We start from the raw sequence: 139,035 nt of genomic DNA, 5'->3' as shown, positions 1-139,035 counted from the left end.
GCAGGGGCGACAGTCTGCAGGTCACGGACTATGCCTGTGGACTGGACGTTAGCAGAGGGTCCTGGGCAGGGGGAGGACCCTGCTCTTGGGAGTCTGCATGTCTCCTGAAGTCTGGGTCTGGGTCTGGAAGACTCACGGTGACTCAGGCCAGCAGGGACAGCAGGAGTTCCAATGGGGAGGAGGGAAGGAACTAGAGGCCCCGCCCAGCTCACAGGCAAGGCCGTTCTGCCCACTGGGTTTCAGTCCTTAGTCAGCAGGCGTTTGTTTTCCTGATTTTTCCTCTTAATGACAGTAAAGCATTTACATGGCTGGCTCTGTCCTTGGCTGCAGCCTCTTTCTGGGGAAGGAGGCCTGCGGTTGTGAGTTAAGAACCCGCTGGCAGTCCACTGGGAGGAGCTTGTGGCGTCCAGCTCCTCCCCTTCACTCAGATTCCTCGGCCCTAGGGGCAGGAGGCGGCTGGGAGAGCTGGGCTGGCCCTGGGGCAGGGATGGGCTTTTGTCCTTGTGAAGCTGCAGAGGCCTCCTGGGGAGGCCCCTGGGGAACAGTAGGAGCTGGAAGTAGTTCAGTCCTGGGGTTGCTGATCTCAGGTTCCCAGGGTAGTGTGGGGGGTATGATGGTCACCCCCACACGTCCCTGAAGCTTCCTGTGCCACCCAGCCCTGCCGCCCTGGGTGCAGCAGCCTGAGTATGATCCCAGAGGCAGCACACGCTAGAAGGGTCCAGAAAGGCCCTGACCTTTCCAAACCTCTGTGGGCTGCCCTGCTCCCATGGGGTCAGCTCTTTCACAGATGTCATCAGGAGGCACACAGGTATAATCTGCTCCATTTTAGCCTCACAAAGTGATGTCCCCAGGGGGACATGGGTGAGCTGGAGCAGTGTGGGATCCTGGCCAGGTGCTGAGGCAGAGGCAGATGGTGCCGGCAGGGGCCCTCGACACAGAGGTGTGATTCCCTGGGCCACCTGGTGTGGTCTAGGACCTGGGGCTGGAGGCTGGTTTGCGTCCTTTGGCTCTGTGCCAGAATGTCCCCACTGTATGGGGGCTGAGGAGGCAGGGGCAGGGTGGAGGTGGAGGCACCTCCTTCCTCCTTTCCCTCCATGGCTCCTGGTGGGAAACTCTGTTGGAGACTTTGTTCCTCTGACACGGTGGCTGTGCTCACCATGACCAGGAGCCCCTTGGCTCAGAGTCCCACCCCCAGCCCTGAGTCTACATGGAGCTAGGCTTGGGCCGCGTCCCAAGGCACTGGCCCCCTCAGTTCCCGAGGAAGGGGTCTTTAGAATGAGCCTTGAGGACAGCTCTCAGCTCTCTATTCTTCACAGCTGCCTAGAATCAGGGGGGTTTGCTGCAGAACACCTTTCTCTGGGGACATTTGGGAAGGGGCAACTTCCAGGTACTTCCTCCAGGGAGTAAGGTTCTCCAATCATGTCAGCACCTCCCTGCCCACCCCTGCTGCAGCAAACTCACTGCGCGCTCCAACACCCAGAGGCAGCTGGGGCGGGCTTGCCTTGGTGCCCAAGATTACACTGTCCGGGGGCAGGGCTAGGATTTGAATCTGAGCTCCTTCCGGGGGTCCTTGCTGAGCCCAGGTTTGGCCAACCATACAGCTGTGTCCTGCCCAACATGCTACCTTGCCAGGGTCCTTGCAAAGGTCTCAGAGAGCCCACTGGGGAGCAGAAGGGCCAAGATCTCCTGGCCAGGGCGACATCTGGCATCTCTGTGCTATTTCTGTGGGCAAAAGGGAACCCTGGCCTGTGTGGGGTCAGCCAAGGACCCAGTGCCCATTTCCATTTGCCCAGCCCCAAAGAACTGGAAGCCGGCAGGTGATATTTTCTTGCTCAGATGTCAGGGCTGCTGGGTGCATACACCTCAGGTGGCCTCCTCTGCTCTGCTCTTGGCTCCCAGGCTGACCCCACTTGGACCTGAGCCTGGAGCCCAACTCCAGCCTTGGGTCAGGCCCTGGTTCTGCCAGCCTGAACCTCGCCGGGCACCCCACAAGCCTGTCCTACCCTGGCTCCTCACTGTACCCACTCTGGCCCTGCAGGTCTGGGGTGGGGCACTGCGGGTCCCAGAGCTGGAGGCCCGGGCTCCGTCGCTGAGTGACAGGGTGATTATGCTGTCACGGGTCAACTGGAACTCTGTCCTGAGCACCCGAAGGCAGCTCACTGGGGAGGCCCCCGGCTGTTGCCAGCCCAGTGCCCGGCAGCCCACTGTGCCCACCCAGTTTCAATGACTGACCCGAGGGTTTCCATCGTGGCCCAGGGGACCGGCACGGGCTGGCATCCGGAGCCGGGCAGTGGCCAGCCGGTCCCTGGCAGTGGCAGAGGCAAGGCTATAGACCTCTAGGCTGCCATGTGAAGGCCACCAGACATAGGGCAAAGCAAAACGGGGCTTGTCTGGCACTTGCTCACCCCTTTCAGCCATGCTGACCCCATTCCTGGGTCTGCTGCCTGCCTACCTGAGGGACACGCCCCAGCCATGCTCCCGTGATAGCCAGAGGCAGGGCCCCTTCTCCCTCGGGGCCCTGAGGAGAACAGTTGGCTGGAAGGCAGGCACTGAGCCCAGGTAGTGTCTTTGTGAACCGGGCGAGGGTGTGGCATGCTCAGTACACTTCCTAGAGGGCAGCCAGCTGGGTGAGGGGAGCGTGGGACGGGGTTGGGGTGCCCAGGGCTGCCCTGCCATATGCCTTCTGATGGGCGGTATGGCCCCTCCCCACTCAGTCTCCCCATCTGTAAATCAGGCTGGTCATGGTACCTACCTCAAAGGGCTGTGGTCAGAATCGAGAGGATGTCCCGGCATCTGCCAAACCCCTCTGCCCCTCTCAAGCTGTGGGTATTCTGAGCCAGAAGGGTGGGGAGCAGGGGTTGGGGGTCCCGTGGGCTTTCTTGCCTGACCAGCATGTTTGCTGCTCTCTCCCAAGGGAGGACAGGTTCTATCCGTCTGCACCTGAAGATGACCTCATGGCTGCCCTGCCCTCCCAGCAGCCAGGCCCACCCTGGGAAGTCCCCCACATAGCCCAGTCTGTTGACATCGAGGAGCTAGGCCCCTGGGGGAAGTCCTGCAGCCTGCCAATGTGGTCCACAGGCCAGGAGGTAAGGGACGGGGACAGCTCCGTGTCATCAGGCCGCCTGTCTGGCTCCTCTGGGGGTCACGAGGCATGTATGCCTCTCCACGGGTCCTGGAAGGAGAGGCCACCTCAGATGCTGGAGCCCCAGCGGCCGCCCAGAAAGAGCGACCCACGGCTGGAGCAGCTGAGGGACAAGATCCGGGCACAGGTGCAGTGGCAGGGTAGCTGTGCCTCCCTGGGCTCTTCGGCACCCTCCAGCGCCTCGAGCCTCTGCAAAGCTTCCTTGCAGGTGCTCAGGAGGAAGACCCGCAAGATGACAAACATCCTTCCAGCAACCCAGCACTCAGGTCAGTGGTCGCTCTGCTGGTGAGGGCGGGGCAGGCACAGGTGGGATCAGGCTGTGCTGGGCACATGGGCACACCTGCCACAGAAGCCAGCTGGCAGGTGTGTGCAGTGTGCCCTCGAGGTGGGAGCTAGTGTCCACGAGAGAGAAGCTTCTGAGCCAGTTTAGGATGAGGATGGTCCATCAATCCCTCAGTAGAGACGGCTTGGGAGCCACGGAAATGAGGGAGGGTGCCTTGGAAGAGGGGACGCAGCTGACCTCTGGGCCTGGAAGGGCTGCATGAGAGGTTAGCTGGCAGAAGCATGGTCACGTCTGTGGGGAACCAGGTCAGGAGCACCCTGCAAACCCAGCATGGAGTTCCACCTGCAAAGATAGAGTGGAGGGGGCCAGGCCCAGGGTGCAACTTAAAAAGTTGCTAGGCTGGGCATGGTAGTAGCACCTGTAGTCCCAGCATGTTGGAAGGCCAAGGCAGGAGGGTCTCCTGAGCTGTGATTGTGTCATTGCAGCCCAGCCTGGGAGACATGGTGACATCCTGTCTTTAATGTTTCTAGGGTGGCACCTGTGGGTCAGTCAGTAAGGCTCCCGCCCCATACACCGAGGGTGGTGGGTTCAAACCCAGCCCTGGCCAAACTGCAACTAAAAAATAGCCAGGTGTTATGGCAGGTGCCTGTAGTCCCAGCTACTCAGGAGGCTGAGGCAGGAGAATCGCCTAAGCCAGGAGTTGGAGGTTGCTGTGAGCCGTGTGATGCCATGGCACTCTACCGAGGGCCATAAAGTGTGACTCTGTCTCTGCAAAAAAAAAAGTTTCTAAACAGTATTGCTGTTGGGACCAAGGGAGGGACTTAATCCTCATGCTTCTTGGTGTCCAGGAACTTAACTCTTCCTGGGGAGGCAGAGAGGTGTTTTCCTCCTTCTTTTAGCTTCAAGATAACTTCTGGGATCACACAGGATTTGTCCTTCTGTGGCTATTATTTTTTAAAAAGGCAGTACAGGTTTTTTTGGCAAAAAAAATACAGATAAACACAAAGAACAAAATAAAGCCACCACTCTTTCCTGTGTACCCTTCTCCCCCAAATTGCCCTGGCTGACATATAAGTCCTTCTCTTTGTAGAAGTGGGATTTTTTTTTTTTTTTTTTTTTGAGACGGAGTCTCACTTTGTCACCCTTGGCAGAGTGCTGTGGCGTCACAGCTCATAGCAAACTCAAACTCTTGGACTCAAGCGATTCTGTCACCTCAGCCTCCTAAGTAGCTGGGACTACAGGCGCCTGCTACAATGCCTGGCTATTTTTCGAGACAAGGTCTTGCTCCGGCTCAGGCTGGTCTAGAACCAGTGAGCTCAGGCAGGTCTAGAACCAGTGAGCTCAGGCAATCCACCTACCTCGGCCTCCCAAATGCTGGGATTACAGGCGTGAGCCACTGCGCCCAGCCTAGAAGTGGGATTTCATGCCTGTGCTGTTGGAGGAGCTCAGGCTCCTCTTTCCTGAGCCACATGGTCCACCTGAGCTCAGTGCCTGACTCGCTGTGGGCACTGTGAGACCACTTTCCAAATGAGACACTGGCCTCCAGGCTAAGTGCTGTGGTCGTCAGGATGGCCCATGGGACGTGGGAGGCAGTCTCAGGTGGGGCATTGGTCAGAGCTGCTATTTAAAAGCTTTTGAACAGTTGCCAAACTGGGGCCTTTTCGGGCGGCACCTGTGGCTCAAGGAGTAGGGCGCCGGTCCCATATGCTGGAGGTGGCGGGTTCAAACCTAGCCCCGGCTAAAAGCCAAAAAAAAAAAAAAAAGAAAAAACAAACTGGGGCCTTTTTCTGAAAATTCTTCTTGGAATCTCTCTTCCCACACTGTCCCTTCTGTTCACTCTGCTCCAGGCTTCAGTGTCCTGAGTGCATCTGAGCGCAGAGCTGAAGACAGGGCGTCCCCCAGCCAGGGCCACGAGCACTCCAGGGCCTCCCAGCACCAGGTGTCAGGTGAGTGGCCCTGTGGTGGCTATCCTGGTGCTCTGGGCTGGATGCTCAGGCCCCAGTGTGGACAGCATCTGCTGATCCCCATTCATAGATGAGGACACTGAGGGTCAGAGAGGACCTGAACTGGAAAGGGGCCACTTGAGGATTTGGAGCCAGCCTGCTGTCCCCAGGAGCCTGTGTTTTAGTGGTCTGCCCCACCCCAGCAGGAAAGGGATCTAGGCAGCCCCTGAGGTGCAGGGGCGCTGGGTAGGGGCCACTCCTTGCTGAGTTCTGCACAAAAGCCAAGGTCTTTCCCAGGTAGTCATACACCGGCCATGGGGGCAGACGGAGGCACTGCCTGCCTGCCTCACAGGTGTCCTGCCTTGCCTGGGAGGTGCTGGAGGGTCAGCAGTGGGGCCGCAGACTTCCAGGCAGGTGGGGCAGCGTCCAGGGGCCAAGGGCACTGCTAGAGTTTGTTCGCACCTTCATTCGTAGATGGCGAGGCTGAGGAGTTGCTTGTGGTGGGACGTTAGCTGTGGGCAGTGGGAGCTGTTTGAAGGCGTTAAGCATGGGGTGACAGTGGGCTTGGGTGGGCGTGGTCCATTGCAAGTGTAGGATGGCGGGGGAAGCTGTCGCTACAGTCCTGAGAGGTAGAATCTCCTGCAGGGATACTAGAGGCCCCAGGATGGGGGAGGAGTGGCTTGGGAGCAGAGGCGTCTCCAGGGCTCCTCCAGGTGCCCTGGATTCTGGTTCTCACCGCAAGGGAATTGTGTAGTTTTCCTTGGGGGAGGGGGCGGAGGGTGAAGATTGTGTTCCAGTGGGCACCATGCTGGGTAGCACCCTTAGGCACACTTGTGTGTGTCCCACTCCATGTGATGGGTGAGCCAAGTGCAGATGCAGGTCCAGGGGCTGGCCAACTGATAGCAGGGCGGACTGCCTCCGGCCCAGCTCCAGCCTGCCCTGTGGCCCGCTGACAACTCCCCACATGGCAGGCACCCCAGCCCTGTCCCTGTTCCTTTGTGCTTCACAGTGAGTGTTCCTGGGGGCCTCCCTAGTGGCCCAGCTGGTCATTGTCCCTGCCCTAGGTCACGTGGGGACCTTGGTCACCTAGGCCCATTGGTCACCGGCTCTTGGCAGTCTTGTTTTCATGCTCCTACCTTTAGAACCCTCTAGAAGCAGGGCATGGAGGAACACAGCCTGGTGGTCTTGATATGCAGCTGTCCTCACCTCTTCTTCCAAACTCTGTCTTCCCAGCCTGACACTCTGTCCCTATGAAATACCGACTCCCCTCCCTGCCCCCAGCCCCAGCACCCACCTTTCTGTTCCTTGTCTCTGTGGATCTGACGACCTGGGGACTCCATATGTGGTAGCATTTTCGAGGCCTGGGGCCTCCTGCCAATAGAGATGGGCCCTGGAGAACCAAGGGACAGGTCAAGGCCCGAACTGAGTGGTGCCCAGAGGGCTGGAGACGTCTTTGGGCCAGAGTCCTCTCCCATACACCCCAGCCCATGGGACACCCAGTGCCCAGGGCAGGTGCAGCCCTCTCATGTAGCTCATTGGCTGGCTGGCTTCTTGGTGCTTCCTGGATACAGCCCCACCTCAGAGGTCGAATGATGCAGGAGAGAGGACCAGAAGCCTCTGGGAGCCCGTCCACTCTGGCTGGCCACAGCCTTTACTGTCGGATGCTGGGCAAACTCTGCCCCCTCAGGGTCTCCATTTCCTTCTCCTTCAGCCAGAGAGAATAAACCTGTGGTGCCAAGACCCCTCTGCTCAGCCCTGGCCCCTCCTGACCCTGACCCGAGTGAGGCTTAGTCCAGTGGCCCCCATGCCAGGCTTTACTCAGGGCTGGACTGGTTCAGCTGTTTAGTGGCTCAACAATCAGCCATAGTACCCACAGCCTGGGCCCTCACCTGGGTGCTGGGATCCGGAGGTGGGAGGCTCCTTCCTGTCCTCAGGGCCTCTGGGCCTGGAGGGAATTTGTGCACAGTCAAGTGTACTGTGAGGTGGAGGCAGCACGCTCAGCCCCTGGAGATGGGTCTGCAGGGAGCTCTCCCTGGAGCAGAAGGGTGGGGGTGCGCAGATGTGCCCCCGGGCCCTGTCCGTCTGCCCACCCTGGCATGTAGGACCAGCAAGCAGGACCACCAGGGTGCACTGATCTCAGGCTGCATTGGCACTGGACTGGGGGTGGCTGTGTGGCATCTCAATACTCACCTTCCTCCCTAGCAGAATTTCTAAAGGCAAAGCCCAAAAGAAGTGTTAGCAGCTCTTGCAAAAGAGAGAAGGGCCCTGCGTCGCTGTCCCCCAGAAGAGCTGCCACAGACAAAGGTAAGGCCTGCTGATCTGAGGCCCCGTCAGGGCTGGGGGCAGGGTTATGATCATGTTTGCTAGATGGACAGGCGGCTTCTGTTTCTGGTGATGGGGATGGCCAGCTGCTCACAGCCACCTGAACTGCTGTGTACACAGGGTTCTGGGGCACCTGGGAGCAGCAGGGGCCCAGCCTGAGTGTCAGTGTCATTGTTTCAGTAACTGGCAACCTGGGTCGCCACTAGGGTGCAGGTGGCTCCTGCCTGGGCAGGGGTGAGTCCCTGGTGATGAAGTGAGGGTCTTTTGACCATGTAGACTTGGCAAGTTTGTCAGGACAGGAGGCCACTCAGCCACACTGGCCACGTGCCCAGCTTGCTGCTCCTCTGAGTGTTAGCAGATGCCTGGGAGGGCACGTGGGTCTGGTCGACTGAGATGTGTATTTCTTACACAGTGTCACATAACAAGCTGAATAGCTGGTTGAGAGAGCCGGTTTCCTTGTCCAGTCTGAGACCTAAAGTTCCAGGCAGTGAGCCCAGAGCACGTGGTGGGAGGAAAGGCCGTGGGTGGTCCCGCTCTCTCTAGCACCTCTGGGGATGTGGACCAGTCACTGGGGCTATAAGTCAGCCTGGCATTTGTGTGATGAATTCCATAGATGTGTCCTGCAAAGTCCTGTTAAGTGGTGAGCCAGGGGTCACAGAGAAATTTTAAATTCAGGCGTCTCCTCCCCAAGGACCAGGCAGGGTGTTGGTGCCCTGCTAAGACTCAGCCGCCCACCTGGGCACAGTTTTTGGAGCTTGTGGGATGAACCCAATAGGTGTCCCTGCCCTTGGGCTGGATCCACTCACCCCAAGGAAGGACTGGATGTGAGTGTGAACAACGGTGGGACGGAACCGGGCAGAATTCTCTGGAGCATTCCTTTGTAGCAACTTCCAGGTTGGGGGCAGGGCTGCTTAGTGACCGGCTTGTGTGTGCGCCTGCGCTTTGTGGGAGTCAGCTCTTGCGTCTGGACGAGGAAACTGAGGCTTGGGGGGGTTGTTGGCAGCATGCCCGTGGCCACACAGGCAGAGCCAGGGCTGGGCCCTGACCCATCCAGCTACAGGCCTGTGCTCCTGACCTGAGAGCCCAGCTGTGTGTACCTAGGGCCACACCTGGGCACCTTATCAAGACCCATCCTCTGGGCCTGGGCTCTAGGACCACCAAACCACAGGGTTTTGGAGACTCCAGCAAGCACCCCCTAGGTGGGGAGAACACTACCGACTGGGCTGAAGTCAGCTTGGTGGGACCCTCAGTCTAGGGTGAGCAGCAGCAGCAGCCAGCATGCCTTAGTTTTCCCACACTGCCTGAAACCACAGTCTTAGCCGTGGGACAGGCAGTGGCTGGTGTGTGCTGTGTCCATGCTGGGTGCCTGTTTCTGTCTAGTTTTGTGGGCATCCCTTCCTCAGCTCTCCTGCTCTTGGGCCAAGCAGTGGTTTCCACTGGAAAAAATAAACACCCACCTTCTGTGTTCCCTCACTCAGCAGCAGGAACTCATGTGAGCTGGGAGGTTCAGCAGGGCCACGTGGTCTTAGGTCAGACGCGTTTTTTCAGCTGGTCCAAAGGCAATGCAGGAGAGGAAGGAAAACCTCTAGTGGGATCCAAGCGGGAGGGTGGTAGGGAGGCACCCGGATGGTTCCAGAAGGCCCTCTGCCAAAATGTAAAATATAACAATTTTCTGCATCATTGTCCTCTCCCTCCCCCAGGCTTTTGGTTTGTTTTACTTTAATGGCTCCCTTGAAAAATGACCGGCTTTCTGCCTGACACAGGGTCAGAGGGCGTGCCAAGGGGCGCATTCATCATCGTAACCGCCATGTCACCCTGGTGGTGTTGACCATTCATTTCTGTCAGTGATGAAGTCACAGCAGGCTAAGGAGAGATGAGTTGGGGTTCAGAGGTCAGAGCCACAGGACTTGGGAATTGGATGAATTCGAAATTTGCTGTAGTTAACAAAAAATTAAATCACAATAGTTATAAAATATTCATCCATTTGGGCTGAAGGAAAATGAAGCCCAATATTTAATTTCAGATTATACCACCTCACTTTGCATTTTTTATCATAGATTAGGCCAGCCCGGGAACTTTGACAGGGCACTTGGGGACTTCATCCGTTTCTACAGATTAAAAATCCTCTCGTAAAAAATTTAATTGCCATTAAACTGCTCAGTAGAAGAAAAAAATGTGCCCATCAGGACCCATTTATCGACTGGGACCCCTCTGGCTGGCTAATGGGGAAGCTCAGCGGTGGTGATGGAGGGGCCTAGTGGGCGGCCCCTGCCCAGGGCAGGGTCTCTGGCCGGCGCTGTGAAGGGAGTGGGGCCAGTTTTGTACTGGGGAGCAGCTTGTAGGGCAGAGCAGGGAGCCCTTGCTGGGAGCCTGACCCCACCGGGCCCACCCCAACCCCAAATGTGGCCAGCTAGGCCATGCTGGCCTCAGCTCTGGCCTTTGATGCCACCCTGAGCCTGACCCTTTCCAGGTCCGGCTCCTGTGATGGTAGTGACAGCTCATTCCTCTCAGCGGCCCTGTGGGGAGGTGCTGTTAGGTCTGCTCCCTGCTTTACAAGTGGGGAAAATGAGGCATGGAGAAGTTAAATCACCTGCCCAAGGCCCATAGCTGGTGAGAGGCAGGGTCAGGCTTGAGCCCAGGTCTGGGGTTCCTGAGACTGCACTCAACCCTGGGGCTTTGGGAGCCAGTCCTAGAGGGAGTCTGGGTAGGCGTGCTGGGGGCATGGCTCTACATAGCTCGTTCCACTTTCTGGAGAGAAAGCCTGGCTTGTGACTGATGGTCAGGTCAGGGCAGTTTGAGGAGGGTGCCATGCCTGGGGAATGCTAGGAAGTCCCTGGTTCAGTCTGGTTGCTGCCCTGGGCATTAGCTCTCTGGGGAGTCCCTACCAAGTTCCCTCTTATCTGCAGATGTCCCCTTCCATGGGAGCAGGGCAATTCTTGGCTGAGACCTTGCACTGGTCTTGAGCTCAGGCCATGCAGTGGTACCACCATGGGCTGGCCCCCAGGAAGGTGTGTGGAAAGGCTGTGGGTCCATGGCATGGGGGCTGCCGGCTGTGCAGCGCGCACATGTGTGACCCTGCAGCTGGCACTGCTTCCCGCCTTTGCCGAGGCCCCTGTGGATGGGTCTGTCATGATGGTGGGGTCAGTATTGGCATTTGGTGAATGTAATCTGGGATTATGAAGTAAAGCCATGATAAACGATGTTTATTATGTGACAGCATTTATTAAAGAAAGCTCATTTGTACTTGGGATGTGCTGGTCGTTTATTTCCGCGATGGTCGGGCCCTTGTCCTGCCAGCCTGGAAGTCTTCATTGATTCCGCCCCTCTTGCTGCCATCTCTCTCCAGCTTAAAAACGGATTCATTTCCCCTGTCTCAGAGCACACGCTCCACAATAACACAGCCTCCTACCCTGTGCTGAGCCCTGGGTTTGTGGTGGCTCCCAGCCTGTCATTATTATCACTGTTGCTACTGACCAGCACGCCCTGGGTACGAGCTGTGCGCCTGGGCTTGACAGGCGCGTCACAAAGCTGCAGAGCAGCTGGTATTACCTTCGGCTTATCAAAGAAGATAAGGGTCAGAGAAGTCACTTGTTTGTGGTCATCCTGAGATTCAGCCTTCCCCTGGCTGGCTGGGGCAGAGAGTCTGGCTCTGCCCCCACAGGAGTTTGGACGTGAGGGATTCACCCTGATTCCCTCCAGGAACGTGGGAAGTGGCTCCTGGGCTGTGTGGGACCACCAGCCTCCCCATCTGGGCCCCAGGTACCCGGCTGTGCGTGCATTTTCTCTGTTTAAGATTCTGAGTCGGTTGGTGAGGATGCTGCTTGGGCCCCCTCCCACCCTCCCCAGGCTCCAGAGCAAGGCATTCTCAAGAGACCCGGCCCTCACTGTGGAATTAGGTACCATGTGCCTCTGCCACGGGCCCTGTCCTGCTTTGCTGTGGCATCTGGGGGGTGGGCACAGGAGAGGAAGCACCCAGTCTCCATGCCACCTGGAAGGGGGACGTGTTGGAGCATCTCCCAGCAACCTGCCAAACACCCTTCAATCTGTCATCAGCAGGGGACTCTGGGAAATAAGTGTTCTTAAACGCTTAAGAAGAGGGTTTCTGAGCTGGGAGCAGTGGCTCATGCTTGTAATCCCAGCACTTGGGAGGCTGAGGAAGGTGGATTGCCTGACCTCACAGGTTCGAGACCAGCCTGAGCAAGAGCAAGACCCTGTCTCTAAAAAATAGCTGAGTGTTGTGGCGGGCATCTGTAGTCCCAGCTACTTAGGAGGTTGAGCCAAGAGAATCGCTTAAGCCCAAGAGTTTGAGGTTGCTGTGAGCTGTGACACCACGGCACTCTACCAGGGCAACAAAGTTAGACTGTCTCAAAAAAAAAAAAAGAAAAAAGAAGAGGGTTTCTGTCACTGAGGTGCTTCCTTGTCAGCTCTTGGGCAGGGCCTGCCATCTAGACCTTCTCCAGGAAGGGATGCAGGGCAGGAGCTGGCAAGGGCTCCCTGAGACACCTGCTGCCTCTCTGCACATGCTCAGTTACTGTGTGTCCAGAGTGGGTAGCTCCATGCCAGGTGCCCGGCACAGCCTCGCTACCCACACATGGTACTCAGTGGCCACCCCTCTGGGTGGGAGAGCTGACTTTGCTCTTCCCTTCCCGCTGGCAGCTCTTGATGCCCCATGGCTGCCTGTCTTTGCAGGGGACAGCAGGAAAGTTGTGGCGGCTGACCGCTCGCCTGTCCATGTCCAGCCACCCTGTCCTGTCTCTGCCAGCAGCAACCTGCGAGTGTCTGAGAACACACCCAGCCTGGCTTCCTGGGACCAGCCAGTGACAATCCACACCGCTATGGCCATCCTACGAGACCTCCGCCAACAAATTCAGGCTGGGCTAGAGCGGGCCCGTGGCCCCAAGGGAACACGGGAGCATAGACGGTGGAAGCCAAGCTTACAAGATGTGGCTTGGAAGGCTTCACAGAGTCCCCAGAGTGCCCCAGATGCACAGAGCTCCTTCAGCAAGAGTCTTTGGAACATGACAGAAGCAAAGCCTTCCTCTCTAGAGAGGGCTAAGAGCCTGCGCTCCTGGCAGTCCTGGAGCTCCTCTGCCAAGTGGGTGTCCAGTCCACAGACAGCCTGGGCAGCCTCAGGACAGAACCCCTCCTCCTGGAGACCTGGTCTCTCGAAGCAATCCTGGAGTGCATCAGCTGGGCAGGTCTCTGGTGCACAGAGGGCCTGGGCATCCCCAGGACAGAACCCCTCCTCTCGGAGACCTGAGAGCCCTCCTGAGAGGTTGGGGTCCTCTCAGCAACCCTGGAGAGCTTCGGCTGCACAGCCTTCCTGTCCACAGAAGGTCTGGACAGCACCAGGATGCCATCCCTCCTTCCAGAGGCCCGGGAGCCCCCAGCGGCCCTGGAGTGCCTCAGCAAGGCAGGCCTGTCCTCAGAGGACCTGGGCATCTTTTGAAGACTGGGAGGCCCTGGGCCCCAGACCGTGGAGCCCTCTGGAAAAGCCGAACCCTCGTGCGCAGTATTCCTGGAGCACCTCCTTCACACAGAGGGCTGGAGCTCCATGCAGGGGCAGAGGCGCCAACTCCCCTCCCCCGGGAGCCAGGCCTGCCTGGACAAGGCCCTCCCAGAGCGTCCTGCAGAACCCACTCGGAAAGAAGGATGGGCCGAGGCCTCGAGGGCTCCTGGGACACCAGCACAGCTCTGAGTCCTTGCGAGAGTTCATGCGGCAGAAGACGCAAGCGCGGAGGCGGCAGGCCCAGGAGGAGAAGGCCTTGGCTGCACGGATGCAGGAGCAGAGGAAACAGAGGCTGCAGGAGGTCTATAAGAAGCAGAGGGAGGCTGTCTTGGGCAGAGCAGTCCGTGTGGTTTCCCAGACCACCCCTGGCATCGTGACCTTTGTTCCCAGTTCTGCACAGTCTGGGGTACGTGCCAGGATGGGTGAGAGTGGGGCGTTCGGTGTGGGCTGGGGCTCCTGGCTGCCGTTCCACCCTGGTGGCCCATGGGAGTGGGTGGATGAAGTGCAGCCGTGCTAGTGGCTGTGATGGCCCTGGGTCCGGGCAGCCTGCTGTTAAGTCATTTTAGAGACCCCCTGCACTGTGATGCTTCCCCTTGGGGGCGATCCCAGCGAGGGGCAAGGCTCAGACATTGGGCACCTTTGCCTCGGGGATGGGGTGGTGGTGGCTCCCACAGAGTTCACTTCCCTTTGGCAGGGAATCCCTGCACACTCCAGCGGGACCTCATGACCTGTGTCACAGCCCCTCAAGTGGGGACCCCCAGTTCCTGAGATCCCCAGGGGAAGCCAGGGCCCAGCTCCAAGACTGAGAGAGATGGGGGCTCTTCTGGGGTCTTCTGGCCGGGGGGTGGGGTGGGGTTTACTGCTTCCTCCTCTACTTTAGAGCATGGAGTCAGTGGTGCCGGAATGGAGCAAGGTGACATCTGGCATGGTGCTGGGAGACCAGGAGACTCCAAGCAGGTGGGTATGAAGGCGCAGGGGCTGCCCACACTGCCTGTGGCAAGGCCAACTCCCCCTAGACTGCGCTGAGCAGGTTGTCACAGATTTGTTTTCACTGAGGCAAGAGTCACATTCAACTTAACCACTTGGTTTATTTATTTTTCCTTATTTTTTTTTTTGTGAGTTTTCTATTCTTTTGGTGCCCTGTGATATTATGAACTTAACCATTTTAAAGTGCACAATTCAGTGGCATTTAGTAATTCACACTGTTATGCAGTCGCCCTGTAATCTAGTTCCAGAACATTCTGGCAGACCCCGTTGCTCGGTCGCCCTCCCTCCAGCCTCTGGACACTGTCCCCTTCCTTCCGTTCAATTGGCCTGTTGCTGACTGACGTTTCATGTGCACGGGGTCTGAGGGTCTGGCTCTGTCCCTCTCGCTGAGCGTCCGTGTCATACACCTGCCTCCTGTCAGAGTTTGTTCCTTTTATGGCTGAACAATATCCCGTTCTATGGAGAGGCCACGTGTGATGGACGTGGTTGTTCCCAGCTCTTGGCTATTTGGGTAATGCTGCTGTGAATATGGTGTTCTTATCTCTCTTGGGCACGCACCTGGCAGTGGAGCTGCCAGGTCCTGTGGCGACTCCGTGGGATTGTGTGAGGCACCTCCCTCCGTCTTCCATGACAGCTGCAGCCTTGGACATTCCCACCAGCCGTGGACAGAATTCCGATTTCCCCACATCCTTGTCAACACCTTTTCCAGTTCTCTCTTTGTCTTGTTTTGTCTTGATGACCACGTGTTTGAATTGAACCAGGCCCTCCCCTTGAAGCATGTGGGAGTCTAGAGAACTCTCCATATTTTGCTAGGGGAGCTGAGCATGGGCCCTGTGAGGGGCTTGGGTTTCCAGTGCTCACTCCCGCCTGGGAAGGGCTCCGTGGAATGCCACAGTGGGCCTCAGACTGGTGGCAGGTGCTCCCTGGCCAGGCCCCATTCCCACTATCTGCCACGGAGCTCACAGCCAGGCTTCCTGCACACACTGGCTCAGGTGAGCAGGGAAGCTGGCTCAGAAGTGGAATGGTGGCTCTTGTCTGCCATGAGCATCCTGCTCTGAGCTCCCCCAGGACAGCACAGCCCCCTTGGTGCAGTTCAACAGCTGATGCTAGGAGAGAGGCCTCAGCTCCCCACTTCTTTGCAGGACACCCCTTCCCTAACACCTGGCTCCTCTCTCTGGCCCCAGCTCATTCCATTTTGTCTTGACAGTGCTTATTCCTGGACCGCCTGAGCCTCAGAGTCTGCATTCGTAAGCCTCAGTGAGAGCAGACTCTGGCCCTGAATGTGCCTGAGGGGGCATCCGCACCCTGAGCACACTCGCAACCCACACCCACACCAAGGCTCACTCCCCCAAAGGCAGCTCCACCTTGGCTGGCTCCTTAGCTCACAGCTGCTGCCAAGGTTTGTTCCCATCCTCACGAGAATGCTGTGGGTCTTTCATTTCACCTCATCTCACCTTTTCTTTTCTTTACCACTTAAAAAACTGTGCTGTATACCAGTAACACAAAGCTTACCACCTTTGCCATTTTTAGGTGTACGATCAGTGGTATTAAATATGTTTACAATGGTGTGCAACCATCACCACCCTCCTCTTCAGAGCTTTCCATCCTCCCAAACTGACACTCTGTTTCCATGAGACACTCCCTAGCCCCGTCCCCAGCCTTTCTATTAAACTTCCGCTCTCGATGGGTCTGACAACTCGGCGCCTTGTCAGAGTGGGGTCACCCAACATTTGCCTTTTGTGTCTGTCTGATTTCACTCGGCAGGTGGTGTAGCGTGCACTGGAATTTCCTTCCTTGTTAAGGCCGAATAATGTCCCATTGTGGCTGGACCACCTCTTGCTTATTTGTCCATCCCTGAGTGGACACCGAGGTTGCTGCCCTGATTTGGCTGGTGTGATTGAGGTGGCTACAGACCTGGGTGCACAAAGAGCTCTCTGAGACCCTGCTTTTGTTCTTTTGGGTGGAGACCTGGAGGAGGAATTGTAGGATCACACAGCAACATCTGACACTTCTTTAGGAACCCCGGATGCTGCCCGTAGTGGCTGCACCAGTGGGAGGGGTCCCAGCTTACACCCCAGCCCACATCTGGTCCTGTTCTTTGCAATGGTTGCGCTGTTCTGTCATGTAGCGTCTCCCTGGTCCCTGTGGGCAGTCATGGGTCTGTCACAGATGCCACACAATGCTTGTCCCTGCACACATGTGCTTTGCACATAGGACTGAGCTGGCCCACACTTCTTTCCTGTAGCTTCTGCCTGTGTTTAAACAGAGCCGGGAACCACGCTGAGACCCTGGAGCCCCCCAAGACGAAAGGCCCCCAGGATGGCTGGGATGGGGCGCCTGTGCTGCTGCCAACTGCTTCCTCCCTGGGCTGCGAGGAGCTCCAGGACCCAACTGCTCACCACACGCCCCAGGGGCTGTGCATTTACCTGGACCCCCAAGAAGTGGACCTCCTGGGTGCTTCCAGGCCCCTGCACATGCAGCATAAGCAGGCGCGGCTGCGGGCACTGGAGACCACAGCCAACACTCTTAAGCAGCGCATTGACAGCCTCACTGCCAAACTGCACAGGTCCGAGGAGCCAGACGCCGCCCCAGACCCAGCCTTGGACCTGCTGCCCTCGCACCCCAGCACTGTGCCTGCCGCCCCCACCCTCACCATCCCAGCCTACTCTGGAGCCTTGGTGCCCAATGGGGGCAGAAGGGCATCCCAAGACTGGGTGGACGTGCAGGTCCGGCCCCTTCCACCCCCCACCTATTTCCTGGATAGTGAAACACTGTCGTGGAGCCCCAGCTGGGAGCAGCAGCACAGCCAGAGCCCGCGGGCCCAGGCCAAGAAGCCCCAAGGTGGGACTGGCGCCCTCCCCATAGATGACCCTGGTGGCCGAGGGGTCCTGTGGTCTGGAAGCATTTTCTTCTGCTCTGGGTTTTCTATTTGAGGGTGGCAATACGATGACAATAGTGTAGGAGTTGTCCAGGGCATTGAGGGTGAAGTGCTGGCCCTATGACGAGGCCCATGGCACCGCAGCAGCATTGTCACTCTCTAGTCCTACGGCTGGAGGGGCCCGAGGCTGTTCCTGAGCCAGCTGCTGCCCTGTCCTGCCTCCTACAGAAGGGCCCTGAGGCCCCACTTGGGCCCATGTCCAGGCAGCGCAGACACTCCTGCGGGGCCTGGTGCCCCCTCCCTCCTGCCACCTTGAAGGGTGAAGTATGCTGCTCTTCCTCAAGGTCTCATGGAGGAGGAGCATGTGAAGCTGGACAAGTGGCTACAGAGGACCGTGGCCTCCTTCCAGAGCCTCAGCACGTTTGCAGGGAGGTAAGCCCTGGCCACACCACATGCTATTGGGGACTGCCTCTCACGACCCCACAGTGTGTCTCCCCCTCATCCTGGTGGGGGGTGGAGCTTAGGGCTCTGGGTAGATCTGGGCTGGGGGCCAAGTGGCTTTAGAACACCTTTGTGGTGGCCTTCAACCCAAGCTCCCCCTGCAGAATGATGAGTCTCCAAAGCGTGTTACCCAGCAAATGCGCCCCTGCACTGGCTCTGTGCCTTCAGGAGACGTGGTTGGCATGGCTCTGTCTCTTTGGCTGTTGGCAGACTGTGTCCCAGTGACAGTGTCTTGGGCAGTCCTCTGGTTGGTAGGCTTGGTGTCCCCTGAATTCCTAGGAACACCCATCCATATGGTACATTTCTGGCTTCTGTCGCCAGCACTGGCTGTGGCCATTTCTGGGGGACACCTGGGTGCATCCGAAGCCCCTTCCCTGGGGATGCTGCCTGCTTTGTGCCCTGGCTCCTCCCAAGTGGAGCATTGTCTTGTGGACCCATCTAACCCTGGGCTGCCCTCTGGGTGGAGACTGAATTAGATGCTGGTGATGTGGGTAGGCTATATGAAGGAGCTGCCTCCCTGCAAGTATTGAGCTTCCTTTAGCAGCTGTGTGTCAAGAGACCTTCCCCAGGACTCGTAGACATGTTGGGTTTCCTCTCCTGAAAAGCTCCCCTTTGCCACCCCAAAATATCCCTCCACCCAGTCACCTGCCCGGCCTGCTTTCCTTCTCTTGCTGGAGCAGGCCGGAGTCCTTGTCTGGGCCTCCTAGGGGCCAGCAGCCCCTCCTGGTCCCAGCCCCACCTGGCCCACTCACTCTCCTGTGGCCCCTGCGCGCAGCTTGTGGACCACTCCCAATCCCCTCCCCTCTCTGTCCTCAGACCAAAGCCCCTTGGGCAGGGAACCTAGGCTCAGAAACTCTGTGACCCAGAGTTGGAGTGCAGGTGTCAGGAGGCCGGGCCATGGCTGTCTCAGTGCTCAGGTGGCTGAGGGTGCGAGAGCAGGTGGCATATGCAGAACTATGGCAGAGTGAGGACTGCCGTCTGGATGGCCGTCACTCACAGAGTCCAAGTTGGGGGCTGCTTCTGCTTCTGAAGTTTTCCACATCTGAGGGGAGGGAGCCCAACGTGCCACCTCCAAAGGGGCTGCCCTTCCCCCCTTCTGCTGGGACATGTCCCTGGCTTGGTGCCACCCTGCCATCCTTTGGGAACCCCACCACCCTCCTCTCCTGAAGCCCCCTTGACCCCAGGGGATAGTGCCTGCATCAGATTCTGATGTGCCCGTCCCGCCCCCATCCCGCCTACCGCTGGGCTCCCTCCAGTCTGTGGGACTGAACTACTGTGACCAGGAGGGGGCGCCATTGGCCTGATGAATCCTCTGAACCCCAAACCCATCCCTGCCTCTCAGCCCTTGAGGAAAAGGCAGGGGCCTGAGAATTTTTGAAGAGCTTAACCTTAACGGCCCAGGCCTCCAGGTGGACCAGCACTGGTCTGCCCACAGGCCCAGATCCTGGCCCGAGGTGTTGGTGTTTTTGGCACTGCCTGGGCTCCACGAGGCCGGGGTTCCCGCCCAGGACATTTCCACCTGGGGCCGGCACTGGGTGCCGTGACCCTCCCCCACCAGCTCTGTTGAGGCTGAAGAGACAGCAAGAGGTGGAAATCATATTCATGAACGTGGCTCAGAAGGACCCCGCTCTTGGAGAACAAGGATTAGGGAAGCAGCTTGGAAGCTTGCTGGGCACTGTCAGTGCCTGGGGCAGCCAGGAAAGGGGACCCAGATTGTTCCCTGTAAAATAGCAGTCCATTCACCCCTTGACAGGGCTAGGGACCTTGGGGTTATGTGTCCACTGTTTAATGGTTCTGGAGGCTGCGTCTTCACCAGCTTCACGTGGTGAGGGACCCCAAGGGCTTCAGCTGACAGTGTGCTGTCTTGGGTGCCAGGATGCCCCGCTCACCGTGGGGTCTCTGGTCTCAGACCCAGGGCTGCTCCCACCTTCTGGACCTCGTGCCTGAGAGCTCTGGTGCTTGTCACCACCATCCGCCACCCTGCAGCACTGTGGGCAGGGCCTGGGCAGTTAGGTCACTGCCATCCCTGGGTGCATAGCACCTGGTCTATAGCCGGTGCATGGCAATCCCCGAAGGGGGGCCACCTGGCTGGGCAGCATCTTTAGCCACCTGTGGGCCCCTGGTGAGAGTCACAAGATTGGCAGGAGGCTGAGCTCGCCTCCGCAGGTTCAGCACATGCCCTGCCTGCATACTCATTTCATGACCCCAAGTCCCCTCCTCTCAGCTGCTATTGCCACCTGCACTTGGTGTCTCTCCCAGTTTCCCTGGAATTGCTGCCACCTGGGGAAGGGCCCAGCACCATGTCCAGCTCCTAGCCCTTTCAGCAGAACATGCTGACCAGCCGGGCTAGGACACAGGTATCCCAAGTGCAGCCAGGCCTGCCTCCTCAGTCCTGCCCCAAGTACTCACCAGACGGTCACCCACCAGCCACGGGAGCTGGTGCAAGGCAGGTGACAGTAGACGTGGCACCCTGTTCCTCTCTAGGCCTAGTGGACAATGTCCTTAGTAGAGCACAAAGGTGACTGAGATGACATGCTGGGAAGGGTGCTCTGGTCCCAGCCCAGGGCCTGATGGTGACCCCAAACCTGACCATCCATGCTCCTCCTGGGATGTTGCTGGTTCCCGAGCCTGAGTGCAGAGCTCCCAAGTGAGCAGACCTGGGGCTGCCACTTCCCAGATGAGGGCTGGCTGTCCTCAGCCCGCCACTGTGCCAGGGACACTATGGTGCCTGCGAGTATCCAGGTGCTGCCAGCCCACCGCTGCCTTGCTGGCCCCTCGCGTCCCACCCTGGACACACTGTTGGTGTGTCTCAGACACCTGCTAAACACTGCCTGCCTCTGCCTCCACTCACACTAGTGCTGTGTACCTCCCAGCTCACTTGGCGCGCCAGCCACATCCAGCCCCACCCGGAGCTCCCTGCTGCTGGAGGAGCTGCCGCTGGCCAGAAGGGCAGGCTCTGTGAAGCCCTGGAGAGTGCGGAGCTGCGGTAAGGGCGAGCCTGAGGACGGGCCCTGGGCTGGCTGGTCGGGTGGCCAGGGAGGTCCACTGGGGACCCCCTCAACTGCCTAGCACTCCAGCTTGGTTCTGCAGGGTAGACAAATCTTTCTCCAGGTGGACAGCATCCATACAACGGTATTAAAGTTTTTTGGAGGCTTTGGGAGCCGCTGCCTGCTCTGTGCTCTCGTCACGCCTGTCGCGGTGGGTTTTGGTCGGATGAGGGTCACATGCTCATCTCCTGAACAGCCACGCTTCCTGCGCCCCCTGTGCAGCTCCAGCCACCACACAGGGGCGTCCTTGAAGTCCCATCAGCTTGGAGCTGTGTCTTTCCATTGGCTGCTCCAGTGCCTTTGTTTCTGGGCTGCAGATGAGGACACCGGCTGTGGAGTGCCCATGCCTGCCAGCCACAGGTGGTCCAGAGCACACTGGTCCCCAGGCTTGGGGGCATCGTCCTGGCAGCAGCACGAGGGCTGCACTGTGGGGACCTGCCTCCAGCTGGAGTGGGCGCTGCCTCCAAGAGGCAAGGGGCCCCACTTGCTATCTCATCGTTACCTGTCCATTGATGTTCTTCAAAAGAACAGTCTTGAGCGTGAGGAACAGTGCTCACGAGGCCCCTCGGCCTGGAGCAGCCTGGGGTACAGTCTCACCTCCTTATGGGCTCTGCTGGCCACAGAGAGGCCTGTGGGGTCGGTGGCCTGAGAAAGGCCTGGGGGCAGTTAGTAGAGCCCCAAGCCTTCTGCTGCAGGGGTGGGGGGCTGCAGCCCTGGGCTCTGGGCTCCCACAGGCCTGGGTTCAAAGTTGACTTCTCCTTAGCCTGGCCCTTCCTGAAAAACGCTTCTCAGGGCTGGCTAGGCAGCATCCTCCCCACCCAATAGTGTCCTCCCCGGCTCCCAGAGGCTACCCTGGCCACTGTAGGGTGGCTCTTCTCTGTGGACTGGCAGGAAGGGCAGTGTGCGTGTGTAGATGGGGTCTGTCAGGCTCACGCCGAAGCCCACTGAGAGAAGAGGGGCCCGTGCCTTGCCCCTGACTCTGGGAAAATCTCTCAGCCTGGGCAGGGGGGCTGCTGGGGATGCTGCAGGCTCAGTCCTCCAGACTGGGTAATGTTCAATCGTTCTGGAGGCTGGAAAGTCCAAGATCAAGGTGCTGGCATCTGGCTGGACCTTCATGCTGTGTCACCCCTGGGAGGAGGACAGGAGGGAGAGACGGTAGCACTGACCTACTCAGGGGGCTGAAGCCCTCCCAGCCCAGTCACTGCTTGTGGTCTGTACCTCTTAATACAGCTATAATGGCAATGAAATTGCGAAGTGGGTTTGGTGGGCAGGGGGGGAACAGACATTAGAACCAGAGGATGGCCTCACCTCTACTCAGCAAGGGTGGCCCAGGCATCCCGGGTCAGGCTGTATCTGGGCTCTGTCCAGCCCTCATGGATTTGCAGACCGTCCTTCCTGGAGGCTGGCTGGGCAGAGGCTCAGCAGTGTGAGAGCCTGGGGCAGTCCCGGACTGTGGGAGGACAGCCTCCTCTTGGCCAGGACCTCCCAGGTGGTGAGGTTAGGGTCAGGCTCATTCACCTGCTCTGGGTAGAAGGTGCTGGCAGCCTCAGAAGGACAGGTTACAGTTGGCTGTGCCATTACCACAGGAAGCAGCACTGCCCTGTGGGACCTTCTAGGCCTCAATGCCCAGGCCAGAGCTGCCCAGTGGACCTTCTGGACTTAACATACTGAGCCCATGCTGTTCTAGAGAACGTTCTGTGGTGAAGGAAATGTTCTGGCTTCTCGGCTGTCCAGTATGACAGCCATCCTGTCATTGAACAGTGGCCAGTGTGACTGAAGAGCATAATTCTGCCATTTTTGCTGTTGCCATTTGTTTTGATAAAGCTGATAGCGCCGGTATTCCCAGGTGGCCACCTATCCAAATGCATCCAGGCTGGGCGCTGCAGACTGCAGGATGGACTTTGCACTTTCAACTTTTTCTCTGAGTTTAAACAGAAACAGGTGTGGCTGCTGGCTGCAGCAGGGTCCTGGTCTGGGGTCTGGTTTCCTGGGACCTAGTCGTCATTGTCACTGTTGGCAGCAGTGTCAGCGGCCATCACATGCTGAGCATTATTAAACTGTGTCATTGGGTCCCTACAGCTGCCAGGCGCCGTGGTGTGGGGCTGGTGCTGGAATCTTGGGCTCCCCACTGATTGTCACTAGAGGAGCTGGGAACTCACTAGGGTGACTTCTGTAGTCCCTGAGGGCCACCAGAGACTTGGCCAGCCAGGCCTATGCCCAGTTCAGGGACAGCTCACTTTCTCCTAGATCCACAGCTCAGGCTGGCTCAGGGACATGTGGCCCATGCCTGGCCTCGTGGCATGGCTGGAGATAACCAGAAGTTCTCCCTTCTCAGGCCCACGGCTGGGAGAGCTGCAAGGTTCTCGGGCCTCTGGAGCTCCTGGTGCCAGGAAGAGGTTGGGGGGCTGGGGCACCTTCTCTCAGGGATACTACACAGAAATAAGGGATGGTTTTCTTCCCTTCCTTCACAAAGGAACTTCAGTTCAGAATAGGCACCTAAACCCAAACCAAAACATTTAAAAGTGTCTTCACTTCCACTGTGGCCAGCAGGTGCTGGGTGGGATGGGGCTCCACGGGTGACTCCACCTGCTTGGCAGGCACCAGGTGGCCAGCACTCCTGCTTCTTGCCCGGCCTTGGTGCCCCTGTGGAAAAGCCATGGACTGTCCGAGCTGTTGTCCATAGCTCCTCAGCCGCCCTTGCCATGAAAAGCTGCACCGCTCTGGTCTGGGGAGGGGAGCCAGGCTGCGGAGGTCTGAGCCTGGGCAGGGGAGCAGGGATGCTGGCCGGAGGCCTCTGCACACCCGTCAGCAGCACTGAGGAGCTTGTCTGGTGCTTCTGCTCATATCCTGAGCAGCCCCAGAAATTCTGAGGACAGCCCTCAGATGCGTGGCCTCCCGTCTGATCATCAGCAGCGCCACCCGCAGAGTGCTCATTAGAGCATCTCCTGGATCCCCACACCAGAACGGGACCCCATGCCACCACAGAGGCTCTGACTGCGTAGGGGTTTGTCCAAGGTCACTGGCAAATGCTGACAAAGCCAAGACTGGGACCCAGGTCTTTCTGGTGGCAAAGCCCAAGGCCTGGGCCTCTGTCGTCACCATAGCCCCAGTTGTTGGTCCTAGAAGGGGTTATGGCCAGGGTCAGGTGGAGCAAACCTGGGACAGGAGGCAGGGTGAGGAGGCTGCAGCTCCCTGCTCTGCCCAGCTCTCCTTGGATGGGCTCTTGATGTAGTCGGTGCTAGCCGGCCAGGTGCCTCCACACCTTGCCTCTGTACTTCAGTTTCTTTGCAGGTCAGGAAGCTATGTGAACCTTCTGCAAGGGGAGGCCAGGAATCCCCAGGCCACTCAGCTGCCCCCTCTCCATGGTACTGTAGGTCAGAATGAGCCTGGAGAGCCTCATCCTGGAGACCCATGTGCTGGACACCTTACTGATCTCCAGCGGAAGTCCTTGACCTTTCTTGAGTCACTGAAGGTGTGTCCCAGGCCAGTGACACCTGCGTCCCCTTTAGGCCTCTTCTATTGGGGGTCAGCTGGAAGCAGCATTGTCCCCCTGAGGCTGAGTAGAAGAGTCTCCAACTCACAGGGTTATACAACTGAGAAACGGGAGGGGGAGCTCAGAGGAGGGGAAGGCCCTCCCAGCTGGGAAGCCCCGAGCAGGACAGAATGTTGGGCCAGCCGAGGGTGGCCCTCTGTGACACTGGGGATGCTGAGACGTGGGCTCTCGCTGCAGATGTCCCAGCAGAAGCAGGGGAAGGCACTGGCCCTTCTGCGGCAGCGGACAGAGCTGGAGGCACTGGAGATGCAGACGGTCCTGGACAGGCTGCTTTTCAGACGCCAGCTGGAGGTCAGCAGACATCCCTGAGGGGCATCCCTACCCCCTGCCTGTGGGAGGTTGGGTGGAAAGGACCAGGCCTGGGAGGGATGGCAAACATGCCGTCGGGGGACCGTGGGCCCTGCCCTCACCAAAAGCAGTGTGCCAGAGACCAGCATGACAGGCAAAGCTCAGAGTAGAGACAGGACATTTGGGCCACCAGTGTCCTGGGGTCACCTGCACTGGAGGTGCACCTGCCTAGGATCAGTGCTGGGTCACAGATAACTGTGACCCTGGCTTTTTTGGCACCAAACCACAGCCTGCAGTTCCTCAGGGGAAAGGAAGGGGCCTGGCGTCTCCCTAGCCTGCCTCTACCCAGCCTTCCTGAGCCAGCCCCGTTTGACCCTGTTGAACAGGCAGCTCTCGCCTTGGGGCAGCTCTGCTCCAAGTCGGGGCAGCCTTGTATCTGCCCCCACAAAGGGGAAGATGGCACCCAGGCCTGGAGGTTGGTGGCTGTGAGCTGGCTGGATGTGACGGTCCTTCTGGAAAGTGTTGTCTTCTCCCCTGTGTCTGTAGCCTGTGACCGTTGGTGGGATGTGTTAGGGATGCTCCCAGGACAGTAGGGGACCCAGAGGGAACATGAACAAGTGCATGTGCTCCTGAGGGTCACACACACAGACACCCTAGACCCACAGTGGCACAGACACACCCGGCCTGGTCCCTCTTTCCCCTTCTCCTTCCTGCTCCCTCTGGGGCTCAGGACCCTGGCCCTGTTCCTGCCAGGCGTCTGAGCCACAGTTGGGCCCAAAAGCTGGGGTTCCTTCCCAGGTTCCTCTTTGCAGCCAACCTCTAAGCTATCCCACTCCCAGCCCCACGCTGTAGCCCTGGCCTCCCTCCATGTCTGCTGGGCACCTGCCACCCTCCCGCCCATGCTGCATCCAGCCCTCTCTGGGAAGCGGGGAGGGGCTGTTGGCCCCATCTGGAAGATGGGCAAACAAGGCCCTGAGGTTGGAGACTTGCCCGACATCAGATTCCTCCCTGGGAGCCTGGCTTGGCCCAGTGGTTGTGACACCGCCTGCCAGGTGTCCACAGCACAGGCCTCCTCCCTGTCCTCACAGCAGCTGATGGAGAAACACTTGACCCATTCCAGACCAGAATCGGCTTCAAAGTTGGAGCAGCTGCCAACTTGTGGGGACCTAGCACTGAGCACAACCTCTTGGAGGCCCGTGACAGCCAGACCCAGGTGAGGTCAGAGGCTGGGGCCAGCCACCCCTCGCAACCTAGGAGAGGGTGGCAGAGGGATGTCTGGGTACAACACCAGGTGTGGGCACTGCAGGCACTATGTCCAGTGCATTTTCTCACCAGATCACACACACCCCTGGGCACAGACACTGCTGTGCCTTCAGAGGGTCCCAAGGAAGGATGGGAGAGTGTGGTTGGCGGGTCAGCCGCTGCAGGTGAGAACACCCTGAGCTCCCCGCCTCCCTATGCCCAGCAGCAGGCAGAGCGCCTGGCCAATGTGTACCCTGAGCAAGGGTGTGTCTGGGTCAGGCACACAGTAGAGAGGCCCAGAAGGATTGGCAGAATTGGTATTTAAACCAAATCTATCTGATGCTAGAGCCTGTGAGATTAACCAGGGAGCAGCACCCACTCTGGCACTCACTGAGCCTGGGGTAATTAGGTCAGACAGCAAGGGACACGAGGTGCCCATCTCCACCCACATACACTGGGGGAAGGTGACGCTAGATGAGTGGTCCAACAGCAAGGGAGAGGGCTGAGGCAAGTGGGAAAGGGTGTGGGATTACAACCTCAGCCTTGCAGGGTTCCTGGCAAGTAGTCACAGGCTGTTGGCCCTGCTCTGGGACAGGTAAGTTCTCTGCTCCTCTGCCCCACTCCTGCTGGCCTCCAGGGTGGTTGCTTCCATCTCTCCAAAGCCTGGTTACAGCCTAACTCGGCCTCTTGGGGAATGGAGACTCTGCCTCTTTCCAGGCCTGCCAACCTGCCCCCTCTCTCCCTTTGGGTGGCTTTTCCTGGTGACCTCTCACGTGTGGGCCTAGAGAACATTGAGTCCAAACTCCCCTCCCTGTGTAACTTGTGTTGGCAAACAACGCTCTGTGCGTGGGGCAGGGTGGTGAAGCCTCTGAGAGGGGCTCGCAGCCCTTGGAGTGGTCACAGCATGTGGGGCATCCCGCCAGCCTGACGGAGTTGCTCCGTGGGGCCCCTGGTATCTGCTTCTCGTTTAATCTCATCGTGGCCATAAAGCCTATTTGTCTGATTTGAATGATGTTGAGACTTGGGTTTTAGCTGGAATATAGTCCACGCTGGCAGATGTTTTGGGAGCTCTTGACGAGAACGGATGTCCTGGTGTTAGGTGGCATCTTCTGTAAAGTCAGTTAGATTGTGCTGTTCCAACCTGCTACAGCTTGGGGGCCTCCTGCCTGCTGCCCTGTTATTAACAGGGGGGCTCTGGAACACCCACCTGTAACCTGGGCCCATGCTGTTCTCTTTGCAACTCTGTTCACTTTTGCTTCGTGTATTTGGTGGCTCTGGTATCAGGCACATGTTCAGGATTACAATGTGCTCTTGGTGAACTGGACCCTTGTTACCCGGCAATTTGCTTTGCTCTGAAGTCTAGTTTGTCCAATACTGTAAGAGCTGTACAGGCTGTCTTTTACCTAGCATTACGAGGTGTCTCCTTTCCCATCCTCTTTACTTTCATTGTGTTTGCCTCTTAGTATTTCAAGTGTGTTTCTTATAGGCAGCCTCTAGTTGGATCTTGCTTTCTAAAACAATTCCATCTGGCAACCTTTGCCTTTGAATTGGGGTACTTACACTGAATGTGATTTCTGATGTGGTTAGTGGTGTTTATTGTCTCATTTTTGTTTTGTTCCACTTGTCTTTTATTTTTTTCTGCCCCTTTTGGATTAAACGATATTTTTTGGATTCCATATACCTCCAGTGTTGGTGTGTGAGCTATAAATCTGCATTTTACTGGCTGTGGTAGGGTGGATAGCCGCGCACAGTCTGTGTCCCAGTGACATTCCACTACTTCCTGCCACCTTTCCTTGTTAAGCATTTTATTTTCAGTGTTTTACAAACTTTACGATGCATTGCTAGTATTTTGTTAAACAGTCTGTTATCTTGTTATAAGTCTTTTATCTATATTTATATCTCCATATAGTCACCATTTTATCATTTCTGGTATTTTTAATTTTTCTGGTAGTTTTCACTAATCTAGATTTCTAATTAGCATCGTTTTCCTTCTGCCCGAAGGACTTCTTTTAATATTTCTGGTAATGTGTATCTGCCTGTGACCGTCTTTTGGCCTCGTGTCTAACGACATTTTCATTTCAGCTTTGTTTTTTGACATGTACTTTGCTGAATATGGAATTCATTTTTTTCTTTTGGTACTTACAGACGTATCCGTACATATCATCTTTTTGCTTGCATTGTTTCTAGCAAGAAAGCTGCTTTCACTCTTTATTCTTCTGTCCATAATTGCATCTTTCTTCTCTGGATTTTTTTTTTTTTTGAGAGTCTCTCTTTGTTGCCCTCAGTAGAGTGCTGTGCTGTCACAGCTCACAGCAACCTCTAGCTCTTGGGCTTAGGCGATTCTCTTGCCTCAGCCTCCCCAGTAACTGGGACTACAGGCACCCGCCACAGCACCTGGCTATTTTTTGTTGCAGTTCGGCTGGGGTTAGGTTTGAACCCACCACCCTTGGTATACGGGGCCAGTGCCCTACCCACTGAGCCACAGGTGCTGCCCTTCTCTGGATGCTTTGAAGACTTTCTCTTTGTTACTGGTTTTCAGAAATTTGATTATAATATACTTTGATATAATTTTTCATGTTTCTTGTTCTTGGGGTTTGGTTAAGAGTCTTAGACCCGTAGATTTATCGTCTTTAAATTTGGAAAAAGCCACTATTTCTTCAAACACTTTTTTGCTCCTTTTTCTTCTCTCCTTCAGGCACTCCAGTTACCTGTAGATGAGGCTACTTGAGGTTGCAAGCTCACTAAAGCTCTTTTTATTCTTTTTTTCCTTTCTGTTTCCTTTTGGGTAGTTTCTATTGCTGTTTCACAATCATTAATCTCTTTGCTAATGTCCAATCTGACATGAATCCCTGCCCAGTGTGTTTATGTTTTTCATCTCAGGTGGTTTAGTTTTCATCTCTAAAAGTTTTATTTGAAGCTTTTCTTTTTATCTCTTCCCTGATTCTATTTAACTTTTTAAACAAAATATAGTTATAAAAGTTTTTATGTTCTTCTCTGTTAATTCTAACACCTATGTCAAGGGTGGGTCAGTTTTTAACTATTTCCCCTCCTAGGGATGATGTTTTCTGATTTATTTGCATACCTTCTGGACATCATGAATTTTACCTTGTTGTGTGCTAGATATTTTTGTATTCCTATCAACATTTTTTTTTTTTTGAGACAGAGTCTCACTATGTCACCCTTGGTAGAGTGCTGTGGTGTCACAGCTCACATCAACCTCCAACTCTTGGGCTTAAGAGATTCTCTTACCTCAGTCTCCCAAGTAGCTGGGACTACAGGCGCCCGCCACAACACCCAGCTATTTTTTGTTGTTGTTGTAGTTGTCATTGTTGTTTGGCAGGCTGGGGCTGAGTTCAAACCTGCCAGCCCTGGTATATGTGGCCGGCGCCCTAACCACTGAGCAATGGGCGCCTATCCTCCTATAAACATTCTTTTTTTTTTTTTTTTTGTAGAGACAGAGTCTCACTTTATCACCCTCAGTAGAGTGCCGTGGCATCACACAGCTCACAGCAACCTCCAACTCCTGGGCTCAAGCGATTCTCTTGCCTCAGCCTCCCGAGTAGCTGGGACTACAGGAGCCCGCCACAACGCCCAGCTATTTTTTTTTTTGGTTTTGCAGTTCAGCCGGGGCCGGGTTTGAACCCACCACCCTCGGTATATGGGGCCGGCGCCCTACCCACTGAGCCATAGGCGCCGCCCAACATTCTTAAGTTTTGTTCTAGAATGCAGTTATCTGGAAGTAATTTGAGCCTTTCAGGTCTTCCATTTATAGTTTGTCATTATTATTATTATTTTTTGAGACAGGGTCTCACTCTGTCACCCAGGCTAGAGTGTGGTGGTAAGATCACAGCTCACTACAGCCTTGAACTCCTGGGCTCAAATGATCCTCCCATCTCAGCCTTCTGAGCAGCTAGGATGACAGATGTACACCTTTTTGTACGGATGAGGGTCTTGCTATGTTTCTCAGGCAGGTCTTGAATTCCTGGCCTCAAGTGATCCTCTATCTCAGCTTCCTAGAGCACTGGGATTATAGGCATGAGCCACAGGGCCCATCCAATTGCTTTTATGTTAGGTGGAGTCTGTATTAAAATGATAATATTTAATATATACTCATAATGTTGGTTATCTTGTCTATTATCTTTTATCTCTTGTAATTGCAAAAAGTTGAACCTGACTTGAGCATTACAAATTTAATAGCTTTTTCTTTCTTAAAATGTGTGTGGCACCCTCATAGATGCATATAATTTTTTTTTTTTTTTTTTTGCAGTTTTGACCAGGGCCGGGCTTGAACCCGCCGCCCCTGGTATATGGGGCCGGCGCCCTACTCTTTGAGCCACGGGCACCACCCCATATAATTTTTTTAGTTGTTTCAGATGGGATGACAAATCCAAAATCCAGTCCCTTTTACTCTCTCTTTGTAGGGCGTGATTCCAATCCCTTTGATAGTATAGGCCTCCTTTTCCCATCACACCCAGAATGAGAGGGTGGTCAGCAGCAAGATGGCTGCTCAAGCTGGGAATCTGGGCTCTGCTGTCACCCTGCCACCTTCTTGGTGCTGCCCTTACACAGCCATTCTTCTGTCTGTGCTCAGTCTCCCCTTCTGTGCAAGCAGAGCAGCTGGGCTGTCATCCCTGAGCTCCCTATTACTTTTGGTCTGGTCTTTCACTTGATCAGTGGGTGTCACACACTGGAACTTCACATCTGGAAAAAGGAGCCTTTTCCCTCTCGTGTGGCCTTATGAAGATCTGGTACTGTGAGTCAGGGGTGGGGGCATTAAACTGACATCTTACTTTTGTGAGGCATTCCTTTAGGAAAGGCTTGTGGATACGGGGGCACTCAGACCACCACATAACCTGACCATGGCCTGCTCTCTGTCCTCAGAGCTGGGGAGGCCTGACCAAGCCCCCTCCCCGCTGCCCCAGGCCAAGCTCTGCCCTCCGGACAACACTACCCACCAGGTACAGGGAGAAGTCCCCTGGGGGGAAGGGGCACGATTTCGGGGTCCAGTATGGCACACTGTCAGCAGGCCTCAGACCTTAATTCTCCCTCCACTGCATGGGCAGTCAGGTGTCCAGGTCTGCCTCTCCTGGGGCTGCACCTAGGGTGTCTCCACTGTGGGTGCTGCCAACACATCACCCACCCTCCAGCCAACAGCTACCTTACCATCCCTGGGTAATAGGGGAAGGCAGGCATTGTACTTCAGGCAGCCTGGCCCACATTTCAGGGCAGGTGACCAGGCCTTTCTGGAACCTACTAGGGCACAAAAAAATACATGGATCACGGCTGGGAGTGAGGCCAATATGGTGAGGACCCCAGCTTCCCTTAGGGAGCTCACATGGGAGTGGGACACGCCGCACAGGGAAGGTGGGCAAGGCATAGGGACGAGTGAGGCAGGCAGTCTGGGAGGGCTTCCGGGAGGCGGTGGCCTCTTCCCCAGGGATAGACGGCGTTCCACCCAGATGAGGTGGGACCACGAGAGGCCAGTCTCTGGAACGGCCTGGACACTTGGCAGTGACGCGGCTCCGTCGGTCTGCCCATCCCAGTGGAGCCCCGAGAGGCCAGTCTCTGGAACGGCCTGGACACTTGGCAGTGACGCGGCTCCGTTGGTCTGCCCATCCCAGTGGAGCCCCGAGAGGCTCCCAAACCCCCAGCCGGGAACTTCCGGAGCCTCTAATGGCTTCAAGCTGCAGATGCTGGAGCAGAGCTTGCGGGAGGAGGAGCTGCACTCGCGGCACCAGGCCGCGCTGCTGCGCCTGCGCGAGATGGCGCTGGAGGAGAAGACCCGCACTGAGCTGGTCTGGCTGGAACATCAGCGTGGGTGAGCGCATGCGCGGCGCCGGCCCCTTCTCCTTTCTCCCCTCGCCCATCCGCCCACCCCTGACAGCGTCTGGTGAACAAAATGTTCCTATTGAACTAGTAATAGCTGTTTGCAGAAACTAAGCTAAGGCAGTAGCAAAATGCCCCAAACCAAACAAAATATAGCTGCCCCCAGTCCCACACCTCTAAGATAATTTACTCGCGTTTTCCAAGGTATCCTGCCGGCTGTTTTTTTGCTTTTTTTTTTTTTGGCAGCGGCTGGGTTTGAACCTGTCACCTCCTGCATACGGGGCGGGGCCCTACCCCTTTGAGCCACAGGCGCCGCCCCTTGCTGCCTGTTTTTGAGGGCGGTGTGTACACGTGGCTACTGAAACGTTAGACAGGCTGCATGTACCGTTTTGATTTGAGATTTTGTTGAAAATTCAGGAAAACTTTTCAGGTCACTCCATACCTTGTAACACGAAGGGAGGGCCTGTCTAGGGCATCAGTTGTCTCCCCGAGATGGCCCTGAGCATCCAGGGAGAGGATTTCCTTAGGGTAGATACACAGAGGGGAAGGAAGGCCCTTGATGCCCCCAAAGTGGCCTGCGGAAGGGCCACTCTGACTAACATCCTCTGGGCAGCATAAGCCAGGCAGGGGATGGCAGGAGGGCGCCGTGTGGATGCCCCTGCCTCTGCACCCCAGAGGACCCAGGGGCTGCTCCCTGCCAATCTTTGTCTCTGAGGCCCCAAAATGGTCGGGGGGGTGGGAAGAGTGACATCCTGGGCTGGGGCTGCTAGCCACCCCAGGCCCTCAGCCTGTGCACGCAAGACTACTCCTCCCCAGTGCTGTACCTCATGGGGGCATGCTGTGTCTGGGACACTTCACATCTCTTGTGGGGACTCTCACGATTGATGGTGGTCTTGCCACTTCCCCCCAGGTGTTTGGGCAGCAAGGGAGACAAAGCCATGCTGGCCACCCTGTCAGAGAAGCAGCAGCAAGCTCTCAGCAAGTTTGAGAAGGAGCAGGTAAGGGCTGCTGTTGGCTTGGGCTGGAGACAGTGAATTGATAAGCCTGCCAGGCTCCAGGGTCACACAGTACCTGGCGGTTCACAGGAGTTATGTAGGGGCTGAGAAGGCTTCATGGCCAGGGTCGAATGTGGCCCTGTGGCCCTGTGATCCTGGCTCCAGGCCAAACTCAGCCTCTTGCTGGGTGTGGCCTCAGGGAAATTGCTCTTTCCTCACTGGGAGGGGAAAATAGCAGAGGGCACAGGGCAGCCAAATTTACCCAGGGTGAGCTTTCCCAGTTACTGTGAGAGTGGTTTCCGCAGGTGGAGACCGGGAGAATCACAGTGTGTGCACTCAGGGCTGGGGGTCAAGCAGAATAATCCCAGGATGCCTGCTAAAGAGGGGTATCCATCAGCTGCTGATTCTGCCTGACCCGATGTCACCTCCAGGCCAGGAGGAAGCAGACCCCTGGGGAGAGTTGGTGTGGGGCACACATGTAGCAGGGGGATGGCGGGGAGTCAGGGCTATGCAGGCAGCATAGAGGGAGGGTGTGGGCAGAACCTTGGGACCCAGGATGAGGACCTGCAACCTCTTCACCACAGGCCCTCACTAGTTGGGGCCGTGGGGCCAGGGCTGGTGTTGACACGCTGGGTGCGGGTGAAGAGTCTGAGGCTTGGGGGTGCAGGACCCCCATCCTGTGTGTGCTGGGACTTGGGTGGGGGTGGGGGGCATTCCAGGCAGGGAGCAGCAGGTGAAGGCCCAGGCTGCAGGCCCAGGCTGCAGATCCACAGGGAGCTGTGGGCCTCCCTGTCTGAGCATCTCTAAGCTGGGGTGACAGTGGTCTCACTTGAGGGGTGGAAATGAGGGTTGGATGAACTGGGCTCTCTGAGGCACCTGTCCACGTGGAAATATGCAAGAGGAACACAAGTGACACTACAAGGAACAGCCTGCCCATGGGACACAAAAAGGGCTTGGAGGGGTCAAGTTGTCATGAGGCAACAAGGTCCTGGCAGAGCAGGTCCTGCCTGGGGAGCACTGGCCAGAAGGGTGGCAGGGGCACCACCATTGGGTAGGGCTGAGTGTTGTAAGGAGTAGAGACACTGCACTGGGTTCTGGGGGTTGGGCCTCTGACCACCGGGGCCTGGAGGAGAGACCTTGCTCTGGTTCACCTCAGTTTCCTGTCCAGCCTAGAAGACCACCTGGCAGGTAAAGGCCTGAGTATGTGCTCCGTGTAAAGTGACTGGGCTCAGGGGCAGTGCCTCAGGGAGCAGCCTAGGATGGCTCAATAAAGGGACGAATTACAGAGGTAGGGGCGGTACCCAGAACCTGGAGGGCACTCGGGGAGTGAGCACCCCACCCTCTTTCCTGTCTCCTGCTGGTGCCTCTTTGAGCAAACCCAGAGAAGCAGAATGTACTGACCGGACCGATAACAGGTGTTTTCAAGACCTTAGATAAGGCAGTAAAGTACCCCAAAAATGACCCGCTCTGGTGTGGATGCTGCCACATGAAGCCCAAGGGGGCCTCCTGGGCTGAGCATGAGAGTGGGCAGAGGGCACAGTGCGAAAGCTTTGGTCCTCACACACCCCTTCACATCCAATGGCCTTTTCTCACCCCGTGTGAGCTGGTGGGCCAGGGGTTAACCTGCCATCTCCTCTCTCGGCTGGTTCAGAGGGAGATCCGGCACCTGAGGAATGTGCAGCTGTTCACACACCGAGATCGGAAGCTGCTCTTGCAGCATCAGAAGGCTGTCCTTGCTGTGCAGAGGACACTAGGCCAGCTGCGGCAGGAGCTGCAGGCCACGCCCAGGCTGCTCCAGGTGGGTATAAAATCAGGTAGAGGGACCTGCTGGGGGTGCAGGTGGAGGGCAGGAGGGGGTCTGTCTGGGTCCTGGGACAGAGCCAGACTTCAGTGGTCGTGGAAGGTGGTCCAGGCCCAGGGAGTGTGAAAAAAGGCCCTGGTGGAGGTGGGGAGCCCCGTGGGAAGGAGGGGAGGCCAGCTAGGGGCACTGGTGGAGGTGTGGGTGAGTCGGGGGTCTCTATGGGCCTGAGGTGGGAAGGAGAGTGTGACCTGGGGGTCCTCAGGGAGGCCAGCGCCTTGGGGACCCCAAACAACAATGGCATCCTGGGAAGGGCGTTCTTGCTTCCTTTCCTGCTGGCCGGAGGCCCAGGAGAGGCTATGTGAACAAGGGGTGGGACACTGTCCCCAGGGAGCTGTGGGCCTCCCTGTCTGAGCATCTCTAAGCTGGGGGTGACAGTGGTCTCACTTGAGGGGTGGAAATGAGGATTGGATGAACTGGGCTCTCTGAGGCACCTGGCCCAGGCTGGCCTGCAGGAGAGGGACCCAAGCGACCCAGTCTCAGAGCTGAGACTCTCGCCTGCACCTGTCCGCAGGGGAGCAGGCCCTTGGCAGAATGGGATGTCTGTGCCCACTGGTAGGAGCACACAGACCAGGTGCTTCAGGCCACCCTGCTATGGGCATGGCCACATGAAGGCCTCCACTCTTTCTGAAGAAGAGCTAGGCCAGGGGTGGCCACACCAGGCTCACACCATGCTGGTTCTCACAGTGTTCCAGCCCTGAAGTCAAGGCCACCCGTGATGAGGGCACTGGAAAAAGCCAGCAACCTGAGGGGCTGGCACCCAACTCTCCGTGTTTCCTGACACCACCCAGGCCTGGCAGCCCCACCAGCCACCACCCCTGGAGAAGTCCTGCAAGCTTGGAGGCCACACAGTGAGTTGGCTCTGGTGCTGCCAAGGGAATCCTCCCCTGCAGGGATGACCACCTGCTCGCTCACCCCCCCCAGCCCTGCTCAGGAAGGTGCAGGGACATTGAGGGCACTGTGGAGACCCTGCGGCCCTGTGTTGGGGGCAGAGGCCAGAGCTAGCACCCTGGGAGGGGCTCTGGTAGCTGCTGGCACACTCCCTCTGCAGTAGGGGTTGGGGTGTGGTCTGGGGATGGTCCTCCCCTTGGAGCCCATATCCTCACCTGTTAAGTGGGGCCAAGGGCCCAGACTCCCAGGGCTGCTGTGGGACACCATGGGGCAGAGAGGGGGATGGGTCTAGCTCGGAGGCAATGTGACATGTGTGCAGCTGCTGGGCCCCCCTCCTAGGGCTGGTATGGGGCTTTTCTGCTGGTCAGCTGTGGCCCAGCTTTTTCTGAGGCCTGGCCATGTGACCATTTGCCTTGATTTGCAGCAAAAAGGACTCACGTGGGATTGGGTGAAGGTCCTGCCCAGGCTGTCATGAAGCAGGGGGAGGGGTCTGATGACCAGTGCCACCTGATCTCAAGCTTGCCTGTGGGAGGAGGGGCTGCTTTTCCCCTCCCAAGAGCTTCGTGGCTCCCTTTGCTGGAGCAGCTCTTGGGGAGGCCCTTGAGAACTGAGGAGGTTCCCTCTCCTCTGAGCTTTGGCTCCAAGGCCTGTAGCCCATCAGACTGTCACTGCAGAGCCCCCAAGACAGCAAGCTGAGTGGGCAGTGCAGGCCCAGGAAGCTCTTCCCTCCTTGAGGAGTGAGTGGTGGCCCTTCCCCAACACAGCAGGGCCATCTTGGCCCATTCAGCCGCTGTCCTGGAGCAGTTCCCAGATAAAAGTGGGGATGACCTGGTCCAGTAGTCATGTTGCTATTGATTACAAATCCAGAGAGCCATTGAAAAGGGCTGTCACCTCTTGGTACCCAAGAGTTTGCTTAGAGGGCTGGAGGCAGGCGGATGGCACCCTGAGATAGGCATAATAGCTATCATGCTCAAGGTAGCAAGCAGGGTGAGCAGTAAGTCTGGGGATGCACCGTGACCCCCGAGACTCCAGCAGGGGCCCAGTATGCACAGACATGGTGCTACCCCAGGCCAGGTGGTCAGTCTTGTGTGGAAGTCTCAAGGGAGCACACACTGGAGGGTCACCCCCCACCACCACACCCAGCACTGTACCTGGCTACTGTCATCCCCACAGCAATGGCCCCACTGAGGGGCAACAGGCCCTGCTTGGGAAGTGCTGGGTGAGGAGGGCCAGAACCCAGTCTCTGCTGGGCTGCTGACTGCAGCTGCCCCTGGATGTACCATGAGGTTGTTCCCAGGGACAGGGCCATTGTGGAGGGTTATGATTGGGGCTGGTCACTCTGGGTGGGAGCAGTCAGGGAAGGGGGTCACCTCCACTCAGCACCACCTTGCAGGCTGCCCACTGAGCTGCAGGACAAGACACACCCACAGACAACTTCAGACATGGATGGTAACCTGCAGCCTGCAAGGCCGGCGTGGGGACAAGACACACTCAACACCCTGGGCCAGCTGGTGGACAGTGGCAGCCATATCGGCCGAGGTGACCGGGCAGGGCAATGGCAGTGGCCAGCTCCAGGATGATGGTCACTCATTCAGTGAGCCCCTTGGGGCAGCATCAGACTCAGAGTCAGACACCTGTGTTCCGGCCTATCACACCCATGTGTGACGGGGCACTCTGAGGCCTTCCTTTTTCCGCATCCCAACACAGCAGAGCATGCAGCCTGCATGTGGTAGCTGAAGTTCCCAAGACACAGAGAGAGGGGCCACCATCTGGAAGCTACCCAGACAGGCTCTCCTGCTTTCTGAAGGGGTCTTAATGAGGCAGCTGCTTGGAACTGCCAGGCAGGCCTCAGACTGGGGCCCAACAGTTCTGCTTGGAGCCTTGGCCCAGGGTGGAGGGAGGTTGGGCCAGGGCTGCTTGCCATACTTCCCAGGCCCAGGGCTAGCAGCCTCTGGGCACTTGGGCCTCTAGGCAGGGGACATGGTAGGGCAGAAAGCCACATGTGGCCCCCCCCACTGTCCCTGTCTCCCATGAGGTTGGCTTGTTTGCTGTCTGTCCCTCCAGGGACAGTTCTATATGGGATGGCACCCTCCCCCCAGGCCCTGAGCACTGCAGCCCCACTGCCCTCAGACACTCCAGGAGCACTGCCCACAGCAGGTATGACTGATGCTGGCAACTTGGAACTGTGTCTTTCAGAGCCTGGGGAGTGGCCTCATGTCCCTCTTTGGTGCACGAGCTCCCTGGATGTCAAGCAGCTGCCAGGCCCAGCCTTTCAGGTACCTTCCCCCCATATGCCTGTTTCAGGGACCCCACCCCATCCATCTGCAGCTGGATCGTGGTTGGGACCCTGGGTGCCATTGTTTCCTTGGTTCTTGGGGTCCTGGCAGGTTCCCAGTCAGTTCCTAGCCCTTGGTGCCCACTCCCCAGGCAGCTCTGTGCCACATCATCTCTCCTCTTGTCAACCAGGCCTTGGTGGCAGAAGAAAGCCACTCTACAGACCAGCAGTGGCCTCAGGAGGTGAAGGAGCTGCCCCCAGGTAAGCCCCCCGGAAATGGCTCGTGGGCACCCTCCGTGCGGATCTTGCCAGAAGCATTCCTCATGGCCAGCGGATTCCATCCCAGGCTGGAGCCCAGCTGCCAGACAAGGACGGGGAAACCCATGAACACCAGAGGGGAAGGGTCCCAGTGGCCCCCCACGCTGGCCACAGACCTAATCACAGCTCGAAGATTGGCAGGCTCTGTTCCTTATGGGAGGTGATATGGCAGCTCTGTGGGGAAATTAAAAGTCAGAGCTCACTCTGATTGTTTTAGTCACAGCTTCACATCATTTATCTGGAGCAGAGTTTAAAGTATTTGGAAACCCGCATTGCTGGAGCATTGTGGTAGCTAATGTGTGCATAGCACATTTTCCTGGGGCCTCACTGAGAGCTGAGCCCCTGATTTACAGGGGGGTGGGAGGAGGCCTACTGTGGTGTCTCCAGGGCCTCAGGGCTGAACCGCAGGGCTACAGGGCCCAGGATGCCACCACACAGTCCCCCCCCCCAGCCCTAGGAGTTCCTGCCTCAGTGTCCACCCTTCAGAGCATGAAGGGCTGCATTCACACCCAAGTTTGGGGCTCCCTCAGTCAGGGTCCAGGAGAGCAAACCTCTGGTCAGCTCAGTTGAAGTGGGAAGAGGTTAGAACCGCATGCAGTGGTGGGGTGGCCCCCGAAAGCTCGCCATTGGGGCTCTCCAGTGAAGCCCAAGGTGTGGGGAGGCAGATCACCTTGCCTGAGGCACATTCCCGTGACAGTCCCTCTCCTGGACTCAGATCCAGACAGGCTGCTGTTCAGGCTTCTGTGGCCACTGCACATGTTTGCTTGGCTTGGAGCTGCCCTGGCTGTTGGCCTGGCTCCCTGCTGCTGCAGCTGTGTGTGGCAGCCATTGGGCCAGCTGGGCACCTGCATTCTACCCACGGACTCTGGTTGCTTTCCGATAGATGCCCACATCACACCATCCTGCAGACCAGGGACAGAGGCCCAGAGAGCTCCAGCTACCAGCCCCTGCCCACAGAGCTTGTTAGCAGCAGGGGCTCACCCTGGACCTGTCTTACCCCAGCACTACCTGCTCTCAGGTCAAGAGGCTGCTTTTGCGGGGCTCCCTGGGTGACACCCTATCAGCTCTCTGGGGGTAGCCCAGCTCCTTCTAGGGAGACTTCCATCACTTCAGCCTTCACCCTGGGCCGTGGACTGGAGGGCAGGTGTTCCCATTGGCAGAGGTTCCATATGTCTGGGCTTCAGACAGGCAGCTCAGGTTCCCTTAGGCCAGATGGCCTTGGGGCTCCGTGTCCCTGCACCTGCTGGGTCGCAGAGCAGAGCGGATGGTGCTATGATGCATATGCAGGCCCAGTGCTCCTGGGGAGGCTCTGTGGTGTCCCCGTCCCCTTTGTCTCTACTTTGCTTACCTCCCAGCTGTGCTGGTTGTGACCTTGCCAGCACTGGCACTTGGTATCAGAGGCCTGTCCTCAGCCTCACACCCCATATACACATCCAGGCTGGAGGACCACCTGTGGGAAGAAGATAGTTTCCCAGCCTCATGAGATAGTTTTTCCCCAAAGTAGGGCAAGAGGTCTCTAAATTTAAATACTTTTTCTAAAAGCTTTTTTTTCTGGGATTGCGTATCACTAAGTATCCAACATCAGATAATTTTGGCAGCAGACTACCTTGTAGATACCAACCAAATACTACAAAAAAGGCTGGGCGGACAGTGCCTATGGCTCAAAGGAGTAGAGCGCCAGCCCCATATGCCAGAGGTGGCGGGTTCAAACCCAGCCCCAGCCAGAAACTTCAAAAAAAAAAAAAAAAGGCCCAGGCACGCGGTGGATCATGTCTGTAATCCTAGCACTCTGGGAGACCGAGGCAGGTGGATAGCTTAAGCTTACCAGTTCGAGACCAGCCTGAGCAAAAGCAAGACCCCCAACTGAGGCAAGAGGAATGCTTTGAGCCCAAGAGTTGGAGATTGCTGTGAGCTGTGACACCATGGTACTCTACCCAGGGTGACAGCTCAGTCTCAAAAACAAATACTACAAAAAGCATCACGTCCATTTTGAATTTTAAGATCTTTTCATGTGGCTTCAGAATTCTCAGGAGCCACTCCCTCTGCTCTCTGTGTCGGTGCCTGCTAGTGCTGACAGTCCCTTTGCCCTACAGGAGACCCTCAGACCAAGCCCAGCCCCTCCTTAGCAGAAGAGAAGCCCCAGGCTCTGATGGGCAGCCACGCTGGACAGAACCAGCATTCCCAGGATGGAGGGGGGCCTTGTGGTCCCCAGGGAGCCAGTGTGAGTTGGGCTGTGGCCATACAGGCCTTGCTGTATGGGGCCCTGCTGCGTGGTCCTAGGGGATGGGATCACCCATCACGGGAGGGCTTTGTGGGCCTCTGAGGCCCTCCCCGTATATTCAGATGACTCAGACACCCTGATTCTCTGGGTCTTGCCCCAAGACGCAACACTTGGGCATAAAAAGCGACGGTCTTTTCCGTGGCAGCAGGGCCCTGGTGTGTTACAGACTCTCTTAAGCCTGCAGGGAAGAGGGGTGTCTGGTGAGTGGGGTTCTCCACAGCTCTGTTCAAAGGGGTGACCTTTATTTCCTAACTGTGGTCACTGCAGGTGCAGGGGCGTGGCCCATAGCTAAGGGATGCGGCCGGGCCCAGCAGAGCCATAGCATGACAGTATCATTTCTCTGTTGTGTTTCTGGCAGGTGGTTGAGGGCAGCACAAGCCGAGAGCATTTGGGGTTGGGGCTGGATTTTGCCAAGAACCCCATGGAGGAGCCCCAGGAAACACAGAGCTGGTGGTCAGAGGATCAGAGGTGCAGAGCCCAGGCTGCCCAGAGCTGGTGGGGCCCCTGAGCATGGGTGGGGCACAGAGACGTGGAGACAGGTTCAGCCAGGGCTCCCTGTCCTCTTGCTGCCAAGTCACACCCTTGACCTGGCCTGGCCCAGCTACGTTCCTCCCACCCCTGGGCCTTCCTGACTCTGACCCACTTTCAGAAACAAAGTGACCTGTGAATCAGCCCAAGGTCTCACTGGGCCCTACCATGAGTGTGGCCTTCCAAGCCCTCTGGGAGTGGTGGCCACTCATCTCCTCCCTAATCCTATGGGGACTGAGACCAGACGCTCCTAAAGACAAGCCCCTGAGGACCCTGTGCTCTGAGGTCACCTCCAGTGGTGGCAGAGCACTGGCTGGGATGCTTCCCAAGAGTGTGGGAGTTGGCTGACCCCCTGTGGGGTTGCCAACAGTGAGCCCTGGGGAGAAGGTCAGGAGGAGGGGCTCCCTCCTAGGGCACTTTCCAGAACTTCTCCACAAATGTGCTCACAGGATGGAGGCCTGTCTGCAGGACCCCGGCGTCGCCTCTGCCTGTCTGGACGGCACTTCACAGGCTACCTTCCCAGGTGATGCCCCCCTTCTTCAGCCCCATTCCTCCCCAGCTTCAGGACCACCAAGATCAACTTCTAGGTCAGGGCCAGGCTTCTCCTGGAAGCACTGCCCCCAGGTTGCCACATCGGAGGTGGTTACTGGAACTGTCCCTTTCTCAAAACCAGGCAGAGCCAAAACCACTCAGTTTTGAAGGGCAGCTGTGGTGCTGAACTATCCTTGAGGCTGGGAAGTGTCCACCAGAACATGACCCTGCCATGTGGGGTGTATGGGGGTGACTGCTGGGTCAGAATCAAAGGGACGAGACATGCTGGCACCACTGACACTTTTCCTGCCACTGTTGGGGTGTTTTACCCAGCCTGGGGCCTGGGATGTAGGGGGGTCTTGGGTGTAGAGTGTGACTGCTATGGGCTCATCTCCAAACCTGCCCTCTTGCGCAGCTGCTGTGGGCCTTGAGGAAGAAGCACCCCCCGCCCAGTGCCAGAGCAGCCCACTGCCCCGGCCCACTCCTCCTGTGGACCCGGGCCCCATGTCTGCTTCCAAACCCTGCCCAGGGTCTCCGGCCTCCTTGGCAGGCTCTGTGAGTGGCCAGTCCTGCCCCTCTGTCCAGGAGTTTCAGAAAGCAACCGCCATTCTGGTTCAGCTCTCAGACAGCTCTGCCTCCCTGTCCAGCCTGGAGGCTGAGGATACCCCGGATGAGGACCTCAGCAGGTCTGGGGAATTCTCTGCTCAGAGCTCCGGGGAAGAGCCTGGCTCACCTTTTTCCTGGGGGCTGCACCGGGGTGAGCCTCAGCAGCGAGATGTTCCTGGAGGTGGGGGGCAGAGGCGGGGCGCCTGTGAGGACCTGGCTGGTGGGGGCCACCTGGAGCCAAAGCAAAGCCTCCTACAGCCAGGCTGCCCACTGCCTCTCCTGCGTGTACCCTCCCAAGGGTCAGGGTCGGAGCTGTCGGAGGCCTCCAGCAAAGTCTGGGATGAGGACAGTGATGAGAACCTGCTGGAACCCGGCACGGGTGCTGAGTCAGTCCTTGAGAGCTCCTTGCAGGCAGACAGCTCATCTGGCCCAGAAGACGCTGGGAAGCCCCAAGTGGCTCTCCCCTCACTGGGCTCTGGGGAGGGGCAGAAAGCACCTGGAACCCACGAGAGCCTGACTGGGGGATCAAATACAGCAAAAGCTAAGCAGACATCCCCTGAGGCAGCCTGCACTGCATTTCCATTCAAAACCTTCCCCAGAGGTGACTTAGATGTGTCCTTCCCTTCAAGGACCTCTGCACCAGCAAAGGCAGATTTGTGCAAAGGAGGAGAGATGCTGCCTCCCTGGGCAGCAGCTGGCCACCCGGAGGGGGCCTCGAGTGCAGACCCCAGCTTATCCCCCCTGAGGAAACCCCCACAGGCCATGCCTGGGCCTGAGGTCTCTGGAACCTTGCAGGCCCCTCCTGGGGATCACAGTGGGCTGGCACCCCTAGTAGCTGAGGACCAGGCACCTGGGCCCTGTGGGAACGATGCCTCGCCTGTCCTGGAGGAAGCTGGTTCCCTGCTTGCTGGGGGTGGTGTGGCTGAGATCCTGTCTCACGTTGACAAGGTGCTGTCCTATAGCAGTTTCAACCTCCCATCCTCCGTCCATTGGGAAGCCCACCTACCCCCACCTCCTCCCACCCCCCAAGCAAAGAGTGACCTGGGAGACCCTAGCCCAGGCTCTGGAGACTTCCCCTCCCCACCCGAGGAGGCCATGTTTCCTGGGGGCTTACTGGGCACCCAAGAGGAGGACATCTCCATCACCACCGAGGATTTGTCCTCGTTTGAAGAGGACCTGCCAGAGGCACCGTCCCCAGTACCCCAGGAATTGGGGAATCTAGGGGCAGCTGGACAAAGTGGGGGCCTTGAGGACGAGCTGGCTAAGTCACATCCTCTGGGGGGAAGTGAGGCTACAGGCAGTCGGTGTGAACTGGTTGGTTTTCCAGGGTCCCCCTGGCATGAGGGATCAGGCAGTGTCCGCAAAGTTCTCCCAGGGCCATTGGCACAGCCCTTGACTCCATCCAGAGAGGCTTGTGTGGCTGGAGAGGGTCTGTCAAGGCTGTTGGTGGCTGGTGCCATAGACATGCTATTCCTGGAACCTGATTTGCACACAGAGTCTCAGGCTAACATGGCCCTTGAGGAGGCATCAGACCATCACAGGGAGCCTTGGGAAGGGGTGCAGAGATGTGAGGGTGCAGAGGGCCAGGTAAGTCCACAGCCTCTCTTAGTGGACCTGGACGTCCCCCTGGACACTGTTTCACCTTCAGCTGTGTCCTTGGGCAGCCAAGTCCACTTGGCTGAGACCCCTCTCAGCACCCAGGTTCCCAGAGAAATTTTGAGTGAGAGCAGGGAAGCCCCTCCCCCAGGCAAAAGGCCTATGGTGGCCAGTGGACAGGCTGGGTTCCTTGGGTGGGCAGGAAAGGTGGGAGAGGGACCTCTGAGCCACTGGACACAAGCCCAGCCCGGGGCCAAGGAGTCACCTGGCATGGCAAGGGAGGGGGTGGTGGACCTGGTCTCCACCCGGCTCACCAGGAGGGTTCTACAGGATTCCTTAGCAACTCTCTCGGCACTGGCCCCGAGGGACAGCCCCTAGCAGTGCTTTCTGAGATATCTGTAAGATGTGTGCGCCCATGTTAGTGCTGTGTAGACCATGTTTGCTGTGTAGACCGTGTGTGTGTGTGTGTGTGTGCACGCGCGCGTACAGAGCAAGAGGCTCCAGGAAGCCTGGGCTTGGCCTGGCTGTGCAGATGGCCGTGTGGATCAGCACTGCCGGGCAGCCCTCCGCTCCTCCCGCTCCTTGGCTTTGCCTCTGGGCAGAGGCTCTGCTGCTTCTGTAAGTCTTTGGAGAGGCTTGGACCCAAAGGGACACAAACACAGTGGTCATGTGGGGTGCTATCCAGAGGCCACTGGTCGAGAAAATGTGAGGAGGCCGGGAGGTTGCAGAGAGCGGTCTGAGGAGCTAGGAGAGAGCAGTGCCAGGATGAGGCCACTCCTGTGCCAGGACAGGGGCTCCGTGAGGAGAGGGCAGCTGGGTCCACTGTTCAGGAAGTCATTGCAGGAACATTCGCCAGCTTTGACTTCTGAAGATTGTAGGCCCTGATGCCCTTGTTGTTCTGCTAGTGACCTGTGCAGGGTTGATCGTCGTGTGTGCATCGGGGCCTGAGTTGAACAGACCCAAGGAAGCATCAACTGAGGCCTAAAGTCACTTCAGCTGTGGCCAGCTCAGCTGGCTTCTCCTTGGGTAGGTGGGCCAAGCCTTGCCCCAGAGCGCTTGGGACTCGCTGTGCCCAGAGGCACGTGCAACAGGTCTCTCGCAGTGCTGTGGACTTGCCTTGTCTCCAGAGGGCTCACTGGGACCCATGACCCCCTTTTCTCAGGAACACAGAGCCAGAGAGCGAGACCTGTGCTGCCTCCTCCTGGAGTTTCCCAGCTGGCCTTGTGGTCATGGGGAAGCGTTGGCAGGTGGCGCTGGCAGTGCTGCAGCTTCTGCAGGGTGGCCCTTCACAGCAGCCAGGCCCCCCGAGCTCTCCCTCCTGAGATCCCCTGCTTTGCTAGGAACATATCCAAGTGGGAAGCTCAGGAAATCATTGCTGACTAGAGCATAAAAATTTCCTGTAGGGGCTCGGCGCCTGTGGTTCAAACGGCTAGGGCACCAGCTACGCAGACCTGAAACTGGCGGGTTCGAATCCAGCCTGGGCCCACCAAACAACTATGACAGCTGCAACCAAAAAATAGCCGGGCATTGTGGCGGGCGCCTGTAGTCCCAGCTACAGTCCCAGAGGCAGAGGCAGGAGAATCGCTTGAGCCCAGGAGTTGGAGGTTGCTGTGAGCTGTGATGCCACGACACTCTACCCAGGGCCACAGCTTGAGGCTCTGTCTAAAAAAAAAAGAAATTGCTATAGGGAGGGAAGTGACGAGAAATTAATTGTGAGATGAAACAGTCCTGTAGATCCCCTCATTAGGCTGGTGACAGGGGGTGGGAGTCCCTCTGGGGTGGCAGCAGTGTCCTCGGGAGAACAGCCTGGGTGCCAGTGTAAGGCTCTACGGGGCCACCACTGCAGTGACCTCCATGGGTATCGGAGTCACCCCCATAAGCCACTGATGGACTCAGCAAGGCTGCCTGGGGTCCCTGCAGCCCATCCCTCACCCAGAACAGCTCTGCAGCCACGTCCATGATCCAGCCAAAACCACAGGGCCCTGGCATTCAGTCTTGCCCCCAGCAGAGCCTTGCCCTGTCCACTGGCTTCCCACGGGGGCTGGGTCTTCCCCAAGTGCCTAGAGCCCTGGACTGTGTGTGATTCACCTTCTGGTGTGGGAGCACGGGAGAGCTTGTGCTTGAGGGACTCACTGGAAATCATCGTGACAGACTCCTCTTAACACTTGAGTACCCTGATGAGGGGTGTGTCACTTCTGTATTTGTAGTGTCTTTATCCCAAATCCTAGCTTCTGTGTAGTTAGGAAAGTGGCTTTTATAGAGGAGGGAAGCTCTGAAATCTAACTTCCAATGTGGTTAGGACCTCTGGAGATGAGGCTCATTTATTCTGTGACTGGACCTCCCAGAAGTCACTCTCCCTGGTTGTAGCAGTGCCTGTCATCTGTCACTCAGCTGTCATCCGTTTCCTGTCTATCTCTATACCTATCAATCATTTATCCTTCATCGGTCTGCCTTCTCTGTCTTCTGTCCACGATCCTTTTCCAATCACCTCTTGAATTAGAAGGTCCCTGCTTCAATGGAATCCAGACTTGGTGAGCAACATGTGGCCTGAGGAGGTCTGGTCCCTCCAGGACTCAGTTTCCCCAGCTTTAAGAGGGAAGCTCGTTCACTTTATTACATCAACTCCTGGGGAGACTTCCACGCACACGTAGCTCGAGTAGGGGACATCTCCGAGGCCTGCAAAGCCCCAAGGTGCCAGATCACAGGACACACAGAGCTGCCTGTGCTTTCTATCTTGGGCCCCTTAGAGCACCTTTGGGCACGGGTGAGGCAGGAGCCCCTCTCCCCATGGCAGCCACGCCCAGCCTGACTTCTCCAGCCCTGGGGCAGCTCCAGGTACCCACTCCTGACACGGACCCTTATCACAGCCCCCCTCCCTGATAACGTGCCTCCCAGTTCGGGCACACAGTAACTAAGGCCTTGCACTTTATTTTGCACCTGACATTCTCCAGCTCCTTTAGGGCGTAGAGCAGTCTGGGCCTGATGGGGCGCGTGCCTACATTCCCTGTGCGCCTGCATTCTCCGTGCATACAGTTGCAAAACATATTTTGAGCTATAACCTATTAACCCCTTCTAGTTTGCTGAACAAATTAGTCTGTAATTTTTTTTCCTATTTGTTGTTTACCCTTTTGGATTTATGAGGCTGTGTGAAAGGAATTATGTATTTTATACACATGTGTTGGGTGTGGCAATAAATCTCCAGGGGAAGCCTTGTGACCGGCCTCCACTCCCCTGGTTGCTGCCCTGCCAGCGTCCAGGTGCTGATGGCTGGGACCATGTGGGGTTGGAGGTGCAGCCAGAGCCAGAGAGGTCTTCCCTGAATGCCGAGCAGGTGTGTGGCATCCCTGGAGTCGCTTTTTGGCCCATGGCACGATGTACTTGAAAGGAGACTGGTTGTGGGGAACTGACAAAAAGCCAGGGTTTGCCTTCCAATGACAGTGGGGCTGGGGGAGGGCCCGGGCTATCAAATGACTGTGGCTAGAGGAGAAAAAATAAATCCAGCAAAGGTGTTCAACGCATTTAATCTCCCCAACGTGTGTGTACAGGGAGTGGGGCTTGGCATTCAGATGTATTGATCTAGGGCAAGACTCCAATACGAGCCGCCTCCCCTTCAAGGTCCCTCTCGGTGCCTACTTCGACTTTGCTCTGGAGTAACTGCTTGGGCCAATAAATCTTGATACCAGCCTCAAGAGAAGTCATTATCTTTCATAGAAAACGATTATTGCTCAGTTAAGCCCTACATTTAATTTTCCTGTGATCTGTCTCTTTCAGCTTCCTGCTTAGCAGTTCCCTCTTTCATAAAATGATCACAAGATCCAGACCCAAAATCGTCAGATGGACTTTATGAGTCCTTTTGACTCTACCCTGCATGGCTAGAATGGCCACACTCAATGAAGCTTTAATGACAGGGTAATAGCTGTGGGCACTCCCAAGGAGCACCCTGGCATCTGCTCCAACAGGGCCTCCCAGCACCAGGGTGTTGGTTCCCTGAGGGAGCCCACTCACCTTCCAGGCTTGGGGTCTCCTGCCCCAGGGGTGGCCTGGCCAGTTCAGCCCCAAACAAAGCCAGGCTCTGAAATCGGTCCTTTTCCATGCTGGCTCCCCTGGCAGCTTTGGGATCTTTGAAGGATGTCCTCAGGTCCCTATCCTGACCTGTGACAGCCATCAAACCTGGCAGGGCAAGAACAGGGCTCCACACATCCAGCCCTCAGGAGTGTTTGGCGGGGTCGCGGCAGGACACAGTGATGCCATCTAATGAAACTAAGGCCAGGCACGGTGGCTCACACCTGTAATCCCACACTTGGGAGGCTGAGGCGGGTGGATTGCCTGAGCTCACAGGTCCCAGACCAGCCTGAGCCAGAGTGGTCTCTAAAAATAGCTGGGCATTGTGGCGGTCGGTGCCTGTAGTCCCAGCTGCTTGGAAGGGCTGAGACAAGAGAGTCACTTAAGGCCAGGAGTTTGAGGTTGCTGTGAGCTATGACACCATGGCACTCTACCAAGGGTGAAAAAGTGAGTCTCTGTCTCAAAATAATAATAATGAAACTAAGTGCTGACCTGGAGCCTGAGGGTGCCTGAGTCCTGGGCCCTGCTCTGCCCCTTATTAGGGGTGTGGCAGGGACTGGTCCCCAGATGTGCCACCATACCCACAGCTACTGGAGGGCCACCATTCCCTTCACAATGTCACTGTGAGGGCAGAAGATTGAGACCCCAGTACACTCCCTGGCATGTCACAAGTGCTCAGGGAACCACACAGGCGCACTAATTTCACTTCATAAATTTTCCCTGAGATAGGCGTGGGCTCAAGCAGCTGAGCATGTCACAGAGCTCTGCTGAAGAAGGGAGGGAGCAGGGCTTGTCCTGCAGGCTGTCCTTAGCCTCACTCTCCTGTGCAGAACCTTCTGTCCAGGTAGGGCTGGAGACAGGACAGGCCCAGCCTGCCCTCCAGGGCTCACGTCCACTGTCCACCAGTGGCCACGGCTGGAATGATGGGGCAGTGACTGAACACTGCAAGACAGGGACGGGAGGGCTGAATGTCTGCCTTCATCGCAGATGGAAGTGCCAGAACAGGCTCTCCTGGTGCTGGGGGGCACGTGGTTTGAGACCCTCTCAGTCACAAACACACCATGTGCCCTTGACCATCCACAGGGGTCAGCCCTCTCAGCTTCAGTTTTTCCTTCCGTGAAACAGGACCATTTTATTCCATCAGCTCTGAGATAGGATCTTGCCCACATTTTGATCTTTTGGAATCAGAGTTTGTCTCCATAAGGACATGCGGCAGCGACACCTGACAGGGTGCTTCTGAGTAGCACATAGCCCGTCTCAGCACCTCAAGGTGCCCGGCCTCTCCTGCAGGTGCTGGGGCAGGGTCTCAGGGGCTTCTTGCAGGGCCGGGCTCAGTCTGCAGCACCCCTTGGTCCTGGATACTGATATACGGTCCCCACCACTGTTCACTCCTCTGCTCTTATGTGACATTTCTGACTGGGCTGCACCTTATGGATGTGATGGGTGCTCGAGTGTCCTGCGAAGTTTGTATTAAATTGTGTGCCCTACAGCGAGTGGTCCAGTAGATTTGGGACCCTCGCATTGTTTTACTATACAGCCTTCTCAGTGTGGGGCTGAGTTTATTCCTATGGGTGGCTCAATTTCACAGAGCAGATTTTGGAGGCGGTGTCACCCTGACGTCTATGTGCTGGGTGTACAGCATTCAGGGCTGCCAGCCTTCCTTCCCCATGTGGGAAGGTCATGCCACCACGGAGCAAGGATGACCTTCTTGCTCCCTTTGGCCCCTTCTCACCCTTGATGAGAGCTCATGAGAGAAGGGGGATCCCACGGTGAAGGGGGGACTTGCTTCAGGACCCCCGGGACCAGAGCAGGTGCCTGGCCACATAGTGGGCAGTTCAGTGGGGCCAGTACAGCATACCCATCCAAAGTGGGACTGGGGAACCCTCTTCAACTCACTCCAAACCTGGGCCGGGAACATCCTGCCCTCAGGGAAGAGCTGTGCACATCAGAAGGGCCTGAGCCCAGGTAGGGGAGGGACATGGCCTCCTCCCCAACACAGTTGTTCCAAGTGGCTTTTAGGTGTTTCCTGTGTACTGAATTGTTTTCCCCAGAATTCAAATGCTGAAGCCCTAACTCCTGGTGGGATGGCATTAGGAGGTGGGTCCTTGGGAAGTGATCAGGGTTAGGCAAGGTCAGGGGGCTGGGGCCCTCACAATGGGATTAGTGCCCTGCTAAGAAGACTCAGGAAGCTCTCCTGCACCCCACTACATGAGAAGGCCCCAGGAAGCTCTCCTGCACCCCACCCTGTGGAAATACAAGAAGGACACAGCCGCAGCCCAAAAGAGGGCCCTCACAGCCGCAGCCCAAAAGAGGGCCCTCACCCGCAGCCCCGCTTCCACAGTGTGCCAGTGTGATGATCAGATTTTGGGCAATTTGCACAATAGTCATTGTGTGACTCCATGGCCATTTCCCTGAGCTGAGGCCAATGACTGACCTGTGGTCTGTGGTTTGGGGATTGGGGACATGTGAGGCCAGAGACAAGCCTGGACTCCCCCCCATGGCAGCAGGGGGCTCCTCAGAGGCTGGGACACCCTAGGAGGCTAGCACAACCCCCACTGTGGAAAGAGGCTGAACCAGGGATGTGCAGGGTGCAGAGACTTTCTCTGCCCAGCTCCCTTCTGAACCAGTGTCCTCACAGTCAGGCTGGGCTCCATCTTCTCCCATTCTTTTTTTTTTTTCTTTTCTTTGTTTGTTTTTGAGACAGAGTCTCAAGCTGTTGCCCTGGGTAGAGTGCCATGGCTTTACAGCTCACAGCAACCTCAAACTCTTGGGTGGAAGTAATTCTCTTGCCTCAGCCTCCCAAAGTAGCTGGGACTATAGGCACCTGCCACAACGCCGGCTATTTTTTTTGTTGTTGCAGTTGTCATTGTTGTTTTAGCTGGCTGGGGCAGAGTTGGAACCTGCTAGCCTTGGTGTATGTGGCCAGCACCCTACTCAGTTACAGGCATTGCCCCTTTTTTTTGAGACAGAGTCTCATTATGTCATCCTCAGTAGAATGCCATGGCATCACAGCTCACAGCAACCTCAAACTCTTGGACTTAAGCGATTCTCTTGCCTCAGCCTCCCAAGTAACTGGAAGGATAGGCGCCTGCCACAATGCCCAGCTATTTTTTTTTGTTGCAGTTGTCATTGTCGTTTAGCAGGCCCAGGCTGGGTTCTAACCTGCCTGCCCTGGTGTATGTGGCCGGTGCCCTAACCACTGAACCATCTACCCCCATTCTTCTTCCATCCCCTCGACTCCCTGCCTCCTTTCTTTGGTTGAATCCACTCCCTCCAGCCCAACCCCACCCTGCCAGGCCAGCCCTGGAGCAGGAGACACATGTCAGGCATCCCTTGGCTGCTAGCCTTGCGTCCTACTTCCCTAAAAATGTAGAAGGAACTCAGTGAGATATTCAGGCCTCCCCAGGGCCAAATATGCCACCATCCTGCTCTCTGTCCTCCCTCTACAAGTTCCTGCCAGGGCCCCCCACGTCTGCTCTCAGGGTCTTCCAACCTGCTGCCATGCCTCCCACCTGTAGACACCTGCCCTGGGCCTGCTGCCCCGTCATGTCTTTGCTTCCCTTCTCAGCAAAACCGCACTGTCTTTTCTTTCTCTCCTTCATTCTGTCTGAAGACACTTCTACTTTGGCCCCTGTATTTGCTCAGATAACTACTGTCCAGCACAAAATCCAGGCTGGGTTCTTGATCCCAGTCTCAGCATGATCAGACCTCTCCTATTGGCTTTCTCCTCTGCCCAAGGATCTCCGCACTCTCTTAGTCCCCTCTGCCTCACTGCTGCTCCTTCTGGAGGCCCAAGGCTCAGTGTGTAGCCCTCCCCTCTGTCCCAAAGCCTTTGGGCACCTCAAACAGTGGGGGCTGCAGACTCCTACTTCCAATCCCTGACATGACACCTCCCTCAGAGAGTGAAGAGGCCACTCAGATTTAATAGATCAGAACTATTTCCTAATTTCCACCCTCACCCCCCAAATTGCTCTCCCACCCTCTTCCATCTTAGCCCTGACCAACTGCGGGTGACTCCTGCTTCCACACTGGCTCTGTCTTCAGAGCACACTCAGAGTTGGTGCCAAACTCCTCTCACTGGCACCTCCACCTGCCCTCACCTGAGCCCCACTTGCTCCTGGAGGGCTGGGACAGTCTCTCACAGGTCTCCTGATTCCCTCCTACCCCTCTAAAGGCAACTGGAGGGCAGCACTGCAACTCTGCACAAATCCCCCATCATGACATTCATTGCCAAAGCCCGAGTCTACAGCCTGGCCGGGAGGCCCCCTCAGTCTGGCTCCTGGCTCCCTCTACTCAAGTGTGCTGTGCTCCAGACAGGGTGGTTCTTTGTTGTTCCTCCAGCACACTCAGTACCCTTCAGCCGTGGGGCTTTTGCACAGGTGGTTCTTCTGCTTGGGCCACCTGCCCTCTTCACCTTTTCTCCACTCACAGGTCACCTTCCCTAGAGACTGACCCTCTGGGGTGCAGCTACCACTCCCCACCACCTGCTCCTGGCCCTACCGTGTGGCTATTTGTAGGTGTACTGGCCACCTGACTTGTTTACTTGTTTTGGGTCTGTCCAAGGCAGACCCAAGGACACCAGGGCTTGGCACAGAGCAGAAGCCAGTCAATGTGAATTAAGGAAGGAGAAAGGTCAACCAACCTCGTGTAAGAACGAGATGGACTAGCACATGAGAATTTGAGCTTCAGAAAGATGGGGAACCACTATCGGCTCAGATCAGCTCCCCACCCACCTCCAGTTCTTTTTTGCTTGGGTCACACAGTTCAGAGAAAATGTTGGAGTACATGAAAATTAGGAATGGCAACTAAAAAACAGATAATCCTATTCAATTAAGCAAAAAACTCCTGTGGAACTTCTTTTCCTCGGTTTGTACAGAAATGAATGAATCTCCCAGCTGAAGTTGACTCAAACGTCTTAAAAGTTATCATGTGATACATCTAGCTTCGTGCGGATGTCTTGCTACATTTTCTAAGAGTAAAATCTCATATTAAAAAGTAAAGGTCAGGGCGGCGCCTGTGGCTCAGTCGGTAAGGCGCCAGCCCGCCGGTCCCATATACCGAGGGTGGCGGGTTCAAACCCGGCCGCAGCCAAACTGCAACCAAAAAATAGCCGGGCGTTGTGGCGGGCGCCTGTAGTCCCAGCTACTCGGGAGGCTGAGGCAAGAGAATCGCTTAGGCCCAGGAGTTGGAGGTTGCTGTGAGCTGTGTGAGGCCACGGCACTCTACCGAGGGCCAGAAAGTGAGACTCTGTCTCTACAAAAAAAAAAAAAGTAAAGGTCAGGGCTGCAGACTCTCTGAAGCCCCAGGTGAGGTGGCCAGGTAAAATAGAGGACCCCCCCCCTTACCAGGACTGCAGCTAAAGAGCGTGCATTTCAGGTTTGGGACAGATTCGGATGGAAAAAAATGATTCGCTGTTAATCTGAAAATCACATCTAACCTGGAGCAGTTTAACTTGCTACATCAGGCGACCCCAGCCAAGCTCCACGAGGCGCTCCGGGAGGGGCGAGCAGGCGCGCGGGGCGTGGCCTGGGAGGAATCTGTCGCGCAAAAGGGCGGGACCGGCTGGGGGCCAGGAGGGGGCGGAGCCTGTCCGCGGGGGCGGGGCCGAGCGCGCGTGACGGCGGTTGCCAGGGTGAAAGGTCAACGCGCCGGCGACACTTCCAACATGGCGGCGGCCCAGGCGGCGGCGGCGGCGCGCAGCCCCGGAGTCCGAGCGGGGTCCGCGCCCCGAGCCCGGCTCCCGCCCCCGCCTCGGGCTGTGCGGCTGCCGCGGCTGCTCGTGTTGCTGGCGGCGGCGGCGGCGGGGCCGGGCGCCGGCGGCGCGGCGCGGCTGTACCGCGCGGGCGAGGACGCCGTGTGGGTGCTGGACAGCGGCAGCGTGCGCGGGGCCACGGCCAACAGCTCGGCCGCGTGGCTCGTGCAGTTCTATTCGTCGTGGTGCGGCCACTGCATCGGCTACGCGCCCACCTGGCGGGCCCTGGCCGGGGACGTGCGAGGTGAGGCGCGGGTCCCGCTGCCCCTCCCAGGCCGCGTTTCCTTCCCCACCGTCCGGCCCCCGCCCCGCCGAGGCTCCGCTCTCAGGCTCACCCGGCTTTCCCAGGGCAGGGGACGGAGCCCGCCGCGCCCCACGTGTCCCCGGGAAATCCCCCCACTAGATGCTGGCGAGTTGGGCTGTGTCGGTCAAAACGGAAAGGACCCCTGTCCCTAGCCCTCGCCTCACACCTGGGGACAGAGAAGCCCTCGCACCATCTCTCAGCTCTCAAAACACCGATGTTTTGAGCCACCAAGAACTTCAGGAACCGGCGGGGCCTCCTGCCTTAGCTGCTTCCGGACACAGACGCATTCCCACCTCTTCTCCAGTAACTTTACTTCAGTGTCTGGAGTTCCTATTCTTTGAGAATTCCCCCTTCCTGTGTCACACCCATAGCCACACTTTCCCCTTTAAATCTTCATCCTCCTCTTCCCGGTTTGGAAAGCTGACCATATGGTGGACGCTCAGAGGGAGCCCACCGCTTAGAAATCCAAACACTCCAGAGACTTCTCTGTAAAAGCCAAAAACAAACAAACAAACAAAAAGACCTAGAAAACATTTCAGTGATGAGTTCCCTGTTCACAGCTTTTGAAAAAACTGGTTCACAAACTACTGGTCATGTCCCCACACTTCTCTGCCCTGCTGTAAGTTGTTACTGGTGGCTGAGTTGTAGGAGGGGGCATTTGCAGCATCCCACACGGTAGCCTTCCTTTAAAATGGTATTTAGATCACTGAAGTAGGAGCTCCTCCCCATCAAGAGTGAGGTTTGGCAGGACTCTGTTGCTAGAATTGCACTAACCTCTAATTACATGTTTCCGTGGGCAGGAGTGGTAACAAATTGCTACTTTCTTTCTGCACCTTTGTTTTTAATGTCTTACATCCAACCTTGCTGTATTTTTCTTATACCCAAACAGATTTATAAAGACATTTTTCTTCAAGTCTAAATAGGGCCTTCGTATGTAATTGTAAATGATTATTGCAGAGTATCGGGGCTTTTCTATTCAAATAGGTTTGTTTTCTTTAGCTAATGCTTTTCTTTCTTTTTTTTTTTCCAGAATATATGCTTTTATTTATTTATTTTATTAAATCATAGCTGTGTATGTTAATGCGATCATGGGGCACCATACACTGGTTTTATAGACCGTTTGACACATGAATGCTTTTTTTAAGTCCCTGACATTCCACATGGGTCAGAACTAGGGTCAGAAACTGGAAGAGATAAACGGAAAACTCTTTAATGTTTACTTATTTATTAATTTTTTGGTTTTTGTAGACTTTGCTTTTACAAAAAAACTAACCTATTCGGTGATAATGGAGAACTTTTCAGGGATTGTGTGTTATTTGGTGGCAGAAACTTAGATATGTAACTAAAATGTAGGTAGCCCAGGCAAGGCTGCCATCTCTTTTGTGCATTTGGTTTTGAATTTTCAATTCAATATCTGAAGTATAAAGATTGTGAACCAGATTCAAATATTGCAAATTATTCTAAGTCTTTGAACCAGCACATAGGGAACCTTCATAATTGCCTCTGGAACTTGGAAGGTTACTTTTGAAAGTGAAACAGTAATGTCCTAATGGTGTGATTAACTTAACTAAATAAGGTACTTTAAAATGGTTGGCCATCTTCCCAGTCACAGCAGGAAGAGTGGCCCCTTATAAGACGGAAATAGGACATGGCTGAAAGTGAAAGACATGGTGGCCTAACCACATGGGGGCAGCAATCGGAGAGGCAAGAGGGGCTGCAGGGCCTGGAGGCAGAGGGTCCCAGGAGCCAGACAGGCCGGCTGAGGCGTGGTGGAAAGGGACCAAGAGCCTCAGTGCTGAGGAGTGTCCTGCTCAGGGCCCACAGCTTTTTCTAAGGCTCGGGTTCTCAAAGTGAGGCTATGTGGGGACTTAGTACAAATGGTGGCTCCTGCCTAAGCCTGCTGGGTCAGAAAGCCAGGGTGGAGCCCCATATTCTGGCAGCACAAGCCCAAAAGTTGGAGGATCACTGCTCTGACGGACACCAACCCTGCAAGGCACCTGCAAGAAAGAGCATTTGGCCAAACAGAATGACAGCAAGAAACCCCCACCCTCTGCACACACCCCCTCCCCCCATGTCTGTCAGAACTCCTCAGTGAAGGAGCCTGTCAACTCTGGCCCTTGCCCTCCTGCGAGGTGGACTGCAGGACCCTTTGTGCCTGATTTCAGCAGATTCCTTGTGGAATGTGGAGAAGGGACTGCTTCACAGTGAAGGTCGCACAGCCTCTGCTTGGCACCTGCCTGTCTCACAAGGGAGAGTGCCTCTCCCATGGGAATGCAGTGTCATCATTGCCGTTGTCACCTCTCTGATCCTAATCAGTCACTTGTGAATTGGGTCATTCTGCCCATCCCTGTGGGTTATGCAGACCTTGGCTTGGGCCCCCTCAATGCCTCTTCCTGCTTTCCCCTCAAAACAGTGTCCATCTAGCTTCTCCCACCCATCCCCCACTCCTAGTCTCTGAATTCAGGGTAGCTTCTAGAGAGGGGGGCTCATGATAGTGGTTCTGCCCCCAGCCTAAGATGCCTCTGGTGGGTGAGCCTGAGCTACCAAAACACTCTGCCTCTCCCCCCCACAGCCTCCTACTTAGAAGGAACAGAAAGGGCCAGGAGGTGGCCCACAGTGGGCAGGGGGGTCCTTCCTGATTCCTTGACACGCTCTACTAGCTTAAGGGCACCTTCATTTTCCTAAAAGATTTGGATCGAACTTTCTTTAGTTCTCTGCTGGCTTTTTCTGAGTTTGGAAAATGAGTGTTTTTCCCTATGAGAAGGTGGCTTATCAAACAAAAGGTCTCCTGTTTGGTGTAGACAGATGTCATCCTGGTGTTTGTGTGGCTTGGCGTAGGCCTGTCATTTCTAAGCACTTTGTGAAACAAAGCCACACTGTGTTCCTGAAAATCATTTGGCCAGTGTGATGGAATTTGGTATGCCATGACCTGGGGCCACACTTTGATCTGCCCACCACTGAAATCTCGGTGATATCTCTGCGGAGACTTGAGTGGACAAAAGCAGTGCACCCTCAGGGTAGAGCTCGTGTTCCCTGGGGCTCTCTGTGGCCATGGTGTCTGTCCTTCTCTTTCAGAAAAGAAGCAGGGTAGGTCCTCTGGTATTGACCTGGAATTCTCAGTGAGACTTGAGCCTTCTCCCACAACATGTGGAGCACTTCTAGAACGGTCCCGCAAGGGGCGTTCTTTGGTAATGCCCTTGTGTTGCAGCGGTGGTACATGAGACTGAGTGAATTATCTCTCCTGGTCACACATCTGAGTAATAGACTAGGGTCTGAGTCTAGGCTCGGGTGACTCTAGACCCCCAACAGCTTGCTTTCTGTGCCTTGGTAGGGCACCGCTGGGGGCGGGGAGATGGGCACATCCCATGATCTGTTATTGCTGCCAGAAGGGGCCCGAGTCTACCGTGTCTTCCCACTGAACTCCTCTCCCCACTCGTCTGGTTTCTCATCTCCTTGACCAGGCTGCAGGCTTCTCAAAGATGAAGTGGGATGTGGTATTCACCACAGGCCAATTCCCTGTTCACTGGTATCTACCATTGCTGATGGTGGCAGTGGGTATAAGGCAGAACTGAGGGCTGAGGAGGGCTGCCGGGTGCTTGCTGGGCTCAGGAGGAGGGGGAGAGGGCAGAGAGAAAAAAAAGCCTCCTCTCTCCCTCTGGGCTCAGAAATGGCTTATACGGGGCCGCACCTGTGGCTCAGTGAGTAGAGCGCCAGCGCCATATACCAAGGGTGGTGGGTTCAAACCCAGCCCCGGCCAAACTGCAACAGAAAATAGCCGGGCATTGTGGCGGGCGCCTGTAGTCCCAGCTACTCGGGAGGCCGAGGCAAGAGAATCTCTTAAGCCCAAGAGCTGGAGATGCTGTGAGCTGTGATGCCATGGCACTCTACCGAGGGCGATAAAAAGAAAAGAAAAGAAATTACTTACACAGCCTCCACTGTCATGGCCACTGGGTTATTTTATAGAAAAGAGGGTGTGTCGAACCAGCCAGGGCCTCCGGGCATGGCCTCCCTGAGTAGCTGCCATTAGTGTGTCTGAGACTCGACTATGACCCAGGCTGCTCACATGTTGTCAGAGTAAGGACCAGGAGGACTTGCTGAGAAAGGCCTTACGGACCATGTCTGGGGACCTGTCACCATGGTGTCACACCAGGTTTCCCACAGTGGAGTGATTCAGGCCATAAACACCACTGGGCTACATACCTTCATACCTGGAAGATGAATTGGGGACTCCGTCACGCTCTGAGCTGCTCTCCTCCGTCTCTAATGGTTCTGATCCTTCAGCATTTAAGCAGGAGAGATGATGTCATCAGAAGTGCTGTTTGCCCTGCTGCACCCTTGAACACTGCCCACCGTTCACAGTTTGATTCAACAGAACTGGGCTAAATGCTGGAGTGAGGATACACGTGGACCTGGACCCTGCCTCAGTGTAGTAGGAGGCAGGAGCGGCGGTCTGGTTGGTGTTCTCAGACCAGCCATGGGTCAGTCTCAGAGGTTTCGTGTTGGACTCCACTGATTGCTATATGGGCTTAAATTTCTACCCAGGCCTATTATCCCAAACTGTGTCTTGAACTTGGAGCTTATCTAAGAAGACCTTGGCTCAGCCAGGAGGGGGCCTGCACTCAGAGAATGCTCTCCAGTGGTTGGAATGTTTGGTTGGAGACCCCGACATTGCCCTAACTTCAGGCTGGTGAAGAGGCCATAAGAAACTCTGCGTTACACACGGACTTGAGTTGCATTTATTTCAACCTTAGAGGTTAGTTAATCTTTACTGTAATCATTTTCTGTAACTAATTGATGCTTGGCCATAAATTAGACTTTTATAGACTTCTTCATTAGAACATGACAAGTAATGGCAAAAGATTTAATCTCCTTAGGTTCAGTAATAGAGTTTATTTGACAAACTTGAAATAAATTTTAGTCTACTCTATATAGAAGCTTAATTATTTCACAAGTGTTTTTAAGCCTGTGCACTAAAATAGCCACACTTCTGAGCAGAAGTGAGAAGTGGGCACACAGTTTGCTCTCTGCTTCCCTTTGCAAGCCCCTGGCGGCGCCGTCCGGGTCTCTGAGTGCCTCCCAGCTGGCGCTGTGTAGCCCCAGTGTTAAGCAGGGAGTGGCTCCACATGGCTAGTAAAAGCTGGCAATTTGCTTTCAGTTTTAGAGGTTTCTCTCCTTTGTATACTCAGAACTAGACAGGTGGGAAAGACAGGAGAAGGGGAGGATACCAGTTGAATGAGGCAAATACCCTGAAGCTAAACCTTTAAATGTTGTGCATTTTATCTGATAAAATAGACTGTCATAGCTTTTGTGTGGTTGTGAATACTGTCCATCTGCTGGGGTCCTTGCAGGGACTGCTGGCGGCGCCTGTTCAGCTGCTGAGGCAGCCTGTGTAACTGAAATTCCCACTCATCTGCCAGCCTGCCCAGCACACAGAGGCTGGTGTCTTTCAAAGTCAGACAAAGGCCTCATGAGGTGCCACTTCCCCAGGCCCCGTGTTTGAGTGGGCTGTATTTTGTTGGAGCGTAGCTTTGCAGGTGACCTGTGGATTCATAAGAGTCTTACGCCAGGGCAGGTCAGTGCCTCTGCCTGTGCCTACTGGTGGAACTGGACTTCCCTCCTGCCCCTGTCCCTGTGCTCACGGCAGAGCTGGATGTCTGCTCTATGTCAGCCCACCAGCCTGAAATGTGCCCCTGCCCCCCTCTGGGGTGGGAGGAAGAACAGCCAGGAACAGGACACTTCAGAGGGAGGGGTGGCCAATAAAAACAAATAAGATGAGCAGGTTAAGGATAGATAGTAAGTTGGGAGAAAGTGAACAGACTGACAAAGGAGACTAGACTGGGACAGGGTGGGAGGGAGGCTTCAGTGGGGCAGTGTCTCAGACTGGGAGGTGCCGACAGCGGGGCTGCCTTGCCTTGAACTGGGCTCAAATCATCTCTGACATCAGCTTCCTGAGTAACTGGGTGTACAGGTGTGCACCACCACATCTGGCTAGAAGGACTTTGAAAGGGCCTTGCTGCTCAGGGTGGGGAACGGGGAGGTTCTGAATGCCGTTGGCACCTGCTGGCTCTGGGTTGGCCTCCGTTCTCTTCCTGAACAGTAGGGATATGTAGTTTCTCTGTAAAAATTCTCTGGCTGCTCTCTGAAGAACTAAGGGCTGGAAACCAGGAGGGGACCAGTTGGGACTCCATGGTGTAGGGTGGCCCCCTGCACCTGCAGCCCTGATGGGATGGAGGGCAGGAGAGCCCCCGAGCTTGCCAAAGGCTGGGATTTGGGGAGCAAAGAAGAGAAATGTTAAAACACTTGTCTTTTTTTTTGCAGTTTTTGGCGGGGCTGGGTTTGAACCTGCCACCTCTGGCATTTGGGGCTGGCACCCTACTCCTTTGAGCCACAGACATAGCCCCAAAACACTTGTTTTTTGACATCAAGTGTGTGCGGGAGGCCCCAGTGAGCGGAAGGGGAGACGGCTTTTCCATGCTGAGGTTGTAAAAATAGTTTCTGGCCAGAACTTACCAAAGGCCAGCCACATCTTTAGCATGAGAGAGTGCTGGGAAGCAGACACTTGCCCCAGATGTGGAGTGGCCTAGCCAGTTTCTGCCCAGGGCTCAGCTCGTGTCCTGGCCCCTACCTACCCAGGCAGTTCCCCCTTCTGGCCAGTTTTCTTCTCCATCCTGCTGTTAAGGAAATAGTAGATGGAAATGACTAAAAGGTGGGTCTCCTGTCTGCTCAGTGTCATGCCGAAACATCATCTCACAGTTCACCCAGGGCTGGCTGCCTGGGAGAGTGGGTGTGCCGGCCCCGCCACTGCTGCAGAGTGGGGGCCCCATGTCACTGCTGCAGAGTGTGGGCCCCACGTCACCACTGCAGAGTGTCGGGCCCATGTCACCGCTGCAGAGTACGGGCCTCATGTCACCGCTGCAGAGTGTGGGCCCCACGTCACCACTGCAGTGTGTGGGCCCCATGTCACTGCTGCAGTGTCGGGCCCATGTCACCTCCCCAGAGTGCAGGTGCATGTCACCGCTGCAGAGTGTTGGGCCCATGTCACCGCTGCAGAGTACGGGCCCCATGTCACTACTGCAGAGTGTTGGGCCTGTGTCACCGCAGACCTTTTCTGGTAGAGATGCCACCTCTTCTCTCCAGAAGAGGGCACCCTAGTGGTTGGGCCTTTTCGGCCTATAGGACGTTACCAGTTGATTTCCAGCATTCTCACTGGGCTCACTGTCTGGTGGTCCCTTCAGCTGCAAGTTGAAGAGTGTCTCTGACATCTGTTCATGCTGCGTTTGTGTAAGAATCGTGTTTTTAGCTTTTCAGGAATTACACTTTGACACTGGCATGAAATAGACTGGAAGTGTGGAATCCTCACATTGCTGAATTTACCCAGGATTGTACCGAGCAGAGACGAGTCCCGAGCAGGTTTCCGCCGTGCCCTGTGGATGGCCTGCTCTATTAGCACCACCAGTCTGGGCTCCTCCCTGCTATGCTGAAAGTGGCGTATTGTTAGAAATGGGGGGAACCAAGGCGTTTCTTCTCCCTTTTTTTTTTTTAATGTGGAAGTTCACTCTGTTGCCCTAGTAGAGTGACCTGGCATCATCATGGCTCACAGCAACCTCAAACTCCCAGGCTCGAGTGATTGTCCTGCCTCAGCCTCCTGAGTAGCTGGGACTATAGGCACCTGCCACAGTGCCCGCTGGTTTTTCTATTTTTAGTAGAGATGGGATCTCACTCTTGCTCAGGCTGGTCTCAAGCTCTTGAGCTCGGGCTCTCCTCCTGCCTCAGCCTCTCAGAGTGCTGGGGTTACGGGTGAGAGCCCCGGCGGCCAGCCGGTTTTTCCTCTTTACATCTGCAGTTGCACCCGTACTCCACAGGGCGCCTTGTGAGGCTGAAGAAGAACATCCAAGGCTGCTGTGTCTACTTTCCCAGTTTGGTGAAATCTGTAGCCTTCACCATGGATCTCCCCTGGGTGGGGGAGCGGGTGTGCCCTGTGCTGTCACCCGCAGTGGCATGGGCACTTAGGAAACAGCCAGTCCCTTTCCTGGTGCCTTGCAGGGGGGCACTGCTGTGGTTCTTGGGGTTCAGAGGCAGAGGATCGGGAGTTTGGGGAGAGATGCTTGGGACAGTGGAGGAGTCAGGAGGCCAGAGGCACGTAGAGGGGCTGGGGGGTCAGAGGTGGCTGGGAGAGGACAGGGGGTTGACCTCATGGTAGATCAGCCACCCTCAACCTCTGCCTTGATGGCCAGCGATGTAGGACGGGGACCTGCTGGTTGCTGTGTCTTTGTGAATGACACTCCGGTGACCAGACTCAGTGGTCCTCCCATGTCTCTGAGGCCACTAGCATTGTCAGTTCAAATGTTAATAGTGGGAAATGCCTCACAGTGCTGAGCCAGCTGAGGACTGTTCCTTTCTGTGAGTCTCTGGCCTTGGATGTGGCCAGAGACTGTCTCAGCCTTCATGGCCATCGGCCCACGCTGTGCCTGCAGCCACCAAGCTCTGTGCTCTGTGCACGCACACATCAGAGGCACCTTGAGTTTCGCCCTCTCGTGTGTGTGTGTGTGTGTGTGTGTGTGTGAGAGACAGAGAGAGAGGAGAATGCTCACGTCCCTTGGGGCCAGCCCTGCTCTGTTGGTCCTGAGAGGGCTTTTGTGTGGCACCATGTTAAGCGCCTGGCTGCAGGGAACACTCACTCCGCGGCAGACACTTACCAGCTTTGCTGCTCGTGGGCATGCGTTCCACTCATCCCAGCCTTGTGACACCTGTCGCCTCCATTTTATAGATGGAGCAACCAAGGCGCCAAAGGATGGATGATTTGCCCAGATTCTCAAAACCCAGTAAGTGGCAGAGCCAGGGCAGAAAGCTAGACAGTGTGGCTCCAGGTGGCGTCGGCTGAGTGCTGGGCCCGTGGTGGGCCCATGCCGGCCTCATGGTGGAGACCAGCTGGGCACACAGTCTGGGTGGGGTCCCCAGGAAGGAGACCTGGAGAAGGACCAGGAACAAGCCTAGTAAATGGGTCAAGGTGAGGTCCAGGCAGAAGGCCCAGATGTGAGCACATGACAGGAGCTGGGGTGAGACTTGCTGTGCAGTCAGTGGGGTGGCACACAGCCAGGCTGGGGCAGGCCTGAGGAAACGGGAGCAGCAGGCTAAGAAGAGATTGGTGACTCCAGCCTTGCTTCCCAAATGACAGGAAGCTGTGGCACTTCCTGCAGCCCCCACTCCCACCCTGTCTGCTTGCTGAGGCCAGCCACATATGGGACCCTGCTGACAGGCAGGCTCTCTCCCAGGTGGGCTCATAGGGCACCGGTATGTCTCAGTCCTGACAGGGTATGCGTGGACCCCTCTTCTGTTTCTCTACTAGTGTCTCTTTGTCAGGCCAAAAAGACATCCACGAAGGTGAGGAAGGTGCTAATGTCGCTGGTTAGCTCTGGGCTGCCCTCCACGGAGTGCTCAGAAGGGCAGCGCTCCCAGTACATGCACAGCTGGCCCTTGAGCAGTGTGCGGCTTAGGGCATACATATGCCTCCCGGTGCAGACAAAAGTCCAGATATAACTTTGACCTTTTAGAACTTAACCGTTAATAGCCGGCTGTTGACTGTAGGCCTTACTGGTAACAGTTAACTCACATTGTGTATGTTGCGCTTTATATACTATATTTTCTCAAAAGCCAGAGAAAAGAAAATGTTACCAAGATAATCATAAGGAAGAGAAAATATATTTCCCTATTCCTTAAATGGAAGTGGGTTGTCACAGAGATCTTCATCCTTGTTTTCACCTGGAGTAGGCCGGGGAGTGGGAGGGGGGTCTTGCTGTCTGAGGTGGCAGTAAGGGGAGGGCTGGTGGAGGGGAGGCAGGCGGGCGGGCACTCTCATGCACCCTTATGAAAACACGTGATCGTTTCTGTCTGACGTTTTTGTTTTTCACTTTCCTGAAGATGTTTCTCACTGTTTGCTTTAGTTTCAGCACCATATCATGGAAGGTCTATGGAAGTTAGATGCAGCCAGAGGTGCTGAGGTCACCTGGTTTGGAAGCATCTGGTAGAGGTCACCATGTTGTCATCTGTTGCTGCTCTGTGAGGTGTCTGCGAGCTCCTACCCTCCAAGACCATGTCTTGAAGCCCTAAACCCACCACCTTCTGTGTCCTCAGTCTCTGTCATGACTTCTGATTGTGTCTGTCTCAAACCCTGTGCGGTCAGCGTCTGGACATGGTTCTGTCGGCAGGAATGTATCATTTCAGGGTTGAGGGCTTTCATGGCTTGTTCTGTACCCACGATGGCAGCTTCAGTGGTGGAATCCTTTGGGACTTTCACGAGGCTTACTTAACCTGGGTTCTCTACCATGGCGTTGATAGTCCTTCCCACAGAGTGCATGCGTGATTTAGGGCCATAAGTATCCTCACCACCCCACCGTCTAGGCAGGGGTCCTCAAACTACGGCCCGCGGGCCACATGAGGCGGTGTGATTGTATTTGTTCCCGTTTTGTTTTTTTACTTCAAAATAAGATATGTGCAGTGTGCATAGAAATTTGTTCATAGTTGTTTTTTTTTAAACTATAGTCCAGCCCTCGAACGGTCTGAGGGACAGTGAACTGGCCCCATGTTTAAAAAGTTTGAGGACCCCTGGGAGGCTGAATTGGCGACCTTATGTTTGGAGAGAGGTAGACCAATGACACCTTTGGTGTTGAGCTCATAGGGTTCTGAGCAGCCAGGGGCATTGTCCAGTATTAAAAGGGGCTATATATATTTTTTTTTTCTTTTTTTTTTTTGAGACAGAGTCTCACTCTGTCACCCTGGTAGAGTGCTGTGGCGTCATAGTTCACAGCATCCTCAAACTCTTAGGCTTGAGTGATCCTCTTGCCTCAGCCTCCCAAGTAGCTGAGACTACAGGCACCCTCTTTTTTAGTAGAAATGGGGTCTCATGCTTGCTCAGGCTGGTCTGAGGTCAAGCGATCCACCCAACTTAGCCTTCCAGAGTGCTGGGGTTACAGGCATGAGCTAGTGTGCTCAGCTTAACTTTAAAAGGTAGTTCCTTTGACGGAGCCGACCCAGAAGCAGGGTCCCTGTCCAGGTTTTCCTGTTATGAGGCTACAAGGCTGGCAGCTGGCATTGGCCATGTCCCTTCGAGGCTTGGGAATCAGCTGCTTTGCCATAGGGCGGCCCTGGAGGAGCCTGAGTGCAGGGTAGCGTGTTTGTTACTCACCCCTTAGACGCCAGCACTCAGTTCTGCCTTTGCCAGTGGGTGTCCTTCGTGGCATTTTTTTTTTTTTTTAATAAGGCATTTTGATCTGCATTAAAACCTGGTTGTGCAGACCTCCTTCCCTCTCAGTGACTCTTAGCTCTCAGTCAGCAGAAGCTACTTCTCTTGTTACGTTGACGGTTTGAAAAGTAAACCTCTTTCAGGGCAGCACCTGTGGCTCAGTGTAGGGCGCTGGCCTCATATACTGAGGGTGGCAGGTTCGAACCTGGCCCCAGCCAAACTGCAACCAAAAAGCAGGGCGCCTGTGGTCCCACCTACTCAGGAGGCTGAGACAAGAGAATTGCCTAAGCCTAGGAGTTGGAGGTTGCTGTGAGCTGTGACATTACGGCACTCTACTGAGGGTGATAAAGAGAGACTCTGTCTCAAAAAAAAAAAAAAAAAGTAAACTTCTTTTTAAAATTGTCAAACCTACCTTTGCTGTCATTAAATTATCTGGGTTTAGAACCTCACCTTCCATTTGCTTTGTCATAGGTAACAGGTGCATTTTCACTGTATGGTTTAATAGTATTTCTCAAAAAGCGCAGTTGTCCTGCCTGTCGGCATAGCTACAGCAAGGGCTTCACGTATGGTCCTTAGACTGGACTGACTTGTAGTGAAATGGCAGCAGTGCGGACCTCACTCCCTGGTGCACGTCGGGCAGCCTGTGTGCTCTCGTGGCATTGAGGCTTTTATCTGCTTCCCAGAAGCACTACAGCATCGCTAGTTGTGCCTTGTGGGGGCCTGCGGTATTAGTCAAGGTTTATGGCATTGCACTGACGCTATGAAAAAGCCCAGGTCACCTTTTACTGTGACGTGCCATCTGCTGCGGACAAACTGCTGGCACAGCTGATCAGCGTCACACACTCTTTTAGGTGTGTGTTCTCAATACTGAGCTGCCCACAGCAGCAATGGGCAGTGGCTGTGACGTCATCACCACAGCACACAGCGCGATAGCCTCACGCAGTTATGACGTGATATGCATCTTCATATTGGTCTCCATTTCCGTTGACTGAGTGGTACCGCGTATGGTCTGCAGGTGTCTGCATGCGTACGTTTTGTTAAGTTTTAACTTTTTATTTATTTGTTTGTTTTTGAGACAGAGCCTCAAGCTATCACCCTGGGTAGAGTGCTGTGGAGTCATAGCTCACAGCATTCTCCAACTCCTGGGCTCAGGCTATTCTCCTGCCTCAGCCTCCCAAGTAGCTGGGACTACAGGTGCCTGCCACGACGCCCGGCTATTTTTTGGTTGCAGCTGTCACCATTGTTTGGTGGGCCCAGGCTGGATTCGAACCCACCAGCTCAGGTGTATGTGGCTGGCGCCTTAGCCGCTTGAGCCACAGGCGCCGAGCCTAAGTTTTAACTTTTTATAACAGATGTGTATGTATTTTATGGAAGTGAATGATAAAGTAGACTGGCGTCTGCACGTATGTGATGCATTCATGACTTACATTTTTCTTTTCTTTCTTTTTTTTTTTGAGACAGAGCCTCAACTGTCACCCTGGGTAGAGTGCCGTGGCATTACAGCTCACAGTAACCTCTGAGTCTTGGGCTTAAGCGATTCTCTTGCCTCAGCCCCTCAAAGTAGCCGAGACTACAGGCGCCTGCCAAAATGCCCAGCTATTTTTTTGGTTGTAGTTGTTGTTTGGCAGGCCCGGGCTACATTCAAACCCACCAGTTCTGGTGCATGTGGCTGGCACCTTAGCCACTTGAGTTATAGGTGCCGAGCCGATTCAGGTTTTTCTTAACTTTTTTTTATATTTTTGGGCTATCTAGTTCATCTGTAAGTTCTTTCAGATTGTCACACATTCCTCTAAAATTTTTCAATATATTTATGAAAAAAACTTGCGTGTAAGTGGACCCGTGCAGTTTAAACTGGTGTTGATCAGGGTGATACTGGGTGTGGTAAGACAGAGGGACCAGGCGGTAAGGGGCCGCCCCCGTGTTGGTCAGGGTGGCCCTGGGGGTGTGATGAGACAGAGGCCGGGAGGTGAGGGGCTGCCCGGTGCTAGGGTCCTCAGCGGCATCCTCGATAGGTTCTTGGACACCGCAATGTTAAGCAAAAGGACAAAGCAGCAGGTCCTTGAATGACGACATTTCCTTCAGCACAGTCTCCGCGTAACATTGGTAAGAAGTCAGTTTTGTTGTGTGTCATCCCCCCAAAGCTGCGGTCTCTGAGCACCTGCCCTAGGGAGTTCGTGGCATGTCCCATGCTGTTCTGGGCCTCTGTGCATGTCTGAAGTCACAGGTGGGCAGTCCCAGAGCCAGGCCTCATCTTGGCAGGAAAGCCTGTGGTGAGCACACGGAGAGGCAGAAGGCTGGGTCTAAGGCGCAGCTGTCCCCTCACTGTGTATGGGGACTTGGTTCTCAGAGTCGTCATCTGCAAGGCAGGAGCGGTGACATCACACCCAGGCCCTGGTAGGAGGCCCAGATGGGATGATGTGGACTGGGATGTGCTGGGAGCACTGCCAGCAGCCACAGCACCGTCCTTGCTGGCAGAGGGCAGAACTGAGGTGTGAGGTGGACGTGCTGTGCTCTGTGTGTCTTTCATTCAGTCGATCCCGTAAATGTTGGCCGAGACCCTCCCATGCTCAGGGATGAGACACTAGCTGATCTGGATAGAGTCCCTCTTCTGAGGTGGGACCCTGTGTTCTAGCAGAGAGAAGGTACAAAGTGTAATTTGTTTTCCCAAAGAGTTGATTTTCTACATGTTTGAGAAGGCAAAATGTATCAGATGCTTTTCAAAGGAATTGGTGAACGGATTTGGTTACTCTGCGTTGTGCTTGGGAGCAGTGCCTGAGGTGGCCTGGATAGTGGGAGGTCTGCCCTGGGGGCAGCGGTGGGAGTGGAGGAAATTCTGTCATCCCACCTAAGTCAGGCATCCGTATGACATTGCTTTCCACGCTTGGGGAGCCTGGCGTGTGCAGGTGCGGGCTGTGGACCCGCCACGCCAGCGGGTCCTGGGGTTTCCTGGCCTCTGCCTCCTGCCTACAGTATCCTGTCTTCTTTGCCAGGTCCACTCCCACAGCGGGTGATCTGGTGAGGAAGCTTGGTAAGCCATAAAGTAATTCGTGTCTTTACTCTCTCCAGAAGCCAGACTGTAGGGAGCTTGCCTTACAAGTGAGTGTAACTAGGCCTGGGCTGGGCTCTGAAGGTGGCATATATGTCGACATTGATGGGAACAGCCCAGTAAGATCAGGGGACAGAGGGGCAAAGGCGGCCAGGAGGAGAGTGGGCCAAGGAGGGCACAGGTGCTGGCTCTGGCTGGTCCCAGTTGCACAGGAAGTGGCCCTGTCTCTGGGCAGGCAGGTGCCTTCCAGCTGGGTTCAGGATTGTAAGAATACACGCCTAAGTCTTGATTTGGAATGATAGAGCCTGGGAGACAACCCTGCAGGGCAAGGAGCCGAGTATGTGTGAGTCATTGGCAGTAAGATTTTAACATCCAGGAACAAGGGCACAGGTCTTTTAAAGGGAAAACCTGGCTGGGCACCTTGGGAGGGTGCTGGGGAAACCGTTACTTTGGTGCTGGTGACTAACACCGGAGCCCCACTGTGTGGACCTTGCTGCTGGTGGCCATGAGGGCAGGTCTTCATACAGAAGCCAGAGCTGTGAGATACACCGTTTGGCTGCAGCCCTAGCGCTCTAAGGCACTGAGGTTGTGATGTAAGGGAGGCAGATGGGCCCGGGCCGGGGGTGGGGAGTATCATGCCCCCTGCAGACAATGTCCCCAAAGGAGGAAGACATGTCTAGATCTGAGTACCAGCACACCAGGGCTGTGCCCGCTGATCCAGAACAGGCAGTGCAGGGCCAAGGAGCTCAGTGTCCAGTACGTGTGGGGTGGCGTGGGGGAGCTGGCAGTGAGTGCCTTACTGGGATCTGATTCAAACAAACTTTAGATGAAAACGAGGCAGTTAGCAAAACCTCAGGCCTGACTAGCTCTATGAGGACGGTGAGTGTGTGGTTTGCTGGGGTAATGGCAGTGCGGCTGTGTGTGAGAAAGAGCCCTCTCTCTTAGAGACCAGTACTCTGTTTTGGGAGGAAATAAGCACAAGCATGGTCTGAGATTTGCTTTAGATAATTCTGGAAGTGGTGGGGATTTCAAGCTGTGAGCTGATGGTTGTTGATAACTAAGATGAGGGACATGTTGGGGTGGTTCTATTTTTATCCCTACTTGATTTATATGTTGGAATTTTTTCATAATAAAAACTTTAAAGATAGGAGCAAAGAAATTTAAAACTGCACCTTTTTGTCTCCTGAGAGTGGCCCACAAGTTCTAGGCTTGTGAGCAGTGTCTCAGGATAGCAGTAGGAGCCCAGGCAGGCACTGTGAGGGCTGCTCTCGCTGGAGTGAGACGTGGCATGTTCTTGCTGAGCAGCTGGGACCATGTCTGATTAACCTGTGAGTGCTCGCGTGGTGTGTCTGACAAAAGGCCAGAGGCCACTGTCTGCTATCAGCACCTCTATCCATCAGGGTGCCATTTAATCAAAAGGCTGTGGCCTTCCATGCTGCTGAGTGATCTGAGGGTTCAGTAGAACACGGCGCTGCAGCCTTCGGCGCAGGGGCAGTGTCCTGATGCTGGGGCCTCTTTCCCCTGCCCTGGCTCTGTCTCTCATGAAGGGGGCTAACAGATGCCAGGATGCGGCATGTGGGCTGATTTCTGACGTGGCTGCGGCCTCCTCTCCTGGGGTGGTGTCGCTTGGTCCTGTGCCCACCAGGCTGAAAGTCATGCTCTTGCTTTTCAGACTGGGCCATGGCCATCCGCGTTGCTGCTCTGGACTGCGCAGAAGAGAAGAATCAGGACGTGTGCCGCACCTATGACATCCACTTCTACCCCACCTTCAGGGTGAGCCAGCCGCAGATGGTGCCTGGCCCTCGCCTGGGCTCCTTCCATGTTGAGGCTCACCACGTTTGTAGTGTAGCTTTTGAGCATCTCTTGCTGGCCCCAAAACTTACTTTGTCATACCCTCCTGGGTTGTAGAAGTCTGCTGTGGGATGGTCCATCCATACACATGGCCCCTGCAGGCATGAAGTGGTGGCTAGGTGAGGACTGGCCCCCTGGCCTGAGGCCCATCTGCCTAGTGCCTCCCCCACAGGTGTGGTCCTTGTAATTCTGAGTCTCTCCCCAGAAGACTCCTGCACACACGTGTACACAAATGCACACACACGTGCAGTCCCTGAGGGGTGCTTTGTACGCCCAGCGGCCCTAGGACAGTGTCCGTCCTACAAGGTTGTGCCTGTTTCTTCCACTAGGGGGCAGAGGAAACATGGCCGTGGTGCAGGCTGTGAGCATAGCGTGTGCACGTGTGTACGTGTGTGCTGGGTGCGTGTGTGTTATGTGTGTGAGCAGCCCTGTGCCTGCACAGAATGCGCCACAGTGACATTGGTGTCTCCAGATGTGTGTGGCACCTTGGGAGGTCATTCCTAAGGAAGCGTCGTGACCCCTAAACCTCTTTAGCCCTGCTGTCTGCTTGGTGTAGTTTCTTGACAAGGTGTCTGTTTCCCCCGTGACTGGGTTGGCTGTGGGAACAGGCACCGAGCTGGGTGGCGTGGTGCCCACTGAGGGCCTCTCCGGGCCTCACGCCTCAGCTCTTCCACTCGCCCTAGCACTCGAGCCCCTCAGGATGGACTCCAGTCTCAGCTTCATTTCCACCTCACACACGGGTTGTATGGTGCTGTTGCAAGGGTGGGGCCTTCTGTCTTTTACTCACGTGATGTTGCCCAGACTTACCTTGGGGGTGAGGGTTGTGAGGCTCACTGAACCTGTGGCCTGCATCCCTCTGGGGAGCCACACCCCACCTGCTGCTGGCCTGCAGGCTCCTCCAGGCTGTTCTGCTCTGAACAGTGCTGCTGTGGACGTTTCCAGCCCCAGAAGAGCTCCTGCTAGGCTGGACAGAGCCAGGTGTAGGCCCCACAGCCCTGGGCCACCCCCCACCACCACAGCAGGTGGCGTCAGGTGGTTTTCTGTTTTCCCGTGGAAGGGGTGGCAGGAAGCACATGGTGGTTTTGTTCACATTCCCCTGTGACCTCTGGCAGCCAGCACACCTGTGTCTGTGGGCCATGGGCATCCCTGTCTGCAAAGTGTCTGTGCCTGTCATTTGCCTATTTCATTTTCTTTTCTTTGAGACAGAGTCTCTGTCACTGGGGCTAGAGTGCCATAGCCTCAAACTCCTGGGCTTAAGCGATCCTCCTGCCTCAGCGTCTTGAGTAGCTGGGACTATAGGTGCCACCACAACGCCTGGGTAATTTTTCTGTTTTTAGTAGAAACAGGGTCTCGCTCTTTCTCAGGCTGGTCTCCAACTCCTGACCTCAGGTGATCCACCTGCCTTGGCCTTTCAGAGTGCTGGGATTATAGGCTGGAGCCACTGCACCTGGCCAGGCTTTGCCCATTTTACATGTAGGTCATTTGTACTTTTCTTATCGATTACGGAAGTCCTTTATATATTCTCCATATTAAACTTTTTTTCACTGGTGAACATGTTCACCCAGCCAGTGACTCTCTTTTCCCTGTCTTTAATGTACATGTCTTGATGAAGAAAGTTTTCAACTTTAATGTTAGAACTGTTTTAGCCAGGCATGGTGGCTCACGCCTGTAATCCTAGCACTTGGGAGGCCAAGGCAGGTGGATTGCCTGAGCTCACAAGTTCAAGACCAGCCTGAGCCAGAGTGAGACCCCCGTCTCTTAAAAATATAGCCGGGTAGGGCGGTGCCTGTGGCTCAAGGAGTAGGGCGCCGGTCCCATATGCCAGAGGTGGCGGGTTCAAACCCAGCCCTGGCCAAAAAACCAAAAAAAAAAAAAGAAAAAAAAAATATAGCCGGGTGTTGTGCCGGGTGCCTGTAGTCACAGCTACTTGGGAGGCTGAGGCAAGAGAATTGCTTGAGCCCAAGAGTTTGAGGTTGCTGTGAGCTAAGACGTCATGGCACTCTACCGAGGTTGACAAAGTGAGACTCTGCTCACAGGTGCCCTGTTGTGTCCCTTATGCCCTGTGTAAATCTTAGGTTGTCACAGCCATTAGGACACAGGCTTGATACCCACTGAGAATCGAGGGAGGTGCCATCCTTTGTGACACCAGCCCTGTTGAGTGTCTTGCTGCTCTGCCTGTTGGGTTAGAAATGTAGATGCCAGAATTTGGGGTGGCCGTAACCTTAACCCACTCCCAAGTCCAGCAGGGGCACTGATGTCCACAGGGACACTCAGAAGCATGCGTTTTGTCATCGCTCCTGGGCTTTCCGGAGGAAATCGACAAGAGCTGTCTCTTTAGGATGATGGTCATTTCATTCCCCAAATGTTAAATGTACGCACAGACACCACGCAAGTCTTCTTACTTGTTCTGTGTTTTTCCTTAGTATTTTAAAGCATTTACAAAGGAGTTTACAACTGGCGAGAATTTTAAAGGTAAGGACGTGGCATTATATTTCAGTCTCTTGGATTCACCTCATAAACCCATTAAAATAAAATGGTTCTAGGGCCCCTGAAAACTCTGAAAGAGTCTCACCCCGGCTGTGTCAGCACGTTTGCATAACTGCTGTCCTTCCTGCTGCCTGTCTGTCCTTTAAAAGTTCAAACATTAGGCTCAGCGCCCATAGTTCAGTGGTTAGAGTGCTGGCCACATGCACCCGGGCCGGTGGGTTTAAACCTGGCTTGGGCTTGCTAAACAACAATAACAACCAAAAAAAAAAAAAAATAGCCAGGTGTTGTGGCAGGCGCCTATAGACCCAGTTACTTGGGAGGCTGAGGCAAGAGAATCGCTTAAGCCCAAGAGTTTGAGGTTGCTGTGAGCTGTGATGCCATGGCACTCTATCGAGGGTGACATAGTGAGACTCTGTCTCAAAAAAAAAAAAAAGTTCAAACATTAATAGCTTTGGTGAGAATTTTTTGTGTTCTGTTTTGCCTTGGTTAGCAAATGTGATAGTGAATTTTTTTTTTTTTTTTTTTTGAGACAGTCTCAAGCTGTCACTCTTGGTAGAGCACAGCTCATAGCAACCTCAAATTCTTGGGCTTAAGCGATTCTCTTGCCTTAGCCTCCCAAGTAGCTGGGACTACAGGTGCCCACCATAATGCTTGGCAATTTTTTTGTTGTTGCATTTGCCATTGTTGTTTAGCTGGCCAGGGCCAGATTTGAACCCACCAGCCTGGGAGTATGTGGCTGGTGCCTTCCCCACTGAGCTACGGGCACCGCCTGGAAATTTTTTTTAAGTACTTTTATTTACCTTTTTTTTTTGAGACAGTCTCGTTCTATCACCCAGGCATCACTGCTCACAGCAACCTCTAATTCTCAGTCTAAGGAATCCTCTTTCCTCAGCCTCCCAAGTAGCTGGGACTATAGGCACCTGCCACAACACCCAGCTAGATTTTCTATTTTTAGTAGAGACAGGGTCATGCCCAGCCTTCAGTTTATTTTTTAATTGAAAAACATTTGGTGAAGTGCACACATCATATGTGCATGGCCAGAGGATTTTTACAAAGGAGCCTGCCTGGGTAAGCAGGGCCCACCAAGGCCCAGGGTGTGACCAGACCCCACAGGAAAATGCCACAGGGATGGTTTTGCCTGTGTTTCCGGGTGTAGACAGAATCCCAGAGTCTGGCCTCCTCTCCACTTATTTGCGAGACTGTCCTGGCCCTGTGTGTCCCCACAGCCTGGTCATTTCCACTCTTGCTGCCCTGCACCTTCCCAGTCTGCACTGTGTGGCTCCACCACTGTCTGTTCCACCATTACATCTGGGATTCCTGAGGGCCGTGCTGCTGCCACCTGCCTGTGGTCTGTGGGCCCTGGGTGGGGCGGGGCTGCTGGGCCCTGGGTCCCTGCTGCTCCGGGAGGCAGACACAGGCAGATGAGGTTGTGACCATGGCATGCTTCCCCAGGACCTGACAGAGAGCTGGCAACGGTCAGGCACATGATGATCGACTTCCTGCAGAACCACACAGAGGGAAACCGGCCTGCAGCCTGCCCGCCCTTGGACCCAATTCAGTGAGTAGCCCCGTAGCAAATATGGCATGTGAGCACTTGGGTTTAATTTTGTGAACTTCGTGTAGGTTTGCACTCAGTGACGTGGCCACTGACATATGGGGGCCAGCTCGCTACAGCTGAGAACACTAAAAGCCTGTTTCTTTCTCTTAAAAGGCCCAGTGACATTCTTTCTCTCATCGACAATCGTGGCGGCCATTATGTGGCTATTTTGTTTGAAAGCAACAGCTCCTACCTTGGACGAGAGGTACTGCTTCTGTGCCAGGTGCTACGACCTGCTTGCGGCCAGCCGCTGTGGCCGCATTTGCTGTGCTCGCGTGTTTAGTGTTCAGCGAACCTAGCTGCTTTATAGACAAGAATGTCAGGCTGAGTGAGTTCACCTTGGAGGACCTTGGCAGGGGTTCTGAAGTTTGGCCTACCCCTGCGTTTAAAACTAAGATCCTTCCAAGTTCCGGGTGTGCGTCTGACCTCGCCACCAGCTGCCCCATGAAGATCCAGGACCTTTGGGCATGGCCACTAGGTGGGGAAGCCACTTGCTTGACTGGTGCAAGTTTTGTGGCAGATGCTGGTTCAGAAAAGTAAAAGGTTAATTGATAAATGTCTTCTTTGACTAGCTGTCCAGTTGCAAATGAGATCATAGTTTCTGCCCAAGGGCGTGGGGCTAATTCATTTGCCTTAAAGTGCAATAAAAATTAAGATGCAAATGATGATTCTGCTTACAGAAGGGGTAGCTAGAGGCTTATGCCAAATGGTGTTGTTTCTAGTTTCTGAGCACAATACTTTTGTGTTTTTGTTAACACTGAAGATAAAACGACTTTTGACACTAACCTGGTTTCCAGGCCGAGTGTTAGTTTGTTTTTTTTTTTTTAGTTTTGCTTTCAATCTTCTTACTTTGAAGTTTTTTTTTTTTTTCTTTCTTTCTTTCTTTTTTTAATTGAGACAGAGTCTCACTTTGTGGCCTTCAGTAGAGTACCATGGCATCACAGAGCAGGCTTAAGCGATTCTCTTGCCTCAGCCTCCCAAGTAGCTGGGACTACAGGCGCCTGCCAGAACGTCCGACTTTTTTTTTGGTAGAGACGGGGGTCTCACTCTGGCTCATGCTGGTCTCGAACCTCTGAGCTCAGGGCAATCCACCCGCCTCGGCCTCCCAGGGTGCTAGGATTATAGGCGTGCACCACCACACCCGGCCAGTTTCTTTTCGTGTGTGTGTGTGTGTGTGTGTGTGTGTGTGTGTGTCGGTGGTTTCTTGCTGCATGGTGTGGGCTGACAGTGACCCCCTGGTAACACCCGTTTCTCTTGGTGATTTTTGTTTTGTTCTGTTTTTTAAGAGACTGGGTCTGGCTCTGTGGTGCAGGCTGGGGTGTGGTGGTATCATCACAGCTCATGGTAGCCTCTGACTCCTCGGCTTGAGTGACCCTCCTGCCTAGGCCTCCTGAGGCTCAGCACCCCACCCCTTCCTAGGACACCATGTCCCTGTGTGAAGGTCTGCGAGGGAGGTCCACATGCGGTGTTTTCTGAGAACACTGCCGTCTTTGGTAAAGCTGTCGTCTTCTCGTGCCCAGGTGATCTTAGACTTGACTCCGTATGAGAACATCATGGTGACCCGCGCCCTGGACGGGGAGAGAGCGTTTCTAGAGAAACTTGGTGTCTCTTCGGTCCCCGCCTGCTACTTGATTCACCCCAATGGGTCCCACGGAGTGATCCATGTGTGAGTGTTGGCAGCATCCGGGGCACAGCATGGGGTCAGTGGGCAGAGGCTGAGGGTGGGCAGGGAGCCCAGTCTGCCACCTCCCTGCCAGGGGCCATTGGGTGTTAGTCATCTGTGTTGGATTTTGTTGCTTTCTGGTCAAATCCCAGATCCAGCAGGTGTCCCTTGACCCCTTCTCTGTGCCAGGTTTGGGGCTCAGGGTTGGTCAGTGCTGCTGGTAGCTGGTGGGCTCGCTCACCCTGACCTGCAGGAAAGCTGGGGACGAGCAGGAACGCGTGCACCTGTGCTCCTAAGGCAGGCCCAGCTAAAATGCAAGGAACTGAATAAAGTGGGAAAAAGCAAAATAGATGGGAACGTTAAATAGCATTGTGCAGCCAGAGGGGAACTGCGGCAGCTTCCTCACCTGCCCCACCCTGCCCGAGGCCCTGGCCCCAGCTCCAGCTTGTGCTGAGTAGCCGTTTACTCAGCAGCTCTTGGTGAGTCGCCATGTCCAGCCCCTTCAAGGGCAGGGGACGCCTCGATGGGAGGACAAGGTATGTTTCCTGCCTCTTAGGACCTCAAGTTCAGCATCTTTCAAGGTTGACTAGGGCAGTGAGGTGCCTCCCTGGAGGCCCTGAACACACTGGCTGCTCAGGTGCATTTCTTGTCTTCTACAAAAGAAAATACTGGAACTCAGGGTAACTGAAGAGGCCACCGAGCTCACCAGGCGGTCAGAGTGTCTGGGGTCCCGGCCCCACCGCAGTGCAGCCACACCAGGCTGGGAGCCCACTGCCCGCCAGCACTGCCCTGAGGATTGCCAGATGTTTGTCATTAAAGTATCGTGTGTACAGCTTGTTAACATAAAATAACATTTTTGCAGATATTTTAATATTTTTACAAATAATGCTGACATATTGTGTCCTTGGAGATTATAGCAAGCTCTGAGCTACAGAGGATGCGCTCAGTAATGGCACTGATGGTGCTCAGCAGGCTGTGCTGCCCTGTCCACACAGGGCCAGCAGGCAGGGCGCTCAGCGAGCTGTGTCAGGGAGGGGCTGGGCGCTGATGACACTCAGAAGGCCACTGCCCCATCCACGCAGGGCTGGCAGGCAGGCGAGCTCTGTCAGGGAGGGGCTGGGTGCCCACCGGCTGGACCTCCAGATGCCCACTCAGCTGGCAGATTGTGGGCATGTTCTTGAGGCTCTTAGGCATGTCAGAAGCCACGTCAGAATAAAGCTGGTCTTGGCAGACGCTCAAACCAGCTTTATGAGACATCTTAAGGTCCCCCCAAACATAATGAATCACAGTACTTACTACACCCAGTGATTATCCATGGATTTGGCCTGGAGCATCTCCCCCTCACAGGTGGAGGCTCAGCCTGCCTGGCCTGCTCAGCGTCTGTTCACCACTGTCTCCTACCCTGCCCCAAGAAGGCTAGAGGGTGGGTCGGGCATAGCATTCCTAAACACAGAGGGGCTCATCCTGGCTGTCTGCCTTTGGCAACTCTTCTGACCCTCGCCCTCTCTTTTCGCAGTGTGAAGTCTCTCCGCTCCTTCTTTTCCTCTTATTTGAGGTCATTGCCAGATGTGAGGAAAAAGTTACTTTTCTTGCCTGAAAAGCCAAACAAAGAAGAAAATTCAGAAACCATAGTTTGGAGGGAATTTGACAAGCAAGTATTCCTCTAGAACTGAGCTCTCTGGGCAAACTGAGTGAGGATGCAGATGTCTGCGTCTGTGGGGCCGGGCTGATGCTGACCCTCCATCCAGAACCAGCCACACGGACATCTCCCTGTGGGGTAGGGGCACATGGGGAGGGTTGGCACACCCCTGACTGTGCCGTCTCATCTCAGGTCGAAGCTGTATATGGCAGATCTGGAGTCGGGCCTGCACTACCTGCTGAGGGTGGAGCTCGCAGCCCACAGCTCTCTGGCAGGAGCCGAGCTGAAGACACTCAAGGACTTTGTCACTGTCGTCTCCAAAGTATGGACCTAGGCTGGGCCGGGCATTTGGCTCTGCATGGAGCAGGTGCCTGGAGATGCTTGGCTCTGGTGGGGAACTGGCCATCCTACCCCGAGGGCAGGACAGGAGACAGACCCTACCCAGGGTCAGGGAGAGATCTTGGGACCTTCACCCTGGGGACCGTCCTCACAGATGTGGTATCTGAAGCCACAGTTTGGGTCACTGGAGAGGGCTCAGGCCATGCTGTGCCCAGGGTTAACAGGGAGGTGGTAGGGGAGCCTTGCCAGGGCCAAGCTATGGCCTTGTGCTTCTGACCTCTGGGATAGCCCAGGCCCCCTCCCCCCCACCCCACTCCTGCTGCTGGTGTAGGAGGAGGCACCTCGTCCAGTGGTCGCAGATATAATGCCAGGACCCAAGTTACTGGTTATTGCCTAACAGATAAGGAGGCTGAATGTTAAATGATGCTTCTTGTCAGAAGTGAGGTCCCTTAAAGAATAGTTTATATTCAATACTTTGGATAGCCAGAATTTTACTTATACTATAGGATTTTTTAAAAATAAACAGAATTTATGTCTACAGGAGTGATGATGTTTCAGATGCCTACACGAATGTTCTTAGATGGTTGAACTGTGTCATTCAGAATGCAGACATCTCTAATTGGCCCTGTTTCCTTTAAGAAAGTGTCCCACTAATCTGTATGTCACATTAACACTGGACAGCGTGGCTCTTGGTGGTGGCCGCCAGCCAGATGACAGCCTCACCTCGATGCTCTGCGTGCCTCTCACTCCCGTCCTGGCTTTCCCACACGTAGCATAGGTGGCTTCTAAATCAAGACCAATGATAAGTTATTCTCAGTGAGTTTTCTTTTTGGTGGGGGGACAGTCTCACTATTTTACCCTTGGTAGAGTGCCATGGTGTCACAGCTCACAGCAACTTCAAACTCTTGGGCTTAAGTGATTCTCTTGCCTCAGCCTCCCAAGTAGCTGGGACTACAGGCGCCCACCACACCTGGCTATTTTTTTGTTGCAGTTGTCATTGTTGTTTAGCAGGCCCGGACTGGGTTTGAACCCTCCAGCCCTGGTGTATGTGGCCGGTGCCCTAACCACTGAGCTATGGGCACCAAACCTCAATGAGTTTTCTGAAGTTTACGTAAATGTCTGAAAGCAGACACCGCTGGTAAGTTGGCAGTGGTGTTCTGTAATGTGCGCCAGGACCCTGAGTTGAGAGTGTGATGTGTTGGGTCTAGCTGTTTAGTGTCCTCATCAGTAAGAATTTGGCTCGGTTTCTGAATTCATCTGGCAGCCCATATTTTGCACCTTTAATAATATTTAATCAGAGTCCCTTGTTAAAGGAGGACAGAGCCCTGGGCTCGTGTTAACTGGGTGCCTCTATGAACTGCTGTGAGCTGACACTGGTGTTTTAGGCAGCTGCACCCGCCTTCCACACATGGTTACACAACCAGCGAGGACAAGGCAGGGGGCATGAGAGAGGATATCTTGACACCAGGTCACACATGAGGACTGGAGGCCCGTCACTGTGAAGTGGCTGCCTGGTGGGAGCAAGAAGGCAGGTGCTGGCCAGCCTGGAGAGGTGCTGCCCACTGCTGCCCTGCAGCACCGCGGGCCTCCTACCAGGAACCCTGGTCCTTAGAATTTAGAGTGGCCCATTCTCTGTTAACCACTAGTTACCCACTAGTTAACTGCTAACTGCAAAGCCGGGGCTGGCCGGGGCTGGCCGGGGCTGGCAGGGGCGGGGTGGGGGCAGGGCTGAGGTCTGGTTCTGTAGATCTGGACACTTGAGGGGGCCAGGCTGGGACTGCACCTCTCCCAGGCGTCTCTCACGCTGAGTCCTTCCTTGTCCAGTTATTCCCAGGCCGCCCACCAGTCAGGAAGCTGCTGGAGACGCTGCAAGAGTGGCTGGCCAGCCTCCCTCTGGACAGGATCCCGTATGATGCTGTCCTTGACCTGGTCAACAACAAAATGCGGGTGAGCCCAGGCCCCTCCCAGATGGTGGGGAGCCCCTCACCTGGCTCACTTCTGCCTGCTGGGCGCCCGGAAATGAAAGGCCCGATGTAGGGCCCCTCTTTTCCCCTCAACGCTTCAGCCCCAGCACTTTCCACTGCTGTTTCTAGGGCAGCTTTGTGTCCGCCCCTTGTCTGCCTGAGGTGGCAGTGTCATGCTGAGACTTCAGTTAGGGACTTCACCAGGCTACTTGGGAGGCTGAGGCAGTAGGGGTTTCATTTGAGCTTGGAAGGCCAGGCTGCAGCAAGCTATGATTGCACCACGGTGCTCCAGCCTGGGTGACAGAGCGAGACCCTGCCTCAGAGAGAAGAGGCAGGACCCAGGGCTGATGGAACTGTGAGGACATGTCCTGTACAGCAGGACAGTTCCCCAAAAGTGGGGGGTGGGGGACAGGTGGTCCTACCAATGTAATTTTCCAAAGCAGTGTAGCACTAGTTTTGTTTTCTAATTTTAGGAAACCCACCTAAAAACTACTGAAAACAATGTACTCAGGGAGTACGGTAGCCTTGCCAGGGCTGCCGCTGGAGGCCAGGTGCCAGCAGGTGACGTTTTCCTCCATGGCCTCAGTGTTTCCTCCCACCATCCCACAGAGCTGGTCAGCAGCTTCTCTGCAGCTCCAGGAGGTGAACAGCAGCAGTAAACCCGATGCTACCCTAGGCCACTTCTCATCCTCTCACCCAGCATGAGAGGTTTCCCGGGGCCCTGGTCCCAGCAGTGGCTCTGCTGAAGTATGTGCTTCTGTGGCTCTGCTGTTGGCCCCTTGCAGCCGAGGCACATGTAGTCCTTGGCTGCCTGCCTCATCTCTCTTCTACCTTTGCTCAGCTCAGGGTCATGGCAGTGTTGCCCAGCACATGCCTGTGACATGGGACACTCCCTTGTGAGAGCCAGTACTGGGCTTGAGACGGGTCAGCACTTGCAGTGGCCATGGCCACCTGTTTGGTGGAGGTGCCTGCGCTGCACATAGGGACAGCACTTCCACTGCCGTCCTGCTACTCAGGAGTGCATGTGCCGCCTCTGTGGGGAGTCGGGCTCTTCATCCTCGGCCGCCTTTTCTTTTTTTTTTTGTGTGTGGTTTTTGGCCGGGGCTGGGTTTGAACCCGCTACCTCCGGCATATGGGACCGGCGCCCTACTCACTGAGCCACAGGCGCCGCCCATCGGCCGCCTTTTCTTGTAACACTTTCATTGTAACTAATCTTAATTTCAAAGTGGATGTCAGTGCTTACTATTGCTGGTTTATCAAGACCAGATAAACTTTTCCCTTACACAAAGAGATAAAACAGGCCACATTTCCAGGTTTCAAGATTTTCCCTCGGCTTGGTGTCTGTAGCACAGTGGTTACGGCACTGGCCACATACACCGAAGGTGGTGGGCTTGAACCCCACCTGGGCCTGCTAAACAACTACAACAAAAAAATAGCTGGGCGTTACGGCGGGCGTCTGTAGTCTCAGCTACTTGGGGGGCTGAGGCAAGAGAATCACTTAAGCCCAAGAGTTTGAGGTTGCTGTGAGCTATGACACCATGGTACTCTACTGAGGGTGACATAGTATGACTCTGTCTCAAAAAAAAAAAAAAAAAACCTAATACATTCCTTTTGGAAAGAGATATGGAGAACACTTAGAGATCTAAAAATAGATCTGCCATTCAATCCTGTAATCCCTCTACTGGGCATATACCCAGAAGACCAAAAATCACATCATAACAAAGACATTTGTACCAGAATGTTTATTGCAGCCCAATTCATAATTGCTAAGTCATGGAAGAAGCCCAAGTGCCCATCGATCCACGAATGGATTAATAAATTGTGGTATATGTACACCATGGGATATTATGCAGCCTTAAAGAAAGATAGAGACTTTACCTCTTTCATGTTTACATGGATGGAGCTGGAACGTATTCTTCTTAGTAAAGTATCTCAAGAATGGAAGAAAAAGTACCCAATGTACTCAGCCCTACTATGAGACTAATTTAGGGTTTTCACATGAAAGCTATAACCCAGTTACAACCTAAGAATAGGGGGAAGGGGGAAAGGGAGGGGAGGGAGGGGGGAGGTGGGTAGAGGGAAGGGGATTGGTGGGATTACACCAGCGGTGCATCTTACAAGGGTATATGTGAAACTTGGTAAACGGTCTGTGAAGCTAGTGAATGATGCCCCATGAATATATCAATGTACACAGCTATGATTTAATAAAAAAAAATAAATAAATAAAAAAAAAAACTTCTCCCTCACATTTATATTGTATTGAATTTAAATTTACGTGCAGTGGTGTGCACAGATCTTATGTGTATAGGTGATGGAGGTTTTTGTTTTTTTTTTTTTTTGAGACAGAGTCTCACTATGTTGCCTTTGGTAGAGTGCTGTGGCATCACAGCTCACAGCAATCTCTAATTCTTGGGCTTAAGTGATTCTCTTGCCTCAGCCTCCCAAGTAGCTGGGACTACAGATGTCCACCACAAAGCTCAGCTATTGTTGTTGTTGTTGTCGTTTAGCAGGCCCGGGCCAGGTTCAAACTTGCCAGCCCCGGCACACGTGGCCGGCCGCCATAACCATTGAGCTATGGGCGCCAGGCCACGTGATGGAGTTTTGATAAATATACCCCCCACCATGTCACTACTACCCCAATCAAGATAGAGGGCATCCATGTATTTTCATTTTTTTTTTTTTTTTTTTGTAGAGACAGTCTCACTTTACTGCCCTCGGTAGAGTGCCGTGGCGTCACACGGCTCACAGCAACCCCCAGCTCTTGGGCTTATGTGATTCTCTTGCCTCAGCCTCCCGAGCAGCTGGAACTACAGGCACCCGCCACAACGCCCAGCTATTTTTTTTGTTGCAGTTTGGCCGGGGCTGGGTTTGAACCCACCACCCTCGGTATATGGGGCCGGCGCCCTACTCACTGAGCCACAGGCGCTGCCCAACTATTTTCATTTTAACAACTTTGTATATGTGTTTTTCAGATGTCTGGAATATTTCTTAGTGATCACATAACATGGGTTGGATGTCAAGGAAGCCGACCTGAGTGGAGGGGCTACCCGTGCTCACTCTGGAAATTGTTCCACACTTTGACTGTTCAAGCCTCAACCCATCCCACAGCGCTGGTCGGCACAGGTGAGTGGCCCACTCAGCGAGGGGGCAGGGTCTGGCTCGCATGGTGCCCCAGCTGCTGTGCGTCTGGTACTGTCAGGGGCACACAGGGAGAGAAGGCCTGTTCTATACGAGGCAGAGTGTCAGGAGGGTGCCCTGAGGCCACGCCCACGTGCCACATGTGTACACAGCACCACTCATGTGCACAGTACAGCGTGGCTGCAGGCCACGGAACAAGACCCCACTTTGCTCACTGATAGGGATGCACGAGGCTGACCTGCAGGTAGAGGGAGAGTAGAGAGCACAGACAGGAGTCACTCTGCACTGCACATTCTCCTTTTTTTCCTTTGAAAAATAAGAGTAGCCAGGCACAGTGGCTCATGCCTGTAATCCCAGTACTGTGGGAGGCTGAGGCAGGAGAATTGCTTGAGCTCAGGAGTTTAAGACTTGTATGAGCAACAGTGAGACCCTGACTCATAAAAAAATGAAAAACCCCGCCGGTTGCTACAGCAAGCGCCTATAATCCCAGTGACTTCCAGAGGATAAAGAGGCAGGATACCCACAGCCCAAGTCTGAGGTTGCAGTGAGTTGCAGATGCCACTGCATTCTGCTCAGGGCACATGATGGGGCTCTGTCTCAACAACAATAACAAAAAAGAGGTAGTGCCTGTAGCTCGGTGGGCAGTGGGTAGGGTGCCAGCCACATACATCTAGGCTGGCAGGTTAAAACCTGGCCCGGGCCAGCTAAACAGCAATGACAACTACAACCAAAAAATAGCCAGGCGTTGTGGGGGGCGCCTGTAGTCCCAGCTACTTGGGAGGCTGAGGCAAGAGAATCACTTGAGCCCAAGAGTTGGAAGTTGCTGTGAGCTGTGATGCTACGGCACTCTACTGAGGGCAACATAGTGAAACTGTCTAAAAAAGAAAGAAAAATAAGAGTACATGAAACGTACTTGGAGAAATCTTTGCTGGCCATTTGCAGGGGCCAGTCCCAGGGCTTCTGCGTGAGGCAGCTTCTTCAGAGCATGCCAGGGATGGATTCTGGGTTCTGCTTCCCCGAAGTCAGTTGCTGGGCCCATGCCCTCCCCAGGGGATGACCCTCAGGGTGTGGTGGAGACTGGACAGGTCTGGCACAGGCTGCTGCCACAAGAGGGTGAACACTGCTAAACTCTGAAGTCAGGTTTAATTTATTAGGAAACAGTTGAAATCACAGTTACATTTTCTGTCCCTCACAGAGTACTAAAATATGTGTTAGGTTTTATCCACTCTGGACATGGTCGAATGTGTGCCTCACAGCTGGAGCAGCCGTTCAGGTTTATTAACGTTTATGTGAAGTCAAAAGTAGAGTCTTTGAACATGATAGGCCGATGTTCTCTCCATCCAGTAAGACTGAAATTCTTTCACAGTTATTTTTTGGTGCATAACAAGCTAATCCAAAATGTTACTACAGCTTAAAACGACCACTGTCTTATGTGCTCAGGAGTCTGAGAGGCAGTGCTGTGGGCAGGTCGGGGTGTTCTGTGAGAGCTGTGGGCTCGCTCCTGTGGCCCTGTCACCTGGGGGCATCTGGTGGGTCCAGGAGCAAGTGAGAGCACTGGCCTTGCCTGACTAGTGCAGCAGGCCCTCCACGCCCACCTCTGCAATGTGAGCCGTGCGCTGTAGGCCTGGTGTCCACATGGGGAGACTCCCAATAGCACGTGCACTTGTGCGGCGGGAGCCGGCCTGTGGCAGCACAGTGACGGAGGAGAGCTGAGTTGCCAGGATGCAGTGCAGAGCACAGGCTGACGCGGTTGTGGTGATGCGTGGAGGCCTGACAGTGACAGCACACAGCCGGGAGACACCCCCCGCCCCTTCATCTTATCAGCATAAATGGAAGTGATCTCCGAGGAGTGTATCTCCCGACAAAGGAATTGGGTCAGACGAGACTGCAGGATTAAGTCTTGGAAGGTTTTTCTTCTCCTTATTGTGCCTTTAAACCCCATCTACTAACACGCCTGCTGAGGCCGCTAATCCCCCCGCAGGTATAGGTTTATGGGCCTTGTCCACTTTAAAGATTAGGGTGGCCCTGAGCGTGCAGTGGCTTGGTGGGGAAGAGGGAGGGATTACCCAGCAACTCGAGGCAGATGTCTGGAGGGCCCATCAGGGAGAGGAGGGTAGTGGGGCTGGGCCACGAGGCCAGTGCCTGCAACCTCACTGTGGGCACTGCTGGTTGATGTGCTCTGGGCCGAGGAGGAGTTAGTGGTATGCTCCATTTTCACTGTCTCTGGGTGAAATAAATGACCATCACAGTTAATGAGAGATCAGAGACTTGGACCAAGGCCTGCAGACAGCTCTCCCTGGTGGACAGAACCGTGACAAGCACTAGGCCTGTACTAGCAGGTGAACAGAGATCCCACAGGGGCCTGCTGTGGTCAAGGTGGATTTGTTCTCGGGACCATGTCTGTGTTATCTGGGGCAGCTGGGTTTTGTAATCGTCTTGCTACACTTCTTGTGATGATGACAGTCTGTTTTAGCTCATATGCTCAGTCCTGTGTCACTTGTCTGGACGGGCTCTGCGCCCCACCATGCTGCTCCTATGGCTCCTTCGGGCTGCTCCTTCTGGGATGCCCACTGTCCTCCACCTGAGCCAGGGTGTTTTCTGGAAACGTGGTGCGTTACTCATTCACACCCAGTTTGTATATACAGTGGCATGAACTTTGTGTGGCTTCCTCTCTTTTAAAGGCCTTTGCAGAGAGAGGGCAGTCCCCGCTGTGTCATGCTCTTCCCCAGAAGCAGCCCTGGCAGCTGCCCGCCTGCTTATGGAGGGCCCTCCCAGCACTAGGCTGGCAGCAAGCCTGGAGTCGCCGCCTGGGCCACATTCCCATGTGGGCTCGTGCTCTGCAGGGTTGCAATCACGACAGCTGCGGACTTGGGCTGAGCAGTGTTGTTGGCTCTGGGAGCTCTGCACAGCTAGCACATCCGTTGTTTTGAGGTTTGGTCCCTCTTGGGGTCATAAGGCCAAGGGCCGGGCAGGGGGAAGCCTGGTCGAGAAGCAGGATGTCCCCCGGGCCTTGCGGCCATTCTTCCGTGACTCCAGCAGCTACTCAAGCAGGTGCTGTGTCTGCCACCTGTGTGTCCGTCCTCCTGTCAGACCTCTGAAGAGACATACGGGCAGCCCCTCTCCCATCTGCAGATGCCAGCCCATGCCTGCTCTCAGACAAGCGGGCAAGCCAGGTGTCCAGTGACTCCGCCTATGGCACCAGCATGTCTCCTCCCTCCACAGGTTTCGAGGACGACCCCCAGGCTGTGCTGCAGATGGTGAGGAGATATGTCCGCACCTTCTTTGGCTGCAAAGAGTGTGGGGAGCACTTTGAGGAGATGGCCAAGGAGTCCATGGACTCGGTGAAAACCCCAGACCAGGCAGTTCTTTGGCTTTGGAAGAAGCATAACGTAGTGAACAGCCGCCTGGCAGGTAGGAGGGGGACACTGTGTGTCCCTGTGCTGTGGGGTAGAGTGGTCATGGGCCTGGTTGTAGGGGTCAGCACAGTGCAAGGCCCAGGCAGGCACAGCCTGGACACTGTCCTGTGGGCAGTGAGGACATCATGGCATCAGCACTGCTGCCCCCTGAGCTCTGCTGCTCAGCCCAGGTGAGGGCTCTGGAGGGTGTCACTGCGGGGAGCAGCCACCCTTCCTGGCTTTCTAGTCCCAGCTCTCCGAGGGGGCTCAGCCTCAGGGAACTCTGTGTGGCTCTTTCCTCCCTCCTTGTGCCCTTTGGTGGCCACTAGACTCCCAGGTAACTTTGATACTGGAAAACTTGGAATTAATTTTGAGTAAGGAATTTTAGTGTCCTTAAAATCTATTCTCAGACCAAAAAAAAAAAAAAATCTATTTTCAGATTGTAAACCAAAATTCTGTTTAGTTTTTTTTTTTTTTTTTGTGGTTTTTTGGCCGGGGATGGGTTTGAACCCACCACCTCCGGCATGTGGGACTGGCGCCCTACTCCTTGAGCCACAGGCACCACCCTATAAACCAAAATTCTGAAGATGGTTTTACTTAAAGAAAACTAAAAAGGCTTGGCGCCCATAGCCTAGTGGTTATGGCACCAGCTACATACACCAAAATTGGCGTGTTCAAACCTGACCGGGCCTACTAAACAACGACAACTGCAACAAAAAATAGCCAGGTGTTGTGGCAGGTGCCTGTAGTCCCAGCTACTTGGGAGGCTAAGACAAGAGAATCACTTAAGCCCAAGAGTTTGAGATTGCTGTGAGCTGTGATGCCACAGCACTCTATCGAGGGCGGCATGGTGAGACTCTGTCTCAAAAATAAACAAATAAAAACTAAATAGGCCACATGTATTTTCTAGAATTAAGTAATTCAAACTATTTCTAAATCAATGGCAGATTAAAATTAAGCTTAAAAATAATTCCACTGAGAAATAAATCTTAATAGAGATGAATACAAAACACTGCTAAACTATCAGTTTTTATTTAATCCACTGTATTATAAAAACATACTACACTAAAGCACTAAAGAAAATTGGTTTTTCTTTGCACTAAGTGCCCACTGCTGTAACTCAGGTCACATGGCTGTGGGCACCTCTGCATTTGCCAGGTCCCATCACTGTCAGCTGCAGTTGTAAGGTGCTTCCGCTGTGGCCCTAATACGGGATTTCTCCACCCCAAGTGCCTCTTGGACCTCTCTGCCCCACCCTCCTCTTCACTGGTGCACACGGTTATCCCTGGAGCAGGCAGCTCCAATGCACCAGACCCTGACTGCAGCCAGACCCGAGGGGTCCAGGAGCCCCTGCCTTCGGCCGTGGCCTGAGCCTGCACATGTTTCCACAGTGCTGGGCTGCAGCCCAGAGGGGCTCTACAGCCCAGGGTCACTCTTGAGAGTTCTGTGCACCCCATTTAACCCCAGCTGTGGATTGAGACCCACTCTCCCAGAGTCCTCTCAGAGATGTGAGTGGGATCTGCTGTCCGACACTGGCTCCTTCAAGGTTTCATGTGCGAACCCTCAGGCAGCTTTAGACCAACAACGCTTGGTCTCTGTTCTGCCCCTCCTCCGTGTGGTGGCTCCATGGACAGCATGAGGCACATGGTTAGCAGGATTAGCCCATGTGGTCAGCAAATGGGCCAGAGCAGAGTGTCTCTGTCGATTCCAGCATTCCAAAGTCCCAAAACAAAAGTGGTTCTATTTACCTTTACTTCCTTCTAGAAATACCCTGAGGGCTGCCCAACATCCGCAGATCAGGTGTGAGGATGTTTTGAGAGCTGCCAAGTGCCCCCTGCCCCACTTTCTGCAGGACAGGGGCCCGTCCAGTGCTTGTACTCATGTGGCAAAGCCGTCCTGAGTTGGGCAGCCAAGTGGGCAATTCATACACCACCAAGTAAAGGAGGATTGTGGCGACTCACAAGGGACAAGTGTGAGCGTAGGGACTTTCTGGTTGTGCCCTGTCCTGAAAGCAGCACCAGACGTCTGCCCGCTTCCATAGTCTGCCAGGTGCCACCCAAAGCAGTGATGTCAGTGTTCATGGGTCCAAGGGAGGAATGAGCGGGTAAAGGGGTAGGAATTCCAGCTTCATGTACAGCCAGCAGGAGTGATAAGCTTTGGAAGGGTGGCTGAGCAGCGGGCGTCAGGCCTCAGTGTGTGGGTGCTCTGAGTCCACCCCAGAGTCATCAGACAAGTGCACACAGCTGCGTGTGCAAAGATGGCGACTGCAGGATCGTGTGCATGGCCGTGCATGGGAACTGGATGTCCCATGCAGCCCTGTGTAGTCAGAGTCCTGCGGGAGGCTAGGAGGGAGTCAAGGACAGAACCTGTGGGAACAGCATAGTCTATTGTCCTTGTCAGGACACATGTGTGTTTGTATGTACAGAAGGGACCAGAGGACCCTCCTGCCAGTAGTGGTCTCTGGGACTCAAACCAGGAGTGGGCTCTGCTTGTCTCTGCACATCACTATTTATTGGTTTTCCCAGTAGTGAACATGTGTTGCTCTTGACACATGTTTTGGGGACCTTTCAGGGATTTTGGAGTCTGGGAGGGGCCAGTGGGCCTGAAGTGCAGTGGAAACGTGGACAGCAAGTGTCCAGGCAGGGTGGCCAAGTATCCTAGCAGCCAGAGTGATCTGGGCCTTGTGCAGTGACGGGTCAGGTGCACCTTCAGGAAGGGGCAGACCCGTGGAGGGCAGGGGCACAGTGCAGGGGAACGGGGGCAGGTGGAGCCAGAGGGCCAGTGGTTGGGCCAAGTGCACCATCTCTTCTGTTTTTAGACCCAGGAACCCACTAGAGCCTGACAGGTACAGGGGGTGCTTTAGGAAGATGCCTGGGGCCACGGGAGCAGGGCAGAGGGAAGGTCAAGGAGAGGGACCGGGCAGGGGGCCCTGGATGGTGGGAGGCTGCAGATGCCGATAGCCCTTCCCCTTGTGGCTTTCCCTTTCCTGTCCTTTCTAGGCCACCCAAGTGAGGATCCCAAGTTTCCAAAGGTTCCGTGGCCTGCTCCGGACCTCTGTCCCACCTGCCATGAGGAAATTAAGGGCCTGGACAGCTGGGATGAAGGCCACGTGCTCACGTTCTTGAAGAGGTACTATGGCTGTGACAACCTCGTAGACACATACACTGTGGACCAGGGAGACCCTGGTGCAGGAGGGGCCCCGGCCAGAGGTGAGGAGAGAGGCCTCACTGCTCCTGAGAAGGCCCCTGGAGCCCACGAGGCTAAGACCGCTCCACCCAGTGTGCTGGGTCCCAGACCTCCCCTGCCCGAGAGCTTGCACCACAGACTGGACGTGAAACTCCAGGACCCATCCAGGTCTGGAGTCCGTAAGGAAGCTGAAGTGGCTGCACCCTCTCTCGGGGCTGGCTTCTCCAGCCTGGACATGAGTCTCTGCGTCATGCTGTATGTGGCCTCATCTTTGTTTCTGATGGTCATGTACTTTTTCTTCCGGGTGAGGTCCAAGCGGTGGAAAATCAAGCAGTACCACCCGGCTGTGTAGCATGAGCAGCCTGTGTGCTGTTAGCGAGACGGCGGATGTGCCTTTGGAAAGATGGCCCCACCTCATCTCCCTGCGGCTTTAATGTTATGAGCAGGGATTTTACAGACACGCTGGACCGGTTTCACATCAGATGGCACTGCTTGGCCTCCTAGCCCTCGTTTTACAAACGCTCTTCCAGTGCTAGGGAACGCTGGGTGTCCTGTGGGGACAGTTGAGTTCCTGGCGTCGTCTGCTCCTTCTGCCGATCCCAGCAAAGATGCCTGTGTTTTCACTTTTGCAGATCTGAGACAGAGGGCAGGGAGTGTGGGCCAACAGCATTCCTGGGAGCTTTCATCTTGGTTACTATACTGAGTGCCTCGTTCATGAAGGCCTTGATGTTATATTTGGGGAAAAACCTACCTCCCCCCACCCAGGCTGCACTTGGTGACAAAGCAGGGCCGGGGAGCACAGTTGGCCTCCCAGATGCTCACCCCCGTGCCAGAGAGAAAGTGTGGCTCTCAGTGCCCTGCCTGGGCTGGGTGCTTCACAGCTGCCCACTGGGCTCTACTTACACTGGGACGTTTCAGTGGGAGCTCAGGGAGCTCAAAACCAGAAGAGGAAGGATTTCCTGGTCATCTCTGTGCTCTGAAGCTAGTTTTCATTCCAGAGGAGATTGGAACTTGCCAGGCCTGGAGGAGCCAGTGAGTTTTATGGCTTTGCCGACTTTCCAGAAACAACCCCAGAGGCCTTATGGAGTGGACTTAAGGATGAGGCTGGGCAGTGCCTTTGTTTGCTAATCTCATGACAAAAGAAAAGCAGCTGAGGGCTGGTCCCAATCTGTCCTTCCTGGGGGGCAGCGCTCACAGCAGAGGCCACAGAGGGAAGGGGGAGGAGGGGGTCTGCTCTGTCTCTACAGACCCTTTGTCAGCTGTGCTTCTCATCTGTCACCCGGGAGGGACCCACAGGTCCCACGGCTGAACATACCTCTCTCTGGGTGCCGGCACCCTGCACCAGGCCTCATGCTCCCGAAGCCAAGTGGGGAGGGTCCCCACAGGCACCGGCCTCCCAGGCTTTGGCCGTGATTTCTTTACCATTTAAAATTTAAACATGTTGTTTAAAAACCCAAAACATTAGGTGGGAAATTTGCCTCTGAAGACTTAAACAAAACAAATGTGCTATTCCTGGAAATATTTATAGAGAATCTTTGTGGCTCTTGGTCTGGCGACTTCATTTTCTTTGATAAACAGGCTCAGTTGTGTTTATGTGGCTGTCTGTGCGAGAGGCTGAGAGTTGCAAGTGTTTTTTCCTCTTCTCCTCCTTTATATTTTATCCTCATGTTCACTAACTCAAGGTGGTCCCACAGTGTATTTATCAGACCACTGTCTTACTGATGCTTTTGTCACAGCTTGAGAGAAGATCAGCAGGTTGAGGACAGAACCTTCTGGAGGAGGGGGCTCTGTGTCTTGGTGAGCATGACCTCCCCTCCCACTCCTGCTGCTGGAGTTTCCTCCTGCCTCACACTTTGACCCAGAAGCTTCCAAGCTCGTCTGCACCTGGGACACCTACAACACTGCCTTGTTTTCCTTCCAGCCTGAGCACCAGGCCAGCCTTCCACAGGAGGGGATGCTCAGTATCTCTTCTCCCAGAGTGAGCGGCCGGAGGGTGCCGGCTCCACTCCAGCTGAGCTCGTCTTTTACAAAAGCATCAGGAGGGCAGTGTTGGCTTTAGCTCCAAGGTCACACTGCAGTTTGAGGTCGTTCATCACTGTCTGTGGGAGAAGCTTGTGGCTTCCTGAGGGAAGGGTTTCAGCCGGTGCTGAGCTGCCATGGAAGGAGACACCGAGGTGGTGGCAGGGACTGTGTAGAATCGTCTCGACCCTACCAGGCCTGCTCAGGTCTGAGGTCTGCTTTCTAAAGTTTTAAGTATTTTAACAGGTATTGAGACTAATGAAAATAGTTCAGTAATTTAAATTTTTATTTATTTTTAATGGAAGGATTCTGATTAAAAAGAAGCTAATTGACATGGAAATGTCAGAAATTTCTTACCTTCAAGGAAATTGAACATTTTGTATTGTGCACATTTTAAGAATAAAGAAATCTGACATTTGAAAAAAAATTGTAATTATTCTGAAATGCAAACCAGCTTCACTAATGAGTTGGGGTGGGAGAGAGAGGGTACAGACTGGGCCGATTTCCTTTCTAGAGCTTAAGGACTAGACAGCTGAAATTCTAGATTTTTTTTTTTTTGAGACAGTGTGTCAATTGGTCACACTCAGTAGAGTGCATCGTAGCTCACAGCAGCCTCAAACTCTTGCCTAAGCGATTCTCTTGCCTCAGCCTCCTGAGTAGCCTGGCTATTTTTTTTAGAGACGGGATTTCTGGCTCAGGCTGGTCTCAACTCCTGAGCTCAAGCAATCCACCCGTCTTGGCCTCCCAGAGTGCTGGGATTACAGGTGTGAGCGAGCCACCATGTTCGGACTAGAATTTCTTACATCAAACCACAGGCTTTTTGGAAGACAGCCCAAGGGTCAGATGGAATATTGGTCATAGGTCATTTCCCTGGAGCAAATCTGGACGCTGCTGTAGGGTGATGCCCTCGACTGTGCGTAGCTGTGCACAACAGCTTCCTGTAGGAATGAGACCATCTCAAACCCTGCCGAGGCAGCGGGCTCAGGGCCCAGCCTGCCCCAGCAGCAGCCCCCCACCCCTGCTCTCAGTGTTTACTGGACGTTTTCCTCGAGTGTCCCTCTCTGGCCCTGGGTAGGAATGTCCAGCTTTTGTCTTAGAGTAGCAGGAACTGTATTAAAGGGTCGCGGCATTAGGAAGATTGAGTACCACTGTCCTAGAGCTTCAAGGTCAGCCTATGTGTTTGCAGGGCACCTTGTGGGGTTTGCCCTTTGACACCTTATTTGCTGTCCTGAGCTGGTTTTATCTTTTCTGCCCCACCCCCACTCTCCTGCAGCCTTGGGCAGGTCTCCAGTCACCAGGGCCTGTGGCTCTCCATGGAGACCTGTGGGCTGCATATTCACTTCCTCAGCCAGGCTGTGCAGAGGCTGGCAGGTAACTCGATGCTGGGTTGGCCTAGGACACTCCCACCAGAGGTACAGGCAGCCCTGGTGGGTGCCAGCCGATTTGGCGCAGACTCACCTTCAGTGCCTGGGACCTTGTGCTCCCGAGTCCTGAGCAGTGCTTCTCCTTGGAGCCCTGCAGGTGCCCCTCCTCCTGGGGTAGCATGGGGCTGAGATCTGCCCAGAAGTTGAGAATTGGGGTTCAGGAGTTCAGGAAGCTCAGGAAGTTCTCCCAGGCCTGCAGGGGAGGCTTCGGGTGGAGGCCATCAGGCCAAAGTCCACCTCGGGATGGCAAGGGCAGGGTGGGTGGTTTTCAGCCCCTGCCTCAAAAATCGGGCTTGCTGAGACTCTGGGCACAGCTTGGAGCTGAATGGAGGGTGGAAGGCGGCTGCCCTGGGGCTGAGGGCGAGGGCAGGGGCTGCTGGAGTCCAGCCAAAACCGGTGCAGGAGGGAGGTGCGCCAGACTGGCCCGCCCAGGCAGTGAGGGTGGGGGCGGGGCGGGGGGTTGGAGGGATGGGGTGGGGGGAGGTGGGCAGGCAGCAGACGGGGCGGGAGGCCAGTGGCTCCTTCAGCACCACGGACAGCGCCCGGCCCAGTGGCTCCCGGGGTCTCCTGCTGCCGGCAGCTCAGACGAAGCACCAAGGACCAGGGAAGCCCAGACCTCCCACGGGACCCGGATTGGGGAGCAGCACGGTCGCACAGCTTGGCCTGTCTTGCATCGCGATGCTGCTGGAAGCCGAGCTCCAGCACCAGGGGGAGAGGCCTGGGGCTCCTGTGGGCACCACTGGCTGCACCTTCAGGGGGACTCAGGGTAAGAGCCCTGGTGACCTCAAGATCTCTGTCTCAGAGGACCCCAGGGCAGAAACCACAGGGGTGGGAAAGGTGGGCAGAGGGACCCAATGTGAGGAAGGGGGTGCAATGGCCAGAAGTCTGTGGGCAGGAGGCTGAGCTAGGAACAGAACAGAAGGGAGCTGAGTCCATAGTTGCCGGGTGGCAGGGAGGGCCTGGGCTGGCCTGAGGTGGTGCCCAGCTGTGATTGAGGCAGAGGCCTCAGAGCAGACGGGACATTGCATATGTGGTAGAGTGAGGGGCGCCAAGTTCCTACAGAGACCGATTGCTCTCAGCTGCCTTACAGCACAGCCTAGTCCTCTGGACTCCAAAGCAGGGTCCCCATGCGGGGTCTCCTGCTTGAACTGCCCTCCCCAAGGGCCATTCCATTACAACGGACGTTGGGAAATAATGGAACCATTGTTGGAGGGCTGGCCAGATGCCCAACGGCGTGGAGCCCCTGCCTCCTCGACTGGCCGCCTGCCCCTTCCCCAGTCTGGCCATACATGGTCCCTGCCTGCCTCTGCAGCCGCTGGCGATCAACGGCCACACCCAGTGTAGCTGGCATCTACCCAGTGTGATGCTTGTGCTCTCACCCTGTCCTTTCTGGGACAAGTGTGGTGTGAAGTAAAGGAGCAGAGAGCTGGCGCCATGGGCTTTGCTCGAGTGGGTGCTGAGGGGAGGGGCTGTAGTTTTCCTGCCCTCTTCTCTCTGAGCCTGGGCCCATAAAGCTGACAGCTGGAAGCCAGAAGCAGCTGGGTCAAGGTATTACTGTCAGCCCCAAGTAGCAGGCTTTGGAGGGCGGCATCAACCTGCTAGGGGCCTAATGCTTCCTCCTGTCTGGGCGCCCTGCTGTGGCTGCCCCTGCCGTGCCCCAGCTACAGGGTGCTCTCCACTGTGTTCAGCCGGGGCCACTGCCCAGAGCTAGGGCTGGTCTATTGCTGGGCACTTTGGTCCCTCTGAGCAGGGACGTATGCATCGATCTACCTGCAAGGACAGGGTGGTGCCCGTCTGGCTCACCTGTGTGGACTGGGAGCAGGATGCTTGGGAAATCTGCGGAAGGGATCATATTTGGTGTGAGTCAGAGGCTGGGGGTTCAGGGGAGTGAGGGCACATCCTGGGGCTTCCCCAGCACGGCTCTTCCCACCTGGGTCTGGGCTTGCTTCTCTCCTAGGCTAGCCCCTTCCTGTGCCCACTCCTGAGTGAGTTGGGGTCTGCGATCTCTCATATGAAGCCCTCAGCACCACACTCTCCCTTTCTGGGTTTCCGCTTGTGTTCCAGCCACTTGTCATTAAGGCTCCGGAAACTAAATTTTAGCAGCAAGAGGTCCCGGCTCCCTCTTGACCCTGAAACTCCCCCCCCCCCACACACACACACACCAGGAAGGAGCTCCCAGCCCTCTTGGCCCGCTCAGGAGCCCGGGCGGAGGCCGGCAAAAAGCGCTGGGGTAGGAATCTTCGGCCGGATGAGGGCCTATGGGAAACCCTTACCTGGGTCCTCCCCTGCCGGTCCCCGCCCTCGGGCCGGGCATTCGGGGCCGCGTCCAAGCACCGCAGGTCCGGGCGCAAAGGCGCGCAGTGCCGCGGTTGCCCAGGACAGTCTCCGCGGCCCCGGCCCCGCCCCGCCCCGCGCGCGGCCCCGCCCCCAGCCGCTCCGCCCTCCGCGCGGCCCGAGGCTGGGGCCCCTGGGCGGCCCGCGGGCGCAGCGCCCGGCGGCGCGGGGAGGCGCTCGGACGCCGGCTCAGGACCACTGCGGCCGTGGCCTCGCCGGGCCCGGAGAAAGTTCGGGCCAGGGGAGCGGTGTCGCTAGGCGGCGGGACCCATGGAGGCGCGCGGGGAACTGGGCCCGGCTCGTGAGTCGGCGGGCGGCGACCTGCTGCTGGCGCTGCTGGCGCGGAGGGCGGACCTGCGCCGAGGTGGGTGTCCCGGCTGAGCGGCTGCCCCGGGGCGACCCGAAGATCCTCGGCAGCCGGGGACCTGGGTGGGAGCGGGAGCCAGGGCCGCCGCACGTGCGCTCGCCGCTGCCCCAGCGCGGGTCGGCGTCCGGGCCCCCGGCCCTGTGCTGCCGTGGGTGGTCGTGGCGCTTCGCCCCTCGGGCCGAGAAGCCGCAGAGGTCCACGGTGGGCTTAGGAGACCCTCTACATATCTGAGCCAGCCCCTACGCTGGAGGGTGTGCAGGGAGCAATCCCGGGGCCAGTGCCCACGAGGCAGCAAAGTCCCCAAGAGGACCGGGAGCAGAGTCGGATACAGGGTGCGGGGTCGAGCTGGACTCAGCTGGACCCCAACAGTACATCACCCATAGGTCGGGTCTCTACCCGCACCTGCTCCGTTAGCCGCCGCGGCTGATGGTCAGGGTGTGTCCGTAGGGAAGGACCGTTTCCCCTGGGCCCCCAATTTCCCGCTTTCCCTGCTCTTGCTCCTCGAGCCCTGGCTCTCGGGAACCTGGGCGATTCTCCATGGGCTCCGTGAAGGGAGGGAGTCTCTGGGGCGGCGGGGAGTGGGAGGAACCGAGCAGGCGGGAAAGAGGGTTACATCCAGGCTGTGGGGTCTCCCGTCCCCCACTTAGTTATTCATTTTCTGACAGTTCCTGGGAGGGGTTGGCCGCAGGGGCTGGGGGAAGACGTGGGAGGCGGAGGGAGTAGGAGGGAGGGGAGGAGGCTGAGCCCGCCCGGCTCCCCAGAGCCGGCCTGAGCGAGCGGGTGGTGGGCGCTGGGGCTGCACCGGGCCGGCGGAGCGGGTGGTGGGCGCTGGGGCTGCACCGGGCCGGCCACCGCCGAGGGCAGGAGACCCCACCGGGGCTGGAGCCGCCATGCAGCGTAAGGCCGGGAGCGGCGGGGATTGCGCTGGGTGGGCAGGGGCGGCTTTGCCGGATGCGGGCTGGGGCAGCGGTGCGGGCGAGTCGCTATCCGCCCCGCGGTGCTGAATCCGCGCTGCGCGGGGCAGTCGAGCCACCCGGCTCCAGGCCAGAGTCCTCGCCCGCCCGGCGACAGGAACCCCAGCCGCGGCAGGTCCTCGCGCTCAGCACCGGTACCACGATTTTGACAGATGCGGGATCGCGGCCCTCACGAGTTTCGCGCCCCTGCGGGGCACGTGATATCCACTTTTATCTTGCAGCCGGAGGAGCCCCTTCCCGGTTCCTCCTACCCAGCGGGGGGCTGGCCTGGAGCTGGGGGTCCCCGGTGAAGTGAGGTGTGCACGGTGACATGAGTGCAACACGCTCAACAGATCCCCGCTCCATCGAGGGCTCTCATTTCTCCAGAAGGTCCTTTCTAAATTACCAGGTAGTCCTGAGTCCAAGAGCTCCTGGAAAAAAACTACTCACAGACTCGTGGCTGCCCCGGGTCACCCTCTAGCTTCCTTACCCTGGTTCCCCCAGGGGTCCGCGATCCTGGGGAGCAGAAGCGGGGAGAACCCAGGGTATTTGGGTGACTGTGCGCTCCACGCTGTGAGCTGCTTGTCCAGTTGTCCCGTCCACTCAGAAATCTTGCTGCTGCCCAAGGACAGGGAGGGCATGAGTTCTCACTCTGGGGGCCTGCAGACAGAGCCGGGGCCTGGGAAAGGGTCCCTAACACTTCACTGATCTGTACAACTAGGGACAGCTGCTGGTGCAGGCGTCACCGCCTCTGGGTGATGATAAGGATGCTTTTCACCCTTTCCAGCCTAGCTTTTGAGAGCAGATGGGTTTTCATTGGAGCTCTACCTGGGCCCTTCTTGGCTCCGGGAACATTTTTGTAATTGGCAATATTCAGCCTTGTGGGACGGCCTGGGTTCCTTTCCTGCTCACCGACATATCTAAAGCTATTTCCTATTTCGGTTTCCACTGCCAGGCGTAGAAGGCTGTGCCCGTGCACTTCCCAACTTGGAGCCTAGCTGGTCGGCGCTGGGGAAGCCTTGTGCTGGGAAGGGGATCCCGCGTGTGGGGATTCAGAGACCGTGCGGGTGAGGGCGGGAAGGATGCTCCGCTGCCTCTGGGTCCTCAAAGTGACCGTGGCCTGGTGGCTCCTAATGCCCACAGAGGTCCCGCTGTGCGCCGGCTGTGACCAGCACATCCTGGACCGCTTCATCCTCAAGGCGCTGGACCGGCACTGGCACAGCAAGTGTCTCAAGTGCAGTGACTGCCACGCGCCGCTGGCCGAGCGCTGCTTCAGCCGCGGGGAGAGCGTCTACTGCAAAGACGACTTCTTCAAGTGAGCGCAGCTGCCCATCAGGGAGAAGGGAGCCCGTGGCAAAGCCTGCCTTGCAGAGAGGAGGCCGGGGGCCACCGCAAGGCTCCCGGCCCCTCACAATAGCTAAGTACTGGGGACCCCGGCCCCAGCCAATCTCAGGTGGGCCTCTCCATGGGGGCTCCCTAGGTGGCTGTTCAGCAAATATTACTGGGAAAAACCTAATTTATTTTATAATTCATGGAAACAGCAATTAAGAAAAGATAAATTCAAATTTGTTGAATTCTATTTGTGCTTATTCCCTCCTAAATTGTTGTTTTGTCCGTAATGCTGGGGAGTGGAGGGCTTCTGGCCCCCTGACCCTTCCTGGCTTATGCCTCTGGGGTCTAAGGAACCGCCTCCAGGCCGACACTCCCATTCCCCTTCCCTGGATCCAGCGTGGGGCAGCTATGCTCCCCGAGGTCCTCCAGACCCAAGGTTCAGGCCCTCTTCTCAGAAATAATAGTCAGCTGCGTCCTGGTGGTCAGGCTGGTGACCAAGAGGAGGGGCTCCAAGAGGCAGCCTCCTCCTGGGACCTCCTGCCAGGCGCTGGCGCTCTGACCCGCTTGGGGCGAAAGCGGCAGCCTGCCTGCTACGCTGAGCCGCACCCTGTGCGTCCCCCAGGCGATTTGGGACCAAGTGTGCCGCGTGCCAGCTGGGCATCCCGCCCACGCAGGTGGTTCGCCGTGCCCAGGACTTCGTGTACCACCTGCATTGCTTCGCCTGTGTTGTGTGCAAGAGGCAGCTGGCCACAGGAGACGAATTCTACCTCATGGAGGACAGCCGGCTTGTGTGCAAGGCAGACTATGAAACGGCCAAGCAGCGAGGTCAGAGGGAGGGGAGGACAGTAGCCGGGCTGGCCTCAGCAAGACCCAGACCCTCTTTCCTGGTCTGCTAAGCCCAGTCTCTGGTCAGGTCGGGGTTTGGGAGAGCCCTCTCTCCAGAGCCTGTCCCGGATGCTCACCAAGGGGCCCTGGCACAGCAATGTAGGTGCTTTCCCCCAGGACTAGAGCGGCAGGGCACCATGAATGGGGCAGGGATTGCTAACGGGCTGCCACCCACCTCATTCAGAAGAGTAGGGAAGGTGATTAGAACTATCTGCATTATCACTCTCGGTCTTAATTATCCCCCTAAATCCTTGACTGTGAAGATGTGGCCGTCCCTTCACCTTAGAGTAAAAGGGAACCTGTGGGGAGCAGGGAGGTAGGTTCTTAATGAAGACTTCACCCTGCAGAGAGGCCCCTCTCCCTGGTGCCCCGTTGCTATGGCACAGGCCAGCCAGCGTAGCCCTGGAGTGGGTGGGCATCTGGGGTCCCACATCCTGTACCTAGCTGGAGGCCAAGGGGGCCACTGGCCTCATTGTCTGCCCCACCTCTGCCCCACGTGCAGAGGCAGAGGCCACGGCCAAGCGGCCCCGCACCACCATCACAGCCAAGCAGCTGGAGACGCTGAAAAGCGCCTACAACACCTCGCCCAAGCCGGCTCGCCACGTGCGTGAGCAGCTCTCTTCAGAGACTGGCCTGGATATGCGCGTCGTGCAGGTCAGCACTGGGTGCCGCCCGACTGCTCCGTCCCTGCTCCATCCCCTGTCCCCTGGTGTCCTGTGGGCTGGCAGTGGCTCCCTGTGACCTCCCAGCTGCCTGCAGGGCAGGGAAGCGGGTGTCCTCTCATTCCAGAGACCAGGCCCCCCCAGCCGCCACTCACCTGCCCCCACCCCCAGGTTTGGTTCCAGAACCGCCGGGCCAAGGAAAAGCGGCTGAAGAAGGATGCTGGCCGGCAGCGCTGGGGGCAGTATTTCCGCAGCATGAAGCGCTCTCGCGGCAGCTCCAAGTCCGACAAGGACAGTGTCCAGGAGGGCCAGGACAGCGATGCCGAAGTCTCCTTCACTGGTACGGGCAGGGGCAGGCTGGCCACCCACTTGTGCCTCAGGCTGCCATGCAGGTCGGCACAGACTGGCACTGCCCGGAGGCCTGGGCTGAGGGAGCTCAGGGAGGGAAAAGGTAGTTTTGGTTGGCAGGGAGACTGGAAATCTGAATTCCCCAGTTAGATTCTGGGACCCTTTCAAAAACATGTCACTTATAGACCCTGGGCCCCCACCTCCAAGCCCCCTGGTTGGATACTCAGGACCACTGCTCTTCCCCTAGCAGGGGATAGAAACCCTGCAGCCAACCTGTCCCTTAAGCTGGGCACCTGCCCTGAAAATGACTTTTAGGAGAAAAGGCAGCAGATGCTGGGGGGTAAGTTTAAAGATTAAAAGTTGGTATTGGGGGGTGGCACCTGTGGCTCAAAGGAGTGGGGCGCCGGCCCCATATGCCAGAGGTGGAGGGTTCAAACCCACCCCCGGGCAAAAACAGCAAAAAAAAAAAAAAAAAAAAAAGTTGGTATTGGGAGGAAGGGAGAAGGTCCCATCCTCCTCTGTTCGTTTGTTCTCCGGCACCAAAGACACCCTAGCCCATTAGAGGCCACCCTCAGAGGGTGTGTACAGGAAACTGTCTTTGGGCTGCACCCTGACCTTGGGCTACTCACCCTACCTCTCTGAACCCACATTTTCTCATCTACAAAATGCAGGTGGTGGCCTCTGTGCCCACCCTAGGGCTGCCTTGGGGATTGTCCTAGAGCCCTGGGTCTCCTGCTGTTCCTTTAGCACCAGTAGAATTGAAAGGAACTAACACAGGGATGGGGCAGACAGCCGGCAGCCACAGTTCTGAGAGCAAAAGGGGTTTGTGCAGACCTGTTGTGTGACTGCTCTGGCCTCGGCCTGGGTGGTGCTGACCTGCACCTGGGGGAACACAGGGCCTGGCACTGATCACAGCCCTTCACTTCCATTGCAGATGAGCCCTCCATGGCCGAGATGGGCCCTACCAACGGCCTCTATGGCAGCCTGGGGGAGCCTACCCCGGCCTTGGGCCGGCCCTCAGGAGCCCTGGGCAGCTTCACACTGGAGCACGGAGGCCTGGCCGGCCCAGAGCAGTACAGAGAGTTGCGCCCTGGCAGCCCCTATGGCGTCCCCCCATCCCCCGCCGCCCCACAGGGCCTTCCTGGCCCTCAGCCCCTCCTTTCCAGCTTGGTGTATCCTGAAGGCAGCTTGGGCCTTGTGCCCTCCGGGGCCCCAGGTGGGCCCCTACCCATGAGGGTGTTGGCAGGGAACGGACCTAGCTCTGACCTGTCCACAGGGAGCAGTGGCGGTTACCCTGACTTCCCTGCCAGCCCTGCCTCCTGGCTAGACGAGGTGGACCATGCTCAGTTCTGACAGAGGCCCCAGGCTCCACCCAGCACCGGACATGAAGGGTCTTGGCTGTGCTGCCGCTGGGTGCTGCCGCAGCTAGGGGCTGCATGGATCGTTGAGGAAGCAGGACAAGGACATGGGGGTGGGGGCTGGTGTCTGCGGAGTCTCCTTGGCCCTCCTCCCACGGTGCTGGCTGCCTGGTGATCCCCAGCAAGCTGGTGACTCTGGGGCCTTGTTTTGTAAGCAAACTTCTCCCCTTTATCAAGCAATTAACTGAGCACTTGCTGCTGTTTCTTGACATGAAATGTCACCCTCCGGGCTGGGCCTTTGGGATGGTCAGCTCAGCCCAGATGAGCTCAGAACGGCACAGCCTGAAGCCTGGAAAATGCTTTCATTTCTAAAATTAAAAAATAATAATTTTGCTCTCACTCCCAGGCTCTACATGTGTCTGAGTGAGTTGCTGGTCCCTCAGCCCCCACTTTAGGTCAGAGATGGACCTTTCTGTCCAGATGGGAGGTGGTGGTGAGCTGCAGGGCGGGGGGCGTGTCTCTGTCCCCTGTGGTCACTGACAAGCTCTTAGAGAGGCCTCCCTGCCATCAGCCCCACCTCCCCCAAGAGCCCCGTTACCATCTCCCCTGGGTCTCTAGGTCTTTCTGTCCTACTTGAGCACCCTATGGAGGAAGCAGAAACTCCTGGGGCCCCTTCTCCCCAAGACCAATTCTCTAAGCCCATAAGGAGCAGCCTGGACTGGACTGTTTCACCTTCCACCAGGTCAGAGCTGTCCCAGGCCCCAGTGTCTGGGCCTGCAGATGTCATTGCCAAAGTGCATGCCCGGTCTGTGCAGGCCCTGCTGTGGGGTCTCTCCCTTGCTGGAGAAGGGCAGGGGGGGGTTCCTCTGAGCTCCCCTGCCTCCTCCATCAGATGCTTTCAGAAGAAGCTTCTGGGAGACTGCCTGCAGTGGTGGTTCCCCCAGAGAATAAGGCTACCGCCTGTAGTCAAAGTCATTCCCCGTAAACGTGAATCTGAGCTACCTATGGGCTCTGTGAATGTCCCAAATCTTTTATTTATTCTCTGTGACCAGCTATTTCCAAGTCTTCAATAAATTTGTCAGTTATAGCCAATGGAAAGCCTCTCTCCTTGGTGAGGCAGGGAGGGGCTGGTGTCAGGCGTGGGGAACAGAGGAAGGAGACCAACTACTGGTTCCGTCCTTGGGCACGCACCTGGTGTGAATTTGGGCTCCTTCTGCCCCATCTCATCAAGCTTCTGAGAGAACAGACTGCATCCGTGTTGGAGGGGAGGGGCGGAGGTGTTTCTACTCTGTCCCTAGAGAGGCAGGCGCTGGCATGTCCTGGGACTGTGGGTGGCTCACAGCTTGCAGCAGGGCCTGAGACAGGCAGTGCTGGCATTGTGGGGAAGAACTACTCAGGCACCAGCTTAGATTCTAATTCCTGCTCCCGCTGCTAGTTGGCCTCGGGAGCCAGGCTGGTCATTTGGCCCCTCTGAGCCATGCACTCCTCCCTGCAAATGGAAGACAGTGCTGATAGACCCCGACAGTGCTTTTGGAGGGGAGACAGGTGAGTGCTCTATGTGGCAGTGGCAAAAGCACAGGGCAGGGACGCTGCAGCCTATTCTGCTGCCCGACAGGAGGGTCTCTCTCTGAGGCAGAGTGGGGGTTGGAAGGACTCTTGTTGGAGCCTGGGTGTCCCTCTTCCTCTGTGGTGGAAGGAGGGAAGATTAGTTGGCAGGAGGAACCAGGGACTTGGCTTTTTGGAGACCAGTGAACTGTCCCCAGTCTCCCCCAGGATAAGAGCCCCCCACAGAGCATGGCCAAGGAGGGCTGCTCTGAACTGCTGGGCCTGAGTCTTCCCCCTTTTCCGCCCCCCCCAGTGTCCCCAGGGCCAGCCATATTGGGAGTTTGCTATCAGGCACTTCATTTGCTGAGTCTCCTCGTCACAGATGAGGAAGTTGGGGGCACAGGGGGGAGTGGCCAGTCAGTCCCCAGTGCATACAGGCTTGGGGGGCTGGGCCACAGAGGAAGGGCCTGATGTCCAGGCTGCCTGGCCACCACTGGTCTCTGGGTGAGCACAGGTTTGTGCCTGGCAGGTGCCCTGACTGGATCCTGAGCTGATCTATCCCCACACTCGATACCTGACTTTGCCGTGGCCCACTCAGCCCTTACCTGTAGGGAGTCCAAGGATGTCCCCAGCTAGGGGAGGAGCCCTGCCCAGGCTGTCCACCACACTTCAGCCAGGTGTCCCAAGCCTGGCCTGCAGTGAGGACCATCATTGCCTGCCTGAAGCCAGCACAGCCCCGCTGTGTCTGCTGGAGGTGCTGGGCAGCCCCAGGAGTCGGCCATGGGGGAGAGAGTGGACATGGCCAACAGCCTGTCTACCAGGGAAGTCCAGCCACAGCTGGTGGGCACAGGGCTGGGGGGAGGTGGCTTAGAACTGGCCCACTGGGGCAGCCCATGCCTGGGTACAGCTCCTGCTGCCCTCCACTCCTCCCTGAGATTGCCCAGGACTTTCAGGCGCTAACAGGTTAATAAAGTGCAAGTGTCCCTGCAGGGCCCACACCTGGTGGCTGCTTCTGCAGACAATCCCAGAGCCTCCTGCAGAGAAGGGACAGGGGACAGAGGCAGGGAAGGGAAAGAGCTGAGCTGAGGTCTTGCCCAGAGCAGGGCGGGTGGGGAGGCAGATAGGGGCGTGCTGGCTGGGAGATGCCACATCAGCCTCCCTGAGAGTGTCATTCATATGACCTCTCCAGCCTCAGTTTCCCTGTATCTGAGTGGAGCCTGCCACCTCAAATTATCCGGCTCTGCCCCACACCCCAGGGGCAGAAACTCGAGCTCAGATGTCCTCGGGGTCTGGAGTCACCCTTGCCTGGCAGGGCGCCCAGTGAGAGCTCCAGACCTCAGGTGGAGGGAGACCTTGGATGGTTGGGGCTTTTGTCAGACTGGGGAGGAGAGGAAGGAAAGAAGAAGGCCACTCCAACCTCCCGGGTGGGGGCCTGCTGGAGTCACACGGAGACGGAGACGGACTGAGCGCTGACAAGGGCAGTTGTTAGCTGGGTGCAGGCAGGTTATCAGAGGAAGTTGGGGTTCTGGGTCCCCGTCTCCCTGAGGAGCCAGGCGGGAGTACAGATCCAAGTCTGGGGTCCAGTCTGCAGCCTGGAGCATCTGGCCGTGGTCATGGTATGTGGCAGAGGAATCTGCTGGGATGAGTGAGAGAGGAGGGAACCGGTGGGCGAGGGCCCTGCCGAGCTGGGATTGCGGAAGTGTGGCGTTTTCCTACGCCACGATCCATCACCGATCCATCACCATCACTGTGGCTAGAGGCTGGGCCCAGGCACCAGGGTTTAACCGGGGAATCAGTGCTTGCTGCAGAGCAGGGCAGTCACTGCAGGACTTGGGGTGTGGGGGGCCACGTGGGTATAGTGAGGGGGCACCTTCACACACGCTGGGGCTTGCTAACTCCCGGCTATATTTACATCATGAAACGTAAATATCTAAATAATAAAAATAATTTCAACCAACACATACAAGGGCTTTTTTCCTCTTAAATATAAAATTCTTTTTTTTTAATTTATTTTTTTATTTTTTGGCCAGGGCCGTGTTTGAACCCACCACCTCTGATATATGGGGCTGGCGCCCTACTCTTTTGAGCCACAGGAGCTGCCCCTTAAATATAAAATTCTTGCGCGGCGCCTGTGGCTCAGTGGGTAGGGCGCTGGCCCCATATACCGAGGGTGGTGGGTTCAAACTGCAACAAAAAATAGCTGGCGGGCACCTGTAGTCCCAGCTACTCCGGAGGCTGAGGCAAGAGAATCGCCTAAGCCCAGGAGTTGGAGGTTGCTGTGAGCCGTGAAGCCATAACACTCTACCCTCTACCGAGGGTGATAAAGTGAGATTCTGTCTCTAAAAAAAAAAAAATTCTCTTAAGGGGCTTCTTTCAGCCTATAAGCCCCTCCCAAATCAGGAATGGCCTGAGGCCTTGCAGCACCCCTCTTTCCTCCATTGGCCAGCAGGTCCAGCCACACCCCCCAGGCAGGCACCCGCAGGGGTTGGAGGGTCCAAATCCTGAGTTGCCTGAGTGAGTAGCCACACTGATGAATCAGTGGGTCGCTAAATCCCATGGGCTGTAATGATCAATTCTTTAAGCCCATAATTGTTCAAATTACTCTGAGCAACATAAAACATTAATTTTAAGAAATTTAATAGAAAAAAGCTCTTTAAATCCACAATGAGATAAATGACACCCAGCCTGGCACTTTTTCCATACCTTGGTGACAGTGAATAATCTGAAAGTTATTTACATTTTCATTCTTTGTGGAAAATGTTGACAAGCTTTTGGCAGTGGGTGAGGTGTGTGGTGGTGCTGCAGTGTCCCCTCCCCCCTAATTAATGGGGGAGCTGTGACTTCATAAGCAGAATTCTCATCAGTCTGCCTGTGCGACCCTGGTGACAGCCCCCACACTCCTGGAGCTGATGCACCTCAGCTCATTTTTTACCATAAAAATATTCCATCCTGACCAGTGGAGCCCCCTCTTAGCATTCAAAAGTAGGTAGAGATTAAGCAGCAGCTGTCACCTTTGGGGCACCTAGATGGAGTCCAAGGGCAACCCTGGGAGAAACTGCAATTTTGCAGCCCCCAGAGTCAGTCACAATTGTGTGAGGCTGTGTGAGGTTGTGTGCCGTGTGTGGTCATCCCTGCAGGACCAGCTGTAGCCCCTGAGCCATGCAGCCCTTAGATCCTCAGTTCCACATCTTTCCCCAGACTGTCCCAGTGAGCCCCCTCAGGAGTGCCAGGTGGTCCACCTGGCCACATCTCCTGAGCTGGGCTGCGTGGGGTCCAAAAGCCCAGGAGACTCGGGTGGGCCACCCTGGGCTGCTTGCAGACCCCACATATCCATCATCAAATGTCCATCCCTAACCACCCGGCAAAGCCAGGCCCTGAGAACAGGTTGTGGCACTGCAGGCTCCCACATTGTGTGACCTTGGGTGAGTCACTCAGCCTCTCCGAGGCTGTAAAGAGCATCAGATACATCCTCCTGTCCCAGGTTTCTGTGAGGCAAAGTCCAGGAGTGAGAGGAAGTGCACACGCCAACATGTTCACACCCACGTTTGCACACATGTGCACTTTCACCACCTCTGAGAGGTGACACTCTCCACTCCATGCCCTCTGTCTGTCTAGTTGTGAATAATGCTGCCACATGTGCGCAGACGCATGAGCTGTGGGGGCTGAGGGCTGGTGTCTGGGATCGCTTCCGCTCCTTGTCAGAGGCCAAAGCTGCCCTCGCTCTCCTGCCTTGGGTGGAGTCAGGCCACACCTGTTCAAGGCAGGAGGCAGATGGGCTGAGCTCAGCACAGGCTTCCTAACTCGCAGGCTGAGTCACTGTATGTAAAATGGGGCTTCTCTGTCAAGAGTTCTGGGGTCCTGAGTGTTTCCAAATCTATGTGGTCTCAAACTCTCGTGCCATAGGTGGGTGTTCAGACGGAAGGCAGGCACCATAACAGGAGGCTTATGGGGCATGTTGGTCCAGATGCTTCCTGGAATCCAAGGGCCCAGGTGGGAAGCCGTCATTCCCGCCACCACCCCCCACCCGCCTAGGGGCCAGCGGAAAGGTGCCGCCCCAGCTCTGCCCTTGGCTAGCCATGGGACTGGCAGTTGCCCAGCCCCTATTTGATCCTCATTTGGGCTCAATCATAGCCAAGAGGCACATGAAGAGATGGGTCCTCAAAAATGTAATCAGAGAGTCACCTCATTCTCCAGCAGTTCCACTCCAAGGTATATGCTCCAAAGCAATGAGGACAGGAGCTGACTCCAGTGCATGCGGCCACAGCGCCATGGTTCACGGTCACGCAAGGGTGGAGCGAATGTGGTCTCTTCCCACTACATCCTGGTTGCTTGGGGCCCTGGAGGGAGCTAAGGGGTGGGTTTCTTTCTAAGGTGAGGGACCGTTTTGGATCTAGGGGTGGTGGTTATACAGAATTCCTCTCAAAATAGTCAGTTTTGTGTAATGTGAACTTCACCTTAAGTTTTAAGAGGGAGCCCCTCCCCCCAGCCCCTGCTCAGAGGCGGGCAGGCAGGAGGTCCAGCTGGCCAGGGAGGATCTGCCCTGCCTGGGAGAGTCCCCCCAGGGTCTGTGCTCAGTACTCTAGCACAGAGTACTAGATCCCCCCCGACTTTTCCCAGAAGACTGGATTTGGACGAGTCCTCTCCCCCCACACACACACGGGGAGCCCCCAGGCACAACAGGGAGGTTCATTTTCAGGGCCTAGGATCCACTGACCCCAGGGCCTGGTGGTCATTTATAAAAGGGCTCTGGCCTATCCCCAGCCTAAAGGTCTGAAAGAGGCCTGGCCCACCAGCCTTGTCTGACCTTCAGAAAGGTCAGAGGTTGAGACCTCTAGTGTTCCAGAGACACCATGACATATGTTCCCCCACCATTTTCTTTCTCTGGCTGGGATAGGCTGGACAGCCACTCTCTGGAGGGCTGGGCTCGAGCTGCCCAGCGGACAGGGTAAGGAAAAGGATGCTAAGCAGCAGGGTGTTCCCTGGGCCCCAGCACGGGCTGCCCTCCCGGTGCTTACCCTCCCCCAAGCCTCCTAGGCCAGTGAGGTCGTGTCCTGTGGGGACCCCAGGCCACATCCCGGCTTGGAGTGTAGTGAAAGGCTCCTTACAGCCATTTCCTCAGGGCAACAGCCAGGCCCCTCCTGGGAGGGCTCAGAGGCCTGAGGCTATTAGACACCTATGCCTTCCAGAAGATTCCATCTTAGCTATGATCCCAGGGACCCCTTGCACCACAAACATCCAGGGGTCTGGTGGGATCATAAAGAGTAAGCCCAAGCCAGGCAGCTCTGGGCCTTTCCTTGGGGAGAGGGTGGCTCTCTCTCTTTCTGACAAATGCTTTGTTCCTAGCTCTGGCTAATCCTTGGAATGACAAGGTTTAAATTTTAATTAGCAGGTTCCTCTTATGCAAACTCCCCTCATTAAGCTAAGTGTGTTATTAGTTAAATGAAGTAGGATGGGGGTAGGATTGGAGCTCTGGCGGAGATGGATAACTGGGCAGCAAGGTTTATGGGCAGGCACCTTTCCCAGTGGCCAAGGCCTTGGCTGCTGCAGGGTTGGGTTGTGACGTGGGTGGGGCAGAATTTGCTCCTCATCCTTCTCGTGACAGGGGCTTCTGGGCCTGGGGGGAAGAGTGGGCTGGCTAGGCCATCAGGGGGTGAACGTTCCAGGTGTGGGATCTTTGTAGTCTTGGTTGTATGAAGACTCTACAGCCTGGAGAGTGGATGTCACTGGTGGGCACTGGGCCCCAGTGCCCCACCAGTCATTTGAACGGCAGCAGGCAGCTGGTGGGTACTGCTTCCATCCCCACAGGGACTTAGGACAGAGAGACCTGGGTGGCCACTATATCCTCCTGCCCTTGGGCCCTCCTGGGGTCCCACCCACCAGTGCTCTCAGGGCTGGGGGCAGCCCTGGTTTCTGTCACCAGGGCTCAGGCAGAATGGGAGGCTCTCCCAGCACTTATAAACCCATGAGCATGGCTCACTTTCTTTTTTCTTTTGTAGAGACGGTCTTACTTTATCGCCTTCGGTAGAGTGCTGTGATGTCACAGCTCACAGCAACATCCAACTCCTGGGCTTAGGAGATTCCCTTGCCTCAGCCTCCCGAGTGGCTGGGACTACAGGCGCCCACCACAACGCCCAGCTATTTTTTTGTTGCAGTTTGGCTGAGGCCGGATTTGAACCCGCCACCCTCGATATATGGGGCTGGCACCCTACCCACTGAGCCACAGGTGCCACCCATCACTTTCTTGTTACAAGGTAATGTATGCTTATTGTGGAAAATCTGGAAAGCCTAGAACCCCCTTACATGTGCACTTAATGTGCCTGCTGCAGGGTGCCCCTCGCTGATGCTGGCACTTTAAACCCTGTGTGCACTGTACACAGGGACATTTGCCCAGCCGTTTTATATGAGGTGTGTGGCTTCGAAACTGCTTCTTCTGGCTTGGTGCCCATTGCTCAGTGTTTAGGGCGCTGGCCACATGCACCAGGGCTGGTGGGTTCCAACCTGGGCCTGCTAAACAAACGAAAAAAATGTAGCCAGTCGTTGTGGCAGGTGCCTGTAGTCCCAGCTACTAGGGGGACTGAGGCCAGAGAATTGCTTGAGCCCAAGAGTTTGAGGTTGCTGTGAGCTGTGATGCCATGGCACTGTACCAAGGGTGACAGAGTGAGACTCTGTTTCAAAAAAAAGAAAAAACTGCTTTTTCACTTGAGTGTCACACTGTGACTACTTCACCACCACCAGTGACCCCCTCCCCCCGAAATAATGGCCAAAGAGTTTTCTGAGGTTGGGCTGGCCAATTGGGCCTCTTCCCTCTATGTCCACACTGGGCTGGGGCAGCTGGGCTGGCAGTCCTAGCCGTGTGGGCGGCAGTAGAACTCATCCCTGGACTAGAGTCAGGGGTGGTGGCCCAGAACCCGCCCTAGGGAAGATCAGCATTACCCCTCCCGGGGGTGGGGCCCTATCCAGAGGGGCAACCCCTGGGGGCCTTCCCAGTGCTGCCCATCCATTCCCTTCCAGAATGCCTACATGCCAAGCCCCTTCCCCACCTCCCATCTACAATCCTTCTCCTCTCTGATGGGGCCCCTGAGCACCATTTTGGAGACCCACCCATAGTTGTCTTCTGGCTGCCATCCCTGGGTAGGTGACTAGAAGTTTCCCCAAACTACAGTAGAGGTCTGCTGCTCCCCAGGCTTCCTGAGCTCCCAGCGATCTTTTTTTTGAAACAGAGTCTCACTGCGTGCCCTAGGTAGAGTACCGTGGCATCATAGCTCACAGCAACTTCAATATCTTAGGCTCAAGCGATCTTCTTGTCTCAGCCTCCCAAGTAGCTGGGTCTATAGGCGCCCACCACAATGCCTGGCTAGTTTTTCTATTTTTAGTGGAGACAGGGTCTCACCTTGCTCAGGCTGATCTCAAACTCCTGAGCTCAATCCACTCACCTTGGCCTCCCAGTATGCTGGGATTACAGGCATGAGCACCCAGGTGCCTCAGGGATCTTTGAAATTATGCGTTTTTGGCTGGGTGCTCACGCCTGTAATCCCAGCACTTGGGAGGCTGAGGCAGGTGGATTGCCTGACCTCACAGGTTTAAGACCAGCCTGAGCAAGAGTGAGACGCTGTCTCAAAAAGTAGCTGGGTAAGGCCGGCTTCTGTGGCTCAGTGAGTAGGGCGCCGGCCCCCTATACCAAGGGTGGCAGGTTCAAAACTGGCCCCGGCCAAATTGCAACAAAAAAATAGCCAGGCGTTGCAGCGAGTGCCTATAGTCCCAGCTGCTCGGGAGGCTGAGGCAAGAGAATAGTTTAAGCCCAAGAGCTGGAGGTTGCTGTGAGCTGTGACGCCACAGCACTCTACCGAGGGTGACAAGGTGAGACTCTGTCTCTAAAAAACAAGAAAAGAAAAGAAATTATGTGTTTTTGTGTTGACCTGTCACTCTCAGCCCTGCCTGCACATTAGAAACCCCTGAAGGACTGGCCAGGACCCCACCCTAGGGCCCCAGTCTGAGACCTGGGCACTGGGTTCCTAGATGCACCCAGCTGGACCTGAGGCCGGCTGCTGGACTGGAGGCCAGTAGCGACAGATTTCCTGCCCACCAAGAGAATGCTGCTAGTTTGAGTATATTGTTCCGAATTTCAGTCAAAGACCATTTGGGTTTTACAGTTGTTGAAAAACCACCGAGCAAAGGGATTATTCTGGCTTTCTAAGTTCACATATTGAAATTATAATATAGACAGCTGAGGGCACCCCACCTCTGAAACCATGTCCCTACCACACTAAGGTTTCTGGAGCAGTCTCTTAAGCTCAAGGGACATGGTTCACCATTTATGGACCCACTGCATTCGGGAGGTTCTGATCAGCTCCTGAGTAGGCCTGTGGTCAGGGCAGGTGAACAAATGCTGTTCTCAGGTGTAAACATGACCTCAAATAAGGTGGCAGAACCTGAGGTTTCCAGGGGAAGGAGGGATGAGGGAAAGTTGCCCCAGCCCCAGCCGATGAGGAATTTGGGAAGAGCTCAGTAGAGAGGAGGCTTGGGCAGAGGGCGTCCTAGGGATAACAGGGCTGACCTGGGGCTGAGGCAGGGCAACTTCCTGGGGTGGCCCCTGGGGTTCCCAGCCCGCCTGTCCTGGGCACCATGGGCCCTGGGGCCATACCACTCTTCCTGGCTTATAGGCTTAGGAAGGATTTGGGGGACATCAAACAAACCTAGGGGTCTCTGGGTCGAGGGAGAGAACTTGCGTGAGGGGCAGCAGAGTGTTGTGTTCGGGGTTAGATGTTGGGTCTTGGCAGTTTTGAGTCTGGTGTGGGGTGGGAGTGGACAGTCTAAGGCATGGGCCACGGGGACAGGTGAAGTGGGGGTGGTCAGAGGCCTAAAACCGTTTCCCAAGTCTTGAAAAAACATTGACTGCTGTTCATTGTTGCCACCAAACCTCAACAGTAACTTTGTCACCTTCATTCAGGGAAGGCACCCACCTGCCCTCCAGCTACCAGATCTCACCCCCAGGCTTTGGAGATGCTTGTTTGCTCCTGTTCACTCTGGGAGCCCCTGCACAGCGTTATCCTCCACTGCCAGCTCAGAGTCAGCCTCCAGCCTGGGCTGGATGGGGTGCTGGGCTGGGAAGATATCAGTGGGCCTGGGGCTGACTCCAGAGGGTGGGCTTGGTCAGTGGGGGGCCCCTGAAGAGGGCAGAAGCTGGCTGCCCTCCTGGCCTGTCCAGCCCAGTACCCAAGTGGGTGGCCTGCATGCCCTACCCCTGCATCTGGCCATCCGTCTGGCCCTTTGTGTGTGGCCAGCAGCCGGCTGGAGCTCCTTGTGGGTAGAACTCCCCAGGCCTGGCCAGACCTACCTCCTGTCACTGTTCTTTGAAAAAACCTGTGAGGAATTTTTAAGCAGAACTGCCTCCTTGGCTCCCCTCAAGTTGGGCGGGTGATGAGGGGCCAGAGGGACCTTTCTCCCCCACCCTGGAGAGACCTCAGCTGTCCCTGGACTCTGGGACACTTGGCTGGTCCTCAGGGCCCCCCACTCCAGGCCCCCAGACATCCAACCTGCCATTAGGAGTCCTGAGCCCCCTCCTGCGGTGAGGAGAGGGCTGGAGAAACTGGCCAGGAAGGGAGAGAGCCAAGGCTCCCCAGTCAGGGGGAGATGGCGACAGAGATGGGGACCAGTGGGGATGAAAGCACCTGTGGTGAGGATGAGATGGAGCCCATCAGGCTGGGCAGACAGGTCGCAGCTGGGCTGGTCGGTTTAGCTCCTGCCTGACCTTCCCCACCACCCATTCTTACTGTTTTGTAAATTTAGTTCCCACCCTAAGATGCCTATCCTGAGGAGTTTAGGTGGACTGATTAAGGAGATTAACTTTTAAATTGGAATGTTGTAATAGGTCACGAAGTATGATGATTATTATCTGGAATAGGAGTTAGTGTGATTTTTGTTTTGAACTTTTATGTATAAAGCTGTAATTTTGGAAGTGGAAGAACAGAACAGTCTTCTAGAGGCTTCTCATCATGGGTATGGATAGATCACAATTCGTTTATCCATTCATCCTCTGAAGGAGATTTGAGTTGTTTCCACTTTTGGACTATCATGCTGATGGACTTCTGTGTGCAAAATTTTGCTGGATGTATGTTTTCATTTCTCTTGTGTAGTTACCTAGTAGTGGTATTGCTGGGTCATATTGTCACTCTATGAATGTGAGTTGTTTTAATGCCTTGGGTCTGATCTCTACATGGCTCTTTCCAGAGACTGGGCTAGAAACACACAAAAAGAATGTTCTAGTGAGTTTGGCCCCATGAGTCTCTGACTCCAACCATCTCAACCAGCTCCTGTGGGTTACAGGATAGGATCCCTTGATAGGCGGCCCAGAGACGAGCCCTCAAGCAGCTGCAGGCATTAATGAGATAAGATCGGTTGCTTGTTAGCAAGCAGGTGTTATACATTGGACATTCGTGGTGCAGCAGGGTGGGAGTCGAGTCTGGGGAGAAAAAGCAGAATCCAGGTCTCTGACAAAGTTTGGTGGACCTATCCCCATCTCTGCTTATTGGCTGACAGTGACAGGTGGCTGGCCAGGAACAGGTGGGGTCTGGCCATACCCTGCTCTGACCCAGGCTCAGTGGTCTCTGTCCGGAGAAGCCCCTACCCTGGGCTTTTGGGGAAAGTAGCTCCTCACTCAAAACAATTTAGAATTAAGTATTGGCATGTTTATGTGTTTGGTGTAAAGGCAGCTGCCTGTGTGTTTACATCTATTTTCTTCTTTGTGTGTGTGTGTGGTACAATGTGCTGACTTTATATACAATTTGAAATGCTTACATCAAACTGGTTAACAAAGCCTTCACCTCATTACTTAATTATTGTGTTAAGACATTTCTACTCTATTCTTTTTTTTTTTTTTTTTTGTAGAGACAGAGTTTCACTTTATTGCCCTCGGTAGTGCCGTGGCGTCACACAGTTCACAGCAACCTCCAACTCCTGGGCTTAGGCGATTCTCTTGCCTCAGCCTCCCGAATAGTTAGGACTACAGGCGCCCGCCACAACGCCCGGCTGTTTTTTGGTTGCAGTTTGGCCGGGGCCGGGTTTGAACCCGCCACCCTCAGTATATGGGGCCGGCGCCCTACTCACTAAGCCACAGGCGCCGCCCTCTACTCTATTCTTAATAGACTTGACATGTACCCTTGCAATACACACCATAGGTGAGGTCCCACCAATTACACTCCTTGCACCCACCCTCGCCTCTCCCCTCTCCCTCCTCTTCCCTCCTTCATCCTGGACTATAGTTGTGTTTTTGTTTTGTTTTGTTTTTTTCAGTTTTTGGCTGGGGCCAGGTTTTTGAACCCATCACCTCCAGTACATGGGGCTGGTGCCCTACTCCTTGAGCCACAGGCGCCACCCTATAGTTGTGTTTTATCTTTCATATGAAACTGCGGGTGATTATATGTTGGTTTCATAACTATTTTCTTTTTTTTTTTTTCCAGTTTTTGGCCAGGGCTGGGTTTGAACCCGCCACCTCTGGCATATGGGGCCGGCGCCCTACTTTGAGCCACAGGAGCTGCCCATTTTTTTTTTCTTTTTTTGGTTTCATAACTATTTTCTTCTTGGTTAAAGTTTTGTCCTTTAGTGATAGTCAGCTTATAATTCTAACTAAAGTGTTTACTTAGGCTCAGCGCCCATAGCTCAGTGGTTAGGGTGCCAGCCACGGCAGGTTCGAACCCAGCCCTGACCTGCCAAACAACAATGACAACTACAACAACAAAAATAGCTGGGTGCTGGGGCAGGCACCTGTAGCCCCAGCTACTTGGGAGGCTGAGGCAAGAGAATCGCTTAAGCGAGTAAACTGTGTCAGGAATATAGAAGGACTTGAGAGGCTCTGTGTTTGCTGGTTTAACTCACTCTACTATTTTTTTTTTTTTAATTTTATGGAGATAGAGTCTCACTTGGTAGAGTGTCATGATGTCATAGCTCACAGCAACCTCCAACTCTTGGGCTTAGGCGATTCTCTTGCCTCAGCCTCCCAAGTAGCTGGGACTACAGGCGCCCACCACAACGCCACGCTATTTTTCGTTGCCGTTTGGCCAGAGCTGGGTTCGAACCCACCACCCTTGGGGGGGTGCCCTACCCACCCTGGGGCCAGCACCCTACCCACTGAGCCACAGGCACCGCCCTAGATTTAGCTTTTGATTGTTGGTTATGTCTACACCCTAACCCCCATATTAAGTAGGGGTAGGCAAGCAAGGCTCAAAGAGTCAAGGACATAAGACCGGGGGGGGGGGGACATCATGCCCCAACTCCATCTTGCTGGGGGCTTTCAACACTCCCCCTTTAAGACAGAAAGCTCAGCTGAAAGAGTCAAGTAATAACTGCAAAACTCCAGCTCCCCCTTGTAAGCACTCCCCTTACCAAATGTTGGCTCTTATCAAATTCGGCTTGCATTAAGGACTCCTCCTCCCCTACTGAAAGGCCCTTATAAAATGTTTCCACCCCTGCTTCTAGGGGTTGAGAGACTTTGAGGTGTGAGCCTGCTCTTGGCCCGGCCGATCAATAAAGGACCCTTGCTTAATTTGGAAAAAGAAAATATATATCTACTATTTTTAGATATATAAGAGTGGTTTATGAGTGTGAGAAATTTTCTGCATTGTGTCCAAAACCAAGTGATTAAAAAGGAACAAAATGTTAAGTTTACATTTTTAGGGAATTTAACTGATTATAAAAGTTTCTTAATATTGTTCATAAATTTTTAAGTTTTAAAGCTTGACGCCTGTAGCTCAAACAGCTAAGACACCAGCCACATACACCTGAGCTGGCGGGTTCGAATCCAGCCCGGGCCCGCCAAATAACAAAGACGGCTGCAACCAAAAAATAGCCAGGCGTTGTGGCGGGCGCCTGTAGTCCCAGCTACTTAGGAGGCTGAGGCAGGAGAATCGCTCGAGCCCAGGAGTTGGAGGTTGCTGTGAGCTATGGTGACACGGCACTCTACCCAGGGCGAGAGCTTGAAGCTCTATCTCAAAAAAAAAAAAAAAAAAAAAAATTTAAGTTTTGAAATAGAATAATATTTGCAAAGTAAATGGAAAGGCTTAGTGAACAACTAAAATTTTGAGTTAATTTTTCAAAAACCCAAGTAATTATGCTGAATAATCATTTCTACACCCCCGCCCCCAAAAAACAACAACAAAAAACAACCCTAACTAACAAAAACATTCCAGACTGTACAGGACTGATATTTAAAAATGTACATTCTCATTGCCATCTTCACACGTGCTTTGTGTGCTGTGAGCGTTTTACAGGTGTGAGGCCACAGCCCCCCCACCCTGCCCCGTCACCCCATCCCCCATTATGGGCTGAATTGTGTCTCAAAAAAAGACAGGTTCAAGTCCTGTACCCTGACTAGACCCTGACTAGACCCTGGCACTCAGGAATGTGACCTTATTTGGAAACGGGGTCTTTGCAGACGTGGTGAGTTACGATGAGGTCAAGTTAGCATGGGGTGGGCCTTAACCCCACAGCTGGGGTCCTTCTAAGAGGGAAATTTGGACACAGGGACATAGAAAGCCATACAAGAGGCATGTGAATACAGAGCAGATGTGGCCACAGCCCAGGGACACCAAGGACGGCCAGCAGCTCCCGCCAGCTGGGAGGAAGGTGGAAGGTGTGGGACCACTCTGCATCAGAGCCCTCCGAAAGGGCCAGCCCTGTGACACCTGGACTTCACACTGTGGCCTTCAGAGCTCTGAGAGGGTTATGGCAGCCCCAGGACACGGAGACACCTCTCTGCTACAGCCCAGGCTGGCCCCTGACCAGGGATGACTGGTCCCCAGAGTGTGGATGTGCAGCATGGGTGGCTAGGTCCCTACTCTGTGCTGAACACAGGGGGAATAGGACCCTGAGTGGTTCTGAGCAGGTCAGCTGGAAGAGAGCAAGCCCAGGGACTCTGCTGGGGTCCTCATGTCCCCGGGCCTGGCCTGCTTTCCTCAGACAGCCACCTCTGTGCCACTCCCTCCAGCTAGGCCGTCGCCCCACCCGTGAGCTGTGCAGGCATCTGTCCTGCAAGGCCCAGCTTTCCCATCAGCTTTTATAGGCTGGGGGTGGGGTGTGCACCTCAGCTGCCCCTCAAAGGCCCGGCGACCTTGCCCCGGCCCTCCCAAATCCTCCAATATTAGAAAGGATTTGTGTCCTGATAAATAATGCAAAGTTAAATTACATCCACTCCGGCTTAAATTTTCATATTCCTATTTCTCATCTTCATAAAGAATTCCACTCGTGGGCTTCACAGGTCGGCCCTGCCAGCTGCCAGGGAGCTCCTAATGAAATTGCAGCTCTGGGAGGGGCAGCATGAGACAGGGTGGGTGGTGGCCGTCAGAGGGGGGAAAAGGTAAAAGGCCAGAGTTCAAATTATTTATCTCCCTAATAACTTGATAGATTGTGTGCATATAATATGTGAGAGGCCGGCAGGCCAAGGGGGCCTCGAGCCAGGTGGGGCGGGTGATCTATGTGGCCCCCACTGCAAGGGCACCGCAAGGACAAGCCTGCAACGCTGGGGACCCCACCACACATCTCTGGGAGAATGGAGTCCTGTAAGTTCTGCCTTCAAAGTGCTGTTCATGGAGCTTGGGGACAGGGACAGGAGCCTCCTTGGTGGTCACTGCCCCCTCTGCCCTGGCCCAGCCAGCGCTGGCCTTCACACACTTGCCAGTGGTTCTCCTGGGGCCTGGATATAGCTGGTGCTTAGGAGACGCTGGAGCAGCGGTGTCGCCCAGCCCAGGGCCAGCAGGGGAACAGGGGGGAGCAAAGCCCGTGGGCCTGCCATGAGAGTGCCGAGGGGCTAGACGGAATGACTAGCATCCAAGGTAGAATCAGGGGTGGGGGTGTGTCCCATGAAAGCACCCATTGAGAAGGTCTGGACGGGGCAGGAGGACAGTGAGTGTCCTGAAGGAGGCAGCCAAGCACAGCAGGATAGGCCTTGAAGGGCCCGAGAACCAAGATCAAGAACTATAGCTTGAATTAAATTACTTTTTAAGATGAAAACAAACATGTGCACACCTCTTTGTATTTCTTCTGGACTGCAGAGGCCCTGGCACACAGGGACAGTCAAAGTGGGCACCGTAGGTCGCCTCACTTGACCTCAGACCAGGGTCCCTGAGTGTTCCTGGCTGCCCAGGCCCCTAGACTCCTGCTAGGCTCCCACGCCTCTGATCTAAATACCTTCCACCGGCTGGTGCAGCCCCTCTGGTGCCCCCCAGGTACCCAGCACCCTTTGCCTTGTATTTATGGCCACTTAATCTGTGAGCAGCCAGCCCCCCATATATCTCCAAGTATCGATCAGCTTTGGGCTGATAGAAGTTCAAGCTCACAAGGTCTCGCCCTTTGACCCCCAAATAGGGTATGAATCTCAATTGAATGGACTGCTGTTTGCGCATGGCTTCTACCTCGCTGGCGGCTGCAAGAAAATCGATGAAGCGCGCGGAAGACCCACGATTTATAGAACTCCTGCCGTTTAAATATTAGAATAAATGTTACCTCCACAGGGAGGGGGATACAGGGGGTCGCAGGGAAAATATTTCTTAGTGAGCCTTTTCTGCTGGAAAATGATGTGCGTAGAATTTTATGAAGTCAAATTTATAGACCTCATTTAGGCTTATAATTTAAAACTCCTGATGAGAGAGACATTAAGTAGAGTGCTGGGGGGCAGGGGCTGTGCGAGTGGGTGGTCCAGAACTGGAGGGAGAGGAGGGAGCAGCCCAGGGGCAGGGGCCAGGGTCTGTGAGTCCCCGGGCAGTGAGAGGGCTGGTCTGGGCCAGGGGCCAGCAGTGACTTGAGCAAGGGCCACGGAGTTGTCTCCAACCAGGGTCTCAGGGTTCTGGAATCCCAGAGCTGACGCAGAGCAGATGAGCCTGCTCACAGGTGTCCACGCACACAGCTGGCAAGTCCTGCCCAAGCATGCACACTCACAAAGGCCTGGGCACACACACATGCACACACGCTTACACATGCACACATATGCACACACATGAACACACATGTACATGAACACATGCTTAAACATGCACACATGCATGCACATGAGCACACATGTGCACACTCATGCACATGAACACACGTGTACATGCATACACGCATGCACATGTATACACACAGGCATATGCACACACTGGCACAAATGCATACACACGTGCACATGCACACACTTGCATACATGTGTGCACATGCACACACATGCCCAAGAACACACATGTGCACATGCACACATGCTTACACATGCACACACACATGCACATGTATACACATAGGCACATGCACCCACTTGCACACATGCATACACACGTGCACATGCACACACATGCTTACAGATGCATGCACATGAACACATGCACACATGCTTACACATGCACACACACGCACGCACATGTATGCACATGGGCGTATGCACACGGCCACTTGCACACATGCATACACGCATGCACATGCACACACGTGCGCACATGAAGACGCATGCGCACATGCATACACACATGCACATGCACACACATGCACACACATATATACACGCATGCACATGCACACACACAACCACACATATGCACACACACACATGCATACACATGTGCACACCACACGCGCACACACACGTGTGCACGCATACCTGCTCCTCACCAGACCTCCCTTCACCTCCTTCCTCCTTCAAGGCACTTCAATTTCCATGCTAAAGTTCTGGGCTGAGCCTCCCACGGCTAGAGGGTTCAGGGTTGTGCCCTCCAGGCTGCCCAAGGTGTGCTCTTGACATGGTTAGATAAATGTGCAAGAAAGTGCCACTGGGTAACACTGGCTGGGGACACTGTGTTTGGAAATTGGCTCAGGCAGGAAAAGAGTGTCAGGGTGGGTCTGACACCACAGAAGGAGCAATACTCTCCTGGTGAGCAGGCCAGAGGCCCCCAGGTGGCCTGACACCCAGGAGAGGGGCCCCTACAGCAATGTGGTCATGTCCAGGGCCCCGTGAACAGTCCCAGCCAGACTGTCCCTTCCAAGGTCTGTCTGTCTTGAAGATTGGCTGGGGGTGTCTATGGCTCTCAACTATCCCCACAGACCTCAGTTTCCCCATCTGTAATGGGGAGGCTCAGAGGTCTGTCCTTCCCTACTAGCTATCTGGGAACCTGAGATTCCATCCGCCAGTTTCTGGTTCTGGAGCCTCCTTGAGGGGGTCAGCTCACGACCTGAGCCTGAGCTCCCCCAGCCCTGCTAGAAAGCCTTCCTGAGGCCTGGCTCCTGCGGCTCCTGCCTAGAACCTGCATTTCTCTGTGGGGCCTGGAGCTCCATGGACCCTTCCTGGAGGGAGGGTAGAGGCTGGGCCAGGCGAGGTCAGTTTTCCTCTAAGGGGAGTCATCTTCTCAGATTGGAGAACAGAGGGCCAGGGGAGGTGGCCCAAGGAGGAGCCCACTGAGGACAGGGCTGGGCAGCCCACACATAGGTGGGGCCAGCAGGAGTGGAGGGAGCAGCCCACATGCAGGAGAAAACCAGCCCACTGCCTGTCCCCCGGGCTCAGTGTCCAGCAGGGCTGCTTGTGAGCATAGGCCCATGGCACCTGGAAACAGATGCCCCCACAGGGAGACCTCCCACTGCCCTACCCGGGTCTGCATTGGAATCTCGCCAGATGTGAGGTGGCCTAGACTTCCCTCTGTGAGCAGGGCTGACCTCTGCTGTGAGACTGATCCCTGCTGGGATGTGTGGCACCTGCCAGGACACTGAAGTCCGCAGGGAGAGAAGCAGAGGGCTGGACGTCCCCAGCTGGAGACCTGGCCAGGCTACAGCACCTGCTTGAGTCACGGTGCCCTTGCCTATAAAACCATGACATGAGGAGTGCGTCCTGCACCAGCAGCCAGGGCATTGAGAGGCAAAATGTCTGCCAAGGGCCCAGCAGCACCCAGGAGGTTCCCTGAGCATGAGTTGTGAAAATTGCCACTGCTGTCTCATCCCAGCTCCTCCAAGTCTGGCATTTTCCTCCATTTCTCCTTAAGGATGATCTTCAGGGAATGTCCCCATGGGTCCTGGTGCCTCCCCAGCCCCCAGGCAGGTTCACCAGCCACTCTTCCCAGCGGCTCAGTGCCCATTCGTTCTTCAATCATGACTGCCCGAGCGGTGGCCTGGAAGGTCCCCCTGCGTCTTTCTCCGTAATGAGATGACGAGCGTGTGGCTCTCCTCCATAAACCCGGAGCCCATGCGCTGGTGTGGGAAGGGGCGTATTTTACATTTTCAACTTTATTAAAGGCATGAGGGGAGCCGGGGAGGGCTGCCTTCTCCTGTGGTCAATTCTGCCCCTGGAGGCGATAAATCTCCAGGCCTTTGATTTGTGACTCTGGGCGCCCAATAAATTAAATCTTTCTTGATGAAAAGGTTGGCGCTCGTAGTTCTGCTTTAGGTCACTGTGTTTGTCCGAAGTAAGTGGCTGAGAAGGAGTCTCCTGGGCCAGACCCCAGCTGCCCGTCCCCTGTCAGATGCATTCCCATGACCAGGAGGGCTCGCTGGTGGGCAGCAAGATGCTGCACTGGGCTGCAGAGCCAGGCCTCTCCCAGGTCCTACACCACTAGGGGATGTTTTGGCTCTTGATCTGAAAGTTCAAACATCTCTGTAGCAATAAAGAACAAGGCTGTCCTTGCCTTTCTCAGATGGCAGGGATGGGGCTGGGGATGGCTATGCTATGCAGGCCCCTCAGACCACTGGTCAGGCCCTGCTTGTGGGATGTCCTTAAGGTCTTGTTGGACTATGACCTTCTAAGTGACATCTGCCAGGAGTGAGGCCTTCTGTGGGAGGCGGCAGAGCCACTGGAGTCAGGCCACTGGGCTCGAGCTGGCTTCACCCTGTAAAGCCTCCCCTGCCACTCTCAGAGCTGGACTCCTAGTCTGACATCTCCAGAGGGGGCTGGTTCTGTGCTTGGAGTTGGTGGCGGCTGCCCAGTGTTAGCTCAACAGACTCAAGGCTGCCCGCTCCCAGGGACCAGGAACTCTAAACTTCCTTGCAGGTGCCTTGATGAGCAGTTGAGGAAGGCCGTGCCCTACCAGCCCCACTCCTCTTTTTTTTTTTTTTTTTTTTGGTAGAGACAGAGTCTCACTTTATGGCCCTCGGTAGAGTGCTGTGGCCTCACACAGCTCATAGCAACCTCCAACTCCTGGGCTTAAGCGATTCTCTTGCCTCAGCCTCCCGAGTAGCTGGGACTACAGGCGCCCGCCACAACGCCCGGCTATTTTTTGGTTGCAGTTTGGCCGGGGCCGGGTTTGAACCCGCCACCCTCGGTATATGGGGCCGGCGCCTTACCGACTGAGCCACAGGCGCCGCCCCCCACTCCTCTTAAAGTGAAGCCAGCACCAGGGACACCATGGCCCCAGGCAGAAGACCACCTGTGTGACCAACAGGAGAGAGCAAGCCACCCTTCCACAGTGCACCAACCGAGGGTGGCATCCCACACCCTTTAGGACATGAACCCCACCTCCAAGCCCCTGTCATTTAATTTACTGCAAACATGTCAGAAACCAAAAAGAATGAGTTCTGCTTTTTGGAGAAGCATATTTACGGCCTGGTTAACACTGAGTCCCGGGAAGTGCCCAGGAAATCCCTGTGCATGGAGCAGAGCCCTACAAGCCTGAGCAGAGCTGGGCCGGGCCCAGGAGCCAGAGTCAACACAGCCCGGCCTGGGCTCCAGTTTCAGGGCGGAGGGGCAAGGCTGGGGTTGGGGAGTCCACATTCCTACCCGGGGAAGGGGTTTAGGCACTGGCACCAGAGATAAAAGCTGTAACCCCAACCTTCCTCAGACTCAGGTTGCAAAGCCATTATGCTGATGAATCAAATTGTTTCCAAGCTCTCAGGCCTTTTTGGCTGATTGCATTCGGGAGAGCCCCTCCTCGAAGGCCCCTCGGAAGTCCCTTGTATTTATTCTTTTTAGATTTTGGTAGGGAGGGGGTAGGAAGCCATCCCAAGGTCACCAGGGCTGAGGGAGCTGGCATGGGGGCTGGGGGGACATCCAGGTTTGGATGCTGGTGATCTGAGCACCACTTCTAATGAGGTTCAAGCAAAGCCACACCTTAGCCCCTGTCTGTGCTGAGCTCAGGAGGGAAAGGGACTCAGGAAGTGGCACTGGGGTAGGCCCTAGGTTCAAGCTCCTGGGGAACTCAGGGCCCCTGGGGAGCTGCCCCAGCTGAGGAGCCCAGGCCAGAAGGGAAGGTCCCCAGCGCTGCCCGGGCTAGTCTGCAGGGCAAATTGACCGGTGCTTTCTCCACTGTCCTAAGCCATAGGGAGGGACCTTAGAGCAAGAGCAGCTCTGAGAGAAACTCTGGGAGCATGTCCAGGGGGCACCCGGAAGGCCTCTCCAAGGCTTGCACAGCGTCCATCACATCTGTCAGCATCTGTCGTCGTGTGCAAGGTCAGGGACACACCCGGTCCATGGAGGAGGGGCCACCCTAAGAAAACACTGCAACCTGGGGGCTTAAGACAACAGGAAGATGATCCTGTCAGAGCTGCTGGCCAGGCTCCCCTTGAGGCTCTAGGACCCTCCTACCCCTCCCATCTCTGGTGGCCCCGGTGGCCCTCTGCTTGTGGCCCCATCTCTCCAAACTTCACCTCTGCCTTCGTATAGCCTCTCCTCTGTGTCCCCATGTGTCAAATGTCCTCTGCCTTTTGTAAGGATGCCTGTCATTAGATTTGGGGCCACCTTAACCCAGGAGGACCTCAGCTCATGACACTTGCCCTGATCACACCTATAACACCTTTTCCCCAAATATGGCCATATTCACAGGTTCTGGGGGCTGGGACTTGGGTACATCCTTTTTGGGGTCACCCTCAGCCCAGTGCAGCTTGGGTTCCAGATCTGCTGCAGGCTGGCGAGGTGAGCCTGGTGGGCCCTGCCACCTCCCAACACCCCTGAGTTTCCATATCCAGGGTGGTCACTCTGTCCTCCCTGACAGGTTCCACAGGCTGAGGCACTGTCACAGTGACAGCAGCATCTGCCGCCTCCTGGCCTGGAAATGCTTAGAATCCAGAGCATTACCTGGAGCTTGGAGGTGCCACCCAGCCCCGGATAGCTGACAGCTGTAGTTCCTGCTCCCCCAGGAAGATGTTGGTCTCAGATGTGTCTTCAGTTGCCCACTGGTGACCCAGGTGAGTGTCCAGCTTCCAAGCACAGTCACAGCACCAGGAGAAGCCAGAAACCACCAAGTCTCAGCAGACCCTTGTGACAGGTGATGCACTGGGACCACTGACCCCTTTGCAAAGGGGAGAACCGTGCCTCTTGGGCTGGAGGGATGACATCCGCTCAGCCTCACCTGGTAGCTGTGGGGAGTGGGGCTGGGCAGCCAGACCAAGGCCATGTCCCACTGATGTCAACCTGCCAGTTGATGTTCTCCCCCAGGCCCTAGAGTGACCAACACCCACTGAAACCCCCACCAGCCTCCCTAGAGCAGCCTCTGAGGCTTGGAGGACAGGTTCCAGGGTGCCTCTAATTACCATTGCAGAAGGACACAATGGGACCCCCTCTGCCCAGACTATGGGTCCAGAGCCACCCCCGGGGCCCCGCCCTTTCCAGGAGCAGGTGTGGGTGCAGGGTGGGCTGCGAGGGCCATGTCCCAGCCACGTGAGCCTCTGCCAAGGGCCTTCAGTGCCAAACCCTGAGCTCAGAGCTCTCTCGTTGACAGGGAGGGGAGATGTGTCTAAGGGGCTCTTGGGGGTGGCATTAAATTGCACAGAACGGAAATTAGACCCCAAGCAGCCTCTCTCTGAGAAGGGGAGTTCTTTGTCGGCTCCTTGTGGGGGTGATGTACAGCCTCTCAGCCTACCCATGCGATTCTGTCAACTTAATTTGGGCTTTTGTTTGGGGCAGTTGGCTCTGCCGGGATTACCAGGGGTCCTGTTACAGTCCTAGGTCTCAACGCTAATGAGTTCAGGGCAGGCAGCAAAGGTGAGGGAGGCCTGGTCTCATGTTACCCTGGGAACAGCCCCTGCGTGGCTTCTCCTGGCTTCCTGCAGGTGGGGCCAGGGTGGCTGTGGTCCAGAGGGCTGGGGGAACAGACAGACCATGTGCCTGTGCTCTTGGGGCTGAGAGCAGCACACGGCAAACACACCCTCACACCAGGAAAACACTTTCAGATGTGACTGAGATGGGAGACATGACAGAAAGGAATAGCCTTAGGGACATGAAAATGAGGCTGTGCTGACTCAGTGGACATGCCCCTGTGTGTGTGTGTGTGTGTGTGGGAGGGGCGGGCAGGCACACTGCAGCAGAGAGCGCAGAACATGAAGGAAGAGCAGGGCCAGTCCCAGGGCTGGACACAGAGGGAGCCTCGGGAGCGGGGCCAGGTCAGAGGTCAAGGTTCCCAGGAGATAGGGGAGGGCTCCAGGCAGGGAGCGACCTCATCTGGGCCCCCCGGGAAGACAGATGGGGGCTGTGCCACTGTGGGGTAGTGAAGTGGGGATGGAAGTAGCCGTGGGGGCAGCGGGAGGGGCTGCTATGACTAAGCAGAGGTGGGATGGGCTCTGCAGGCTTGAGTGGGCTCAGTCTCACAGCAGAGGAAACCCAGGGTCAGCGGCAGTGGACTGGCTTGAGTGGGCTCCGTCTCACAGCAGAGGAAACCCAGGGTCAGAGGCAGTGGACTGGCTTGAGTGGACTCCACCTCACAGCAGAGGAAACCGAGGGTCAGAGGCAGTGGACTGGCTTGAGTGGGCTCCGTCTCACAGCAGAGGAAACCCAGGGTCGGAGGCAGTGGACTGGCTTGAGTGGGCTCAGTCTCATAGCAAAGGAAACTGAGGGTCAGAGGCAGTGGACTGGCTTGAGTGGGCTCAGTCTCATAGCAGAGGAAACTGAGGGTCAGAGGCAGTGGACTGGCTTGAGTGGGCTCCGTCTCACAGCAGAGGAAACCCAGGGTCAGAGACAGTGGACTGGCATCCAGTTCAGGGTAGCTGAGCCAGGATCAAACCTCAATCCGGGAGAGAGGGCTGACCACTGACAGATTTCCACCTGCCCCACTGTGGCCAGGGCCACCCCTCTGGGCCAGCAGCCCACCTTCCCAGCTTCCCCAGGGGAGCTCCGCCCTGGACTGCAGGGTCCCTCCATCGCTGGGTGGCCTCTGCTGCCCCCTGGCTGCCACTCTGGCCTCAGCGGCCCGACCTGACCATCTATTACCTCAGCCTCCCTCTGGGGCCCAACCTGGGATTTTGCAAACAGGTTCACCAAATTGTCAATTAAGTGAAAATCAATCCCGAGCCATTCATCACAGGATGCTGGGGCCGCGCACTGGCCGCCATCGATCGGGGCCTCGGGGGAGCGATTGAGGCCAAGTGCAGCCCCACATCTGCTGCATCAGGGCAGACGCTGCGATCCATCATCCCCAACTGCCCTGCACCCAGGGGAGCAGAGAAGGGGCGTAGGGCCCTTAACACCTCGCAACACCAGCCCGTTCCATCCCACCCAGCGCTCCTTCTGGAGCCCAGGGCACACTTCGGGGTCTCCACTTCACAAGTGTGCATCACCCTGAGGTCACAGCAGGTGTGGGTGGGGTAAGGGAAGCCTGGCCCTCTCCCCGCCCTCAGTCCTCCACTGGCCATGAGCTCTGGGAGCCCTGACCTCTGTCCCTTTGCACCAGCATCAGTCTCTACCTCTCCTGCACGTAGCCTTAAAGGCATGAAGCCAAGCTCAGGGCCTCCCTCCACAGGCCAGGGTCTGGTGAGGCTCCAACTAGGGTGTCAGTACCAGGCAGCAGGCCAATGCTCCCCCAGAGACCAGAGTGCTCTCTCCATGACTTCCCCCAAATGCTGACGCGTGCCTGGGCCCAGAAGCGCAGATTTCTATAATTCCTTCACAATGCAGCAAGCAAGCCCTCACGTTTATGTCAGGAAGAAATGGCTCACCTCTGCCCCTCCTCCAAACAGCTCTGCCCATGCCCCTCACCCTGGGGCTGGGCTCACCCACAGTCTGGACCCTCCCCACAGGTCTTCAGTAGCTGGACAGCCAGGGCCAAGGCAGGCCCTGTAGCATGGTGCCAGCCCCCAGTGGGCTGCATACCAGTAAGTAGACAGTGCCTCTGCAGGAGAAGCCCCTTTGGGTGCCAGGTCTAGGGCTGAACAGTCACCCCATTGTTCCCACTGGACAGAAGAGGACATGAGGGAAGAGCCCCCAGCCTCTCCTCTGAGCTTCAGTGAAGAGGAGACAAGTAAGGGCTGACCACTGACAGAGACCTCTCACCTCCCCTCAGCCACGGAAGTCCAGCTGGGCGTGGGGGTTGTTTGTTTGTGAGGGCCAGGTAGCAGCTGGGTCAGATGGTCAAGGGCCTTAACAGCGTTGATACCTGTTGGCCTTCTGGTTGTACTTCTGGGGTCAAGTCATCACCAGCTGGCCCTGACCACCAGTTGTCAAGGAAGCAGACGAGACCACACGCCATGCACACCTCCTGGAACCAAGGCAGTGATTACCAGCCTGAGGAGGAGAAAATCTTCCTGCCCACAGGCATCCTGGGAGCATCATTCATTCATCAAGAAATATTTATTAAACCATTGAGGATTGCTGCTTTTGACCACAAGGGAGTAAAAGAGACTTTGAGCTCACGATGGAAAGAAACAACAAAACATAAAAAATGTAGGAGACAATGGCTTTCTGACATTGGAAGATAGTGGAAGACAGCAACCCCTGACAGATGAGAGGCAAATAGGGTGAGCCCGACAGTTCTCCCGCACCACCAGGCCACAGCACAGCAAGGGGGCACAGAGAGGTCCCCTAGGCTCCCCAAACTGGACAAAGTAGAAAAGTTGGGGAGGCTGGGGCAGACAGCCAGGCGGGAGAGAGCCGGGCGTCAGGAAAGAGCTTCATGGCAGTGAGGAGAGCTCCAGACAGCTGCAGCAGGGTCCACTCACCACAATCAGCAAATGTGGGTGGAGAAGCCACCAAGGGTGGGAAAGAGCCACAGTAAAGGAGCAGACAGCGGCATCCTTAGAATTCACACAGGGCCGAGAATTTAGGTTTGCACCACTCAGAGTGATAAGACCCCGTGGCACATGGGGTGGGGCACTCGGAAGGACATTGCCTTAGGACTGGGGCAAAATTAGCCCTGAATTAAAGATGCTCTGGTCTAGCAGACTAACAAATTCAAGGTCAAGCCTCCAAAGAAGCAAACTCTTTCTAGTGATTTAACTACATTCCTCAAACAAAGCTCAAGAATATCCTCAAGAAGGATTGCGTGAGGCCAGGAATTTGAGACCAGCCTGGGCAACATAGAATGACCATCTTTTAAAAAATAAATTATCTGGGTGGCATGTACCTGTAGTCCTAGCTACTTGGGAAGCTAAGACAGGAGGATCACTTGAATCCAGGAGATTAAGGCTGCAGTGAGCTGTGATGGTGCCACCACACTCCAGCCTGGGTGACAGAGCAAGAACTCATCTCTTAAAAAAAAAAGAATATTTACAAGAATACAACAATATCCAGGCCACAACAAGATAAAATTCACAACCTGGCAAATCTGGCATCCCAAAATTACCGGGCATGCAAAGAAGATAAATCAATTAATGAAATGACTCAGAATTGGGCGGCACCTGTGGCTCAGTCGGTGGGGCGCCGGCCCCATATACCGAGGGTGGCAGGTTCAAACCCAGCCCCGGCCAAACTGCAACCAAAAAATAGCCGGACGTTGTGGCAGGCGCCTGTAGTCCCAGCTACTCGGGAGGCTGAGGCAAGAGAATCGCTTGGGCCCAGGAGTTGGAGGTTGCTGTGAGCTGTGTGATGCCATGGCACTCTACCGAGGGCCATAAAGTGAGACTCTGTCTCTACAAAAAAAAAAAAAAAAAAGACTCAGAATTGACACAGATGAATGTCAAGATCATTGAAGCAGTCAGCATAGGCATGTTCCAGAAGGCAGACTGAGCATGTCACAAAGAGACCCGGATGATACAGAAAGACCTGAATCAAATTCCTAGAGATGAAAAATATACTGAGTGGGTTTATTATAACAACAGAGTAGAAAATAAAGAAGAAAAGGTAAGTGAACTTGAAGATGAAGCAATAGAAACCACCCAAAAATAAACACAGACAGAATGACCAGAAAAAATTGGTACAACTTCAAACGGCCTAAATTAATATCTGTAATTGGAGTCCTCGGACAAGAGGGGGTGTGTGAAGAAATAATGGCCCAAGCTTTCCCAATTTAATGAAATCTATAAACCCACAAGTCCGAGGAATTCAGCAAATCCAAAGCACAAGAAATAGGAAGAAAATGGCACAGAGGTACAGTAAAAGCAAATGTCTTAAGACCAATGACAAAGAGTAGATTTTAAAAGCAGCAAAAAGGGGAAAGACTCATTCCTAGAGAAGCACAGAAAGGCAGCAGAATTCACGTCAGAAGCAATGCCAACCCAAAGACAGCTGGGCGGCATCTTTTAAGTACTGCAAAGAAATAAATATCAGCCTAGAATTTTACAACAGACAAAGTGACTACAGGTCTTCTGACGTCCTCCATGTCTCTCTTCAGCCTACTCAGTCCTCCCGCTATTTCTTGAGCCTATGTCCTTGACTACTAATTCTCTCCCCTGTTTCAATCCTGAGTCATGAAGGTGAAATAAAGACTTTTCAGACACATGAAAACTGAATTTCATCACCAGCAAACCCACACTGCAGGAGACATTAAAAGACATCCTTCAGGCAAAGGTGAAAATATACCAGCTGGGAAGGTGGATTTACAAAGAAAAAAAGAGCACGGGAAATGGTTACTACCTGGGCAAATATAAATACTTTTTTTTTCTAGACAGTCTCACTACTTCACCCTCAGTAGAATGCCATGGCATGGGGAGGCTCCTGTGGCTCAAAGGAGTAGGGTGCCGGCCCCATATGCTGGAGGTGGTGGATTCAAACCCAGCCCCAGCCAAAAACTGGAAAGAAGGAAAGAAAGAAAGAAAGAAAGACCATGGCATCACAGCTCACAGCAACCTCAAACTCTTGGGCTTAAGTGATTCTCTTGCCTCAGTCTCCCAAGTAGTTGGGACTACAGGCACCCGCCACAACACCTGGCTATTTTTTGGTTGTAGTTGTCATTGTTTGGCAGGCCCAGGCTGAATTCAAACCTGCCAGCTCTAATGTATATGGCTGACACCTTAGCCACTTGAGCTACAGGCGCCACCAATACTTCCTTTTTTATTTAAAAACTTCTTTAAAAATGATTGACTATTATTAAAAAAAATGATTGACTATTACAGGGAAAATGATAATACTGTGCCGTGGGTTTATAACGTTTGTACTAGTGTGGAAACAATGGCACAAAGGCCAGGAGGGGATAAATGAAAGTGTACTATTGTTAAGTTTCTTATTCTGTAAGTGAAGTAGTATAATATCGCTTACAAGATATATTATGATAAATTTAAGATATATGATCCCTAAAGCAACCACTAAAGACACAAAACAAAGGATTATAACCAATAATCCAAGAAAAGAGATAAAATATTTTATTAATCCAAACAAAGACAAAAAAGGAGGAAAAGGGAACAGAGAGAAGATGGGAGAAATAAAAAACAGCAGGTAATATTATCACATTAAATGTAAATGGTATAAACACTCAATTAAAAGGCAATGATTAAGTTCTTCAGCAATAAAGGGAATGAAATTCTTTTTTGTTGTTCTATACTACAACATGGATAAGCTTTGAGGACACTTGCTGAAGTAAACAAGCCCCCCAAAAGGGACAAACACTGTACAATCCCACTATGTGAAGTATGTAGAGTAGTCAAATTCATAGACACAGAAAGTGGAATGGCGGTTATCAGGGAGTATGGGGGGTGGGAATGGGAGAGTTGCTGTGTGATAGGCACAGAGTTCAGTTTGGGTGATAAAATATTTTGAAAACAGTGGTAGTTGCATCACAATGTGAATGTACTAAATGCCATTGAATTACATATAAAAATTGTTAAAATGACAAATTGTATGTTATATATGTTTTACTACAATTTTAAAAAATTAGTAATGTAGTATACCAAAATCCACTGAATAACACAATAGTGAGTGAATTGTATGGTATTAAAGCTGGTTTTTTTAAAAGCAATAACTGTCAGAATATTTCTTAAAATCATCTAGCAGACATTATGTACCAGGCTCCATGTGGACACTGAAGATTTAGCAAGAAAAGAAACCCCATGGGGCCTCCTCTAACCACCCTCCCCCCCCAGGAGAGACAGACGATGAACAAATGGAGGATGAGGAGGGAGTGATGGGGATGAGGGAGGAAGGCACCCCCTGGGGCCCAGTGGGCCTCTCTGAGTAGGGCCTGAGGGCCATAAGAGCCCCGTGGGGCAGGGAAAGATGTGGCAGGCCAAGGGGCTGCTGGGCAGAGGCTGTGGGGCTGGCACTGGCACGGCCAAGTCACCTAGATTGGCAAAGAGGTAGGGGACACTTGAAGGATGGGGACAGCTCAGGTTTTATGCTCAACCGACCCACTGAACTCCTGCAGTCATTCAAAAAATAATTTTGAAATGTCTGTTGCATTGGGTGAAAAAGGGAAGTAGAACTGACCATGTTATGTTACACGATCATAACACACATATATGCACACACACACACATTACGCATAGATGCACACACGCCTGCCCACACACACACGCACACACACGCCTATCCACGCACCCACACACATACGCACCTGCCCACACACCCACACACAGACGGGCACACACACACACACCCCTGCCCACACACCCACACACAGACGGGCACACACACACACACACACCCCTGCCCACACACCCACACACAGACGCACACACACACGCCTATCCACGCACCCACACACAGACGCATGCACACACATACGCACCTGCCCACACACCCACACACAGACGGGCACACACACACACACCCCTGCCCACACACCCACACACAGACGCGCACACACATACGCACCTGCCCACACACCCACACACAGACGGGCACACACACACACACCCCTGCCCACACACCCACACACAGACGCACGCACACACATACGCACCTGCCCACACACCCACACACAGACGGGCACACACACACACACCCCTGCCCACACACCCACACACAGACGCGCACACACACACACACACACACACACCTATCCACACACCCACACACAGACGCACGCACACACATACGCACCTGCCCACACAACCACACACAGACGGGCACACACACACACACCCCTGCCCACACACCCACACACAGACGCGCGTGCACACACACACACACACGCCTGCCCACACACACACGCACACACACACGCCTATCCACACACCCACACACAGACGCACGCACACACATACGCACCTGCCCACACAACCACACACAGACGGGCACACACACACACACCCCTGCCCACACACCCACACACAGACGCGCGTGCACACACACGCATGCCTGCCACCCTCTCCTTTGTGGTGAGGAGTCGGGGCCCGAGGGTGTGGACCACTTGACCCGGGTTGCCTGCAGCTGTGTGTTGGCCTCTGGGGTTATTTCTCCCATCCCGAGCTGCCTATTGGTGGTTTCTCCCAAGAATGACCTGACCCCAGAGGTCTGGTGTTGTCTCACTGCCACCCCACCGAGGTCCTCAGGGACCACAGACGTGGCTGAACAGGGCTGCCCATGTCCCGGCCTCCGGCCCATGTGCTGTGTTCCCATGTCAGGATATGTAAACAATAAGGGCTTGGCCCGTGCCCTCGCTCACTGGTCCCACCATCTCAGGAAGGAATTAGAATCTTACTCGAATCCTCATAAATCTTTCATTACTGACAAATCCAAAGGAAGATGTGGGGGAAGAGAGGGGCAGGAGGGAGCTGGGGTCCCTTGCTAATTCTTCCAAACTGCCGTTTATTGAAATGAGGCACCAGGGATAAGCAGCAGCCAGATCAATAACGGACTGTCTAATATAATCAGCAAGGGCTGCCAGCTTTTGCCGTTCCTCCCACCCCCAGGTGATGGCCAGGAGGAGACAGTTCTGCGGGGGTCCTTGGAACCTTACTCCCCCTACACACACCCCAGAAGGAAGCTCTGTGTGTCTCTGACACGCAGCCTGTGCCCTCTCCCTGTTGGCATCCCTTTCCTGGGAGACCTGGAGAGGTGAGCGTCTGGCCCCAGGCTCAGGAGCTGGCCGCTCACTGCTGCCATCCTCCCGTGTGCTTGGCACAGCCCCAAGGCATGCAGGACCCCCACAAACCCGAGTTTTGCCTGGCTCTCCTCCTGCCTCCCCAGGGTCTTCGACTGGCAGCTCTTCCCCACCCATTCCCCATCCACCTGCCTCTGGTCTCAGGAGTCACTGGAGCCCAGACTCGCCGGCTCTCGGGGTCCTCTGCATGGGAGCTCCTGGGGGGATTGCTGATGCAGGGCCTGGCTCTTTTAAATTTAGTAGTCGAGGCTGACCACGCCTTCCAAGGCTGGACTGTTCCAAGGCACAGACCATGCCATGCTGGGGTGCCCTGCAGGTTCTGGCCTGGCAAAGGCCACCCCGTTTTGCAGCAGGGCCCCTGCAGGAGCTCAAGCTCCGGGAGGCCCCCTGACATCTATGGCACATCCCACTGAAGGGCACGGGACCTCTGAACTGTCCACAGCTTGCTGGGGAGGCTGTCTCCTCCTCCTCAGGTCTGGAGAACCCACAGGAGCCCTCACGGTGCAGGAGCCCCTCAGGCCAGTGTGGGAGACTTGGGGTCATGCAGTCTCCTGCCAACCCCTTGCTTGCTTGGTGATCCTTCTTTCTCAGTGTCTCCCCTCTCTCCTTCAAAGTCAACATCCCAAAGTATCTATGACCAACGACTTCAGCTAAGTCCAGAATTAGTCCTTCCAAGTGCACTTCCCCGGTTTCCAGCATCAGCTGTGGAATATTAATATTGGGAGGAGGGACAAAGAGTCACACAGTGTAGTGACAAGGCAGTCTGCTGGGGAGCCACAAACCGAGAAACAGGCCCACATGTGTGCACCGCAGCTGACTCCGGGGCCAGACCAGGCCACCGTCCAGAAGGAAGCAGAAGTAGATCTCAGCAGTGGCCATGTCCTTGTCGGCCACGTGTGTCAACGCCCCTGTGACATACACCAGGGGCCACGTGTCACAGTCCATGGAGCCCCTAGAGGTTTGCAGTCTTCTAGGACAGGCTGTGGGCATGTCTAGCCCCCACCCAGGTAAATGGGAGGCCGTTTGGGCGGCACCTGTTGCTCAGTGAGTAGGGCGCCAGCCCCTTATACCAAGGGTGGCGGGTTCAAACCCGGCCCCAGCCACACTGCAACAACAACAACAAAATAGCTGGGCGTTGTGGAGGGCACCTGTAGTCCCAGCTACTTGGGAGGCTGAGATAAGAGAATTGCCTAAGCCTAGGAGCTGGAGGTTGCTGTGAGCTGTGACACCATGGTACTATACCGAGGGTGACAAAGTAAGACTCTGTTTCTAAAAAAAAGGGGAGGCCATTTAGTCTCCTCGACACATACACACAGTGTGTCTCGTGGCTACTCAGGGACCTGTGCTACCGTCTGTGGGGGGAACCCTATGATGCTGGGTACAAGGCAGGTCTGGGAAAGGGATCGAGGAAATCTTATGGTAATCAGTCAAGCAACAAATCTAATGCTGAGTTTTGCCAGATTGAGAGCTGGGGCACCACTTGTACCTAACCTTGTAGGGTGAATTTTGGAAGATTTATAGTCACTTCTTTCTAGAGGCTCTGAGACAAATTCGCACACTTAGCCTGCATAGGGTATGTCGGGGAGGGGTGACCACATAGACCCCAACGGAGGCCCGCGTGCCAGGGTCTCAGAGTGAACAGACGGGAACGTGGCTCTGCTTCCCGGACATAAAAGCAAAAAGACAAACCGGCTGAGCCCCGGGCCTTGCACTTGCACAGACTGAGACACATCTGCTGGCCAGTGCAGCCTCTTCCTGGAGCTGAACGACCCACAGTGGGGTTTGCCTGTGTGGCCCCCACAAGGCTATCCAGAGGAGTGGTCAGGCAAAGCCTCCACCTGCTCACAAGGCAGCTGCCCAGCCCCTCTGGCCCTTTCCTGTTCTGGGAAGCATCTCCCCAGGGTCGGTCATGTGTGCTTCCCTGGCAGACCTGAGAGGAGCCTCCCAGGCCTCTGGAGACTCTGACCAGCTCCCATCCTGGGAACCTGGGCCCCCAAATCCTGGCTTGCAGCTCCGTCTGCAGGCAGCCACTCTGTGCCCTGGGAAGCTGGCAGCTGCTGCAGGATCGAAGCCACAGGGGACACCACTGTGGAACCAAGGTCCCCGAGGCCCTTGGTCCACAATCCTGGCCCGGAGTCTCACCCGTGTCTCTGGGGTTCTGCTGGGCAGGGCCACGTGGCCTCGGAAACCTGCTCAGCGTTGCCTGTACATAGCAAACAAGAGAGGGGCAGAGACTTTCAGCAGCTGGGGTCCCTCAATGTTGGGGGTCAGGAGTATTCTTTTCCTGAAGAGATCTATTAGTTGAGAGGATGTCATTGTACCTGAAGAATGTGCTGGATGGGGTCCAGCGTCTCACATGCTCACCTGGGGAGGTGGGATGGCTGTCGCCTGGCTTCACCCTGATGTAGCCAGCTGGTGAGGAGCAGAGCCTGGTGCTCAGAGGGTGTAGCCCTGGCCTGGCTGCAGCCCTAGAGGCTCACAGTCCTGCAACTCACGAGTGCTGGCCCTGCCTCCCACCCCTGGGGTTTGGCTCCGCTTCTGACTCTTTTGGGAGTCCCCACCCCGGCTTCAATTTCCCTCTCCTTAGCATGAGGGTCATGGGGGCTCTCTCTGTTCTATGGCAGAGACAAATCGGTGCTGAAGGGTTACCCTGTATGCCCTAGGCAGGAAGCTCAACCCAGAGACAATTAGATTTTTTTGATCAGATGCTTTGTTAAAAGCCCCTAGCGAAGGAAAGAGCTCACTTGGAATATTGAAGAGAGGAGGGCTGGGGCCACGGCAGACGACTGTCTGGGGGCCCGCCCCACGCCAGCCCTGTTGCTAGAGAAAAGACCCTCTCTGAGTAGACCTTGAATGCAGAGTGGGGGACCCCTGCACGTGGCTGCCCAGGCCCCCCCACACATACACACTGGGCAGGCCCTGGGCTCCTCGCTGTGGAGGGGGGAAGAGCAACAGAGGCTAAGAGGAAATCAAAAGCAAATTATTTTCGGGATTATAGCTCTTGAGCTCCAGCGAGATATTACCCATTTTTCATAGCAGACAAAAACATTTTCCAGGGGATCAATTTTGCCTGTAGAAGTCGCCTTCTTTCAACCCACAATCCATCATATTTCCCCATTTGCAATTTCTTGGTGTCTGAGTGTTTTAAGTTTCCTATGAATTATTTTACGAAGCTCTCTTTCTTTTTGCTGAAATGAGGTATTCTGGCTCTGCCTGGAGGGACAGGCACCACCAGGCCATGTGCCGAGGGCCAGCAGTGTCCTTGCGGGTGCAGAGGGATTTTGTCAGAGGTCACCCTGGCATCCCTCAGCCCCTGTCAGCACAGGCCCTGCACTGCCTGACAGCAGGTGCAGGTGTCCAGAAGGACACAGGCAAGGCATCGTAGCCCAGCCTCAGGGGAGCTGGGGGGCATGGCCCGCAGGCTCGGAGGAGCCACCAGCCACTCGGGCTGGGAGCGGTGGGCGTGGGGCAAAGTTTTTGAGGAGATTTATTCTGATGTGCTGCTGAGGGTGAATCATCTTTCAAGAGGCGGCGTGTATAAAAATCCCCGGCCTGTTGATTGGTCTGTCACAGTGATTTGTGGCTCTTCCCCCGAGGTAACGGGGAGCAACTGGGCTGGTGAAAGGCAGCCGGACAGATTGCGGAGCAGGGTGGGAGGGAGGCCACGCGGCCGCCGAGATTTATTGGCCTCAACCATGGAGGTCCCTCTAAGGCTTTTAATCTGGCCTTTCAGCCCATCCCTGGTGCAATTGCTGCCAGTCAGCACCGGGGGCCGAGGAGCACGCCAGGGATGAGGGTGCCTGCTCCAGGGGCCACGCCATCTGTCCCCTGAGGGAAGGAGAGGGGTTTGTCCTCTGCTGCTCCCTTCACTCTCTGCTGGGTCCTCTGGTCTATCAACAGCCTTGCTGCGAGGTAATTTGCGTTCTTCACGAGCCCTGTTCGAAGGGTGCAGCTTGGAACATGGTAAAGCAAGGGCTGCCATACATCTGCAGGTGTGCAGCCATCACCGCAGTCAGTCCCAGCACCTCTCTTCACCCCCAAAGAGGCCCTGTGTCCTCAGCCATCACCCCCGACCCTGTCTGTCCCTTCAGCCATCTCTGTTCTCCACACTCAAGTAAAGGGAATCACACATGTGGCCTTTTGCATCAGGCAAGTTTCCAAGGCCCATCCATGTTGCAGCCAATCAGAGCCCCCACTTTATGGCTGAGCAATGTTCCACTGCGGGGACAGGCCACACCCGTCATCCACTCATCCTCCGGGGACACTGGGCTGTGCCCTCCTTTTGGCTGTTGTGAATAACCTACAGGCTTGCACGTGACCTGTCTCTGCTTCTCTTGGGCTCACAGAGGGGGAGACTCTGGGTCACAGTGACTGTATTTAATGGAGCAGTTTGCATAAGTGCCATGTTGCCGACTGTTGGAGGCGTTGTTTTAATTTTCTATCTTCCCCCTAATTACGGAAGTCAGATACGGCTGTTTTCCCAAGTCTGAAAGCACAGAGAAGTGTGAGAAGACACAGACCCCTGGCCACTGCCTTGCCTGTGGTCCCGGGCACCCACTCCTGGATCCCAAGGTGTCCTGCGGACCCCACTTTCCCATTGCCCTCTCTCGTTGTGCGTCACGCTGGGCATCTGGCCTTCCTGAGTTATTGGAACTCTGAATGCTGTTTTCCGTAGCCATGTAGTATATGCACGGTGGGGGTCTTTCCAGGAGCTGCGGGGTTACAGAGAGCAGTGCCAGTACTGGGGATGGGATAGAGCCGAGCCTCTATGGAGGCAGCCATCCACCTCTCCGCAGCTGGCTGTTCAGCCCCCTCCAGGAGTCCAGGTCCTGGCCACGGCATCGGCCAGCTGGAGCTCAGTGATGGAGACAAGGGCAGATCCACGGGCCCCAGACGCAGCTTGGACTCATGGCCTGTGCTCACTGTGAGCGCCATCCTCCCACAGAGGCCCTGTTCTTCCTGCTGGGCCCTGAACTGAGCCTGGAGAGTCCATGAGGATCCAACAGGCACCACTGGCCCTCCCAGTCCTGGCCCCAGCCCCATGTAGAGGGATCCCAAGACATGAGAAGGGGGCCAGATAGGTACGTCTAGCCACTCAGCTGCCCTCCTGTCCCCCAGCTCCCATGTCCTGTGAAAACTCCTCTCTGATCTGGCATCTTAACTGGTTCTGGAGCCCTGGCTCTAACACGGCAGGGATGGGGAGCACTGACCCCCAGTGAAACTGAGGCAGCTGGAGCCCTTCATGCCAAGCTCTGCTTGCAGAAGTCAACATCTGAGCGTCTGCTTCATCAACGTGCCCACCCAGATGAGCTGATACAGGGCAAGAGTGCATGGCCAGCCCGAGGTCCTGAAGCCGCCAGATAGCAGAGCCCCTACCCCTGGGAGGCCCCTTGCCCAGAGGCCCCTGGCCACCCCTGGAAGCCACGTGGAGAGCAGGGAAGCAGCTGCAGGCACCAATGAGAGGCCAGCAGGAGCCCCAGGGCTCGTCCCATATCTAGGGCTTCACCCAGGGGTCAAAGACCCTACTGGTGGAGATGTGGCAGTGAACAGCATGCCTGGCCCAGCCTGGGAATGTAGTGGACAGCACAGGAGCCAGCACTGATCTGGCTATACACTTGTTACTGGCTCCGGCCTCAGTTTCTCCTTCTGAAAAAAATGAGGCCCAGCTGTTGCTAAGGTGAGGGACACATCCACTCCTCCAGCCTCTTCCCAGCTCCTTACCCCTTCCCAGCCTCCCCCACCTTCCACTGCTCAGCCATATTCTGTCTGATCACAGCCACTGGAAGATTCTGTTTCTGTCCCACTCTGACCTCCAACCCTGAGTGCTGATCCCTGTCATATGCTAAGCCCTGATCCCTGTCATAGCCTGAGCCCTGAGCCTTGAGCCCTGTCACAGACTAAGCCCTGAGCCCTGTCATAGCCTGAGCCCTGACCTGTCACAGACTGACCTCTGATCCCTGTTACAGATTGAGCCCTGAACCCTGTCACAGACTGAACCCTAAGCACAACCCCTAATTTGACTCTGGTCCTGAGCCCTGATGCTGAAGGAAGAGGGCACTGTGCACTCTGGTCTTATGCAGAGGGCCTGCAGGGTCACTCTCACTGTTGGGGGATGGCAGATCTCTCTCTACAGGGGACAAAGACTGACCCAGGGTGACCAGAATGTGGGTCCAGGGTGTCCCCCCCACCCCAGCCTCCAGCTCCTGCCCTCAGGGCTTAGTATATTCTGAGGCATCTCAGTGAGGCAGCCACCACCACGCAGCCACCCACAGCTGCTGGGGAGGCAGCTGTCTGCTATGGCTCCACATGGGGGAAGGGCCATACAGGTCCCTCCCCCAGCACCCAGGCCAGGCCCCTTTGTGCCACTTGGGGTGGGCAGCCTGCACCCTGGGCTCTCGGGAAGGTGGGACACTTCATCACCATCTTTGTGGGAACCAAATTCCCTTTCTCCAGACCTCCAGAGTTGACAGTTCAGTCCCAACCTGAATGGAACCCGGGGGCTGCCCAGATGATGAAGAGAGGAGCCCTAGGCGGCGCTGCTCTGGAGGCTCCTCAGAGTCCTGTGGGTGGCTGCTCCCCACAATCCATTCTGGGTTTGCACTTGGAAATTAAATTCCCTTTAGCCTAAATGAGCCT

General features: G+C 55.4%; 3 protein-coding genes across 3 annotated transcripts; all 3 read left to right on the top strand.

The window, feature by feature from the left end:
• Positions 1-3,017: 3,017 nt before the first annotated feature.
• CCDC187 (coiled-coil domain containing 187) lies at positions 3,018-43,836 on the top strand. Its single transcript, XM_053573833.1, has 27 exons — positions 3,018-3,408; positions 5,273-5,371; positions 7,571-7,672; positions 10,695-10,830; positions 11,450-11,586; positions 12,380-12,789; positions 12,889-13,634; positions 14,082-14,156; positions 16,432-17,027; positions 17,409-17,496; positions 20,439-20,551; positions 23,987-24,084; positions 24,343-24,456; positions 25,542-25,666; positions 25,789-25,880; positions 30,577-30,653; positions 31,386-31,513; positions 32,432-32,519; positions 34,168-34,314; positions 35,062-35,225; positions 36,659-36,804; positions 37,462-37,541; positions 37,732-37,801; positions 39,952-40,079; positions 40,498-40,607; positions 41,117-41,190; positions 41,614-43,836. Exons 1-27 carry the CDS (start codon positions 3,066-3,068, stop codon positions 43,776-43,778), a joined length of 6,651 nt encoding a protein of 2,216 aa, XP_053429808.1. The 5' UTR covers positions 3,018-3,065; the 3' UTR covers positions 43,779-43,836.
• A 5,834-nt stretch (positions 43,837-49,670) lies between these two features.
• On the top strand, positions 49,671-91,508 carry QSOX2 (quiescin sulfhydryl oxidase 2). The gene is made up of 13 exons (XM_053573742.1): positions 49,671-49,802; positions 52,909-53,458; positions 69,476-69,576; positions 72,078-72,126; positions 73,594-73,699; positions 73,853-73,943; positions 75,259-75,404; positions 76,918-77,052; positions 77,233-77,362; positions 79,204-79,326; positions 82,316-82,466; positions 85,704-85,892; positions 88,876-91,508. The coding sequence occupies exons 1-13, from the start codon at positions 49,671-49,673 to the stop codon at positions 89,412-89,414; spliced, it is 2,442 nt and encodes an 813-aa protein (XP_053429717.1). The 3' UTR covers positions 89,415-91,508.
• Positions 91,509-95,109: 3,601 nt separating this feature from the next.
• LHX3 (LIM homeobox 3) lies at positions 95,110-100,833 on the top strand. Its single transcript, XM_053565175.1, has 6 exons — positions 95,110-95,203; positions 97,303-97,474; positions 98,114-98,316; positions 98,879-99,030; positions 99,210-99,378; positions 100,321-100,833. Exons 1-6 carry the CDS (start codon positions 95,110-95,112, stop codon positions 100,737-100,739), a joined length of 1,209 nt encoding a protein of 402 aa, XP_053421150.1. The 3' UTR covers positions 100,740-100,833.
• The last annotated feature ends 38,202 nt before the right edge of the window (positions 100,834-139,035 follow it).

Source organism: Nycticebus coucang, chromosome 2 (genome assembly GCF_027406575.1).
Source record: "Nycticebus coucang isolate mNycCou1 chromosome 2, mNycCou1.pri, whole genome shotgun sequence".
Lineage (NCBI taxonomy): Eukaryota > Metazoa > Chordata > Mammalia > Primates > Lorisidae > Nycticebus > Nycticebus coucang.
Note: the sequence above shows the minus strand (reverse complement) of the source record. Positions and strands in the feature narration are given on the sequence as shown.

Excerpts from the sequence above, each read along its gene's own strand:
- CCDC187 (XM_053573833.1), top strand. The coding sequence starts at position 3,066 with ATGTGGTCCACAGGCCAGGAGGTAAGGGACGGGGACAGCTCCGTGTCA. Across the intron at positions 30,654-31,385 it reads CGGACAACACTACCCACCAG|ATGCTGGAGCAGAGCTTGCG; the intron begins GTACAGGGAGAA and ends TTCAAGCTGCAG. Across the intron at positions 34,315-35,061 it reads CCACGCCCAGGCTGCTCCAG|TGTTCCAGCCCTGAAGTCAA; the intron begins GTGGGTATAAAA and ends TGGTTCTCACAG.
- QSOX2 (XM_053573742.1), top strand. The coding sequence starts at position 49,671 with ATGAGAAGGCCCCAGGAAGCTCTCCTGCACCCCACCCTGTGGAAATAC. Across the intron at positions 69,577-72,077 it reads ACTTCTACCCCACCTTCAGG|TATTTTAAAGCATTTACAAA; the intron begins GTGAGCCAGCCG and ends GTTTTTCCTTAG. Across the intron at positions 85,893-88,875 it reads AGTGAACAGCCGCCTGGCAG|GCCACCCAAGTGAGGATCCC; the intron begins GTAGGAGGGGGA and ends TGTCCTTTCTAG.
- LHX3 (XM_053565175.1), top strand. The coding sequence starts at position 95,110 with ATGGAGGCGCGCGGGGAACTGGGCCCGGCTCGTGAGTCGGCGGGCGGC. Across the intron at positions 97,475-98,113 it reads TGCAAAGACGACTTCTTCAA|GCGATTTGGGACCAAGTGTG; the intron begins GTGAGCGCAGCT and ends TGCGTCCCCCAG. Across the intron at positions 98,317-98,878 it reads TGAAACGGCCAAGCAGCGAG|AGGCAGAGGCCACGGCCAAG; the intron begins GTCAGAGGGAGG and ends CCCCACGTGCAG.